This window comes from Peromyscus leucopus, chromosome 5, assembly GCF_004664715.2.
Source record: "Peromyscus leucopus breed LL Stock chromosome 5, UCI_PerLeu_2.1, whole genome shotgun sequence".
Taxonomy (NCBI): Eukaryota; Metazoa; Chordata; class Mammalia; order Rodentia; family Cricetidae; genus Peromyscus; species Peromyscus leucopus.
The window spans coordinates 32,807,607-32,951,785 of record NC_051067.1 but is presented as its reverse complement, the minus strand read 5'-3'; the positions used below and the strand labels follow the sequence as shown (position 1 = coordinate 32,951,785).

The 144,179-nt window shown below is 43.0% G+C and overlaps 1 protein-coding gene and 2 long non-coding RNA genes across 4 annotated transcripts; 1 reads left to right on the top strand and 2 right to left on the bottom strand.

Moving 5' to 3' along the window:
* Positions 1-8,675: 8,675 nt before the first annotated feature.
* On the bottom strand, positions 8,676-10,369 carry LOC119087946. The gene is made up of 3 exons (XR_005091499.1): positions 10,296-10,369; positions 9,548-9,597; positions 8,676-8,998 (listed from the first exon to the last, which is right to left on the bottom strand). It is a non-coding gene; the product is annotated as an uncharacterized LOC119087946 (long non-coding RNA).
* A 74,067-nt stretch (positions 10,370-84,436) lies between these two features.
* On the top strand, positions 84,437-142,458 carry Dusp22 (dual specificity phosphatase 22). Of its 2 annotated transcripts, XM_028881055.2 has the most exons (8): positions 84,440-84,532; positions 93,460-93,493; positions 97,942-98,024; positions 122,181-122,230; positions 136,137-136,211; positions 138,978-139,149; positions 139,947-140,019; positions 141,922-142,458. In XM_028881055.2, the coding sequence occupies exons 1-8, from the start codon at positions 84,512-84,514 to the stop codon at positions 141,966-141,968; spliced, it is 555 nt and encodes a 184-aa protein (XP_028736888.1). In that variant the 5' UTR covers positions 84,440-84,511; the 3' UTR covers positions 141,969-142,458. The 2 variants fall into 2 exon arrangements, with proteins under 2 accessions (XP_028736878.1, XP_028736888.1); XM_028881045.2 differs by having other exon boundaries at positions 84,437-84,532; positions 139,947-142,458.
* Positions 91,172-96,696, bottom strand: LOC119088028. Its single transcript, XR_005091584.1, has 2 exons — positions 96,091-96,696; positions 91,172-91,855 (listed from the first exon to the last, which is right to left on the bottom strand). It is a non-coding gene; the product is annotated as an uncharacterized LOC119088028 (long non-coding RNA).
* Positions 142,459-144,179: the final 1,721 nt, after the last annotated feature.

The window sequence follows — 144,179 nt, the reverse complement described above, 5'->3', positions numbered from 1 at the left end:
GACAGAGTAAACCATCCATAAATATTGCTCCTGCTATTTGGGTCAAATCATAATTACTTCTGAGCACAATTCCTAAATCAAATTGTTGTCTGAGATCTCTGGCAGAAGTATGACATAACTGTGTTGCAATTTTCACCTTGTGAATTTTAAATGCAGACCTCGGGGCATTCCCCTGAGGAAGAACTCCTACACAGAGTCAATTCCCTAGAACATGCAAGCAGTCTTCCAGGTCCCTGAGCATGTAAGAGCCTCCCGCCCCTTGTTGGTTTCAGCCGGTGACTTCCCTAACGCACATCTGCTGGGGTTTCCTTCCCCTCTCCCCTCTTTGTTTCTCTTTTTTCTCATCTGACTTTTAAGCTCCTCAGCATATTAATGAGGCTGAGAAAATCTCCCCAGCCCTTTTGATCTGCAACATGAATCAGCAGGCTGCTGATCACATTCTTTTGTTCTGGACACACGGGCTTTCTTGACATTTCCAGAGACCTGGTTCTATGTGTTTGCCTTATTCGATGTCCTGTGGCACCTGAAACAGATTTATCAATTCATTGTAGGGCTACATTGTCTTCCTTTTTTCTTCTTTCTTCCTGAAGCCATGGAGACATTACAAGGTATTTGTTATTTACTTTTTAAGGTACTTTTTTTCTATTTATTAATTAAGAGCCAGGACTCAGAAGAATGATAATTCTCTTTAGAACAGTTAATTGCTCGATGAAAGAGGATATACTCAAGGTTACAAAGCAATTATGGAATAAAACTGAGATTTGATTTCCAAAATTCTATATGTTGACTTTCATGTAAAAAACAAATTATCAGTGAACACAAGATTCCCAGCTGTGTAAGCTGCTATACTCTGGTACACGTGCTTATGGGACCTCCAGGACAGGTTCTGTCCTGAGCCCCTGTGATCATGAGTAAACTGGGCATCTTGGATAACAGTCATCATTCATCATGCTGTTTTATTCAATAGGAGTGATTATGGTTTTTATGGGACAAGAGCAAGTGTTGTCTAAAGCAGCTGCTGTGGGCTGTGAAGGGTTAATCAGTGGATGATGGGAATTACCGCTAGTCTGCTAAGGACCACGTCAGTGTGTGATGAGATACAGGGAGGGAGAGGTCATAGCATGTGCAAGTACATAGCATCTGAAAAGTTTTCAGTGAATTTAAATAAATGAGGGAGGAGATTTGGGGGATGTACAAACCTGATTTCAGAATTATTATAACTATAGTCACTAATACTAGGTGGTATTTGTCTGAAGACAGACAAATGGATTTTTAAAAAGCCCCAGAAGCAGATTCTCTCAAATAGAGTCAATTGACTTTTAACATGCGTTCATGAACAAGAGTCTTAACAACAAAATAGTGTAGGAGAGGTGTATATTCATTTTCTTTTTGCAGTGCTCAGAACCCCAACCTAGGCCAGGCCGGTGTTCTACCATTGAGCTATACCCTCAGCCTTCTGTCACATATCCACATACAAAGATGAATTTCTACAGCACCCAGTGCCTGACAGCAAGCATGACTCCTAATGTATCAGGTGTAATGGTGAGCATAAACTATGAAGCTTCTGGAAGAAAGCATAATGACTCTTAACACTTTGGAACATGTCTTTGTAGTATTCTGATGACATTTATCCTGTGTTTATGAGCAGCTGTGTATCCCTTCACATTGTCTAATTAACATTTTTTCTATGACATTAAAAGCTTCCTCCAGAATGTGGATCTACAGGCCATCGTATGGAATCTAATATTGGGAAGGGCTGTAAGGCAAGGGCATGCAACACAAATTTGGGCCTTCTCAATGGGACTCCAGAACCAATTTTGGTGGCCCAGCTCATGTATCCCCTCAGGGTGGCCACAGAATGAAGAATGTTGGCCCTACTATGTTGAAAAACCTCAGAAGTGAGCTGGAAAGTCACAAACCTTGAGACTCCTGAAAAGAAAACAGAAAGCTTTTTGAACAGAAATACTTCATGAGTCACCTACTGCCATGTGGGGGGCAAAGCCTTTCTGATATCAAGAGAATTGGTCTTTTCCTTTGGCCCCAACACGTGTGTTTTCCAGAACCACAGCGCCTCACGTCACCCCAGTCTATAGTTGTTGCTGTCTTGCTTAAGAAAACCCCAAACCACATAAGTTGTAATGAGCAAAGGTGTTTTGAGTTCCATCCTTCAAGTCTATTGTCACTTAGAAGAACCATGTCTTGGGTGTAGGTGGGCAGACACTGGTAAATTCATTATAGGAAACTATCATATGACTTCCTTCTAGAATAGAGGCTGGTGGGGTAGGGAAAACTTTAACTCAAGTTCAAGGGGCACTTGAATACACTTAACCTCTCATAACTTGAAACTTTTGAGACTGTATTGGACCAACTCTATTCTTACGTGTAGCCCTAAGGCATCTTTTGATTCAGTGACTAGATTCTTTTCTCGGTCTCACTTTCTCAATCTGCACAGAAGATTGACTCCAAGAGATCAGTTCTAGATCATATCTGCTTTGTTTGATTTTATGAAGCAATGCATGAATTGATAGGAATCTGTATATATGTGTGAATGGATTGGAGGGATAAGTTGAACAATGGGTGGATGGAGGAATGGGTAGATGGATGTATGGGTGGATAATTAGGATAATAGTCTTCCCCAGGGAAGAGCATACCATTTGGTGGTTATCCAATACCAAATGATTAGTGCTGAAAACATACATACACATAACATTAGGTTGACTGAGCAGTTGTAGCTATGTATTTAGAAGTATATGTGTATATACATACATACAAGTATACATATACATATGTAACAACAACTATTGAAGAAAGAAGCCATGAATTTGAAAGAGTGAGAAGAGATATATGGGAGGATTTAGAGGGAGAAAAGGGAAGGGGAAATGATGTAATTATATTATAATCTCAAAAAATAAAGCTTTCTGTTAGCTCCATTTGGGGTGCTTTGTTGAAATGATAAGCCTAGGCTTTGGCTCTCACACAACCCAAACACCAGTGTCGGGACTGTACTTGTTCTTAGTAATGGGAAGAGCCGGGTAAAGAGCGCTCCCCTGAATTCTCTCCCGTCCTTGTAAAACCCCCAAAGTTACTCGCTAATAATAACACTGAACAGGCCCTTCAGGAACCTCTGATTTGCCAGGATTCAGATATCAAGCAATTTGTACAACCTCTCTGAAGTACAAAAACATATACAAGAAAGTTCACGACAAAGGCAGAGCTGTAGAGGGTTGCCTCATGGTGCTGCCACATCGGCTGGGAAAGCAGACACTCTTCCTGTCTGCCCACCTCTCCCCAGGCTCCTGCACATGTCAGTTCTATATTTATAGTTCCCTCCAGGGTCTTGATAAATATGTTCGTGCTACTGTCTCCCTGCCTCCAACTCAACATGTTGAAATCCAAAACCCATTGTCCTCCTACCCAGAATGCCCTTCCTTTTTCTGCCTCTAGCCACAGCCAGTCCTGCCTCCAGTCTTCCTGGTTTGGGTCTTTAACTCACCCACCTCCCCGGCTCCTTCACCATGTGTGGTTTTTCACTAAGTCATAGCAATGATGACAGCCTTCTTTCCCTGTAATTCTCAGATGAGCTCTTTCCTCTCCTACTTCCTCCACAACCCTTGGCACATGCTGACTGCCAATGCTAACTAACAGGCCACAGCTGTAATGCCACCTCCAGAATGCTTTTGTGGTCCTGTGACTTTCTGGCTCACTTATGTCACACTTGATTCACACATGAGTACCTCCTTGCCCAATAAACCTCAGTGTTTGGAGGGTCTGATACAAGCGTCAGGATCCTTCCGCAGGAAGACAAGTTGTTTAACACAATTATGACAATTGTGTGAGGTTCCTGAACCCCAGGAAGCTATCCACAATCTATAGTAGGTCAGGACGTCTATTGTTCCCTGCATTTGACTGGACATGCCACTATCAAATTGATCTTTCTGAAATGTACATCAGGATTGTACTACTGAGCAGAAAAAAAAAAATCCAAATCCTTTGTTTTGATGCTCATGGCTCTCTACTGACTGGTTATATTTGTACTCAACTAAATGTACCTCTTACTGTCCATCATACAGTCAGGCTTTTAGTGTTGCTGCTGTTGAGCAGATGACCACCAGATGCCACCAGCTGTGCCTTGATTTTTGTCAGCATGCACTGCTCCCAGGAACATAAGATCATAGGTACTCTAGTTGGTCACTTATAAAAGAGCTGACCTGAAGCCAGGTGTGGAGGCCACATGACTCTCCCCTTGCAATAAAATTTCTTTCTCTTTTCAACATACATGTGAAAATATCTGTACACATTTTTGGTTTCATATTGGGGAGGGGCTTTTCACTAGCACCCAGTGGTAGAGACTGAGGTGCTGATAGATATCTTATAAATGCACAGATGGCTCTAAGGCAGTGACCTTCCAAGCCCCCAAATGTCACATGTGGCTGAGAAGCCCTGTCTTCATATGACTCTGAAGCTGAGGAACTCAGTCTTCTCATAGACCTGCAGCTGAAAAGTTCAGGGGCCTCTCTACCAAAATAACCTAGAAAATCTTTAGGCCCCACTTTCTCTCTGAACCTTTTTTAGGATCCATCGAGTCTGCCATGATCAACACCCTCCTCCTCCTCCTCCTCTCCTCCTCCTCTCCTCCTCCCCCTCTCTACTTCCTCCCCCTCTCCTTCTCCTCCCCATCTCCTTTTCCTTCCCCTCTCCTCCTCCCTCTCTCCTCCTCCTCCCCTTCTTCTCCTCCTCCCCCTCTCCTCTTCTTCTCCCCTTATTCCTTCTTCCCTCTTTCGTTTTTCTCTTCTTTTTCTCCCCTGACCTTTATTTAGTTAAGTAAGTTCCCAGTGTCCATGCAAAAACACAGTTCTCACCTCAAAGAGGATAAGAGAAAGTCAAACACAGATTTAGGTTACTTAAATTCCAGACACCAACATGGTAACAGTCTGGGGTTTTACAGTAATAGAAGAAAGAAAGTCAGAAATCAAGGTTGTTTTCAATTACATTAGTGGAAACATTACCTAGGTGGGTTACAGCTCAGTGTGTGGGAGGGTCTCGGCTGTAGGCCTCAGAGGCTGTCTGATAACACTTTGAGCCTTTTGCTTGGTGAAAACTGGGTTTTGGTAAATTGCGGCATCCCAAAATGTTTCATCTGTTAGTCTTATTTTATCTTGTTAGTTTTATCTGTTAGTGATTATTTAGAATAGGACAAGAAATAGGTGAGGAATGAACGTGTGGGGCTAGAGCTAGCCCAAGATAAATTGTCATTAGTCTCTGGACCTGCAACATTCCAACCTTTCCATAATCACCGAAGTTATAATCATTTAATCAGCCTGTGTAAGGTTCAAATGAAAGTGCAATTTCTTTCTAGAAACTCTCACTCAGATTAGAAAAAAGCCACACCGATATTAAACAATTCCGATTGACTGATTAGAAGTTCAGTTAGAAGTTCAAGGCAGTAGAGTGTTAGAAATTTGCAGGTCCAGAGCCAAATTATTTGGGGTTATGTCAGCTCTCCAAATAGTCATGTATTGCCCATTTCCTTGTGTGGCCTAACATTCTTGTGGTTGTTGGGTAAATCCTTTTAAAGTGTACAAACCAACCCCTGGCTTCCACCAACCCAAAGCTAAGAGTGTCATCAGATAGCATCTGTGGCCTCCAGCAGAGATTTCACAACTTTGATGCAACGCCTCACAGATGTTTTCAATGATGTCTTTAAAAAGTGTCCTGATTTAGGACTTTATCTGTTCTGTTACGATAACTCTTCATGGAACTGCTATAACCCTGGCATTTGGGGGTGCAGCTGGGTCCTGAGGCCATGGTCACTCATCTTGGCGCCCAGGTGAACTCCGGTTCCCCCACTGATGTGAGATCTGTCTTGCTGGGCTCCCCTCCCCCTCCACAGTGCTCTGGCACTTGCTCAGACATCTGGTCTTTGTCCAAATCTCTGTCCATTAGATGGTTTCTCTCTCTGTGTGCTGTGAGATGGGGCTTCACTGAGCAGTGCCACTCCCTGAGCATGGAATGAAAAGAAAATCTGCTTGAAAGCATTGCCTCCTCCTAAGCATGTCAGGGTGTGGGAGCAGAAGACTCTCATTTAAATGTAAAAGGGAAGTCCTAGAATTTCTACGGAATCTGAATTCCGGGTATGAGGAATTTGCCTGGTTCTGTGGCTCAAAACTCAGCTTAGGTTACTCTGTGTTTCAAAACTAAGGTAAAATTTCCCTTCCTCCTTATCTTGCATACTAGGGGAAATCTTTATTTCCCTGGGGACTGTTGGGGAAGTCATGTGTTGAGATGTGCTCTCTACCTCAGGTGTCTGCCTTCCTTCCTGCCTGTCTTCCACCTGGCTCTCTGGGATCCCAGCGGGGGCTCCTTGACTTCCTGGACTCTCTCTGCCCCAGGGCAATTAGGTGTGTAGGAGTCTTCACCGTTAAAAAAGACAACGTGTCCATAGCAGTTGCCCTGGTTTTTTCAGTCCTATTTTTAGAAGCCACTCGATAATCCCAATCTGGGAAATTCTCATCCCAAACTTTAGCCCCTTATGAGGTAACTCTCCACAGGGACAGGGTTCTGCCCAGCTGGCAGTGCTGCCAGCTGAAACAGGGAAAGTCTGATGTACAGACCTGGGCCTGAAGCCTTTGATGCAGGTACCCGAAGAAGGGGGAGAGTGGCCCCGAGTCTGCTTCCAAGTGGTTCCCTAAGGCTTGGCTCTCCACTGTCCAAAGCTCCATACACAGACAAGGCCAGGCATCCAGGTTCCGTGAGACCCGTGAGACTTCTCACGTGTCTAGGGATGCCATTCAGTGTCCGTCCCTCACTGAACGGAATGTCACGTGTGACACTCGCTTCTGCCAACGCCTGCTGTTGCTGCTACACTAGAGAGGGACTAGTCACTATTGTGTGACACAGGCTCACTCCTTAGTCGTTAGGACAAGAGTTTTCTGTAGATGAAATAAGCTCGATATTTGATGGCACCTGTCTAAAAAAAACCGCACAGTCCAGAGGCTGGCACACAGTGGAGGTTTTACCTAGTGAACTTGCCCCTCTATCAGATGAACACACAAGCGTTACCGAATGCTGAAATTGACGCCTTCTCCCAGGCCCAAGGAGAAGGCCTGCCACTGTGTTGAATTTTACCAAAGTAGATTTCTTCCGCCTGTGTGTGATCTCTATGTAAATTGAATCATAAAGAAAATGTTTAATGACTGGCTTGTTTCACTCCATATTATATTTTTGAGATTTTGGAGATTTATTTATGTGTATGAAAGCTTTGCCTGCCTGCAAGTCTGTGCATCATATCTGTGCCTGGAGCCCACAGAGGTCAAAGGAGGGCCAGGTCCCCTGGAACTGGAGTTACAGAGGGTTGTGAGCCACTGTGGCTTGACTGGGGATCAAACCTTGTGCCTTGGCAAGAGCAACAATACTCTTAACCACTGGGCCATCTCTCCAGCCCCTATAGTTTTGATTTTTGTTTGTATGTTACATACCTTTTATTCATAAACTCTCATTGTTATATAGTATTCTGTTATTTGAATAAAGCATAGCTACCTTCTTTATTTTACTGTTTTACATCTAGGTAGTTTCTAAACATTTACTGTTACTCATATACACATTTCTTCTAAGTAATAGACAACATAAGTTTCCCAAAAATGTGCTACAATTACATCCAAACAGTAGTGAATGTGTGTTCTGGTTGTTCAGTACATTTACTTCCTTTTGCCATTTTCTGTGTTTTCAACTTTAGCCATTCTGTTAAATATATAATGAATGTAACTTAAGGAAAAACGGTTTTTAAAGGGGAACGACACTCATGATCTTCCTATGAGACATTATTCTGTGAGTATTTCCGTGCATTTTCTGCCCTTCAGAGATGAGACTTTAAGAAATAAGGGGCAGGCTAGAGAAATGGCTCAGTGATTAAGATTGCTAAGTTCTCTTTCAGAGGACCTGGGTTCAATTCCCAGCACTCATGTGGTTGCTCACAACTGTCTGTAATTCTCATTCCAGGGGATCTGACGCCCTCTTCTGGCTTTTGAGGGCACTGCATGTACATGATTCCAACAAACAGGCAGACAAACACCTAGATACATAAAGTAAATAAACAGCAGTCATTTGGGTCAGTTTTACCCTGGAGCAAGACCCTTATCATTTAGGTCCAAAGTCTCAAAACCATCTCCCCTTGCCTCCAGAAAGTATCCTATCTGGTCCTGTTAAATTCTTGTGAATACCTTTGAGGCAACCAGAGCCTGCCTGAGTCCTCTTGCTCCAGAAAATGGGGGTGGGGTGAAGTTCAACGGTAAAACACCCTCCAAGCCTGTATGAGGTCCTGGGTTCGATTCCCAGCACACATACAACATCTAGGAATTGTCTAAATAGTACTTTCTGAGTGCCAGACACCTTTCTGGGCTGGACCACAGGAGAACAAGTCACTGGGCTTGGCACTCACAGGGAGGAGCTGACTGGGTCATTTCCACGAGGTTTTTTCAGCTGCCTTTGTTTGAAACAACAAGCCATCAAGGTCCATTTTATATCTTTGAAAATTCCAATGGGCTCTGTGTTTTACTTCTTGGGGTGCCCCGAAGCTCTCAGGTACAAAAACATTTAAAATGATTTATCATGAAGGAAAAGAAGATGCTTTGGGAAAACATCCCTCGGCCACCGACAGATGACAGAGCTGTATCAGAAAAGTCACTACAGAAGGTGAAGTTTATTCACAGCGTAAGGAAATAATACGGACTGATGCCTCCTTGGCAGGCGGAGCAGTGGGCAGAAAAATCCAGCCACATTGTGCATGAGCTGGGCAGGAGAAGCCGCTGAGTGGGAGAGGGTTTCCAGAAAAAGGAAGCTGGGGGTGCATTGTCAAGCCATGCCGCAGACAGGCCCTGTGGTCTTGAACGCCAATCCTGGGCAGATGAAGTTGTTTCATGCCTGGTTTCTAGCTACCCGGTGCTTTTCTTGATCACACTGTGTTCCTCATGACCTCTCCAGAGGGAGGTGCATGGCCTTCTTCCTGTTTTATAGGCACCAGAGAAGGTAACTGTGCGTGTGGTGGCCGTATCTATGATCCTATCGTGAAGGAGGTTGAACCTCAGCTCACGAGGCCCCCCAGTCTCAGGAGCGTTCTCCTTTACATACTAAACTGACTCTTTATTATTCCCCTTACATAATGAAGGGTCAGGAGTTTGGGAGACGGTTTACCCAAATATAAGGTCATGGATTTGATCCTCTGCATTGAGGGTGGGGAGCAGGCAAGGAAGTGCCTTTGCCTGTTGTAGGCTCCGCCTTGGGCGCCTAAAATTCCTTAAAAGTCTAGGCATACAAGAAGACTGACGAATGGTTGCATAATTAGTCATCAGAAAGTAAGCGAATGCAGTCAAGGGAAAACAACAGGCAACTGGACTCCATGCACCTGGGACTTTGCATCTGTCTTTGGCCAGTTAAATGTCACCAGCTGGACGGTAGGAATCTACTGATTGTCACTTGCTGAGTGTCCCCTATGTAGAGGGATTGCCCCTTCCACATCTCCAATGTTCCCCATGCTTCTGCAGGCTCTAGTTACCTGTCCCATTTCAAAGCAGGCAGGGTGTGTGAATTCCGCTGGGAGTGCCCCTGGGAAGAAGAAAACAGAAGAGCTGAGTTCTGAAGACAGCCTGGAGACTGCTCATAAAGCCAGTCCTCTTCTCTGGGGAGACCTCACTCTGCTGTGGCCTGCGGGAGGCACTGCACAGGTCTCCATCAGCAGGGCCTGTGTTGCTGCTCAGGACACTCTCTCCTTTCCACCAGCCATGAGTCCTGGCCTTGTCCTGGACAGAAGGACAGTGTGTTTCCAAGCCTGGTCGAGGAGTATAATAAACAGCTCAATGAGGATGTTTTCCTTTGAATTTTGAGAACAGAGCCTTGACTAACTATAGCTCTGTTCTCCTGTGTGTCCCAGTGTGAAACCTGAATCAACAGTTACTTCTCAGAATGCTTCTTTTGGGGGCTAGTGCTGGGGACAGGGGCCACAGTTTAGTAGAGAGGTAAAAAATGTTCCAGATGTTAGAAGGAAGGTGTGTGTTTGGGGGGGGGGTAGGCCTAGTGAAGGCAAGTGGGTGCCTGTGACTTGCTCATCGTTGGAGCCCTCGACCACTTGGGAGAGACTTCCGAGATCACGGAAAAAAAACCCCGAGGGAGCCTCCCTCTGTGGAGAGGAAATCACCAAACTGACCACTGTGTAAACAGCTACATGACACATCGATCTTCAAAATAATATTAAGATCAGTTTAAAAAAAAAAAAAGAAGAAGAAAGGGAAAAAGATAGTACATACCAGGAAACCAAGCCATAAATAATGAAAGTATCAGTTACTCCCTGAGAGCCCCTGTTTCAACTGACTTCTGCTGGTGGGGGGAGGGGCAGTTCTAGGTCTCATGGCTTCATCTGAGTAATAACTGCATATAGCAAGGCATTTCTTTATTAATGTATAGGACAGGCCAAGCTCTGACTGAAATCCCTTGGAGCTGGCTTAACAGTTTTGTCTTTTATCCTTTGCTCCTAGGGAAGCCTGATCTTGCTCCCTCAGGTATCTGTGGATCTCCCAGAAGCTGGGGCTCTCCCGAGTGACTGCCCTAAAGACTCCCCGTGGTTGCATTTCCAAGTATGGAAAACATACATCTTGTCTGAATCCCATAGCCCAAAACCTTTATCCAAAATTTGACGTGTTTTGCAACATAGTTTAGGGCATGAACTCTCTCTCCTCCACCCGAGTGATCAGTCAGAGGATACCTCACACACGTCCTTCCTCTTTCCCACTACCCATCTCTAGAGGTCTAGATGTCACCCTCCTGCGCAGACTCCACCCTTCCCTCCCCCTTCAGACCCACTCACTTCCTTCCTTCTTTTTGTCTTAAATATTTTAATTTTTAAAGATTTATTTTTTTGTGTGTTTTTCTTTTCTTTTTCTTTTTTTTTTCTTTTTTGGTTTTTCAAGAGAGACAGGGTTTCTCTGTGTAGCTTTGTGCCTTTCCTGGAACTCACTTGGTAGCCCAGGCTGTCCTCGAACTCACAGAGATCCGCCTGGCTCTGCCTCCTGAGTGCTGGGATTAAAGGCGTGCGCCACCACTGCCCGGCAAAGATTTATTTTTTAATGTATATGAATATTTTGCCTACATGCATGTCTGTGCACCGTGTGTGTGTGTGTGTGTGTGTGTGTGTGTGTGTGTGTGTGTGTGCCTGGTACCTGCAAAGGCCAGAAAAGAATGTCAGATCTCCTAGAACTGAAGTTACAGATGGTTGTAAGCTCCTATGTGGGTGCTGGGAGCTGAACCCAGGTCCTTTGCGAGAACAAAAGGTGCTCTTAATTGCTGAGCCATCTTTCCAGCTCCAGCTTATTTCCCTCTCGACTGGACATTCTTGCTTGGCCCCAGTTCCAGGCCCTACTCAACTCAGCTCTCCTTCTCGCCAGAATCCCAGAGGTTCCCCTGCCATCATGAATGGCTTTGGCCCTAAGCAACTTAGGGAAACTGGTAAATCCTTTGTGCTAGTCCATGTCCCCTTTCCCTCTTACTCACTAGCTTCTGCCCTTGCATGGAGGGAGAGCAGGGCTGTTGTCATTGGCGATGGGATCAGCCGCACCCGTTCTCCAGAATTCATAGTAGAAAAAGCAGAGCTCATTTTAAACTCAGCAAAGGCTTTTCCATGTTTCTTAAGTAAGTGAAAATGGAGACGAATACCGTTGTGACATAAGCCTAAGTAAGACTTGCTTCGCTGTGTTTACCATTCTGTCTCCACCGCCACAGCCCCTCCCTCCCTGCTTAACCTCCTCCAGCCCACCTCAACACTGCTCCCCATCCCTCTTCTGTTCTTCCTCCTAAACCCACTCTGCTCCCTCCCAGACTAGGCAGGCTGGCTTCCCATGCCAGGGTGTTAGTTTCTATGTACTCTTTGCTAAATTACGGTGTGTGTTATTTCCTGGCATTCGAATAGATTTCTTGGGACTGTACCTGTTGTTCTGGAGCTCTGCAGCACTGTACACTGACAGAAGGTGTCAGAATCATTTGATTCTACTTCATCCCAGGGCCCCAAGCATGGACACCAATAGTGAGAAAGGCCCAGCAGTGTGTCCACAGTAGTGTGAATGTATGTGACATCACTGAACTCAAAGAGGGTGGAGGAAAATTGTCAAAAATAATTAATCCTAGGTGGTCAAGATGGTAAATTTTATGTTATGCATATTTTACTATTTTTTAAAATGAGTCTCAAGATTAAGAACTTATCTAATGATGATACTTGATGTTCTCATAGGGTTTTTTTTTTTTTTTTTTTTTTGCCTTTAAAATGCCAAATGTTGGCCGGGTGGTGGTGGCGCACGCCTTTAATCCCAGCACTTGGGAGGCAGAGCCAGGCGGATCTCTGTGAGTTCAAGGCCAGCCTGGGCTACCAAGTGAGTTCCAGGAGAGGCACAAAGCTACACAGAGAAACCCTGTCTCGAAAAACCAAAAAAAAAAAAAAAAAAAAAAAAAAAAAATGCCAAATGTTCACCAGGCATGGTGGCCAGGGCAATGTATAAATCAATAACCAATTTCAAAGAAATATATTTTTTGTGTCTACATATTTTTCTGTGTGATATTTACTGCAAGACAAGTAAGTTTTACTTAATATAATTCATCTGGTTCCTATAATATTAGTTATTAATTTATTTGCTTTGCAAATATGAACTCAGGTGACATAAATATTTTATCACAAATACCAAGGGAACTTTGAAAAAGCTTCATGAATCAGACGTAAGAATCTGTATGTGTATGTATGCACATGTATGCACGCATATAGAGAGCACACAGCATAGTCATTCAGTATGTTTCTCAGATGAAATGTTCCTTTTCTATGTAGACAAGAGCATACACTTACAGGAAAAAAAAATGTCTTCTTTTGGCTTGAAGTGTGACTCAGTGGCAGAGCGTGTGCCTAGAAATATCCTAGGTTTCTTCCCCAAATCACCAAATGACTTCTGTGGTAAATTTGGCACTGACTAAAACAAGATACTCTCCTCATTCGTTTTAAAGTTACCCCTCCAAGCCAGTGGTTCTCAGCCCTTTAATACAGTTCCTCGTGGCGTGGTGATCCCCAACCATATATATTTCATTGCTGCTTCACAGCTGGAATTTTGGTACTGTCAGGAATTGTAATGTAAATATCTGATATGTAGGATATCTGATATGCCACCCCTGTAAAAGGGTCATTTGACCTCCAAAGGGGTCACAACCCAGAAGTTGAGACCCACTGCTGTATGCTAAGCACGGTGGCAGCTGGACACAGCAGCAGAACCTGAACTGCAGAGGTTCAAGAGGCCGAGGTGAGAAAACCACTTGTGCCCAGAGTCCAGCTAGGGAAGCATCATGAGGCTTGTCTTAAAACAAGCAAATGGTGAAGGGATCTGAGCACACATTTCTTTAACTGTGTGATGTTCTAGCTCAGATTATCCACCAATATCTGCTTGAATAAAGGTATCTTCAACGATGAAAAGCAGTTTCTGGTATAGAAAAAGACAGCACAGGCAAGCATCCTGTCTGTCTAGCACACAAGCCACTCAGTCTCTCTGAGGCAGAGCCATAAGTCTGGGATGACACTTTGGAGGCTTTCATACTTGTTTATGTGCTGTGGGGTGTCTTTTTGTATGCTGTGAATATGTGTTGCTCTGATTGGTTGATAAATAAAGCTGCACTGGCCTATGGCAAGGGAGCTTAGAGGCAGGCAGGAAATCCAGGCAGATATACGGGGAGAAGAAAGGAGAGAAGGGAGAGATTCCTAGCCACCACCAAAGGAGCAGCAAGATGCCAGCAGACCAGAATGCCACAGCCATGTGGCAAAACATAGATCAATAGAAATGGGTTAAAAATTTAAGATGAATGAGCTAGCTAGCAAGAAGCCTGCCATAGGCCATATAGTTTGTAAACAATATTAAGCCTCTGAGTGATTCTTATAAGTGTCTGCAGGACCACAGGGCTAGGTGGGACCACAGCTGGGCAGGAAAGGAGAAACTTAACACTACATTTTTGGACCTATAATAGTTATTTGTGCTAGATGTATCTTCTTTTCTTTTTCTTTTCTTTTTGAGGCAGGGTTTCTCTGTGTAGCCCTGGCTGTCCTGGAACCCGCTCTGTAGACCAGGATGGCCTCGAACTTACAGAGATCCACTTGCTTCTGCTTCCCGAGTACTGGGATTAGAGGCATGTGGCACCACCACCTGGCAATGTATCTTTTTCTAGTGAAGTAAGCTGTCCAACAGCAACTGGTAAAATGAGTCAAAAATCAACAACTTCCATGGTCCTCGGGCAAACACCCTGAGTGGCAGCGAACCCCAAGCTTTGACACCTCTGACAAGACACTCCCTTTTGTGCTACCAGTGTGAAGGTCACCCTCAGTACCATTGTGGGCACAGTGGTTACCTCTGTAGCTCTCAAGTACTGTTTAGATGCAGGAGCTAGGAAGCCTAGGAGCTTGGGGAAGAGTGATGGGGAGGGATTCTGCTCTGGGCCAGACCCTGGGGAGAAGAACACAGGGATACCCATGGCAGGACCAGGTAGTAGGACTTAAATCACAGTCAAAGCTCATGTCCTCTTTTCATATTTTCTTCTGTGCCTGCCATAATTAAGGCATGTTTAGCAACATGGGGCCAGTTTCAACGGTGCTGACGGAGCAAAGAGAAATCTTGGGCTCTCACCAGGGGCAACATGGGAGAGACAACAAGCCAAGGAAGAGGAAGCCAGTCTGGCAGCTAGGGCAGAGAAGAAATAGAATCACCAGGTGGACATGAGAAAGATGCTGCAGGTCTGGTGGGGAGAATCTTGAAAGGCTCAGAAGGGAAGACAACTCATTTTCAAGAATTTTAAGGGTTCGAGATAAACAGCAGTGGTATGCCTTTAGGCAGTAGCATTCGGTCTAAAGGTCAAGTTCTCTCTCTCTCTCTCTCTCTCTCTCTCTCTCTCTCTCTCTCTCTCTCTCTGTGTGTGTGTGTGTGTGTGTGTGTGTGTGTGTGATGAAAACAGCATTTGATGCCAAGGGGATTGTATGAGATTGTGTTTTATAGAGCTATACAGTGCTGATATGTGGGAAGGTCTCAGGAGATGTCAACTCTTACTATGGTCAACAGGGAAGGCGTGGATCAGGCAAAGAAGATAGGTCAAGCAGAGGTATCCATAGCAATCAAGGCTATTTGAAGTGTGGAAGATCAGACAGCAACCTCACGGCTGGACTTTGCCTTCTTAGTCGGCCTGTGACAGCGTGTTTAGCACACCCTGTGGTCTCTTGGGTGGTTGTTTCTCCACTAATAAGAGAACACAGTGAACTGCAAAGATTACTCAGTGATGAGAATAGAAAGTGATTGTGTCAGCCAGCTCCTCAGCTAGCAAAATACCTGAGATGATAAACATAATAAAGGAAGAGGCTTGTTTTTGCTCAGAGGTTTTGGCATGTGGCCACTTGGTCCTTTGGTGCTGGGCCTTTGGCAGCACAGTACATTATGGAGGAGGGAGTGGTGGAGGAGGCCTGTTCATCTTGTGGCATCCAGGAAGCAGAGAGGAAGGAGCTGGGTGTCCTTCTGAGGACATGCCTCCAATGACCTGGCTTCCTCTCAATAGGCTTATGACACCCTCTGGAGGTTTTACCACTTTCCAATAGAGCTGGGTGCCAAACCTTTCACACATGGACTTGGGGGGAAGCATCCAGAGCACAGAAGTGGTGATCATTGTCCAGTCGACTGTGGCCAGAAGTGTGGAAGGGGCCTTTGCTTACCAACCCTGTGTGGGTTTCAGGACATTGTTATGAACTTCCGTCACGGTCATAGGCAGGTATATGGCTCCTGTAGTGACACTGCCTGTGATCTCGTTACAGCCTTCCTATGTAATGGGCTCCCATCCCCCAAGGGCTAAACAACAATAAAAGTTAAAATCACTAGTTATTACACATGTCCTGGGTGTAAAGTACCTACTAAACATGTATTACCTTGTTATGAGATTGACATCATCAACATAGCCCAAGGAAGTATTTAGAAAAACGGAAATTGTGTTAGTTTAGGAAGATGGCAGAACTTGGTTCTCCTCTGGGATCTGTGCACCTTCCAAACACTGGTAGTCTGGTAGGTTTACAGTACTGGGCACAAATACCTGCCTATTGAGTGGGCCTTAAGTCTGATTAAGCAGCTCTTGGTTACCCCCAAGATAGAAGTGTCACAATTGCACCATGGGAGATATCTTGCTAGGCTTGTTATTAATGTGGTTCATAGGCATTACAGCTAGATAGGACTCCTGGTTGTTTTTCTTCCTTGGCAGTTTGCATAACACCTTCTGATACTCTGAGAGTGAGTCCTCAGGTAGGTTTCCAGGTCAGCTCCAGCTCAGTTTCTCCAAGCCTCTTTTCCAAAGTATGGGGTGTCTTCAGCAATAGGGTCTTGAAGTTCTGGGAGACAACCAAGGGCAATGGCATAGTCTATTATTACTTGGGGAGTCTATTCCCCTCACCAAGAAATTGAAAGGAGGTTTCTCATGCCTGGCACTGTTTTTGTTTAGTTATTGTTAGATAGTCTATGACTCTTGGGGAAAGCATTGTGACTCTATTATATGTATATGTGTGTATGTATATAAGTATACACATGCATATGATATATAAACATAATGTATGTGTGTTTTAAAGTTTGTAAATTAGTATGTTTTTCTTATGTTTTTTTCAAACAGTGTTGTTTATTGCTCTTTTCTTCTCCCTGTGCATTACTGTAGTTTGAATAAGAATGGCCCCCGTAGACTCATATATTTGAAGGCTTGGTCACCAGGGAGTGGGACTCTTTGATAGGATTAGTAGGATTAGGAGATATGGCCTTGTTGGAGAAGGTGTGGCCTTTTTGGAGGAAGTGTGCCACAAGGGGTGGGCTTTGAGGTTTAAAAAGTCCACGCCAAGCCAAACCTCGGCTCTCTTTCTACAACCTGCAAATCAGGATGTAGCTCTCAGCTACTGCTCCAGGGCCATGAGTGTCATCATCCCTGCCATGATGATGGAGTAAGCCTCTGAAACTGTAAGCAAGGCCCCCGTTAAATGTTTTTTTTTTTTTTGAGTTGCCAGGTCATCGGTGTCTTTTCATGTCAATAGAACAATCACTAAGGCAGTTACCCTTCCTCCCTTCCCTTGGCTCAAGCTCCCCTCAGTTTCCCCTTCATAACACCTGTGTCCAACTATCTTCCTCTCTAGAGCCCCTTCTCGTCTCCCCAAATGGTTCCTTTTTTACTTTCCTGGATTTTGTGGTTATTCCAGGTTATAGACTCACATAATTCAGACTTAGGATGTACAAATAAGAAATAACATGAGACATTTGTTTTTCTTGGTCTGGGTTACCTCATTGAATATATTTTCCAATTTCATCATTTACCTTCAAATTTTTTTTTACAGTTGAATAGCATTCTATTGTGTATATGTACCACATTATCATTATCCATTCTTTAGTGGAAGGACATGTGGGTTGTGAACAGAATGGTAATGAACATGGCCAAGCAAGGATCAGTGGAGTAGGATGTAGCATCTTTTGGGTATAAGCCAAGGAGTTGTACAGCTGGGTAGGTTTAATTTGCATTTTCTTACTTGGTAAGGGTGTTGAACATTTTTAAAGATATTTTCTGAACATTTTTATTTCTTCTTTTGAGAACTCTTTGTTCAGATCCATAGCTCATTTTTTATTGGGTCATTTGTTTTCTTGGTCCTTTGGCTTTGGATTCTTCGAATATTCTGGACAGTAATCTTCTATCAGATGTATGTCTGGCAGTGACTTTCCCACACTGTGGGCTTCCTTTCACTAAGGTAATTGCTTCCTTTGCTGTTCAGAAGGTTTTGAATTTTATAAAGTTCCATTTGTCAATTGTTGGTCTTAATTCTTGAACAAATGGAGACCTATTCAGCAAGTCCTTTCCTAAACCTGTAGCTGGGCACTGCCCATGTTTTCATCAAGTAATTTCAGGTTTCACATTGAGGTATTTGACACACTTACAGTTAGTTTTCATGTAGAATGAAATATATGGGTCTTAGTAAGCACTCTTATATGTTGATATTAGCTCTTAAGCCTTTAGTGGGCATGGTTCAGTCCATATAATCGTAGATATTAGATAAGGGGTGGGGGAGTGGAGGATCTCTCAAGAAAGGGAGAAATGGAATATATAGTTATGGAGAGACATGGGAAACTGGGACAGGAGGATTAAATAGGGATGGGGAGGAAAAGCGGGTAAAGGGCAGAATATGGGGAAGAACAACTAACAGTAAGGGCAATTTGAGAAGCCATATGGAGACCTACTGTTGTAGAATATTATTTTAAGGTGTAGTACTTTTGTTTATGTTGCATTTGTTTAACTGTGAAGCTGTGTCACTGTGCCTGTCTAAAACACCTGATGTTTTAATAAAGAGCTAAACAGCCAATAGCAAGGGAGGAGAAAGGATTGGTGGGGCTGGCAGGCAGAGAGAATAAATAGAAGGAGAAATCTGGGAGAAAAAGAAGATCAAGGGACAAGAGAGGAAGGAGGAGGACTTCAGGGGCCAGCCACCTAGCCACACAGTCACACAGCCAGCCATGGAGTAAGAGTGAAAGTAAGATATACAGAAACAAGAGAAAGAAAAAAAAAAACCTAGAGGTAAAATGTAAATGGCATAATTTAAGTTAGGAAAAGCTGGCTAGAAACAAGCCAAGCTAAGGCTGAGGATTTATAAGTAATAATAAGCCTCTGTGTGATTTATTTGGGAGCTGGGTGGTGGGGCCCCCAAAAAGCAAAAGAGTAAAAACCAACCAACAACAACCTACTACTGTAGAAGCTTCTTAAAATGTACACATATTTTAAAGTAATCCAGTTGGAGTCACCCACTAACAGGGGAGACAATGTCCCCACCAGACATCTTTCATTACCAAGTGAGACAAGTAATTGTGTTGTTGGCCAAAGGGGCCTGGTGGAAACCCCCAAACAACTGAGACATCATCAGAGACGCTTCCTCTTGCAGTAGATAGAAACTAACACAGAGACCCACAACTAGACAATGTGAGAGACTTTTTAGAACATTTAGTCCTGAATGGAAAGTCTTCATCAAGCCCCTCCCCTCAGGGCTCATGAAGCTATGAAGAAGAGGATGCAGAAACGTTCTAAAAGCCCGAGGGGATGGATGGCACCAAAGAAACAGTGTCTGGAAGACCAAACAGAATTCACAGTAGCACACGTATGAACTCACAGTGACTGTAACAGCATGCATAAGGCCTTCACAGGTCCCAGCATTGACAGAGGGGGTAAATATGAGCTCCCCCATCCCTAACCAAGGAGCTATCTCCAACTGAAAACTACTTGCAAAGCAAAAATTAGTTTTCTCCAGTGGGTTTTGCTGGGTATATAAATTATACTCAAGGGTAGGCTGTATGCTTAGCATTAGAGAACCAACACAAAACAAACTCAATGGTGTTTTTGTAGATTTTTTTTTGCCTTATAATGTTTTATTTGGACATTGTTATCTTACTGGCCTTTTGCTTATGTATTATGGTTAGAATTTTGTGGTTTTGTAGGTTTTCCTTGTTTCTTGTGCTTTTGTTGGTTTTTAAAAAGCTTTTAATTCTAATTTGTTTGTTTTATTTGCGTGTTTGTTTTCTAAAGAGAAAGAGAGCAGGTGGTAGTGGAGCATGCCTTTAATCCCAGCATTTGGGAGGCAGAGACAGGCAGATCTCTGAGTTTGAGGCCAGCCTGGTCTACAGCATGAGTTACAGTACAGCCAGGGCTACACAGAGAAACCCTGTCTTGAAAAACTGAGAGAGAGAGAGAGAGAGAGAGAGAGAGAGAGAGAGAGAGAGAGAGAGAGAGAGAGAAAGAAGAAGAAGAAGAAGAAGAAGAAGAAGAAGAAGAAGAAGAAGAAGAAGAAGAAGAAGAAGAAGAAGAAGAAGGAAGAAGAAGGAGAAGGAGAAGGAGAAGGAGAAGAAGGTGTGTAGTTGAGTGTGAGGGAAGTGGGGAGGATCTGGGAGGAAATGAGTGAGAGAAACCATGATCATACTATAGTGCATAAATTTTAAATTAAGAAAAGAAAGATACAGATACAATTTAATTCTTCTAAATGTGACATTGTTTTCTCAGAACCATTTATTGTAGATGTTGTCTTTTCTCCAGTGTGTATTTTTGGCATTTCTGTCAAATGAGATGGTTGTAAATACATGCACTCATGTTTGGGTCTTCTAGATTGTTTCCTTGATTTACATGTTTTGTTTTGTTTTGTTTTGTTTTTGTTTTTTGTTTTTTGTTTTTTGTTTTTTGTTTTTTCCGTTCTGGGACTGTGGTGGTTTGAATGTAATTGGCCTCCATAATCTTGAGGGAGTTGTACTATTAAGAGGTGTGGCTTTATTGGAGTGGGCATGGCCTTGTTAGAGAAAGTGTGTCACTGTGGGGATAGGCTTTGAGGTTGCCTATGCTTAGGATACCACCCAGTGTCTCAGACCATTTCCTGCTATTTGCAAATGGTAGGACTTTCAGCTACTTTGACGCTATGTCTGCCTGCATGCCACCATGATCCCAGTCATGATGATAATGAACTGAAACTGTAAGCTGCCATGTCAATTAAATGTTTCCTTTATAAGAGTGTCTCTTCACAGCAATCAAAACCCTAACTAAAACAGAGAGCATGTTGTTTTTATTATTATAACTGTGATGGAGCATGAAATCTGAAATAGTAATCCCTCTAACATTTTTTTTGCACAGAATTGTTTTGGCTATCTGGGATCTTTTCTGGTTTCATATGAATTTTAGGATTTTTATCATAATTTATGAAGAATGTCATGGGAATTTTGATTGGGATTGCATTGAATCTAAATCTGCATTTGAATTCTACAAAATTGCTTTTGGTAGAATGGTCATTTTAACAATATTAATTCTACCAATCCATGAACAGGGTGTTCCTTCCACCTTCTAGAGGCTCCCTCAGTCTCTTGTTTTCCAGGGATTTAAAGTTTTCACTGTAGAGGTCATTCACCTCCAAAGCCCAAATTCTTAACTATTGGACACTGCAATTTGTGCAATCCTAGCCATATAGTTTGGGTTTAGGAGCAATACTGTAGTTAATAGATTAATTAAGTGCCTATTGGGTATGATTTAAAAGGACCAAATGGATATGTGTTTCAAACAAGCAAACACCAGCTGAAACACCACTCAAATTTCCAGAAGTTCTTACATGTTTTTCAGAACAACACTTTAGGATTTGTGGAAATGTTTTCTTCTTGAAAAAGGAATAGTATGCATTAAACAAACACTGCATGCCAGGTAATTCTTCTCCCCGCTTGCTGAGCACCATCCTGGAGAGCCTGTGTTATAGGGTGCACCTGCATTCTTTCTGCTCTTCTCTCCCCTGAGCTTAACACTCAGTAGTCATGAATTTGGCCTTCTCTCCCCACAGCTACACTATGGTGGGGGCAACCTCAACACAGGTTCATTTCCTTTTATCCTAGAGAACTGGTCTTCAGCCTTCCCTATTTCACCCTGTGTTCATACCATTTTTCCCCATTGTTAAGTCTGGGAAACTCAATTATGCTGTATTTTCCTCCCAACTTCTCTCTCTATGGCCGACCAATGAAGTCCTATGGTTTCTACCTTGGGAATGTCCCTCAAAGCAGCTTTCCCCCTCTTGGTTTCCACTCTCTTGGTTTAACCTTGTCCTGGTGTTCACTGCATTACTGTCATTAACCACCATTCCTGTCCCCACCACCTGTCAGGTCTGCCAGTGTCTCCCCATCTCTGCCATGCCCTCCACACACTGCTACAGCTCCAACCTCACCCTGCCCATGTATGTGGCCTGACATGTACGTACTATAGCAGGGTACTTATCTAGTGCTGTGTAATATTTTGATTGTGTTCTGACAAATAAAGCTTGCTTGGAGTCAGAGGGCAAAGCCAGCCACTAGCTGACCAAAATTAACCATAGAGGTTTGGAGGACTGCAGGCAGAAAGGAGACAGGAAGTAGTAAGCAGGGCCGAGAGAGGATTTCGGCCCTTTTGGATGGAGGAACGATAGAGGTAGGAAGCGACTGGTGACTACTCCCGGCTTCTCTGATCTTTCAGGTTCTTTCCCCGATATCTGGCTCCCATTTTTTAATAAAGATTAATTAGATTAATGCTTCACTCCACCCATCAGCATTCCCAACCAGATGTGCCTTCCCACATGAGCCCTAAATCTTCCCAATCCTCTGGGGACCCCAACACTTAGCTCCTTCAAGGTGTTTTTCTTCCTTAATTTTTTATCTTCAGGACATTGTGTCTGAGGTACCCTTTCACCAGGACCCTTTCATCTGGACAGATCTGTACCAGAGTGAGGAGCAGGCTTAGTATAGGACCGGAAGCCTGCATCTAAACCCTCTACTTAGCATCTTTAAGATGAGGATAGAATTCAAGGATTGGTGGTGATCTGGTACAATGGAAATTAAGCTAGCTAGGAAGACAGACAGACATGTCTGAATTTCAGATATGCCTTTTGCCAGCTCTATGTACATGGTCAAATTATTTGATTTCATAATTTTATTTCCTTACCTGTTAGAAATTAACATCTCCTCTGAAAGGCTGTTGCAAGTATTAGAATTCACAAGCCTGAAACCATTCATTACTGGGTCTTTTAATAGTGTTTCCTGTTCTACAAAGCACCACCTCACTTGCTGTGATAATCTTAGCACTCTTTGTCCCTTGAAGAACTTGAAGGTATTCTCCATGTGTTTTAAGGTTATCTTCTCTTACATATAGTTGCAAGCTCCATGACCAGGGAGTATTCCGACCATATCTTTCTTACAGAATCTAGCATTCTTCCCACCACAGAGAAACTTCTCAGAGAATAGTGGGTTTAGTTAAAGAAAACAACAAGAGTCTCTGAAACACAGCATGCAACAAAGAAAGGATGTCCTTTAAGGCCTTGCCAGGAGAGTCCTCAGAAGCTATGGTGGCAACAGAACAGGTTCCTGATGGATACAGCTTAGTGGATAACCAAGAATTCTCAGAATCTGCCAACTTCATAATGGGCCTGCAGGGAGTAGATGATGAGGGTCTCTGTGTTGTGTACACTTTGGTGTCTTCAAAGGACCAAGCCTGCATGCTCAAGTTCAACTTCAGATTCTGCCTTTCACTATACCTCTGAGCCCAGATCACTCATCCATGAGGCCAAATAAGAACAATCTTACTAACTCCCCAGGGTTCTTGAGATTAACTCTGTGAAGTGCCAAAATAGCGTTATGGTTTCATATTTATGATGAAGAGAGGGAAGGAGTTAGTTTTCTAATTCCATAGAAAACCCCTCCATGTGGCACCATCTTTTGGTTATAGGAAACCCCCCTCAAGTCCCTGCTCTCCTGTGGGCTGTTGCTGCAGATACAAATTCCTGGAAGCAGCACTCTAAATCCTACGTTATAACCACCTGCATTCAAGTCCCTGGGGGCTGGAGGGAGACCACTGTGGGTCAGTGGCTACCATCAATGCAGCTTAACAGCCTAATAAAAGCTAGTAAATCTCACAGCAGTCATATCATCGTTCCAGTGAAGGGAAGAAGGAAGTCTCAAATCCAGGACTGTCAGACCCCAAAACTCATTCTTTCTCTCCTTGAGGGCTTGTTGACTCAAGGAAAACTTTTTTTAAGCCTGCAGTTTAATTCTAGCCTTTAGAGGAAAAATGAATTAATAGATTAAGGTAAGAACCATCTTATGCTCAGAATGACCAAAATTAAATCAAAGAAGAGTCCAAGTCTCCTGATGGACTTCCTCCTCTTTCTCCTGCCATTCCTCTCAGTGGATAGTATCCATCCCCTGCCCTTTTATCTCCTTCTGGAAAAGAGGCATGGAGAAAAGAAAGGATTAAAGTTGGCCTTGCATCCATCCCTTGGGCACCATGTTTTGGATAAAGAGGAGAAATGGTCAGTGAGGGATTTTACTTTCCAAGCGAGGCTTGAATGGCGTTGCAGAAAACAGACCTACTGGTGCTAAGGGAACTGCAATGATGCTCTAAAAGCTTCACGCACAGGGAGCATCCATGCTGCTTTAGAGCAGGGAATTTACTCTTACAAAGAAAGGCCCTGTTGGCACTAGCATACGTGGTAAAGTGAACGTTCAAGATCTGCCCCTTCGGAGAGTCTATAAAGATTCAAAAGCAAGATGAGGGAGATGGTTCAGTTGGTAAAGTAACAGTCCTGCAAGAATAAGGACATGAGTTCAGATTCCCAGCACTCAAATAAAAGCCAGGAATGTTGGCACACACATGCAAGCCCAGGGTTGCAGGACCAGAGACAGGTGGATTCCTGAAGTTCCTTGCTCAGCTAGCCTAGCCAACAAATAACATACAGGTTCAACATGAGACCCTGTCTCGGAAAATAAGGTGAAGAGCAATCAAGAAAGACACCCAGTGTAGATGCCTGGCATCCACATGCATATGTACTGATATTTGCATGTCTACACATGAGCATGTATACACACCACATACAGAAAGAGAAACAGAAGTGTCCAGAGTAGAAAGTGTGTTGTTATACATTAATTTTGCCTCTGAGGTCAACAGAACTATAGCAAGAGGCAGAGTTAACGTGTAACACTAACTTTCAGGATCTGAGGAGCTTAAGTTTCTTACTGCAGCATCTGGTACATTGTTATGGGTTTATTCTAGAAGAAAGGACCAGATGGAAGAAATGAGGACTTTTGCTGCTTATTAGGGTTTCACAAAATAGAATATTAGAATTGGATGCAGCACTTGATGGACCTGGGTTGGGCTCTCAGTGGCCACACAGCAACTAACAACCTCCTGTAAACCCCAGTTTCAGGGGATCTGACACCCTCTTTTGGTCTCTGCAGACACTGAATGCATATAATGCACAGACATGCACACTGGCAAAGCACCTACACACATAATAAAAATAAATAAATCTAAAACCTAAAAGAATTGACTTAGATCTTGAAGATTTAGTTAACTCAGCTCTCCTTACCATTCTGGAAAAATTGACTGAGGGTCAGAGATGTGGAGGATGTATGAAATAACCTTTCTGGTGTTCATATTTCAAAATGATCTCCCCACATGCAAGTATAAATACATGTTAATTTAAAAGTTCTCATCCACCTCTTGCCAACTTGAGAAATGAATTGATGTATGTACCTGAAACTTGAGCTTTTTGAAAGTGATTTGTGACTCCTTCTGCCTTCCTGTTCTTTCTTTTCTCCTCTCTGTTAGTCCCGCCTATACTTCCTGCCTAGCCACTGGCCAATCAGCATTTTATTTATTGACCAATCAGAGCAATACATTTGCCATACAGAACATCCCACAGCACCTGGTGGTAGTGTGTGCCTTTAATCCCAGCACTTGGGAGGCAGAGGCAGGTGGATCTATCTGAGTTTGAGGCCAACCTGGTCTACAGAACTAGTTCCAGGACAGCCAAGGCTACACAGAGAAACTCTGTTTTGAAAAACCTAAATAAATAATCAAATAGATAGATAGATAGATAGATAGATAGGCAGATAAATAGACAGATAAATGAATGAATAAAGAAAGAAAGAAAGAAAGAAAGAAAGAAAGAAAGAAAGAAAGAAAGAAAGAAAGAGAGAGAGAGTTTTGTGAACAGAGAAATAAAGTAATTTGATTTAGAGCAGTATCTTGGAGTGATATCCCACAACTGTGGTAGGAAACTCAGAAATTCATTTTTAACATTACTCATTTGAAAGCACACTGTGGTTTCAATGACTTTAAAATTTCCCCCAAGCCCCTTTGAGATCCAAAACCCCTTTGGAATGAAGGAAATTTAAACTGGTAACTCACTGGTGTGAATGAACTGTATTGCATTTTAAAACTTTAGAGAAATTTGATTTGAAATGAGTGGAAAATGTCAAGACTGGAAGCTGTGATTTAAGAAAACTACAAGCATTGTGTGTGTGTATGTGTGCGTGTGCGTGTGTGTTTTAGATAAAAGTTTCTTTCTAACAACAATATTAGAATGATATGAGGGACATCTACTTCCCTGCCAAATTAGACTGATCATTGGTGAACATCTGCATATTTGTGCTTCCTTTCTGTTTCTGTCTCTATCTTACAACCACTTGAAAGTAAGTTGTATAAATCTCGTCGTACATCCCACACTACAGATTGGTAATGCTGTTCTTAATCACAAGGATATTCTCCTGCATAACCACAGCCAAGGAATTTCATATACATGTAAGATATTTAATTCAGAGGAGAATATCCTGAAAGAGAACTGGACACTCTCAGCCTGCCTTCAGTTAGGCGGTGGGATGCTCAGCTTTCTGTGCCTTCAGCACAGTAGACTTGAATTGTCACAGTCTTGGTTCTGTTTCCATGCAAGCCTGTGCCTCTGAGGCCCCCCCCCCCCCCACCGTTGCTTCATTTTACTACAGGGGTTGAACTTCTCCCAGCTTAGGCTCCCGGGCTCTGAAGAAACAAAGTGAAGCTAGACTTCGTGCTGCCTTATCCTTCATGCCTCTTGAGCAATGTCATGAGATGCTAACAGAAGACTGGCTTTGGATAAATCTGGCAGTCATCAAGGAAATAAGATAATTATTGATGGTTTCAAAAAACATGCGGCTGTGTATAAAAGTGAGAGCTGTGCACAAGTGTTGTTCCTGTAGTGCTGTGCTTCTCCGCCCCACCTTCCACAGTGCCACGCGGAGTTTCAGGGGGTCTAGTTAAAGCACCCAGTTTCCAGTAAATGCCTCATGAGCACCGCTTAGCTCATTGTGTGAAACCAAAGCTGACCAGTCAGGACAGGCAGAGTGATACCAAAGGAAGAAAGAGAATAAATAACCTTCAATGACTGCATTTCAAAGTGGCCAAAGCATGCCCCAGGCTCACTCATTAAGAGAAGATACTAGCTGGTTGGTGGTGGCACACGCCTTTAATCCCAGCACTCGGGAGGCAGAGCCAGGCGGATCTCTGTGAGTTCGAGGCCAGCCTGGACTACAGAGTGAGTTCCAGGAAAGATTCAAAGCTACATGGAGAAACCCTGTCTCGAAAAACCAAAAAGAAGAAGAAGAAGAAGAAGAAGAAGAAGAAGAAGAAGAAGAAGAAGAAGAAGAAGAAGAAGAAGAAGAAGAAGAAGAAGAAACTGCTGGTTTTGGTTTTGTGTGTGTGTGTGTGTGTGTGTGTGTGTGTGTGTGTGTGTGTGTGTGTGTTTGGCTTGGTTTTGGTTTGGTTTTCTGAGATAGGATCTATTTTTGTACCCTGGCTGAACTGGAACTCACTGAGTAGACCAGGTCTACACACTGAGCTTTCGAACTGTTTCCCAAGTTCCAGGATTACAGGTGTGTGCCACTGGGCCTTTCCCAGAGAACTGGTGTTTATTTTTTTAAATGAAACAAAATTGTCAAAGACCCAGGGAACTAACTTGCATCTACTTTAGTGAACATTCCTAGAGCACTCCTGTCTTTGGCTTCCCCAAGAAGACAGCCATTTTTGTTGTTCATGAGTATATGGTTTCAGGGATGACTGACTTACACGGGATAAGCAATTATGGACTCAGTAGGTTATATTTACCTATCTGTGCAAGCATATAACAATAATAAGCAAAGAAAAAGAAGCCATCAATTTGAGAGGGAGTGAGGAGGGAGTCTGGAAAGGATTAGAAGGAGGGGACCCAGGAGGAGATGAAGGGGAAAGGGGGAAGAAGAAGCGATAAAATTATATTTTAATTGAAAATATGTTTTAAAGAGATTGGAGGTGAATCCTTTCCTGCCTTCAAGGACAGGGATGCTCGACGGTGACTGAGAACTATTAGAGAAAGGGCCACACGGTCGGTAGGCAGCTGTGACAGTGCTTGCTGAATCAACTGACTCAGTTTTAGTTGTGTAAATGTAAACAGTGCTGTAGAGAAGAGAATACTCATTCTGATGAAAATAGAACATATTTCCCCAAGAAACTTAAAACTGTCAAGTGTTTGTAGTTCCCCAAACTGAAAGCTATTCTGCCAAAAGAAGCGAAGAATGTTTTATTTCTGTGTGTGTGCAAGATGACTAACAAGACCAAGAACAAAATAGAACTGAATGCACGTCATTTTGGCATACAGGGACAAATGTGGAGATTTCACTTAGGTTTCTAAGCAATTGTTCATCTGTTTCTCCACATTTTCCACAAAGAAAACAAGCCCAAGTGAGACACCAGCGCATCTGCTGGGGAAGAGACCATCACTGTCAAGGGCATTTTTATGATGGCCAAAAGGGAAACACACTCCATTTTTAAGTTGGAAAACTGGAGACTTTTCTTACTTTACAAACTTTATTATAAAAGAAATAAAAGCATCACAGACCAAAATTAACCAGATCTAAAGTCTATACAACTCAACAAATATCTTCTATGCAGTTAGAACAGACATTTGAGACAGACACTGTGGCTTTTTAATGGAGTGACTCTGTTAAACATGCAAACCCCAGATAGTTTTATTTAATCTCCATAACGAAATGCACACTGATCACAGGAGGTACGTGTTTGTGAGATTTTCTCGGCACATATGAACAATCAATATCCTCTTTGTTCTGGATGGAAAATGTCATGACGATATATCCAACTGTATAATTGCCTACCTTAATATTTGTCTCAAACCTCACATTTGAATTTCCATGGCTTTGTGTGGTCCCAGGAATAAAAGTTCTAAGAAAGCCTTAAATGGGAAGTCCCCTTTCTTCCCATCCTGTCACAGCCAACCAGTCAATCTCCTTGATAGTCTTCGCTTTGAAAGGTAACCTTTTATTGTATGAATTTTCTTAAAAATGATGAGATACAGATTCCTTTTGATGAAAAGGTTCAGAAAAGCACTTTAGTAGAAAGCACACTGCAATTATTATACACTTGTTTTTTAAATAAACTTATGGTTGTCATAATGAGGGGACTGCCTTGCAAAGACAAGAATAACCATTCTTTGAAGATTCAGGGAAAAGACAGCAGTGCTTTCCTGCTCTTCCCTCTACTGCCCAGATCACAGAACAAACCCACAGAAGGGGTCATCTCATCTAGTTGATTATTGAAATCCTTCTCTGTGGAGGTCACTTTTTAATGAGCGTTTGCAAGGGGCACAAGTATCTACATAACTTTTACCTATTTGGAGAAATCTATCAATATGTTTGTTCCCCGGGTGTCTTTCCCACTAATTTTCCAATCATGCTCTTTCAGAATCCTCAACCATTCAGCCAAATGAATTACAGCCCATGGATAAATTACATAATCACACATATTGGCCATTTTGCCTTCCAAGAAAAATACAAGACAATGCACATTGCCTGAAGTTCTGCCCACTGCAAAGGTTTCCCTTCACAAATCTACTACAGAGTTGTCTCAAAAAGGAACCATAATGTTGCAGCTGTCTGTTTCTGGGTGGTGCCTGGGTAGTGTGTGGAACCATTTGTAAGCCAGACTGGTCTAACTTCCTAGTCTTTTAAACTAGTCTTTTAGTTTTTCAGACAACTGCTCACAGTTAGAGGCAGGGATCTGTCTGGATCTATGTGAGTTCAAGGCCACATTGGGTGTGGTGGCATACACCTAGTTAACCATGGAGGTCTGGAGGTCTGTACAGACAGACAGGAAGTGAAAGAGCTGGGCAGGAAGAGGAAGTGATGTAGCTGGACAGAGAGAGTAAATCAGATGGCAGAACAGCAAGGCATATAGGCATGGGTAGACAGGAAGTATCTTGCTTTTGGAAGCTGCGGAGTTGGTGAGGTGAGGTTAGCATGTGGCTGTTCCTATTCCTCTGATCTCTCTCAGGTTTTCACCCCTACATCTGGCTCTGTGTTTTCTATTAATAAGACTATTTAGAAATTTGTCAACAAGTCTCTTTCAGAATTCTTTAAACAGGTTGAGAATGAATGTATTTTCTAAACACAGTTATCAACAAAACTCTTCTTCCAAAAATCAAAGAACAGAGATCTCTCCAGACCAAATCCAAGGTATCCATGATAATAGGTAGCTGCAGCCCAAGTCAACACCCCTGATACCATCAACCAGATTCTTGAGACCCTCCCCCAGCAACCTGAAAACAAGCAGGCAAGGTCTATTAGAATGTGGGCCCTGCAGCACTTAGCCTTTTCATTGTCTTAGGGTGTTCATACCTTGTTCTTGGAATTGCTGCAGAAACAGTTTTACATTGGATACTTGCACTGGAATAACACAGAGAAAAAATATTATAGAGCAGGTGGATAGTTTACAGTTTAAAGTCTTCTTGTCATACAACCCATTCATCAAATCCAGTTTGAGGGTAAAGCTGTGACTTTACACAGTATTTCAGCAAGATATCTTCCTCAATAAGGATGTGAGCTGCTTTCTACTCTATGTATATGTCTCAGCCATGGTGATACCACCTTGAAAACACCCATTTCAGCATGAATTTTCCTCCAACTACAGAAATCTCCTGTTCCCTTTCAAAGTCTGAATCCCTGGAGGTGGATCTATCATTTTTAGAAGCTCAACATGCAAGTCTAATGGACATTCAGAGTTCAGATCCAGTGGGCTCATTTGGAGCGATGGATCAGTGGTTTAAAAAGGCTATGTTCACAGCCATAAATATAGGAACCACTGGGCTAAAGCATTCCCAGCCACATTCACTATCTTACCGCTTACTGGCATATACAACGCTACCTTAGTCATTGAGTCATGAGGCAAGGACTTTGAGAAGCTTAAAGAAGAGGCTTTCATTCCTAAATAAATTCAGTGTTTTCTCTATCTTGAGTGGATGTGACACCTGGGAGGTTTGCTATTTAGAAGATACTAGAGTCTCAAGAGTCAAGCATGAGACCATAACCCAGAGTATATTGTTTGGCCCTTGCTAAACTTCTGGGCTCCTTGTGAGAAGTGATCAGTATACTTCATTACTCAGACCAGTTTGACAGTTGATTGTGAGTAATTTGTAGTGAAAAACTTTCTTAGAAATTCCTGGAGGAAGAGTGTAGGAGCCAAGTTCCTAGTTCAGCATACACTTTCTCTTAAACAATTACAATCATCTATCCTCCACTTTCAAAGTAGGAGAGTAACAGCTTAGCCACAATCCACATTCTAGAGGTTTTTGAAGGCCTCCTGCTGCTGAGGCTGGATGCTGGGAAGAGGAGAAGGTGCTTTCCTCTGTACACAGCTAGCCGGTTGACCACCTGAGGTAGGATCTGACTATTTCAGGTTCCGAATTAGACTCTATGAGTAACCTGTGTTTGTACATCTCTAAGGAAGATGAAATTATCACTCCATGCTCAGTAGAGGAATGAGAGGATCAGAGAGGGTGCATTTGGAGGTGAAGCAAGAGTTGATGTGCTTTTAAGTACAGTGCAACAAGTAGGCATCTGCTGGATGTTCTCAAGATGCCCAACAGATGTGAGCACCCGGGAAGTGGATGTGAGGCCATGTGATGCAGAATGAAAGACAATCTCTGGAAAATCTACCCCACGTTTGTCATGCAAAAACAACTGGTGCTTGGTAAGTTACACAGATCTTCATCTCTCCACAAGGCAGAAAACTGCTCAAATGTGAACGTATCTCAACCTAAGAGAAAAACATGACAAGGATGTAGACACCAGACAGGAGCAATTGTTGACAGCTCCTCTGGAATTGGAGCAGATAAAGGCTTTGGGTCCTCTCTCCCTCAGGTACTCTGCTCAGAAGGGATACCAGGGCCAGCCCAACTTCAGATTGTCTCCTTCTTGGTTCAGGACTGGTTGGATGCACTCTCTAGTGGCTCCACAGGGCCTGGCATGCCGGAAGTATGGTCGGCTGATGGCTTTACTATCTGTGACTCAGGCTTAAAACTGTTGACTCTATGAAGAGGTACCATCTCAAAGTGGAGCTATTTCCAGAAATCACTCAGACTCTTCACCATCGTCATGCATGTGAACATCTTGACAGAGCCTTTCGCGAAAATAGGCTGAGGGAGGGAGAGCTGAGTCATATCGCAAGCCTGATTCAGCCCTTGCTGTCAGGGTCAGCAGACCACTGGCTGCCTTCCTCATGTACCCAGGAGGTGGCAGAGTGGCCATGGTTACTCAGGACTTGTTACTCACTGCCTTCCCACCCCAAGGTCTCAGAGGCTGAAAAAAACTAGTTCTCGGAGAAACATAACATGGAAATCCCCCTGGTGTTGATTTTTGTCTCCTACTTCTGCCAACCACCTGGTGAAACTTAATAGAGGCACTGGATGGCACTGATTGAGTGGCACTGATTTCCAGGGCTTGAAAGTGTGGCATCCTGAATATCAAATACAGACGTGGGTAATAAGGATACTGAACGCCCTAGCTGTGAAACGCCTTGAGAGCGTGTGGTAGTTCTCACAACTCTTTGCATGTAGTTTTTCAACTATGTGTTAGATTGTTGTAAATACTGTGTGGCTACTTGTTTTGTGCCAAATGCTATACCATGTTCATAACTGCTCTTAGTTCCAGCTTGCATATTGATGTTATTGAGCAGTATTACCATCTCCACTGTAGTGATTAGGAAACTAAGAGGAAGTAAGACTATGAAGACACAGGCTGAAGCCGAGCACACTTTAATCTGAGCATCTTCGAAATAGTATATTCCAGTCTTCCTTTAAATTTTGTAGCAGATGTTAATGATACATAATAATGGGGTTTCTTATGGAATTTTCATACATATTTATTTTTATCTTACTCACTCTACTTTATCTGCAGTTCTGCTTTACAAGTTTCAGTTACCTGATCTTAATCATGATCTATGAATATTAAATGGAAAATTCTAGAAGTAAATAATCAAGTTTTGCTATAGTATATTATTATTTTCTTCCTATTTCATGATTCTTATTATCACTCCCTGACTGTGTCTAATTTACAAATTAAGCTTTTGTCACAGTATACATAGAGAAGGTTCCATGCTATCTGTGACTTCAGGCATCCACTAAAGGTCTTGGGATGTACCCACATGGATAAGAGAGGACCCTGTATACCTTATCTGGACCACTCAATCTTTGACTTCTTCCTTCCATGACTGCATTACTGCCTCTTATTATTTTTTTCTTCTTATTTTTTTTTTAACTTAGGCAAAAAAAAAAAAAAAAAAAAAAATCTAATCCCCACACGCCTGCTTCAGGTCCTGCCAAAAATGTCTGCACATGCCCCTGTAATCTGAGGACAGCTCCTGCTCTCTTAGGTAGGAGCGACAGCACCTACTCAGGAGAGAGCATCCATTCTACTTCTCTGGGATTCAGAGCACCTGTTGGTGAAAAAGGACCCAGCCCTTTGCATGTTTCCTGTCCCTCTGCTGCCTCTCCCAGACCTACTCTCATGACGCTGAGTGCCCTCTCCATGCACTGCCCACCCCAGTGAACACAGCTTCCATAGGGGAGTAACTTGGGGGAGAGTGAGAGGGAAGAGAAAGCAGAGAGGCGAGAGAAAAAGTTCACCAGGTATCCCAGTCTCTGCGATTCATTCCAAGGCCCTATAAGTGGGACATAACTTCCTCTGCAGGGATTTTAGGGTGAAGACAACTCAGTGCTGTGGTACTCAGAGCTTGATTCTATTGACATTCATAGCTAGAGTCACAGAAAAAGCTCTTGCGAAGATGCTCCACCCAGACCCTTAGCTCACCGTGGCATGACTCACAAAAAGAAAAGCACCTTCAAGAAGAATCATTATCAAAATGAACCCTGCCTCCCGAGGTTGTTTGGCACCTTATTCATTCTTGCTCATTAGATGACAGTTGTTATAATTTACTCTAAAAACATGGATTTGGACTATGGGAGGAATGTTTGCTCCTTGGCTGTGATGGAATGCACTATGATGAGGCTTCATGGAGTAACAGTGAGCTACCTTCAAGGGCTACACACAGGATGGTATTGATCTTCTAGTCTTTCTCTTGGGTTTCTTCACTTCAATCCTTTGTGTCCATTGTGGCCAAATATGAAGTGTTTTGTTTCTTACGTTTGTTTGAAGCAACAGTCAATCTATAGACTTGGGCTGCAGAGAAGCCATTCCAGTCCCAGGGTTTGAGATTCCATAACCCAGGTCCCTTGAACTTTGGCTTTTGTGTGCTCAAGATGTGTCACCAGCTACCTATTGCATCATCATGTTGACCAGTGAGTCCTGCCACATCTTCATGTATAGAGCTTTTACAGTAATTCATTAGCAGTTATGATTGGTTGAACCATTGGCCATGTAGTTGAACTGGGTTTTGAGATGCCCCCACATGTACAGCAGTCAGGCTCAAAGGCCCCAAACTCTAACTACACAGGTGGTCTTTCCAGCATGACCAATCCCAAGGAATTGCCTGATTAGCGATCAGAGTCTGTCACAACGATCCAAGGCACTCACACTCTTTAGGAGCTAGGAGCTCCCTGCCAAGAGCTGGGAACAATGGCCAGTGAGATTCTTCATTACATAGAAATGTAAATACTGACATTGTTCTAAACACACATGTCCTCATGCCCTGTTACTGAGAGGATGAAATCATAGTTATCGAGAATGTATCACAAAGCTTCACATCACCCGGCCTCAGTTTCCCTTCCAGCTTCCCTCCAACAGCATTAAGCTTCTATCCCAGACCCTGCAGGACCTCCACCTGTAGCTAGAGTTTTTCTGGTCCTGCCTGGCCCACAGTCAGGACAAATCTCTCTAACCTGCCAGTTCTGCAGCAGCTCAGACACAACCAAGTAAACACACAGAGACTTATATTGCTTACAGACTGTATGGCCATGGCAGGCTTCTTGCTAACTGTTCTTATATCTTATATTAATCCATTTCTATAAATCTATACCTTGCCACGTGGCTCATGGCTTACCAGCATCTTCACATGCTGCTTGTCATGGCTGCAGCTGGCAGTGTTTCCCTCACTCAGCCTTCCACTTCCCAGAATTCTCCTCTCCTTGTCCTGCCTACTTCCTGCCTGGCCACTGGCCAATCAGTGTTTTATTTATACAGAACGATATCCACAGCATCCACCTCCTGGCTAAAATTGGACTTCTTCAAGGCAAGCACTCTGAGTCTCCCTGGAGAGGGCTGCTGTTCAATTCTTGTTGTAATCAGTGTTTGAAGTCATAGTTATATAATCATGCTTACTATAACTTACTCTAACTTTTTCTATTTGATACATTTTCCATCTGTTTTTAAGACTGTATATACATTAAGATGATTTTTTTTTTAATTTTGGCTACAAGTAACATAAAAACATGGCTTAAAATATAGGGACAATTCTATTTACTTAAGAAGTCTTGAGAGACAGACATCTGACTTCACAATGCCAGTGAGAACTGACTCTGTTGTGGTTTTATATGGAAGTTGGTGGCTCTGATCTGGCCTTTCTCCACTGGTACCCATCTCCCTTATCATGGAGGAGAGTATTTCTGAGTCACTCCCAGCAAACTTCCTTTTATATCTCATTTGTCAGCAGAAAATGATACATTCTCTCCTAGACTAGACCCTGGAAAAAGAATAACTTTTATGTTTTGTTTCAGCCAGTGATACCTGAACATAACCAGCTTCCCCTGGAAGAAAGATGGTGGAAAACACAGCCAAGGGTCTGAACAATGATGGAAGGATGGGGAAGGAAAGGCAGTAAGCAGGCAATAGCAGGAAGGAGCAAGGAAAACAAGAAAAACACAAAGCAAACAGCAACAGCAAACTACATCTTGTAAATATTTTTTAAACTCAATGTACTTTACAACAAACCTGGTATTTATTCAGCGTCATACTTATTTCAGCTTAAAAGTGGTCAAACTTTTTGAACAAGGGCCTTTGTTTACCCAGAAGAACTCAAATTACATGTTTTTGTTTTTTGGCTTTTTTTTTTTTTTGCTAGTCTATTAATCCTCTTCTGGTCTCTGTTGGAAAATGCTCTTCACCCTCTGGATTGAGGAGACATGATTTCTTTAGTTATTGATGTAAGTCAGAACAGAATTTAAATAATGTGCCCCTGGAAACTTAAACATTTTTCAAAAGAGTGGTTTCTTGTTCTCAGTGTGTGAAGACCTCGGTGAACCCCAGAGCTGGGCCATTTAGCACCCCCTGCTCGGGGAAACCTTCTTTTGGTGGTGGGTGTTTTGGAAGGGAATCAAGGGAAGGTACACAATTCTGCTACAGAAACCAGGGGACCAAGTTGCAGGATTGTACCCTCCCATGATATCTAAATGTGGACAGGGACTCTGGCAGCCTGTAGGAAGGGTGTGTGAATCCAAACCAGTTTCAATGGTTTTAACAATGAAACTCACCTGTGTGTGTGTGGTTGACGTTGTCCCTCAGGTTTAAAAGCTCTCTAAAGTCAAACTGAAACCCTTCACATGTGTGGTACATGAAGCTGACCCCTTAAGCGCTGTGTGCTTCAAGCCATGTGAACTGATATTTGTGGACTTCTCACAGCCTGTCAGGACCCACTTTCCAAGTCGGTAGCTCCAGCAGTCAGCAGTCAACAAATTGGTCCTGGTGTTTTGTGTTGAATCCAGATGAAGGACACCTTGAATCCCAATTTAAACTCCATTCACTTTAGATACCACAGTCTTAACCTCTTTTTACAATATTGAGAGATAAATTAAACCCTTCCTCATATCTCCACATTCTACTTAATAACTGCAAAATGTTTGCCCAAAGTCTCTCCCGGGTATAGTAGTATGAACTTATGATCCCGGGGCTGAGGAGGCAGAGCGGATGGATCCCTTGAGACTCACTGATGGACCATCCATACTTGGTGAGTTCCAATGAGAGACTATCTCAAAAAACATAAAGAAATGTAGTTGGCACCTGAGGAATCATATCAGAGCTTATCTCCTGGCCTCTGAATGTATTTGCACACACGTATACCTTTACACACACACACACACACACACACACACACACACACACACACAGGAAGAAAAAGAAAACCATCCACCCTCTGGGTGAATTTCTTCTTCTCAGCCCCAGTGCTGTATGGGTTTATCTTGTTGCCAATTGTACAATGACTATGCGGTAAACCTCACAGATCCGGAGTTTACCCATGTGTTGGTTGCCAATGTTTTGTCACTAGCCATAATGCTTTGGCATTTTGACTTGCATTTCTTTAAATTAGTTATCTAACTGACCTTCGACTCCAGCACAACCAGTTTTGAAACCCCCTGTCTTTTTTTTTTCAGGACCTGTGATCCGATATTTTACTATAGGGCACAGCTTTTAAGAGGTGACAATCTCTGCAGCTAAGGACTGCTGAGGACAATCCTGTGAAGTGTCTGGCGGCTGCAGAAGGACTTTGGTCTGCAGTACCCTTGCCAAGCCCAGAGCTGTCAGCACCCATCTTCCCCATGGTCAAATCAGAATTCAGAAAGATGATGACCTAAGGACAACGGAAAGCCGATAATTACACACACTCACATTGTTAACAACTATCAAATGTTATAACTTTTGACTTTGAGATGCCTGGACTGTAGTATCCCTATTAAGTTTGTAGTTTATTCAGTGGCAGGGATAAGTGCCCTTTTGGTTTAATTAAGGTAATGTTCCTTTCATTATAGTATTTTGAAGGACTCTTGTGAAGACACTATTGAGAATTTTTTGTGTGAAATAGCTGTGTTGACACTACAGAGGGAAACCTAGCTACTGCATAGTCAAAACCAAAACCTATAGCATTTATTTGTTTGAACATGGGATAATTTAAAAATCTTACATGGACCTTAAAGTCCCATTCACACTCCGAACACATAGACACACACACACGCACACGCACACACACACACACACACACACACACACACACACACACACACACATTCCTAAAGAATTGGAAATTACTCAGAATGCTTTCAACTGAAAGCAACAGGACACTGCTATGAGCAACTTAAGTAATTAGCCATTTCTATTCATTAGGCAAGGCTGCCACAAGAAAACATAAATGACAAAAATTAACTAAACAAAAATTCATTTCTCAACAGGGCTGAGGGCTGCAGTCCGCAATCCCAGAGCAAGCAGGGCTGGTGACCTCTGAGGCCTTTTTTCTTGGCTCATAGTGTCTATCTTCTAACTATGTTCTCACTGGGTCTTCCGTCACTTCCTTATTTCTTCTTACACCAGCCGGATTAGATTACGGTCCAGCCTAATATATGTATTTTAACTTAATTACTTTTTAAAAGACTCTAAACACAATTCTATCATAAGGTACCAGCATTAAAATTCCAACAGATGAATCTTATGGGGGTACAATTCAGCCACAATAGTCTTTTCTAACATCCAATAGAGAAGCATTCTGTTGTCACTCCAGGTATTGTTGGCAAGGGAAAGAAGAGATAAGAAAAGGTGATGCCATGTTTTCTGTTTCTTTTAGTAAAATAACAAGAATTATCACTGGAGATGCTTGATTCATTTCTTTTGTCTCTTCACACAGCCATCCAGGAGGCAAGAGAGAAGATGAACAGTCTCAGTGCTTATGGCTAGAACAGAGGTAAGAGCAGGAAACTGACAGCTGGGTAGGCCAATAGTGTCTGCCACACAGATTCTCCAGGCTACCCTGCCCATGCTTCCTCTTTGGTTTGGGTCTGCAATTTGTGGTTCCTTGGTGCCCTTTGAGGGTGGCTGAAGTCATGCTAAAGGTTACCATGGGGAGAACATTTACTCACTGTCAAATGGCAATAACTCCTTAATCCTATTGATTTTATGCTATTTTAAATTTATTTTCCCATAATTTTCCAATCTTTATCAACACGCATCAATTTTATATCTCAAAATAACAATGAATATGAAAAAAATCAAGTCATGATGCAGGAAAGCAACTTTTGTTGAATGAACAGACAAGATTCCAAGATTCCTGAGGTCTTTTTTTTTTTTATGAGAGCAACATGAGACTATGAGGAACTTATTACAATCCAGAGTCATGTCATGCTCCTACCAGGGGCCCCAGGGACATCATTTGTCAATACCTTTTTATTTTTTCAGAGCCATAGAGTTGATCAGGGATACTCAGTGAATTAGTGGTTATGCTCCAATAAATGTTCAAGTATATCCATTACTGGAATAGTATTCCTTCCTCTCCATCTTCCTTCATATATAGAAAGGTGTTGCTTTAAATGTCAAGAAGCTTTCAGTCTCCCAGATTATACATACACTAGCTTCCTTTGAGAAAAGACCTCTTTCTGTTAAGATGGGGCCCCCTTGCAGGCCTAATGCCTTGTGCCTGGCCTCCTCTACCCAGATCAGGGCCCCCACAGTAGTAAGAAAGGCTGCCATTCACTGCACACTATGATGGCTGCTGACCTCAACTGCCTGTGATCTAAAAAGGGCAGATCATGAGCTCCATTTTGTGTAGACTATATTATTAGGAGCTGAATCCTGTCCCCTAAAATGGCATGTTGACATTCTAACCTCTAGTATGCGACCTTATTTGGAAACAGGGTCATTGTCATTGTAATCAGTAAAGTTCTGATGAGGTCATGCTGGAATAGGACAATGACTGATGTCCTAGTGAGAAGAGGACACAGATGCTCAGAGAAAGGCCACATGATAACCAAGGTCAAAGCTTGAGTGACACATCTATTAGGGACGGAACACCAAGACTTGCCAGCCACCAGCAGAAAGTGGGAGAGAGTGGGGACTTTCAACATCTTCTTTTCAAGTTTCTGATCTCCAAAACTGTGAGGCCGGAGAAGGAATGTGGCTTTGGCTTTAAGGCCCCAAGTTTGTAGTGATTTATTAGGACAGCTGTAGGGAACAAATGCAGGTGCCCATAAGTATGAGCCATGCACAAAACCCTCAGCAAGGACCGGTATTGAGGTCATCTTAGTCCAAGAGAACCAGACGCATCACTTCCCTTCTCTGTACCAAGCTCAGATGATTGAAGAACTCTGATGCCTGTCCCAGCCACTGCTGCTCCAGCAAAGATCACACAGGGTGGGTGGGGAGAGGAGAGAGCTGAGGGTAGCCCTCTTCCTCTTTTGACCTTATTCAGGCAGTGGCCAGAGCAGCCCTTATTCCATAGAATCACCACAATGCCACTGCGTACACCAGGAGGTATCCAACCCGGGGAAATAGTGGTATCTTGAGCCTGGACTGTTCCCCACAAAGACACATGAAAGGCCCATAGTACCATTGGAAGGTGGCAAGATCTTTAGGAAGGTTCTAGTAGGAAGTCTTCAAGTCACTAGAAGTGTCCTCAAAGGAGGCTGTGGGAGTCCATACCCACCCAGTGCCTCCTCCTTTTCCTCCTCCTTCTCCCCTTCCTCCTCTTTCCCCCTTCGCTGCCACCATAAGCTTCTTCTTCTCTTACATACTCCCTGATACGTGCTGTGTTGCCAATAGTGCCAAGCAACCATGAACTGAACCCCTGGGCCAAATTAAACATTTCTGTTAGCTCAGGTATTCCATCCCAGTGATAAAAAGCTGACTAGCAGAAGTACAGACAGCATTAGACAAGGCTTAATACGAATAATAACAGCAGAACAACAATGCTAAAAATAAGGAGCCAAGTGGGGAACTTTGTCTTTCCCATCATTTTGTTTTAAAGTTTGTGCTTTGTGAGACACACATGGTAAACAAGCATGGCTTCAGCTTCTCATATAAGGAAGCTAAGAGGTAAATTCTTTTTGCCCCTCTCTTTCTTTCTTTCTTTTTTTCTCTTTCTTTCTTTCTTTTCTTTTTTTGTTTTTTGAAACAGGGTTTCTCTGTGTAGCCTTTGCTGTCTTGGAAATTGCTCTCTAGACCAAGCTGGCCTCAAACTCAGAAATCCATGTGCCTCTGAATCTTGAGTGCTGGGATCAAAAACATGTGCTACCACCACTTGGCTGGTAAATTACTTTCTTAAAGTTAAATGGTGCCATATAGAGCTGAACACTGACCCATGAGGAATGGCTCTGTAGTCTGTGTTACCCTATAGAAAGGCTTGGGCCAGGTGGTGTTCACGAAAGCCTTTAATCCCAGCACTTGGGAGGCAGAGGCAGGCAGATCTCTGAGTTCGAGGCCAGCCTGGACTACAGAGTGAGTTCCAGGAAAGGCGCAAAGCTACACAGAGAAACCCTGTCTTGAAAAACAAAACAAAAACAAAAACAAAAAAAAACAAAGAGAGAGAGAGAGAGAGAGAGAGAGAGAGAGAGAGAGAGAGAGAGAGAAAGAAAGAAAGAAAGGCTTGGAAGGGAAAATTGAGACTTGAACTCATTGTGCGCAGTGAATAGGTTGTTCTTATATAAGTTCTCTTAGGACCACACTATCAGCTGCTAGAAGTTGCATTCATTCTTTTGGACTTTGCCTCTGCTCTTTTTGATGGCACTGGAGTTGGACCCAGGGCCTCAAGTGTTTAGAAAAGGTGTGGCCACTAGGCTCTACCTCTACTGGTCCAGGAATCTTTATAATGATGGTAACAAGAAAAACAGTGCCTTTAGCAATAGCAAAAATATGGAATCAGGCTAGATGGCTGTCAACAGAAGAACAGATAAAGAAAATGGGCATTGCATGCAATACAGTTTCAATCAATGATAAAGAATAAAATCATACCATTAACAAGAAAATATATGGAATTGGAAATGATCATGCGAACAAAATAAGTCCAACTCAGAAGACAAACATTACATCTCTCATATGTGGAATCTTGACATGTATGTGATATATATATATATATATATATATATATATATATATATATATATAATCTATATCAACACACACCCACTTACTTCATGGAGAGCAAAGAACCAGCAAGATGAGGGTAAGAGGAAAAGAACCGTGTCCTGGGTCTTGTGAATATTAGCAAAACACTAATAAGCGTTTGTAAATGTTATAACAAAACCCATCATTTTATATACCAATTAAGAATGTTTGAAAAGAAAGCACCTGTTGTAAACTGTAAGGTTCCCTGGGAATCCAGTGCTGCAGGGAGACATGTGTATCTATGGAGGGGAGGAAAGGGGAGGAGGTAAAGATGGTCTCTCCCTCTGCAGACACAGGCAGAGTCCGAGCACCTGGAATTTGTTGCTTGCTCCAAAGCACTTCCGTCTCTTTTCCCTCGCCTTTCCTGTTTCCGTGGAGCTGAAACCTTTGCCATGGATGGTGCCTGCATAGAAGCAAGAAGGTGAGGAGCTTGGATCAGCCTGGGAGCCGGGGCACGCTACCCAAGTCTCCAGCCAACCCAGCTAAGTCTGAAAATAATAGCTCCCCCTACACACCTTTGATAAGTGAACAGAAATATCTTCCCATTCAGAAAGAAAAATTAAAAGAAAGGAAAGAGTTTAGAAACTTTCCTAGAATGAGTTGGTTTCCCTCCAACAGCTCCCTGTCTCCTCTCTCGGTGACCTCTCGCTCTCACCCTCTCACTCTCTCTAGCTCTTTGTTTCTCTTTATATCTCTTTCTCTTTCTGTCTGTCTCAGGCATGGGCTGTCTCTCTGTCTCCTTGTGGATGCCATCTGTCTCTGTCTCTGAGCCTCATTTCTCGGTTTATTTTTTTTCCCCTGACATCAAAGGGCAGAAAAGAAACTTACCTTATACAAACTGACCAAGAAAACAGGGCACCCACCCACACATTGACAAGTGTGAAGAGGTGTGGTTAGTCACTTTACAGAAAGAACTTCCTACTGGGGAGAACGGACAGTGAGAGGTCAAATTATTCATAAATCTAATATAACAAGAGATGAGTGGGGTCTACAAAGCCAGGTTATAAAACCAAATCCTTGAAGGATAACCACAGGGCCAACTTCATCAATCCAGTTTTTCGCCATCGTGGCGCATTCACACCAGGTCCTGGAAAACCGGGGTGATAGCGAATCTGATTCACAGTAGGAAGGAGAAGAGTGTTCTGGAAAGAACTGTTAGAGTCACGTGGAAGCTTTGTTTCTGCCCCAGAAGCCACGTGGACAGAAAGTGCAACTGTCTGGCTCTCCTGAGGCTGGAGCTGGCTTCGTTCGATCTGAATGTTTTTTCTCCTCATGGCATAGGCACGCGGTCCACCTCCATATCCACTCCCCATTCCAAGGCTGTACTCGTGCCCAAGAGGCAAGCTCATTTCAGACCTACTGGTTTTGATGGAGCACAAGAAGCCTGTTTGCTGCTGGTTCCGTGCAAGCCACACAAAGCCCAAGGCTTTGCTGTCCTGTCATCCCAGATCCCACCACTCTTAGGCTTTTCTTTCTTGGTAATTTTCTTGGACCCTTAGCCAATCTGTCCCCATTGCTATTATCGTTGGACTACAGATCACACAGGCTTCAGGCATAACTGTTCAAGGTAGCAAATCGCACGTTCCTGTGACACTTCGGTGCTTCTAGAAACTTCTAGAAGGTTACTGGCTTGACTTCTGCATTATGTTTTATGCTTCTGGTTCCAGTATTTCAGCATCTTGTGTAACCGTGTTCTCTGATACTGAAAATTCCCATCCTGCAGGGAAGCTCTTTCAGCAGCAGGTAAACAACTCAAAATAGTTTCTGGGAGTCCCTGAAAGTGACCAGATTCACCAGGCCCATCTGTGCCAGAGGAAGCAATAAAAGGCTGAGAGAGCACACAACCTGCAAAGAAGACACTGAGACCAGAACAGCGCCTGGGAGAAGCAGAGATCAGCTGAGCTGCCTGGAAGAGACTCTGACTTTAAGACCAGAGTCACTCCCTAACCCGTTGAGCTGACTGCAGTCTGCTTACTGGACTCCAGGTCCTCAGGTTTACCCATGCTGGGGTGGGCTTTGGTGATGCAGCTGTCTCTGAGTCATTTCTGGTCCTGTGAGTAAACCCCTCCCCCCATATTCCTGTAAATAACCCCCAGTGAAGCCCATTGGCTCGCCAGGTTGGACTTTTTTGGTGTCTGAACTTTGGTCTGAGTTTCCTATCGGGGGTGAGTAGACTTGTGTGTTGCGTCTTCCCAGGAAAAGTTCTGACACACAATACAACCCTGAACTGGGGTTTCAGCATAGAACAAAATACAGATACCATTTCTCTTGAACACAGCGTTGGATAAACACCTATCCTAGGTACCACTGTGAACATGCTGCAGTGTGTTCCTGTCCATCCCATCCTCATTTCTAACAGGAGGACTTGGGATGACACACTGTTCTTGAGATGGGTGATTTGATGGTAAACAAAAAAAAATCTCAATGCTTGAACATCTATCAATCCTGCTGGGAAGAATTTTAATCTTCATTTTTAACATTATATATGTACCTTAAGTGCTTAAATAGCATACAATTTAAATTTGATACCATATAAAAAGTTGTAAAGTATCTTACGGCTTTCCAAACACCAGAGAAACCATGCAGCTGCTAGAGTTTATTGTAAGCCATATTTTACTGCTTGAAAAATGTTAATGATATGTTGGTAATGCATGAGATAATATTTTATTGAATTGTTTTGTAAAGACATATTTTATATATAAATAGAAAAACTAAGAATCCAAACTGAAATCTTAGTAATACTTTCTCCAGATTATAGTCAATTTAAGCATATTGTTTTCATAAAATGTTTGCTCTATTTTCCATATCTTTATTATTTGTTTATTTGTTGAGTCACTGTGTTGCCCTGGCTAACCTGAGACTCGCTATGTAGGCCAGGCTGTCCTCAAATTCACAGAGATCTTCCTGTTTCTGCCTCCTGAGTGCTAGAATTAAAAGTGTTTGCCACCACAAATTTTGAATTTTTTTAAAATAAATTTGCTGGATGACCAGAGGTACTATTAATTTTTTAAAATGTTTTGCTATTTTCATCAAAATGTTTTTAAAGGGATCAGTATTGGCTCCGGAGCCCCAAGACCAAATTCTCAGTGCAAAGGAGATTTATTTACCCCAGAGGAACAAAGGGCAGGAAGAGGATGAAGGAGAGGGGGAAAGGAACAGGGGAGAGGGGGGCAGGGATATTTGTCCCAAAGGGGGACAAAGGACTGCCTCTGCATAGAGAGGAGACAGATGAGACCCATAGGCAAATGGCGGTTCACAAAAGCAAAAGGAGAAATCCCATGGTAGGATGAGATGTCCGATTTTAATTGGGATTATCACTTAGGTGAGCCAAAGAGGGCTTTGGATGCTGGACTTCAATGCCCTGATAGCTGGACCTTGGTGGTCAGCCTCAGAAGGAAGAAGTGGCCTAATGAGTTAACAGACCTCGGTAGCTAGCTTTAGGAATGTAATCTAACGGTTTCTAGCAAGGCAGAGGGAATGGGGGAGAAGGGAAACCCGGTCAGAACCGTGCCTGCCATGCTCGGGATGGGGAACCATGCCTGCCATGCTCGGGCCGGCTAGAGTCCCTTCAGTTTTCCTAGTTAGTTTCTTGTCGTCTTAACACAAATTGAGTCACCTGAAAAGAGGGAACTTTAATCAAGGAATTGCCTTCATCAGATAGGTCTATGGGGCATTTTCTTGATTAATTATTGATATGGAAGGGGCCATCCCACTGTGGGTGGTGCCATCCCTGGGCAGGTGGTCCTGGATTCTATAACAAAGCAGGTTGAGCAAGCTAAGGAAAGCAAGCCAGTAAGCAGCACTCCTCCACAGCTCAGTGCCTGCTTGCAGATTCCTAAGCTAAAATAAACCCTTTCCTACTCAAGGTGGTTTTAGTCAATGTTTTATCATAGCAACAACAATGTATCTAGAACAAATATGCTCACTAAAAAATTTTAACTAAATGAAAGGTACACAGGAATATTTTTATTTTAGGAGTAATTTATCCTTCAGTGAGAGATGAAAGCTGTGTGGGGAAGACCTGTGAGAATGAAGAGTGACATGAGAATTCCAAGTGCTTCAGTATTTCTAGGCCCTAGAACTCACATTTCATCAGATATAGCCAGAGCATCCTTACTGTGAAACTACCAAGAGAAGGGGCCACTGTATCTGTCTGGCTTGTCTGGTGCCTGAAGAACTCAGATGAGTTCTTGACCACTCTGGGGCATTGGCCCTTATCTTCTTAGAGGAATAGAGATAGTATGTCATAGTTTTCTCTATATTGTTGGCAGTGGTGGAGGAAACCGATAGTGGGCCAATAGAGAATTATTATTTTTGCAGAAGCAGGTAGTACCTACAATTTCTATGCAAATCCTCAGGATGAACTTATTTTAGCAATGTTAAGGACTCTTTCTTACCATCTCAGTCAACTTTTGACAGCCTTGCATGTCAACCAGGCAGACAGACAGACATAAAGCAACTTCTGGGTTGTGAGACAGCAGCTGTGGGTTATTTTTATGACTCCTATTCTGTTTTCTACTAAACTAAAATGTTTATTCCACACCTCTCATGGTTTCAATTTTAACTGAATACAATTTTCTCTGTGTTCTTGCCTTATAAATATGGCCCTTTCGGTAATCCCTTAACCCTTGAGTATGACCCTTTTATCAGCCCTTGCCAGAATCCTTCCCAAAGCCTTAGAGAATTTCCTTATACTTGTATCCAACATGTGAAAGAAAACTTTTAAAACTTTGTGAAATCATGTTATAATTCCTAATTCCCTCCATACATGTGTAGAGTTCTTGGAGTTCTTCATTGAGTTGATTATAATAGCTACTTTTCCTTTTCAAAGAGAATGAAATAAAATCTCTCTTTCTCCCTGCTGACTAATGAATGTAGCAGCAGACATTGTCAGGCAGGCTGCTAAGTTAGAAAACATGTAAGATTTCACCTGAGTGTGGACCTTGCCTTGCATGCCATACCAACCGGCTAGGCAAGAAGAGCCCACTGGTACAGTAGTGGCACAATTCTTATGAGGCTAACCGGCCACTGTGTGACTGGATTTGAACTCTACTGCATAGGAGAGAATGAATACCTAGAATTGTAAACCTGGTCAAAACCTATGGCTGAAGAGATCATCGACTGTAGGAGAGAACTTAATACTGTTACTTTGTTAAGTTGACATGGTATCACATTATCTTTTAAACATTCATGTTTATACTCATAGACAAGTGATACTCTCAGCCTTGATCAGATAATCTTTCCTCCATAATGAATGGAAGTGGATGAATGCAGACACTCATGGCTGCTCAAAATGCTGAGAATAAGTGACTGTTAAATGTGCAGCCCTAGAGAGGATATTTGTACCACCCCTTCTAAGGCTTGGAGAACATCTCAGAAGATGGGGCAGAAAGAATTTAATGTCCAGATGATTGGGAGAAAAGCTGTAAAATGCTACCTTCTGGACATGACACAGACATTACAATCGTAACCCTCATAGCAGCTCTGGTTGCTAGCACTGGGCCTGCAGAAGGCTAGGTCATTGTCTTTAACTGTGTGCCTGCTGGTGATCTCACCATTCTCCAGTGGATACTTCCACACCCATGGTCAAGTGGATGCCCCCAGTTAAGTCCAGTGGATCACAAAACAAAACAAAAAGACATGGATATGAGAAAGGGACTTGTGTGTGCGGGGGGTTGTGAGTGAGGGAAGTGATAGTGGTAAGAGGGAGATAAGAGAGAATGGGGTGAGAGCAATCAGAACATGTTAGATAGATTGGTGACATTGTCAAATGCTGTGGATATCTGCATGCTGTGAATGTGTTGCTCTGATTGGTTAATAAATAAAGTGTTGATTGGCCAGTAGCCAAGCAGGAAGTATAGGTGGGACAAAGAGAGAGGAGAATTCTGGGAACAGGAAGGCTGAGTCAGGAGACGCCAGCCTGCTGTCCAGGGAGCAGCATGTAAAGGCAACAGGTAAAGCCATATAACATATGGAGACATATAGATTAACAGAAATGGGCTGAGTGTAAGAGCTAGTAAGTGGTAAGCCTGAGCTAATGGCCTAGCAGTTTTAAATAATATTAGCCTGTGAGTATTTATTTGGGTCTGAGTGGCTGCGGGCCCAGGCAGAACTGGAGATAAGTCCAGCTACAGTCAAATAATAAATTTAACTTAAAAATATAATGTGTGTTCATTGTATATTTATACAAGAGTTTTATTTTACACATATTTTTTAGATGGGAGTCTCGCTATGTAACCAAAGCTGTCATCAAATTCATGATCCTTCTGCCTCAGCCTCCCAAGGGCTGGAATTGAAGGTATGTGTACCTTGTTATCATATGTGACTTGATTTTACCCCTTTTTAAAATGTATGTAAAAGAAAATCATTATTTAAGCCATTTTATCACTACTCATAACTCTTCCCTTTCCCACAGCCTTGCCACTTTCTGAGATGGTGATAAATCTAAAACAGCCCTTGAAATCACATGCCTGTGACTGGCTGAGATGATCTGACAATAGGAAAGTATACCAAATAGGACAAATGTTCTACCATGAGCAGCCTCACTGTGAGAAATATGGAAATTTAACTACTTGGGTACTTGTTTGGAATTATCAGATTTTCAGACTCACCTCATGCAGACTTTCAGATTGTGTAGGAATTTTGAATTGAGCCATATGAAAATATTTTCTAAGTTAAAATGGACAAATATCAACAAATCCAAATGATTCAATCTAATATATATATATATATATATATATATTCAATTTAGAATATATGTATGTCATGCCTATGTGCTAAATACATATACACACATACAAATTTATATACACATTTACACTGAGCAAAGCCTTAAATAATTAAAGAGTTCTCTGGGTTACTTAGCAATGAGCAGAAAGCCATACAGACTTTGTGCTTTATTTTTCTCTGTCTCTTTAAGCTCTCCTTTCTGAGAGTTTTGTGAAATGTCATTAGGGGAGGTGATGCAGTGTTCTTGGCATTTGTAAGCTCAGGAACTGGGAGAGCATAAGCCCAACTGTTGCTCTGAAATGCAGTCATTCCATTAGGAGAGACTACCTCGGTCAGTTTTTTCATTCTGAGAAGTCTTACGTGTTCCATTCACGATTCTGAATGAATACGAGATGGTTGAGAAGCAGCTTGAAATTCTGTCTTACTTCTGGCTGCTCTGCTTCAGGGCTTTGAATAAAAGTAATTTCAAGAGAGGAATTTCTTTTCCTTTCCTTTTTAAAAATCTGAACTATCTCTTCCCACCAAAATGAAAAAGTAGACAAAATATGGCTGTGATTCTTCTTCTGGGGGTTCCAGAGCTTCTGAGTTTGTCTCTCTCTTACATTTCACACCCCCCACCCCCCAACCACATAGCAACCCACGCTCTCCCACATCCACCACAGGTTAGGTGCCACCCAGGATGACACCGGCTTAGGAGGGTGATATTCATGCTGCCTTTCCCACTTGTGTTGAGTCATCTTCACGTTCTCGCCTTTGAATGTCACTCTGCCATGTGTGTGACATTCAAGCATATATTCCGGTCCTTGAAAGTCCTGTTAGCCTATTAGGACCGATCAAGGGACAGGAAGGAGCAAGCAACTGCTTCATGGGGACAAGGTTTGCAACATTTACTACTGAGTAGAGAGGAACTTGAGTTTCCTCCAGCTATTAGGAGTAAAAACTTGAGGAAGGAGGAAGAGGAGGAGGAGAAAAAGCTCCATAATAGAGTAGTCATTATGGAACATGGAATAATTCAAGAAATTCACATTTAAGGTCCAGCATGATAGAGAAGCAAAACAGAAAGAGGACAGACATTTTATACAATAATTTGGAGTTATTATTTGCATACCATAAATCACCTTTTGAAAGCATGAAACTCGGTGGTTATCATACGCAAATTGTTGTGTAGCTACCACCACGGCATAGTTTAGGCTACTTTACTTTAATCCCTCAGTACATTTCATATCAATTACCATTCAGCCCCTAATTTCTCCCCCTTCCAGTCACTGACGATTAGTCATTATTTTCTGTATCTCTGGATTTGCTTATTCTAAACATCTTTGGTACATGTTTTATATAGTATGTGGCCTTTTATGACTGATTTCCTTCACTCAGCACAAAGTCTTCAGAGTTCACCATGTTTAGCATATTATTAGACCTTCATTTTGTTTATGACTGAATAGTATTCTATTATGTGAATCTATCACATTTTATCCATTTATCAGTTGATGTACATTTGGGTAAGCCTCTGTTCTATTATGAAAGATGTTATTAACATTCATGTACATTTTATATAAACATACATTTTCATTTCTTTCAGACATATGCCTAAGAATTTCTTTTTAAATTTAAAATATTTTATTAATTCTTTGAGAAATCCATACACCGTATTTTGATCATATTCACACCAACTCCTCCTGTCAACTCCTCCCTGGTCCACCCCAAGTCCCTACCACCCCTAACTTTATATCCATTTTTAAAAGCATAACCTATTGACTCGAATTTTGTACTGTGGGACCTTCCACTAGAGAGTGGTCAGCCTTCCAGGAGCCACACCCATAAAGAATACTGACACTCCCTCAGCAATCATCAGCTTCCCACAGCTCTGCAATTAGGAGTAAACTACTTTCTACTCCACCATAGACTGTTGATGGGCTCCATCTTGTTCAGCTCTTGGGCAAGCAACCATGGGTACTTAGAGTTCTGGAGTGCAGCGGTCTTGTCATGTCTAGAAGATACTATTTTGTTCTGATCCTCCTAGACCCCTAGCTCTTAAACTATTTACTCCTCTTCTTCCATGAAGACCCTTGAGCCTTGGGGGAAGGGCGTGATATAGATGTCCCACTTATGGCTGAGCATTGCATTGACACTTGGTCTCTGTGACCAGTTGTGAGTTTCTGCGTTAATCATAATCCATTGAACAAAGAAACTTCTCTGATGATGTTTGAGAGCTTCACTAATCTGGGCTTGTATCTTGAAGGTACCCCTTATTCTTTCTTCTGGAAGTTTCTGAGTTTCCAGTCTAACCTTGGAATTGATTAAGGTCCATTTTTCCCAACACCATTTGTTAAAGATGCTGTCTAAGTTCTAAGTCAGGAGAATACTGCTTGATATTGTAAGCTTCTACCCGCCTGTTTGCCAAAGTGGCTTCACCATTTTACATTGCCACAAAAAAACCAAGTGTCCAATATTTCTACATGCTTTTTAAAGCTTTTCATTATTTGTCTTATTGTTTACAGCTATCCCAAGAGGTAGGAAGTATTATGTCTTTGGGGGTTTTCATTTCTCTTAATGGCTCATGATTTTTTTCATATATTTGTCAGCTAGTTACACATTAGCTTTGGGAAAATGTCTGAAAATATTATTTGCTTGTTTTTGGTTTTTGTTGTAAAAATGGTTTCTCTCTTTAATATTGAGTTGTATTTTATATTTATTCTGAATGCAAGTCATGCTGAAACCTTTGGTTTATAAACATTTTGAAATTTCATTCTGTAGCTTTTTTCATCTTATTAATTGATTTTTCAATTGCAAAATAATTTCATATGCTTTAGGAAATTCCTCTTGAATTAACACTTTTTTTTATTCCATTAGACTCAGTAACTTGTATCAGGCTTTTGTTTCTGTATTCACAATGGATGAGGTCTTTGCAGAACAAACTCTCAATTTTAGCCAAGCATGGTCACACACCTACAAAGTCATGTCAAGAGAACTGTGAGTCTGAGACCAGTCTGGGCCAATTCATTTTCAGTTCTGGCCAAACATGATCAATTTTGTTCTTTTATCACTTATGTTTATGAATCTTACCTAACATGTGTATATGTGTATCCATCCATCCATCTATCCATTGATAGTCCTTCTAGGGCTGGAAAAAGGCTCAGTGGTTTAGAGCACTTGCTACTCTTGTGGAGTACACAGCTTTGATTTTAAGCACCCACGTGGTGACGCACAACCATCCATAACTACAGTTCCAGGAGATCAAATGCCCTCTTCTGGCCTCCTCAGGCACCAGGCAGGTGTGTGGTGCACATGCATACATTCAGGTGAATTCAGGTGCACATACATACCTTCATGCACATAAAATAAATAAATAAAATACTCATTTTATTTCTCCTAAGATTGTATAGTTTCAGCTCATATGACAATGTTTATGACTGTAAGTTAATTCTTACACAAAAAGGAAGTCCAGTTTCATTTACTGATACTTGGCAGTCAGTTATTCCAGACTATTTATTAAAGATTTTTTTCCCCCTTGAGTTATCTTGGAAACCATGCCAAAATCAATTGACCTCAAATGAGAGTTTATTTATGAGCTCTCCATTCTTTTCTACATTTACATCCTTAGCAGCATGCTAGTACCACACTCCATTGCTCACTGTAACTTCGTGACAGGCTTTCAAACCAGGATGTGTGAGTCCTCCAACTTTATTTCTCAAGAGTGCTCTGGATTTTCTAGATCTTCAGAATTTTCTTTTTTTCTTTTTTTTGAGATCAGCTTTTCAACATCTATGAAATATGCACCGGAGCTCTGAAAAGGATTGTATTGACTATGCAGGTAAAATTGAGGTATGTTGTCATCTTAACAACAACTATTAAGTATTTCCTTCTGTGATAATGGGGTGGCTTTCCATTGATATAAATCTTTGCTAAGTCTTTAGTGATCTTTTGCACTTTATATTTCGGTCTAAACACCTTGTGTTGTTGTTGTTAAAAGTATACCTCAAGTATCTTATTCTTTTTAACAATACTATAGCTGGGATTCCATCTTAATTTTATTTTTAGGTTGTTCGTTGAGAGTATATAGAGCAGATTTGTTTCTATGTATTGATCATGTACTATGTAATTAATTTGTTAACTATTATGGTTTATTTTGTAGATTTCTCAGGATTCTACATATAAGACCAATAATCTACAAATAGAGATAGTTTTACTATTTTCCATTTTGATAGTTTTTCCTCCTTTTTTTTAAAATCTATCCTGGTTTGATCCTTCAGTACACTGTGAGATTGAATATTCTTGTCTTGTCTTGTTCCTGATCATACAGACACTCTGTGTTGGGCTGTTTGAGAAAAAACCCTTCCTTTCTTAGTTTTTTTTTGGGGGGGGGCAGTTATTGGGAAAATTATTAGATTTTGTAAAATGCCCAATTTCTAGAAGGACTTAGGGTTTTGTTGTTCTATAACCCCTAGTCTACTAACTGATTTTTTTCAATAGCAAAATAATTTCATATTCCATCAAAATTCCTCTTAAATTAACACTTTTTATCTTGTGACAAAAGAAACTGAATTTTTAAATTGAAATTCTTTTTGTGCTTATTTTTGAGATTGTATTTTAATTACAACATTTCTCTTTTCCCTTTCTTCCCTCCAAATGCTCCCATATGCCCCCACTACTCTCCTTCAAATTCATGGTCTCTTTTTTATTAATTGTTATGCATGCATATATGTATTTGTATATACATATATTGGAGATTATATGGACTCAACAGCTTATATTTAGGAATATATATGTGTGTGCATATATATATATACATACTTAGGAACATATATGTATATATACACATACATGTATACACACACACACACATATATAAAATTCCATACGATGTTACTTGTATGTGTGTTGCATGTATGTTTTCAAGGATGACCATTTGGCAGTGGACAAACAATTGGTGTGCTCCTCCCTGGGAAGGACACATCTCCCAGCTTTACTCAGTTGCCCACAGTTCTTTGAAATGAATATCTTTTTTGTTTGTTTTTGTTTTTGTTTGAGACAGGGTTTCTCTGTGTAGTTTTGGTGCCTGTCCTGGATGTCCTCTGTAGACCAGACTGGCCTTGAATTCACAGAGATCCGCCTGCCTCTGCCTCCCAAGTGCTGGGATTAAAGGCATGTGCCACCACCGCCCAGCTGAAACGAATACCTTTTTTATGTTACTAGACTCAGTAGTTCATTGGGGGCTTGTGTGTCTATATTCACAATGGATATGGGCTTGTATTTTTCTTTTCTGTGGTATGTGGCCTGGTGTTGATGTCTGTAACACTTGCTTCCTGGAACCAGTTGGGAAGTACTCCCTAATAATCCTTTTTTTTGAAAGAGTTTATGAGAGGTTCTTGCTAGGTCTATTTGAAATATTAAGAATTTGCTAGTGAAGTAACTTGAGTCTGATCTTTTTTTCTTTTTTGGCGGGGGGAAGGGTTTTCTTTCTGCAATTTATTCAGCCTTCAGATTTCTATTTCTTCCATCAGTTTTCGCAGCTTATATCCAGCACACGTGTTAAAATAAAAAAGCTTATTTGAATTTCTTTTTCTCCATGTCATTCACTCATTTATTAGTTATGCTCGTCTTCTGGACAGTGAAAAAAAAAGGGAAAGCAAAAATGTTCAATATTACAGATCTGTTTAGGTTAGTTTATTATGGCTTCCTTCCACAAAACCGACCTCTTGAATCCTCTCTAAAATTTCACTATGAAGAAACAGAAATGAAAGAAGGAGAGATATTATTCTGCTGAGATAATGAATCCACTTTGCATGGTCTCATGGGTAAAAGAAGAGAAGCATCAAATTTCACCAATTGGCCTGGCCCAGAACACTGGAAAGCACTCCTAAAATATAATGTAATTGTTAGTAAAGCTGTGATGATTCATAACTTCAACAGAATTGAGACTATGAAGTTCCACACTTCCTTCCTCATTAGAATTGTTCATAAGAGAAATGCTACTTCTTTGCTGAAAGTTAATTGCAAGTTTCTTTCCTCTCTTTTTGAATAAAATGTTTCATGTGTTGATGGAGAACCACTTTCACAGAGAACAAAGTCAAGATCGTACATCTTTTCATTCAGAGTAACTGAATAGATACAGAAGGTAATTCATCTTTTTATTCTTGCAAGAGAGGTCTCAGTTCTGTTATTTAAAGGGAATACATTAGTTACTTTTCTACTGCTGTGGTAAAACTCCATGACCAAGGCACCTTATAGAAGGAAGGGGTCACTTGTAGTTCCAGAGGGATGAGCATGGCAGCAACCAGCAGGTATGGCAGCTGAAGCTGAAGCTGATGGTTCACATCTTGAGCGGCAAGCGCGAAGCAGAGAGCGAACTCGAAATGGAGCGATTCTGCAAACTCTCAAATCCTGCCTCCAGTCTCCAGTGACACACCTCTTCCAACAATGTCTCACTTCCTAAGCCTCCCCATACATCATCACCACCTGGGGGCCAAGCAAATGCCTCCAGACTATGGGGGGCATGTCATTCAAACCACCACAGGGGATAAATCATTTCCCCTAACGTACCTTTAAAAAAATCACCACCAACAACAAACATTCTTTGCTAACTTGTATTCAAACTGAAGTGAGAAAATCTAACCCTCTCAAGGGAACTGCCCACTTTGCTCTCTCCACATGGCAATGCTTGTCATAGCAGTTCATCTCAATGATTACCTATACCCTGTTATACCAAAATGATTTCAGACTTACACAAAAGCTTCAAAACTAGTGCCTACAGTCCCCACATCCCCATCACCTAAAGTTCCCATATTCCCTTTACCTAGACCCCCCAAATGTTAATTTCTTCCCAGATTCGCCTTGTGTGCATTCCTATTTCGAAGCAAGCTGTGATCTCTAGGGTGGATTGTGGAATGTGGGTTCTTATTTAACCACACAGTAAGCATCAGCCAGCTCTTAAATGTACGACTCTAACAGGCAGATCTGTTGCTGTTCAGACCTCACCTCTCGCTTTCTAATCCTGTTTCAGAACATCTTAGACACATTATCTCCTTATACTAATAAAAACATTGAAGGGGCTGAAAAGCCTGTTTTTAATTATTTCATAACTGAAACTAAAGCAATTTGAGCATATCAGTCTAATACTGTAAGCCACACACAGGAAGCCCAAGTTTAGTCTAGTTTTAGAATGGTAAACCAGGTATTGTCGCTCTCTATAAATCAAGGCTGTGACTCATGAATTTGCATCAGTAGCTTAGCTCAGCTATGAAGCAAATTAAGGACAGTTCATTTCTACCTGTGGCAAAGTGACTGTCTCAACATGTAACATACTAACAAAACCCTCAAAGACTTAGAATGTCATGAAATAATTAATTGATAGCTTAAGAAAAATTATAAAGATATCATATGGATACCACAATTATCTTTTCATTGCCTATTTCTTTTTATCCATAGGCTTCAGTTACACAAAATTGAGTTATTCATTTTCTTTGGTCCATAACTGGTTTTCACTTTGGATCCATACATGACCTATTTTCATTAATTGTTCTCATTTACTTGTTTCTAATCACATAAAAAGACCCATAAACCCTCCCACCAACATAAAAGCCAGGGCTACAATAATTGAATGCTATTTTACTGGACTGCCTTTCTTAATCCCTGCTTCTCCCCACCCGACATTTAGAATGGTCACTCTCACCCTGGGTCCTTTGCTCGTGGTCTTGTTTCTTCTGTTTGAGTCTGGGTGTTTTGCTTATTGGTTTGTTGTTATTTTTGAGACACAGTCTCATTGTGTAGCCCATGCTGACCTCAAACCCACCATCCTTGCTCCTTGGCCTTCCTAGCACTGCAGTTACAAACACCATACATATTGGTTTGGTTTTTTCTCCTCATTTCAGTATTGGGAATCAAACCCAGGGCTTTGTGTACACTAGGCAAGTACTCCATCACCGAGCCTCATCCTCAGCCCACCTCTTTTTTTTTTTTTTAAACTTTCACGGTGCATCTTTTGATTAGAAAGTTAATTGCCTTATTGACTTCAAGTCTCCCCCAGGTCCTACCAGGTTGTGCCTTACAGCCTTGCATTTGAGGGAACGCTTTTGCTCATCAGTTTGGGGTTGACTGACTCTACATTTATCTGTATGACTAGAAAAGTCAGAGACTAATCTCATTTCAGTCATTAATAAAACCAATTGGCATTTCTACGGATCACCTTGGTAACGTCACACTGGGACCTCCATGACATGGTAGCTCTGGGTACTATTTCTGAATAGCATCTGGGTCTGGCAGAGGCCAGTTGGAGGCAGTGGCAGGGGCCCACAGAGACTCCATAGTTAGGCCTTATTCCATCTTGACTCAGGGTCAGGGAGTCTGAGTTTGCTTTGCCCTGCAAAGACTGAGTAATAGGATGTGTTGCCCGAATGTGTGGTTACCAGGTGTCTTATACTTCAAGGCCTAATTACAAGATGCTTTGCCATAAGGCATGGTTACCAAGTGTTTTGAAAATTAAGGAAGGTTCTATACTTGTTTGTATTTTGTACCTTGACCTTAAAAGGAGGAGGTCTTGTGCCTCCCCCCTTGCTGGTGGATTAAAAAGCCTATTAGGATTAAACTAGAGGTGACTGTGGTATTGACCCAGAGCCCTCCCAAAGCTATCCTGTGTCTTCATCTTTTTCTTCATCTACATCTCTATTTTTCGTATCTATTATTTCTTAATCCTTACTCCTCCTTTCAAGGACTTTTTGACAGGTCTGGCTGGTCCCTAACAAAGCAGCACCATGAGATGTCCTGAGTGGCAGCCAAATTGAGAATCTGTACAGAGTAAGGAAGCTGAGTAGGGACACCCTGGTTCTGCGGATGCTATGGGTGCTGCTTTTGAGGCAGCAGGTATCCCAGGCCAGGCTGAAGTACAGTGGTAGATTAGAGACACCGAGTGTACTTTCAGTTCTGCCATGAACTAGCTGTGTGACCTTGCAGACAGTTTTTACCTCTCTGGGCCTCAAGTTCCTCTTCTGGGGAATAAACACTTCAAAGTTCTTTTAAAGGTCCTTCTAGATGAGGAACCTAGGGAAAAAGTGGTGAAGAACCTGTCCAAGGTCCCGCCGTTCCTCCTTCACCAACTTAGTCACAGGGTCAACATCCATTCCACGGAGCTCCTCCCTGCACCTCACCCCACCATGAAATATTTCAGTGTTCTTTCCCATCCTACTTACTACTGATTTGCCCGTGTGTGGGCAAGGACATGCTTTGATTGTGAACACCAAAGGCGTCTACTGGAGCCAACTGTAGCCAAGGCAAGGACTTGTGAGACACAGGGGCAACAAGTAGCTCATAAAACTCCTTGGCAACATTTCCACAGGACTCAGCACAGTACCACACCTCAGCTGGAGTGTGGAGGAAAACCAGAAATGTATTCACCCATCTCACTGGCCAAGGGAAGAACAAGACCCTGGATTATATCCCCAGTTCTGAGAAGAGGATAAGGAGGAGAAAGAAGGCGGGAGAGGGAAGGAGGGAAGATGAGGAGGGAGGGAGGGAGGGAGAGAGAGTAAAGGAAGGGAGAGGGAGGAAGATGTTTCACCCCAGTTGTCTCCTTTCTTCTTGTCAGTGTTCTTCATTCTCTACTTCTGCTCAATTCCCTGCTTGATAGAACACAGCTTTGACAAAAACATTTTATATGGGAAGAGACAAACCTCCTCTCACTTTCTATTCTAAATTCCTAAGAAGGGTAAATGACCAATTTTGTCCCTGTCCCCTCAACCTCAGTCCTATTCCACTCTACTAAAGCAAGCTAAAGTGGAGGTTGAGATGGCCTCTAGTCCATCCACTCAAGACTGGGATGGGAGAGACTCCTGCCTAGGAAAGATCTGGCCTCCAACTCTGTCAGGGCCCATGACTAATACTGGTTTACTCCAATCTCTGAGCCCTGAATGAACAATCATTACATGCGTTCTGAGTCAATGCACAAATGACGATAACCAACTAAAAGTGAAATTTCTGGGAAAGAGAGGTTCACCAAGTGAACCCTACCTTTTGGCTTTAAAAAGAAACTAAAAGGATATTAACTGCAGAATGTAATGAAATGAAGTTCCTAGAAGGCAGTGAAACTTGGCACTAAACACTGACCCACCACTGTGTTAGCTGCGTGTGATGGACAGACAGAAGGCATGCTCCTGCTGCGGGCCTGCGTTTTCTCCAGAGCAGATGAGAGGGAACTGACGATGGGATGACATTGTTTTTGACTTTTCAGTGACTTTTAGGGGTTCTTACAGAGTCTCACATCCCTTTAAAAGTTCTGACATCAGTCAGGAACAGACAGACCCGGCAAAAAGGATGCTTTAGAGTTTGCTTCCTCCTGGTTACAACCTTAAAGTCTGAGGAAAGTATCTCATGGAAAACGGTGGCATTTAAGAGCTCAAATCAGCCTAATCCGGCAATCAGCCCTTCCTCATTTTACAAGAGGCTCAACAACTCTCTATCAACTGGAGGCAGGGGACCCCCCAACTTCCTGTTCTGGGGAATATCAATCTTCAGTCGTCACTAATGTTGCATGTGTACAGTGCCTAAGGGCTCATGTTCTTTCAGAGCTTAGAGTCGGACCCAAACCAAGTTTCTATTAGGACCATTCATGGTTTAGTCACCCAGGCGCTGGTTCTGGTCCAATCTGCAGTTGGGCCTGGTGTTCACTCATCAAATCATCTGTTGATCATATTTACACTGTTCTTGGGTGGTGATGTGTTGACCTGATTTGTGCTTGTAGCTCTGGTATGGCAAATGAGTGCTGTGTTGAAACTGGCGTTTGCAGTCTGATTCCTCAGTGGATGCCCGATAGAAAAGACAGATGGACATTTGTGTGGACAGCCGTGTAGGCAGTGTGAGGAGGCATAGTGGAAGGGGAGCCGTGACATGCTATGTTAAATTATTCACACTTAACAGATATTTACAGAAATATTTGTATCACATTCGTATAAATGTATTATATTTAGTGTCAAGTTATATTTAATATTATAAAACACAAACTCTGACAAATGTGCATTTTCCCTAGATTTCATCTTGTTCATGTCTTATGATGCCTTCTAAAGGGAAGAAGTCATTGATGTTGTCGTCTTTAAAATTTAAGGTAATCATCTTTTAAAGAAAAATCATCCATAAAATATATTTATATATTTATCGTCCATAAAATATATTTAATCCGGAAAATGTAAATCTAATGTGGAGCTCCATAGCATCCTTCCTGAGTGCATATTCTTACTGTGTAGAGAAGTTCATTGAGTTGTATAGACTTTGGAGTCTCTATAATTTTGGTGTGTGATGTTTTTAACTTATTTTCAAGCTTTTTAATAGTAAAGTTTACTTTAAAATTAAAATAAGTAAAACAAAATTCCTCGTGGATAAAAGCCTTTGGGAAAATTTTCAGCACCCAAATACCACCGGTGTTACTGTAGCATGCCTATTAGGAAAGTCAACACATTTTTTTCCCTCTAAAGCACTGAAGGTATTCTAGAAAAAAAAAATCATACTTCCTGAAACAGTTCCCTTTTAAAAATTAACTTGATCTTCCTCTGACTGCTTTTGGTTGACTAATTATAAGAAATCTCCCCATGATGAAATAGTTCCAATTTTGATTTTATCATAGTGAGGAAAAGGAAACTTCCATTTTTTTGCCCCTTAAGAGGCTGCCAGTGCTTTACACAGACAGTCTTTCCCTGGAAGAATACATTTCCCAAGATACAGAATTGTTTACACTTAGACAATTAGTTATTCAGCTGTTTAAATTATAAAGGTACTTCTAAAACTGATAAAGTGGACATGATTTAAAGATTAATCTTGTAACTTAAATGCTAGCAAAAAATATCGGAATAGAACTAAATGTTGTTGCTATAAAATTATTCCTTATTTTTTTTTTTAAATACATCTATGGGTTTGGAGGATGGGTTCTGGGATGGACCTCTAAGAGATCTTTGTGTGAGCATAAGGGGTGAACAAGCCCTTTAGAAGTGGTCCTAGAAATGCCCTTCTAGTTGGTCAGAGATGTATGTGTTAGTGTACACACGAGAAACCTGTAACCCTGAGCACTGTGCACTTCACTGCATGTAAGTTAGACTTGGACAGAAGCCTGTGTAAGCAAGTGGCCGAGCACGGCTCTCCTGCCTCTCTCAGTCCTTGTGCCTGCTCTTGTTCCTGGCTCTTGTCTGGTCAGATCTCCTCTGAGCTCTATTTACCAGTTCTAGAAACAGCTTTGGATGTGGTTTGTCACTGCCAAGACTCAAGTAGAAACTGGTCGCTCATGAGGCAGTACTGGATGGTGAGGCCTGTAAGAGGTGATTAAGTCCTTTGTTAAGAGTGATTAATGCCATTCTCGTATGACTGAATCAATCCTTGCAGGAACAAAATAGTGATCTCAAAAGTGGATTGTTACAAATAACCTCCCCTTGTATGTGTCCATTTGTGCTTCCATTATGAGTTACAGCACCATGGGGCCCTCACTAGAAACCAAGCAGGCATACATGCTGAACCTCCAGAAACCTCCAGAACTGTGAGCAAAATGAACCTCTTTTTCTTGTAAATTACCCAATCCCAGATAAGGATGCTGTGACATTGCCCAAGATGAAGTGGAAAGGCCATGCGTTTGTGGGAAAGCCTGTGCTTGCCTGTAAAAAGGTTACACCTTTATCACCACTCGGCAACTCATCAGACTTACCTCTTACATAGTTTCGGGCAGCAATTAGGCTCCTATAGACCCCAGCATCAGAAAGAATCAGTAAAAATCTCTTCCTTCTCTAAAACTAAACCTGTCATACCTGATTTCAGCCAGGGGAAAGCTCGTTACAGAAGGATATAAACTGGTTTTCTGTTTGCTTACTTTTAAATATCTTCCATTCTTAAGGAACATCAAACCCACTGTTGTGGCTTGGGTTTGAGAATGCAAATTCATCATCTCCCTTTCCTGTAGAGGCTTTATAAATTAGTTGAAAAACAAATGCAAAAATCAGATCCAGTGAATCAAACTCTTGACTTGGATACAGGGGCCAAAAGATCTTAAGGGAATTCACGCAAAGCCACTGTTCACAGGCAAGACAGCTGTAGCCTCCCACAGCAAGGACAGCACCTGGCTCCTTGGTCTTACGTTCACCATGGAGGGGGAGGACAGGTGCTTCCTGTTTAAAAAAATGACTAGAGAGAGGAGGGTGGGAGAGACAGAGAAGAGGGGAGTGCGCGCCAAAGCGGAAGGGGAGCAGTGGCCTTACAGGGCAGCCCCGTCCCTTAGTAAGCAGCAGAATTAGCCACATGTACTGAGGGGGTGGATACAGTGGAAAAGACAAAAGTTCCTTTTACAACTTCACAAAATGAAGAGTTTCTTTTCCTGGCTGAAGCAGGAGCAGGAGGGACAGGGTGGTTACAAGTCCTGTAGTACATTGTGACAAGGCCAAAGCTGTGACCTGACTTGACTACTGAGGTTTTGTCCTAGGGCACCAAAATCTGAAATCCAAGAAATATTAGATGCAGATTTGTGAAAGTCACTTAATCTCACCTCAGTAAGTACCATGCCACCAGGTCAGGGTGGGCACTAGTAGTGTTGAGTGACGCTGGAGACCGAGGGCCTCTATAGACAGGCAGCTTCCTCTTTTACTTCCTCCCCTTTTCCACTTGTAGACACTAGGATCTCTCTTAATTTATGATGTTTGCATGTTCCTTGTCCAAATGTCAAAATGTCTCCTTAGGCAGAGAGGAAGTGGAAGGTGGACTTGGTCAAAACATATCATATGTATGTGTGAAAATCTCAATCTTTAAAAAAGCAATAAATAAATACATACATACATACATAAAAGAAAAAGGAAAGAAACTAAAGGCCAAAGGATTTTATTTAAATAAGCTAGAATTCTCTCAATGAGGGTACTGGTGAGGAGGAAGTAGGGGCATTATCTCACTTGGTAGGATGCTTGACTAGCATGCACAAGGTCATGAGTTTAATACCCAGCAGTAGGTAAAACCAGGCATGATAGCACATACCTGTATACCCAGCATTCAGAGACAGAGGTGGGAAGATCAAAGGCTCAAGGTCATCCTCAGCTATGATCTACCAGTATGAGATCAGTCTGGACCACATGAGACCTTGTCTCAGAACAAAACAACACACCACAAATCTCTCAACATTTTCAGTGTGCTATATGTTATTCTAGGATTCTTGTAATGGAAGATTGAACAAAACTGAGCTCACATTCTGATGAGAACTGTGGTGACCCTGGGATTTATCTTTAGAGAGAATTTGGCCTACTCACATTTGCTGTTCAAGCTTTCATGTAAACCAGAATGTCAGCGAGCCAGCCACAGTCACTTGGAAGACAATTGTTCCAAGGGATAATTGCTGTAGGGAAGGCAAGAGATGTAGATAAGATGTTGGCACAGCAGTTTATACAAGTGACTTGTCCAGGCTTGAGAGTGGCCCCTTTTTTCTCCTCACTATATGAGTGATTCTGCCTCTGCCTCCTTGGAGTGGGGATTGCAGGCATGTGTTACCTAGCGCACTTGGCTTCAGACACTTTCATTTTAATGCAGGAAACACAGCACAACCACAAATTAACTACTTTTTTAGTGATTAAAAAAAAAGCATTGAACTCACATCTCTGCTTTGTTTTAATCAGGTATCCAAAAGGCAGTAGCAAAGGATTTTTAAATATTGTTTGTTTGCTTGCTTATTTTTTGAGACAGGGTACATTTTATAGGCTGGCTTAGAAATTACATTCTTCTTGTCTTGATTGTTTGGATTATAGGAGTGTATGGTACAACTAGATTTGAGGAAAAATATTGAGATTTATATATTTTATTATTTTATGGGTGTGAATGAGTGTTTTGCCTGCATTTATGTATATGCACCATGTACATACTTGGTGCCTGCAGAGGTCAGAAGAGAGCACCAGCTCTCCTGGGACTGGAGTTACAGACGGTCATAAACTGCCACGAGTACTGGGAATTGAAGCCATGTCATTAGGAAGAACAGCAAGTGCTCTTTACTGCTGAGCCAACTCTCCAGCCCCAGATTTAAATTTCTATTGCTGTAAAATACTCAGGATATAAAATCTGCCGTCATAAGCACTGGTAAGAGTAAAGGTTGGCAGCATTAGTTACCTTCACAGAGTTGTACTGCTACTGTCAGCATCATCCAATGTCAGGCTTTCCCAACTTCTTGAACTGAAATCCTGTACCCACTAGCACAAACTCCTCTTTCCCTCCATATTCCGGTCCCTGGAAACCACAATTCTACTTTCTGACTCTACTGATTTTTACACTGTAGGTAAACACTGACAAGTTTAAACTCATAAGGGGCTTTATTGGTTGAGAAAACTCTCAAGATTCATTCATATTGTAGCATGTATAAGAATTCATTTGGAAGACTGAATAATGTTCCATTGTATTGCTAGACCGTGTTTTGATGGACATGAGGTTTATTACAGGGCTTATAATAAACACTGGGATCTGAATGTCTGACCCAATGTTTTCAGTTCTTTGTGGTCCATGTCTAGAAACTTAATTGCCAAATTCTGGGATAATTGTACATTTAAACTTGTAGGAACATCACACTTTTCCACTATAGTTGTAGCATTTTAAATTCTCATCAGCAATGTATATAGATTCAGGATTACCCATGTCCTCACCAGCAATCATTTATTACAGATTTGATTAGCATGTCCCTAGTGATTAGTGGTGTAAATGTTAATGACTCATGACCTTATTGCCCATTTATATATCTTCTTTTGAGAAACATCCCTTTGCCTAAAAAAAAAAAAAAAAACTCACTGGGCTTTTTGTCTTTTTCTTTCTGACAAAAATATATAGTTGAGTTCTAAGTTTTTATTTCAAGACTTATTTTTATTTTCTTTGATATTTTAAAAGACTTATTTATCTATATTTTATGTGTGTGAGTGTTTTGCCTTCATGTATATGTGTATACTATGTGTCTTGTGCCCAAGGTGGCCAAAAGACAGTGTCAGGTGCCCTAGAACTGGAGTTACAGACAATTGTGAGCTGCCAACTAGTATTGGGAATTGCACCCAGGTCTTATGCAAGAACAACAAGCATTCTTAACCACTGAGTCATCTCTGCAGTTCACTATTCTCCTCCTCCTTCTTCAAAGTTTTAGGTTCACAGAAAAATTTAGAGGAAGGTAAAAGATTTTCCATATATTCCCAGGGTCCACCATTATCAAAATCCTTCCACAGGTGATGCACACAGTTTATGAACTCACATGGGACATCATAATTACTCAAAATCCACAATGTACTTTTGTTTGGTATTGTGACTTCTACAGGTATCTGTCATTTCATTTATTTTCAATTCCATAAAACACCTCAGTGTTTCTAAGAGTTCAGTAGTTGGAGCTCTTCATTCAGTTTGTCCATCCATCGCAGTCAAGTTGGATGCACAGGAGCCAGAATCCAAGTTCTTTTCCTTGCTGCACTTGTCCTAGCCTCTTTGTGAAAGAAAGTGTTTTCCTCCCATTGAATGAAACTGGCACCTGTGTCAAAAGCAATTGGCCGCAGATGATAGATTTAACTTGGGATCCTCACTTCTTCTCTGCAAGCCTGTATGTTTATCCCTATATCAGTACAACCTCGTTCTGCTGATGGCATCTTTGATGGAAGTTTTATGTAGGAAGTAGGAAGTCCTCTGTTATGGTTTGGATGTGAAATGTCCCTTAAAGGCTCATGTGTTGGAATACTTAATCCCCAGGTGGCAGTGCTGTTTTAGAGAGTCATAGGACCTTTAAGATAAGAGATATGACTGGTACTGGCAGAGATAGGTCATGCTGAAGAGCCTTTGAAGGTGGTACCCACTTTTGCTTCCCGCCCAAGCTCTCTGTGTCTTGGTCCTTGACATTAGTTTCTATGGCTCTGTGGGCTAAGCCCATTACAAGGAGGATTTGCAATTCCTCAAACGAAGAGATAAAATACATGTTTCTTCCTTCAAGTTAAGATAGGTTTTTCTTTTTCAAGATTACATTGGATACGGTGGGCTACTTGAAATTCTCTGTAAGTCTCGGTATCAGCTTTTCCATGTTCTCAGTGGAGGCTGTTGGAATACAGAAAGGAATGGGTACATAAACTTGTGTTGGTATTAACGTCTTCGCAATATTGCATTTTCTAACCCATGAGCACAAAATTTCTTTGTACTTTTTCAAAAAAATGTTTGTAGTTTTCATACAAGTATTTTATCTCTTTGGTTAAATTTATTGGCAGGCAATTGTGTTGTAATGATATGTTTGTAAACTGAATTGTTTTTTTTTAATGTGATGGTTTTGATTGTTCTTTGCTAGAATGTAGAAACATACCTCATTTTTGCATATTGATCTTTTTTTACCTTTTAAGAGCTTTATTGGGGGGAGAGGGGAGAGAGAGAGAGAGAGAGAGAGAGAGAGAGAGAGAGAGAGAGAGAGAGAGAGAAACAGAGACAGAGACAGAGAGACACAAAAGGGGGGGACATATTGATCTTATAAACTCCAACTATGCCTCTACAGAGGACATGGAAAAGCTGATACGGAAAATTATAGAGAATTTCAAGTGGCCCACAGTAGCTGCAATAATCTTGAAAAAGAAAACTTGTGTTCTAGTAGATTCTTCAAAGCTTTAACTGTATGTGTCAGCTGCCTAGCAATGGTTCACTTCTTCCTTCTGATTTCCTTTTTTTCTTTTGTCTGATTTCTCTGACTAGAGTCTATGATGTTGAATACAGAGGTGAAAGCAGACATCCTGTCTTGAAGGGAAACAGGCAAATCTAGAAGGGAAAGCTTTTCAGTCTTTCACTATTGAACTGGATTCATCTGCATTTTCCACATATGCCTCTTAATATACTCAAGAAGGTCTATACAAACTCTAGTTTGCTGAGTTATTTTTAATCTTGAAACCATGTTGAATTTTACTAATTCCCTTTTGCACCAAATGAGATGATCATGTGTTCTTTTTCCTTCGTCCTGTTAATTTTAGTCTTTTAGTGGGCATGGAAAGTGATGGTCATACATACATCTCATTAAGCTGTTCCTATTTCTCAAACTGCCTGTCTCCTCCACCACCTCCTTCATGTTCTACTAACTTAATAAATTTAATATAGTGGTTACTTTAAATATTTTTCAACCACTTTTGCTCTCTGATTCAATGTGTATTCCTTCTAATATGTCATATGGTTTCATTTGTTAGCATTAGATTGTTGTATCTGCAGTTTTGAAAGATAGCTGTCTGTAATTACCTTGTGTTTTCTAGTTTCACTATGTAATGCTGAATTCCTCTTTCTCCTCTTCCCTTCCTCCTTATTTTGTAAGAGTTTGTAAAGAATTGGTATTGATTATTCTTAAACATGTAATAGAATTCACTAGTGAAGCTGTGTGGTCTTGGACACTTTATTGAGAGGTTTCTCACTGTTGATTCAATCTCTGGTGACAAATTTGTAGCAATTTCCTATTTCTTTGTATGTCAGTTTGGATAATTTTTGTTTCTAGGAATGTGTCCATTTCATTTAATTAACTTATCTGATTTGTTGGTGCACACTGTTCCTGGTATTCATGTATAATATTTAATTTCTGCAAAACTGGTACTAATTTCTCTACTCTCGATTCTGACTTCATTAATTCGTGTCTGCTATTTTTCCCTTTTCGGCCTCAATACACACTAATTTTGCCGAAAAGTCAACCAACTATAGAGTTTATTGGCTCTGTTTTTCTGTTCTCAGTTTCACTTATCGCCGCTCTAATCTTGCTAGTTCCTTCCTCCCTCTAGCTCTGCAGACACAGGCTTAGTTTTCTCTTCTCGTGGTGTATATATATATCCTCAAGATGTAAAGGTGCTTCGTTCATTGATGTTTTAACAGGCACGTGGAGCTGTAGAGTTGCCTGTAAGCTGTGCCTTTGCTGTGTTCTTAAATTTGGTGTTCTGCTTCCGTCTTCAACCACTTCTGATTATTTTCCCATTTCTCTTCTGATTTCTTCTTTGACTCTGTTGTAATTTAAAAACAGGTGATTAATTTTCACACACTTGTCATTTCTCCATTATTCCACCCTGCTCTGTGTTTCTAGCTTCATTCCACTGTGGTTCGAGTAGACATGGTCTATCTTGGAGAATGTTAAGAGCACTTGCTGCTTTTACAGAGGACTCAGGATTTATTTCCCTGTGCTCACATGACAGATTACAACCATCTTGTAACTCCAGTTCCAGAAAATCAAATGCCCTTTTCTGATCTCCATTGACACCAGGAACACACATGGTAACATAGATGCAAGCAAAACACTCATACGTGTAAAATAAAATAAATATATTAATAAAATAAAATGTAGTAGCCGGGCGGTGGTGGCGCACGCCTTTAATCCCAGCACTCGGGAGGCAGAGGCAAGCGGATCTCTGTGAGTTCGAGGCCAGCCTGGGCTACCAAGTGAGCTCCAGGAAAGGCGCAAAGCTACACAGAGAAACCCTGTCTCGAAAAACCAAAAAAAAAAAAAAAAAAAAAAAAAAAAAAAAATAAAAATAAAAAAATAAAATGTAGCATGCTGAGGCTTGAAAAAAATGGCTCAATGTTTAAGAGTGCATACGGCTCTTGCAGAAGATCCGAGTTGTCAAGGTTATCAAAACAAACTCTGAAATTTTCTCAGAAGAGGCAGCTAAAAGTGTTGATGGTATTGTTTACATGATCCTGGAACAAAGACAAGACATTCATGAAAAACCTAATAAAATCTAAATAAAGTATGCCATTCAGTTAGTAGTGATGGACCAATGGTAGGTTTTAAGTTTTGGAAGCATATCATTGTATTAGCTATTTGTTTCATTGCTAAAATCAGATGTCTGATAAACAACTTAAAGGAGAGGATGGACTTACTTTGGGTCACAGTTTGAGAGTGCATTCCATCATGATGATAAAGGCACAGAGACAGGAGTAGTTCTCAGCTATGGTGTCAGGGTTTGAGGCTCACATCTGGGTGAATAAGTAAGCAGAAACCAGAAAAGAAATATGGTAGAGATGTAGACTCCAAAGCCACCCAGTAATTCAGTTCCTCTAAGTCAGTACTACAACCCAAAGGCTCCAAAACTCAAAGCAGCATCACTAACTGGGCACCACAGTCCACATGATGGGAAAGGCATGGCAGCACGAAAGTGAAGTGCCTGGTCACACTGGCCTGCAGTCAGGAGGCAGAAAGACTTGAATGCTCATGCTCAACTTGCTTTCTCCTTTGCATTCAGTCTGACACCACAGCCCACAGAATGGTACCACCCACGTTGAAGGTGGGTCTTCCCAACTAACCCAACTGCAAAACTTCCTCATAGACATGCCAAGATGTTTGTCTTCTAGATACTTTCAAGTTGACAATAAGTACTAACTACATAATTGATTAATATTTCATAGGAGGTTAATATTCTTTACCTCCTATGAGATTTTATTTCAGGTCTCCCTGTTCTACTTCACTGGTAGATATGTCTATGTCCTTGTTGGTTTTTGTTTGCTTGTTTGTCTTGTTTTATTGTCAACTTGACACAAGTTAGAGTTGTCTGGGATGAACCTCAATTAAGAAAATGCCTCCATCAGATTGCCTATAGGCAAGTCTGTGGGGAATTTTCTTGACTGATAACTGATACAGGAGGGCCCAGCCAACTGCAAAATACCCAAAACCAACAATAACAAGAAAAACCTAAAGGAGGGAAGATTTATTTTGGCCCATGTTTCCAGAGGTTTTAACCCATGGTCCAGTTGTTATAGGCCTGTCATGAGAAAGAACAACATGGTGCAGAGAGCATGGGCAGAACAAAGCTGCTCACCTTATATGTCCAGGAAGCAGAGAGAGACGGAAAGAAGAAGGAATTGGTGACAAGAGATACATTCAAAGGTAGGGCCCAGTGACCTACTTCCTAGAGCCAAGTCTATGCCCTAACAATGAACTCACCAACAGATTAACTCATTGATGGATAAAACTGTCACCTTCAGAATACAATCAGCTCTCAGCAGCACCACCAGCTGGTGCTTAAGTCTTTAGCATAGGCCTTTTGGAGGGATAAAATATATCATAACAATATTAAGTCATAGTCCATAAACATGGGGTATCTTTCCATACACACACACACACACACACACACAGACACACACACACACTTCAGCAGTGTTTTGTAATTTTATTTACAGGTCTTTAATCTCCTTGGTTAAGTTACCGATTATTTTTTATGCCTTTCAATATTATCAATAATGAATTTATTCACTTGATTTCCATTTTAGGTTGCTTATTTTAGTGTATAATCTGTTTACTTTCTTAAAAATGTGTGAGTGCACCATGTGCATATCTGCTGTCTAAGGAAGAAGGTATTGGATCCTCTGGAACTGGAGTTATAGGTGATTGTGAGCCACTAGGTGGGTGCTGGGAACCAAACCCAGGCTGTCTGTAAGAACAGCAAGTGCTCTTAACCATTGAGCAATCTCTCCAGACTCTGTATGTTGACTTTTATATATTGTTGTTTATATGGTAGTTCTAACTCTTAGATCCTATTTGGTCATGTTGTGTAATCCTTCAACAGTGCTATTAAATTTGTTTGGATAGAACTTTGCTAAGACTATTCATATCTGTCTTTATAATAGATATTATATAGTTTTCTTATAGTGTTGTCTGGATTTGGAATTCATAAAATAGTGGCATCTTAAAATGAATTAGTATCCTTTCCCAATGTTCCTGAGGGGTTAGAGGATGATTGGTGGCATTTCTTTAAATATTTGGTAGACTATGTCAATGAAGCCACCCTAGGCATTTCTTCAATGGGAAGTATTTGAATGCTGGTTCAATCTTATCACGTTATAGAGTTTCTTCATGATTCATTCTTGGAAGGCTTTGTGTCTGTGGGTGTTTGTCCATTCATCTAGGTTATCCAACCTGTTGATGTCTTGTTCATACTTCTCTTTTATAATCTTTTATCTTTCTGCAGAATTGGCAGTAGTGACCCTGCTGTCATTTCTGATTTTAGTAATCTGAGTCTACGTTCTTTTGTTCTTAATCAATCTAGTTAAAGTTTTATTGGCTTTTGTTGATCTTTTTGAAGAGCCAACTTTTGGCTTCCCTGATTTTTCTCTATTGTTTTTCTATTCTCTATTTTGTTTATCTCTACTGTAATCTTTATTATTTCCTTCCTTCTGCTGGCTTTGGGGTTAGTTTGTTCTTCTTTTTCTAGTTCCTTAAAGTATAAATTTAGGTTGTTGATTTGAGATCTTTCTTAATGTAAGCATTTATAGCTATAAATTTCTGTTCAGCAGTATTTTCACTACATCCTGTAAACTTCAATGTTATATTCTAACTGCCCCTGTCATTTCTTCTCTGATTCATTGTTTTTTCAGAGTGTGCAGTTTAATTTCCACATACTTGTTTAGTTTTCAGTTTTCCTTTTGTTTTTGATGGAGTGAGGAACAGCGCTCAGGGTCAAACCAGGGCCTCTCATAAGGTAGGCAAGAATGGTGCCATTGAGCTAGACCCTCAGCACTCGTTTTATTGATTTCTAACCTCTAGTGTGTCCAGAGGGGACATTTTGCTGGATACAGATATTTTTAAATATATAGAAAATATTTTGGTGACACAACATACAGTCTATCTTAGAAAATGTCACACATGCTTTTGAGGAAAATATGTACTCTACTGTTGTGAAGTATTTTATATGTCAGCTGTTGGATCTGCTGAATTCACAGTGATGTTTGAACCTTTTGTCTGAATGTCGTATCTTTATTATTGAAGTGTGTTATTACTGTAGAACTACCATTTCTTCCTCACAGAAGCTCCTGTTTGCATCACATATTTGGAGACCACGCCCCCACCCCGGGAATGTTTAAGATTGTTGCCAGGTACAAACTGTTATTAATATGAAATTCTCTTTTTGCCTCAAAAATTTTTAAAATCTGTTTTGTATGTTATCAGTATACTTCTTCCAGATCTCTTTGGTTATTACTTACATGGCACATGTGTTTCATTGTTTTATTATCAGTATTTTTCATTTATTTGAATCTAAAGTGTAGATAGCATATAATTGGATCCTACTGCCTGTCTTGGCATTCAAGAAATAAGTCCATTACATTAAAGAATTTTCTAAGCAAAGACTTATTTTTAGCCTTTTTTCAATTATTTTCTATGGGGCTTATGGGGTTTGTTTCTTGCCTTCTTTTTGGTTATTTGGTATTTTTGTTTTTATTTTGTACATAAATGCTATAGTTATATTTTGGGGCTACCATGGATCTTATTCAGCTTTCTAACAGTTGGATTTGGATTCACACCTGTTTAAGCCCTAAAGCATACAAAATTTCTGTTGCTATACAACTGTGGCTCCACCTTTAAGTTGCTGATGTTACAAAGTGTGCATACTCGAGAACAAGTCCACACTATGTTTTTCTGTGTGCTTGCCTCTTGGGCTGAACAGAAAATGGAAAGGGGAGTTTAAAAAGCAAAATTAACTTGTACTTGCTTTTACAATTTTCCATGTAAATGAATTCTAGCAGAAAGATTTCTTTCCTCTAATGGCCTCGAGTTCTGCCTAACATTCTTTCACCTTTCTTAAAGGACTTCAGTTAGTGTTTCCTAGCAGGAAACACACAGTAACAGATCTTCTGGCTTTTGTTTCTCACAAAGCCTTTGTCTCGCCTTCTGCTCTTTAAGAGTAGTTTTGTCAAATTCAGACTTCTCAGTCAACTTTTTTCTTCCTTTCCAGTAGTTGGAATATCAATTCCTCATGCTATACAGAATTTTGGAAGAATGTACACAGAAATTCTTAGTGAGTATCCCTTGCATGTGTTTGGTGATGTCTACAGTTTTGAACATTTTCTTCCTCTTGACTCTCAATAGTTTGTCATAGGTCTCTTTAATTCCTCCTAATGAGATTTATTGCTGTGGGATGGTCTTTCTGCATGCTATAAATATATGTTGCTACCATCGGTTAATAAAGAAGCTGCTCTGGCCTATGGTAAGGCAGGTTATAGCCAGGTGGGAAATCCAAGGGAGAGACAGGGAGAAAGGTGGAGTCAGGCCAGCCAAGAAACAAGATGCCAGTAGACTGGTAATGCCACAGCCATGTGGCAAAGTATAGATTAATAGAAATGGGTTAATTTAAGATGCAAGAGCTAGCTAGCAATAAGCCTGAGCCATAGACCAAACAGTTTGTAATTAATATTAAGCCCCTGACTGGTTATTTGGGTACTGGCAGGCAGGGAGAAAAGCTTCCAGTTACAATTTGGGGCTTGTATATTCATATCTTTTTTATATTTTGGGGCATCTTAGCCACTGATCCTTTAAGTAATTCTCTCCTATTTTCTTCCTGGGTTTCCATGATGTGCATGCTGGTCTGCAGAGAGATGTCCACCCAAATTCTGGCTCTCAGTCTTCTTCTCCAATGTTTCTCTTTTAATTCCTGACATGTTGCAAGCAAACAAAACAAAAACAAACAAAAAACCCCATTAAGTTCAATGGCAACTTCTTTTGTTAAGTAGATTATAGTAAAATCATTATATTTTGAATGCCCCCAAGCGACTATTTTATCCCTTAGGTGTGAGCAATGAGTACGTACCACCATGGCTAGGTCACAGCATGCTGTTTTCCTCATTTTAAAACACATGATTAACATTCTAAACTTTATACAGTACTGACATAAGTGTTGGGAAATAAGCAGGCCAGAGAAAAAGGTGAATGTGATGGTCAACAAGGAAGAGGTAATGATGGCGTCCCACATGGTGGCAGGGAAGCTGACATGCTGAGTGAAGAATCTGTGCAGATGCAGTGCTTTCCAATGTCCCCAGCTGAGCCCTGATGTGATGAGACATGCTTGAAGGCAAAGTTCCCAAGTGCCACTGTAGAGCATATCATCATGTCACACAGGAGGCTTCCTCTTTGCCTGATTGAATATTGTAAGCTCAAAACAATAGTAAATATCGAGAAAGTAAAGCATATGATGCCATACTTTGAAAAGATAATTTGATGTTACCCATGTATGATGAATGAATGACCTGAGAATGGGCTTATAATATCTTAACTTGGAACAATCCATCTTAATTTGGATGTGTGGTACTTGTGATTATCCTAACCTTGGCTATCTGACAGTCTTTGGGAGACACAGCTTCTTTGAGAGATGACTCCCAATCTTCCCCAAATTCCCTCCCAGTAACATCTGTGTGGGTATATTATTGGTCAAAAAATGTCCCCAATATATATTTACAGAATAATACATATTTTATGTATTATATGAGAGAAACCTATGAACTTTGCAAGATCAGTTTAAAAAGATTCCCATGCACAAACTTGAAGATCTATTTTTACATCATCATTGAAATTTTCTACTTATAGAGAAATAAATCCAAAGAGTCCTAAGTTAAAGATGATCCTAGAATTGTAAGGAGGTCATATCCCAATATATCCACCATAAATGGGGAATATCAGAAGTCGAGAATGCATTTGATGTACTATCTATCTCAGAAGGTCCTTTCTGTCCTTGAACAGTGTATTTCTGTGTACTCTAATAGGCTCAAGAGAAGATATGTAGCTCATTTAGCATTTATTTTTAAAATATTTTATTACATTTATTTATTAACTTGTGTTTGTGTGGTTGTGAACAGGGGTATGCATGTCAGTGGAATCAGGATCTTTCTCTGGTGCATGAGATGGCTTTTTGGAGTCTACTACCTATGGTGGGACACCTTGCACAGCCTTGATGCAGGGGGTGGGGATTGGACCTGCCTCAACTGAATGTACCAGGCTCTGCTGACTCCCCATGGGAGCCCTTACCTTGTTGGAGGAGAGAATGGGGGGTGGGCTGAGGGGAGTAGGATGGGGGGCAGGGGGAGGGAAGAGAGGGCCACTACCCATACAGTTTCCCCAAGCTAGGAAACCAGAGTCACCATTGGCTCCTTCTCACTCTCACTTCCTACTTCCAATTAGTCTCCATACCTAGTGAGTCTCCTGCCTTATCTTCTTCAGCCCCTGCCCTTCTGCCCAGCTCCTGCTGTCCATCTTGATTAAAGGTCCTCATGGCTTTTCTGTACTGGTTTTCTCACTGATTACTTTCCCTTCAGAACCAATGTCCTACCTTGGTCTCAAGGTGTTCATTCTATAATCCAAGTCTTTGCAAGGTTTCTGGAATTGAGTTTGGGAGCACTGAGGACATGTCCAGGCCTCCCTTCCATCCCTCTCTTGCCTCCATGCTTGATACTCCATACTTAGACCCCAGAGGCACGGAGTTTCTCTTGCGAGCAGGCTTTGGAAGAGATGTCACTCCTTTTGGAACTGTCCTTTTCTCAGGCTTCCTTACCTAGTTAGTGACTGGCCCTCACAGACTGCATTCTTGACTGGTGGCTCTTAGGCAAACAGGCCTGTGTGTGAATGCTGCCTTGGTCATTTGCTTGGCTTCCTAGGTCTTAATTTTTTTAAATTCATTAGTAGGAGAAAATGATAGCAATCTTATGATACTGTTAGGCACTAAGATGGTAACTATAAGGACCTGGTGGTTTAAAGTACAACACTATGAGACTTGAAGATACAGAGAGGAAAATGCCAGGTTGTTTAAAGTACAACACTATGAGACTTGAAGATACAGAGAGGAAAATGCCAGGTGGTATAAAGTCCTACCCCAATGACCTTGTTTTACCTTAATTACCTAGATAAAAGCTTTGACTCTGAATTCAATCTCAAATGTGAGCAAATTCTTAGGTCCTAGTTTAGAATTTCAACACGTGAATTCAAAGGCACACATCAGCTTAACGTAACATTCCTCAACTCCAGCTTCTACTGGGTGCCAACCCATCCATTCTAACCCATCTATTCTTTCTCTTCTCCCCATGGACTTAGACAATCAGCAACCACTGCTGGTTTGTCCTTTGTCTGCTTAGGTTCTATCAAGTCTGACCCACCAGTCATTAAGTAAATCCTCTCTAAAGTTCCCCAGCCTCTCTGGGTGAGTTCACTTTCCTGCCTGGATGCTGGAGCATGCCTTTCCCACTCTACTCCAACACTTCATGATACAACTGACTTCTCCATGTTCCTTGTGGGGTGAAAAGTTCTTTAGAAGTTAAAACTGTGATGTTTACCTTTGTATCTTTAGGTCAAGCTGTATCTGCTGTATGTAGATAATCAATATTTGTGGAACGATTTCCTCACTGATTAAGGCACACCTCTTCATACTAGCCTGGCACTCTCCTCCTCACTGACAAAAGTACAGAAGCTGAGTGTGGAGTCTGGAGACTCTCCAGTGCATCAGACATTGACCCTTTGGTTGCTATAAAACCAGAAGTGGGAGAATTTCTGAGGAGGGGCCGGTGATGGAGTGAGTCCCTGGCACAACAAACATTCTATTCCTTACTTTGTGTGGTCTGAAAAAAGTTACTTCATACTTCAACAGCCAGCTGGTTTAAACTAGACTATGATGATCTGTAGAGGCCTTCTAGTTCTACAATTTGATTTCTGTTAATGTCTGCAAAGGCAGATTTGGTGATTTACATGATTATTCCTAATCAGATCATAAAGCTGGGTTTTCCTCCATAAATGTAGGATAAAAGGTTTCTCTTTATTTTATTTATTTTTTTATTTTTTAAGGTTTCTCTTTAAAAGGCTGAGCACTACCAACTTGTACCTGCATAATAAACTGTTTTTACTGTCTAAAAATGTGACCTCTCTAAAGTCCAAAGGTTTTTCTTAGAGATGTACCTCTGAGAATCCTATGAAATGGAAGGCAAATGGATGAGGATGGGTACCCACAACCTCCCCACCCCACACCCCCTACCCCCGCACCCCCCCACTCCCCCACTCCTCACCCCCAACCCCCGCAAAAAAAAAAGCAAGAACACATTCTATACAGCCCTTATTCTTCTGGGCATATGACACCTGCCTCACTCCCTTCATTATAGTCCCCTTTGGAAAAGATCATTTATGGACTGAGATCTCCAGAACACAACATGAGGATGTGTCAGTCTTATATTTCTGACCATAAGTCACCAAAGCTGTTGAACTTGAAACACATATGGGAGTGTATGTTTGAAAATTTCCTACATAGAAAAAAATCAGGGCCATGGAGAGAGCTTTAAAGCTTGGCCAACTCAAGATACATCAGACTATATAAAAATTAATTATGTACATATCCTTTTTTCTAGTAGACTTATCAATGGATGTGTTCTAAGCATGGGAGAAGTTTTGTTTTTATTTTTGTATCTCCAAATTCTGACACAAAGCCCAGAACATTAAATATTGGTTGGTTGAATGAATATAAAAGATCCTCAGGTGCTTGAGATGGGCACTGTGCCTGGTGCACTTGACACCAAGTCAGTGAGTGTGCTGTGGGCAGCAGACAGCAAAGAGATGTCAGTAAGGATGATTAATTGAGGCATTTATGTGCTAACACACCAGACTGTGGCACTCTGAAAGCCTGCAGGAGACTGTTAATCTTCTTTTCAAGCTGTCTTTTTAAGCACTGTAGTCTCAATTTGACATCATCAGGCTCCTGGGCTCTCTCATGCTGATTCAGTGATGGTTTCTAAAGAAAACACTCACATGGAAGCAGACATGAATGTTAGATTACTTTGACAGAGATCAAAATACATGACTCCCCTTCAACAAATACTGATACCCACTTTCCTAAGCCAACCAGTATTTCCTTTCTGGAAAGCAGAGGGGTTCTCAACACGTGTTCCAGGCCAGTGTGGCCAGTGATGTGCAGTGATTGCAGACAGCCATTCTCTTCCTACATTTTACAGGTAAGATTTTCTTAAATGAAAAGGAAAGTGCTTAAATGATTGTTTTGTTTCTCATTTAAAGATAATCCCCATTTCACCAAAACACACCGTAGACATAAGAAAACCAGCTGCCCTGTATTGCTCAGGGCCAAAGTGGTTCCTGGGACATTGGATTTTCAGTTTGAAAATCAGGAAAATGTTTACCAAGCAAGAACAAATAAGTCACCTCACATGACACACACCCTCTATCAAGTCAAAGAGCCAAATTATTTCCTTTTGCAGCTGATAAACCAGACATCAAGAAATATTACTAAGTTTAAAATAATAGGGGTAACCTTGCAAACAAAAACCACATTTACATATATTATAAATATCCATATAAAGCACATGTATTATATATCTTGAAAGAAATACAAAGAGAGTGGTAAGGGATTACTTATGCGGAACTACTACATTTAACAACTAACTAGGTGACAGGTGTCCTGTTTAAAATGTTAGCTCTGCACACCACTTCATTAGACATTTGCTTCTGTTGCTCTATGGTGCTCAGATACACAACTGCAGACTTTGAAATCAACACCTTTACAGGCCCTCAAGTGCTAGAGTTGCTATCAATCAACAGAAAACTAAACTTCCTTTTGTAGCGAGAAGCAGCTGCCTGCCATGGTGTGAGGAAAATATCAGCAACACCAAGAGCCTGCAGCTGTTTGCTTAGTAGTTATGGACACTACGAAACAGCAAGGGTCCTTCTTACATTATGCTCATTTGTAAAAGCACTGTGATGGGGAGAGATGCAGCATACCACCTGAATTATGTACCAGGCCATCTTCCTGCCACCCATTCTATACCTGCATCCCACCCTGCCATCAGGCTGCCCTTCAATCCCTTGGAAAGCATGAAGGAGAACTGCTACTTCAAAGTCGCAGGTTTTGTGTCTGTAGAGACAGAGATCTTACATCATCTTGGAGACAGGATGTAATTTCATTTGAGAAAAATCACCACCAGAGACCCTTTCGTAACATATAAGATGAAAGAAATAGTCTCTTGTACGTTCCAGTGAAGTAGAAGGGGAGTTGAGGCTATTACTAAACCAAATATGAATGTTCTAGTCTGCTCAGTGACACAAGATGTGCAAGACAAATAGGAGGTCTTTGCCACAGTCCTCTCAGGTCCTTGTGGAAGTGTAAGATAAAACAACAATAATCTCGTGTGACTCAGGAATACCTCAGGCCTCCCTTGCTTAATTAATTCTCTAGGTACCAGCTTTCCTTGTGCTGGTTGGTGTCTGGATAAAGGTTATGGAGGCGTGACAAAGCTATGAAAAATCCAGAGCAACTAGAACTTTAGTGATGGGAGGTCATTTCCAGGAAACATGAATTACTGGTGCTAGGTGGTTGCTCTGGGTGAGATTGTGTCTTTTGGGTCCTATCCTTGAAGTTAACAGGCAGTTCTCTGTTAAAAAAAATTCTAAGTGTGGTTAATGGACTTTTGGCCCATCATCAACCTGAGGTCCATCATCAACCTGAGGTAAGTTCACTGTGTGATAAGTTTCTCAAACTTATAGGACTTCAATGATGGCTGACTAGTCAAAACAATGATAACTATTAACAAAGGTAAAACCCAAGACAGAATTTCAATAGCAACAGTGTTATTTCATGCTAAATGGACTTCCCCGTCACGGTGAGTGAAATTTCTCTTGGGACATTCCATTATCTCAGGAAAGCCCCTCCCTCCTCCCTCTAGCCCCATCCAGGCTGTGTATGTGCCTTCATTTCCAATTCAATTTTGGTTTCATATAGAGTAAATAATTTTTATAAATGAGCAAAACAAAGCTCAAGCCCTTCTTTTGGGAGGAGTTCCAAAAATTACATCAGTAGACAAGTGCAAGGTAGCTAAGGCAGCCAGAACCACTTCACAGAACCACCCTGAGCCAAGGCACCCTTTGCTGTCTGTACTTCTGGGCTAGCCTCTGGCCCCTCTGGGCATGTGAAGAAGCAGAAGTGAGCCTCAGAGAGGTGGCTGCCTGTGCAGATACAGTATGTTCCAATGGATGGAGTCCTCTGACCAGGAACACTTAGAGGGTATCCCACTCTCCCTCACATTGCAGTGTCTATGGTCAGTTTGAATAGGGTTTGATGAAGGTCTGAAGACTGTGCCTAGTGCACTAAAGAGAGGCAGAGTTGATAAGCCTCCTGGTTGTGTCTCCACTCCAAGTGAGCTGGAGTGGTAGCAGATGGGGGGGGTAGTAAAGCAAGGTTCAAGTTGGATCTTATGTCAGTTCTGTCCTGCCAAATACCAAGATAAAGTCAAATATTCTACAGGGGCTAAGAAGACGTCAGTGGTTCAGATATTGCTAGTTGTTTGGGCATAGTTACCAGCCATAAAATGGTTTTGTTTACACATTATACATTTTAAAGAAGCAAGTTCATTGTTGCAGAACCCTTCTGGGCAGGCATAGAGAAGGACTTGGATCAAACCATTCCCTGCAGGGAAAATAACCACAAACAATATCTAAGATGGAAGCGACTAGGCCGAAGTTTCTCATCCAAAGCTCAGACGACAGACTCTCAAGGAGTGGAACTCCAGAAAACCGTGGGATCTGACACATCAGCAGTGCACCAAAGACTGGAGCCCAGCGGTGTAGGAAGGCACCCTTGCAGAATTAGTAATCTCCTCCCCAGTTGGCCCCTCCTCTTCTCTCTCCCCTACCTTTCTACTGCCTTTCCCTACTCTCCTTCTCCTTGCTAACTCCCCCCCTTTCTCTACTAGAGTCACATTGTATCTGTCTTTTTAAAATGCAAGTCTATAGGAGTTTGGTCACTAGTAGATCATACAGCCACCACTCTATGGCTCTAGAACTGATATTGCTCTAGGGGGAAGACGGCAGAGTTGAGTGTCCTCCACTTGGGAGGCATCCTCCCAGCACTTGGGAGGCAGAGGCAGGAAAATTATGAATTTGAAGAGAGCCTCGGCTATAGAGAAACTTGGAGGTTAGCTTGGACTACACAAACTTTCTCCAATCTTGGGCTATCTCAGACAAAAAGAAAGTAAAAAGGAAGAGGAAAGGGAGGGTGGGAAGCAGAAAGAGGAAGACAGGGATCTTCAGGGTTGACAGAGTGTCTGGTGTATAAATGCATGAACGATTAGTGAAACTCATGCCTGGGACAATTGAACAGCATCCTTGCCATGCTTCTTTCCTTATCCAGTGGAAATTTCCCCAGACTGGAGGTTTGAACAAGAAAGGCCCCCATAGGCTCATGTGTTTGGATACTTGGTTCCCAATTGGTGGAACTGTTCAGGAAGGAGGTGTGGCCTTGTTAAAGGCAGTGTGTCATTGGGGGTAGGCTTTGGGTTTAAAAACGCCAGGCCATTCCAATTAGTCTGCTCTGCCTTGTGCTTGTAGATCAAGAAGTAAGCTTCCAGCTACTGCTCCCATGCCACACCTTCCTGCCTGCTGCCTTGCTCCCAGCCTACCATGAGGTCATAGACGCTACCCTGGAACCGTGAGCCCCAAATTAAACACTTTCTTTTATAAGTTGTGTTGGTCATAGTGTCTTATTACAGCAATAGAAAAGTATCCAAGACAGAAATTTAACATCACCCTGGATGTGTTCCTTTCCTTATCTAACATACATTTTCTCAGATTAGGAACCTATTTTGTGTGCTGGATGCCAAGTTCAACAACAGTTTTTCCTGGGAATGGCAGTATAACTCAGTGGTAGAATATGTTGGAGGCCCTGGCTTCATCATCAACACCAAAACCAATAGGTAAATAAACAACTGGCCTCTGCCTTCAGGAAACTACAGTTTTGGCAATGGTTGGTTGTGCTGACAATACCAGTCATATAGTCTATGACTTGTGTGTTAAAAAAAAAAAAAGCATCATTTTCCACCCACTGTTAGGAACTAGTGTTCTGTCTCTGCAGGACATTGATTAATTAATCTGCTCACTGTTTCATTCCTTCTTGGTTTTGCCAATATTCCTGTACTTTACAGGTCAACAGGTTTTATTAACTCTCATATAAAAGCCTGACAGAATCTCCTAGATCCCAAGCCCCTCTCACTGCTCCACCCAGTCACCTGGGAACCAGGCCTCTTGCCCCTCTCCTCTGAATCATGGTGCACATACCTGAAGTTCTGAGAGCTGAGTTCTGTAAGCCTCTTGTCAGAAAGAAGGAAACTACATTGGGAAGGCTGACTGAGGGCTGGAAACAGGTGGCCTTCTGAAGGACAATGTCATCCTCTACAGAGGCCAACCCTGTGGCTAGGCTATCATGTAGGCTCAGAGGCCTCAAGTGGCCATCTGTGCATCTTTCCTCTGGACAGAGCTGCAGAAACAGAGAAAACAATCTGTGCTTTTGCTTCTGGAGTTTTGGGCTCTGCCTTGTTTCTTCTTTCCACACTAATTAGTATCTGTCTGCCTTTCTTTTCCTTTTAGTACTTGGGCCAAGGCCTATTGCACAACTACTCACTTGAGTAGAGGTTTCTCTGAATTCTCTGAAATTATCATTAGCATACCCAATGATCTGACTTGCTCTCTTGAACTTCTGCTTGTGGACTTTTATACGTCATGACAAATATGGGCTGGTTACAAGACATTTATTGTGTCATGAATATTTCACACATCTGTGATGTTGGCAATGCTGAGGGCGGGGGAAATGGTAGGAAGAAAGGTTATGGATGCAATCCTTTTATGGAGTGGAAATCCACTTGACTCTGGCCTTTAAAGCTTTTATGAATGAGGGAAACCACAAATAAACAAACACATTCTACATTGGATATGAAATACACTAGGTTGGTTTAGATTTTCCCTCTTTTTCATAATCAGAAGCTACAGAGAGAAAAACTCATAGAACTGCAAGAATTCAAAAACAGATACTAATCATGCTATGATGGAGGAAGGGAGATTTAGGCTCTAGAATGAAGGTAGGAGATGAAGAGAGACAGAAACTCTTATAAGGGATCTCTCTCTCTCTCTCTCTCTCTCTCTCTCTCTCTCTCACACACACACACACACACACACACACACCAAGAATCACACTCTATTGACTTCTGATGTTAATCATCTTTTCCGCCTCTTCTCAAAAATGAACTTTAAGGATTTGAGATGAGTTCTGGGCATGTGAGTATTCTAAAAAGACCTAAGGCAAATGCAGGCAAGTGCTAACTCTGTCAAGAGACAGGTGAGCTCATGCTCAAAGCTATAATCATAGTGATATTAATAACAACAATAGAAGCATAGGCACACTAAGAAGTATTACAAGTGGATGGCAGAAGAAAAAATACACGTTTTGTGTTTGTCACTTATGCGTGTGTACCAACTTATGAACTAATTGTGCTTTGAGAATTAGTTTCTACTGGAAACAATGACCGGCAGAGAGTGAAGGAGAGTAAGCAATTGTCTGGTTGTCTTCATAAACTCATATTCTAGTGGACCCATTCTAAGGAGGAAAATGCTGAGAAAGTGCATCATCTTGCCCAAGGTATTCCTAAGGGTTGTGGATAGAAGGTGGTCATGTGATTCCCCTAGTGGAGTCCATTGCCCATGCTGACCCTGACGGCATAATGGTGGCATGGTGCAGAGGGAAAGAGGGCAGGCTGCCCCCGGGACCAGGAGGAAGAAGGCATGAGGGGGACAGGACAGGGACAGTCCCATAACAAGGAGCAGAAGCAGGCCACAGTCTCACCCTGTAGGCAGCCACAGTGCGAGTGCACATTAAGGGAGGTAATGCCTCTTATTGCCCGGGATGAGAGTGTACAAGAAGAAAAATGCCACAAGACTGAGCCAACGAGCTCTTCCCACGAGTTTTTAGCACTCTCTAGAAACTCTTAAAATATTTTTGCATATGTTTGCCTAGTGTGTGTGTGTGTGTGTGTGTGTGTGTGTGTGTGTGTGTGTGTGTGTACACTCACAGGTGTGGTCAGGGACAACTTACAGAACTTGGTTCTCTCTTTCCACCATGTGGTTTCCAACGACTGAACTCAGATCGTCTGGCTTGGTAGCAAGAACCTTTACCAGCTAGGTCAACTCAACAGCATTTCCTTTTCCTGGTTTTTGTTTGTTTGTTTTTAGAACCTCCCCACTGGTTTCTCAGCCAAGAGTCCATTAATTGATTTAACAAATGTTTATTTTGTGCTACTTGCTATCCCGGGCCATATGGCAAAGTAGTGAATAAGATAGAAAGGCCCTTTTCAGGAGGTTGCTATCTTATGAGATAGGTCAATATTAAGCAACTAGTAATTTCTGATCATAGTGCTACGAAAAAAATAAGATGCAGTCATTTTATATCTACCTGAAGTATCCCATATAAATTTGGTGGTTTAGTGGAAAGAAGAGTCTCTAAGAAGACCTTTGTTCCGAGACCTCAAAAGAAGCTATGCAAAGACTTGGTGATTGAGATGTCAGCAGCACAGGATCCTGGGCAAGATCAAATTAGGAAGCCGAAGAAAGAGCAGTGCAGCCTCTGAGGCTGATACCAAGTGGACAGAGGGGTAAATGATACAGGGCCAGCAGAATCGGACCTGTCACATCAGCTTGAAGCATGGCATGTCTTCATTCAACAAGTACTTTCTAAGTATCTATGGAGTGCAGGGTATCGTCAAGAACACAATATGAAAACGAGAAACCTCTAGCTCAGTGGTTCTCAATCTCCCTAATGCTGTAACCCTTTAATACAGTTCCTCATGTTGTGGTGAAACCCCCATCATAAAATCATTTTCTTTGCTACTTCATAACTGTAATCTTGCTAGTTATGAATCCGAATGTAAATAACTGTGTTTTCTGATGGTCCTAGGCAACCCCTGTGAAAGGGTCGTTCGTTGAGAACCACTGCTCTAGCTGAAGGATTTTTGCGCCTGTAGGAGGAAATTTAAAATTTAGGATGGATGATTGATGGACCTCAAATAATTTTAGTACATGCTGGAACGCAACCTACTCTAGACAAAATCGCAAAACAGGTAGGTGGGGTGGGAGGCTTTCTGGGAGCAGTCATCTCAACACATTTCCCTGAAGGAGACCCTGGACCATTTACAGCCTCCAGCGGCCTTCCTTTCCTAGACCGGCCAGGGTCATATCTCTGCAGAGGTGAGTCACCTAGCCCACCTTTCCCAGAGCGTGCTCCTTCTCGGTCTGGGTTGGGTGGGGCAGGGCCACAGGAATCCCCCCGCCTAAAACTGTTGGCTCAGAAAACCCAGACAGGGGAGCCCCGAGCCCAGGCTCTGTTTAGCACCTGATTCACCCAGGGAGTCAGGGCCCAAGACACTGCCGGTAATTGGCATCAGGGAGCCCCAGGGGGAAAACGCCTTTGGGGACTTGGGTACCCCCTACCGCGGCGCGCGCCTCCTCCCGCGGCGCGCCTGCGCGAACTGAACTGCGGGCTCAGGTGCGCGTGCGCGCTGGGCGTCCGGCCGCGGGGGCGAGGGCCGCTGTCCCCGACGCGCGCCGAGCCCGGGGCCGCCATGCCGTGTCTCCGGCGGAGCGCGCGGCGAGCGCCGCCCTGGCGCCGCCTCCCGCCGCCCCGCCCGCTCGCCCATGCACGCGCCGGCTCCTCCCGCGAGCACGGAGCGGAGAGCGCGGCACGGCCATGGGGAGTGGGATGAGCCAGGTAACGTCCGGGCCCGGCCGGCCGCCCCTTCCCTCTGCGGCTTCCGCCGCCGGGCTCGGTCCGCACAGTCTGCCCTTTGAGAGCCAGGACCTGGGCTGGATGTGGTCTGTCCCCCCTCCCTTGAGACCGGGCCCCTTGACGCCTGCCACCCACAGCATTGGTGAAGCCGGGCCAGATGGGCGGTTTCTGTAATTTCCTCTTCTCTTCCCCAGATTTGTGTGCGCGTGCACTGATAAAGCCGCTCTGGTGGGGAAGTTCACGGAAACCCTAGCACTGACCCGGCTTTTGGTGTCTGGAGCTGGTTGACCCTGGGTTATGGGGCTTCCGCAGGGCTACCTGTTGGCTGGCTGTTGTGCGCACTAGGCCTTTTGGAAAATCTTTCCTTGACCCTGTGGTGGTGCAAACCTGGGCCAGTTTCTTCACCCCCACCCTCTAGGCTGAGGATAGTGATAGACAGTCCTCTGGTTGGGGGGGGGGCGGGTTCCTATTTGTGTCAGCCTCAAGATTAAGGAACTTGCTGGTTTAAAGGGAAATCTTACTATGTGTGTAGATACCTGGGACTAAGACAAGTACTTCTGTACACGTATTTTTAAATATTCTTGCGTTTGGTGAGCTTCTGGTCTTGTGCCCCACCCCCAACCCCCACCTCATCTCCGTATACCTTCGCTGCCATGTTTATGGGCTATAATGGTGTGGCTTGCTTTCTCTGTTTTCTTCCCCCCTCTTCACCCTTTCACATTGGTTACTGCTTTGGGGTGAGGGCACCGCAGTGGTTTAGTTATTTCCATGAGAATGAATGTTGAGGCAGCCATTGAAGGTAGGGGACTAGTGCTCCTTAACTCTTTCCACAGTCTCCACGCTTCTGCATGCTGTGAACCAGTATCTCACTGAGGTATTTTGGTGACTAGGATTTAAGTCACTGAAAATTTCTTTTTTTTTTGCCAATGATCAGAAACTCCCTCTCTTGGATGCGTGCTTGCATTATTATGTTCCCATTAGCGCGGGCATCCATCAGCACTATGACTAGTGGAGACATTAGTCTGGGTTTGGAGGCTCGGTTTGCTTTCCCACTGACTATGGCTGTGCCTCCACTTTGCTTTGGTATTTCTAGTTTGTTCCAGTGGTCACTGCCCTTTCTGCACTTCGTTTCAGGTATTTTATATTATAATTGAAAGAGTAGATTTAGGTATGCAAATGATTGCCCAAGGAATATTAATTTCACACTTCATAGCAAAAGTGGTAGTATTCATATCCACATTGTGCTATTTACCTTTCAAAGTAATAGATTTCTTGGCTATTTTATTATCATAACTATCTTGTGCAGAAACAATTTCCAGTGAAGAAATGAAAAACTATAGGTACAGAGAGATTTATATGCTTCAGTGGTTCAACACATACTGTATACTGAATATGGGCCAGGTGTAGTCCTTTTGGGGATAGAGGGAGGCAGCCAGTGCAGATGACAGAGAAGTCCTTCACAGACCTTCTCAGTAGGCCACTGCTGGTCTGGTAGAAATATGACATGAACCACATCATTTAAAATTTTCTGGTAACATTTCTTTGAAATTTAGAACAAATGATCATCTTACAAATATTTATTAAACTGAGTTTATTTAAAGCATTTTAACATGTAACCAATAAGTAAAATTATTCATGCAGTATTTCTTTCTGCAGTCTTAAATTCTCATTAGGTACTTGATACATTTTAAATGCTCAGAACCACTGGCTGATGGCCACTGCACAACACAGATTACTGTGTCTCTGTACCTGTCTGTGCGTGTGTGGTGGTAGTGGGGTGCCTTACAAGGTGCAAGACTAAAGGCTCTAAAGATAATTTACAGAGTGTGGGGAAAGTAGTTATCATTCTAAAAGGTGGATCCCTACTAGAGTAAACATGCTCAGTCTGAAGTCAGAGGGAATTACCTGAATTACAAGTCAAGGCAGTGATGAAGTAAGTTGTTGGATGCAGGTGACCAAGAGCTTTAACCAGAGTTCTTCCGTGTATTGCTGTGTAACTTTAAATGGGGTTCCCTTTTTTTCCCTAGCTGGGGAAAGAAGAAAAGAACAGTTTGTTTACAGATTCAGCAGAAGGTGCTAATGTTGGAGATGTGATTCTAAGAATATAAATAAAATGGGTGATGCCTTAGAATTTAAAAGTGTCACTTAGAAGGTGTTTATCTGAGGTTCTTGGGGCGGAATTTCTCATCCTATACAAATTGGTCGCTTTGGCAAAGAATTACAGACTAAGCAATGTCTGCTCCACTCTGACTCTTTGAGGGACTAGCAGTGTTTAGGCCTCATGGTAGATCTTTATCCCAGTTTCCTATCTGTTATTCAGAGGACAAAAGGGAAATGGCCTATGTATTCTGTCCAGTTAAAGATGAGAAAAAATAGCAACAGAGAGCAAGCAGTGGTCCTTTCTTTTTTGAGCTTGTAACACGCTCTGAGGAAGCCGTTTTCCTCTTTGTGCAGATTGGGAAAGGAGATTTGAGGAGTCTAGATAAGACAACTACATCCTGATGCAAGAGGTGGTGGAACTGGGTTTGGATCCCAGTTCCCATTGATTAGAGGAGAGTAGATCTCTTCCCTTTGACCAGGGCTGCCAGTTTGTCTCAAGTAGATCCTAAGCATATGTAAAAATAACCAGAACAGACCACCACAGATTAAGATTCATTGTACAACAAAGTCATTCTTTTCCTTCATGTTTGACATCGACAAAGGAGGCGTTGGAGGCAGGCAGCTCCAACTGTCTTTGTGTAAGTCCTGAGTCGACGTTCTGAGCTGGCCAGCATTGCAGTCGTCAGTGAGTCTGTGGTGCCTGGGCCCTTTAGGAGTACTTTGCTGCCCTGGAGTAACTTGCTTGTTCTTCACCAGCTCCGTGAAGAAGTGCTGTTTATTCCATGCCTGTTTTTCACACGAGGCACACGAAACTTAAGGAAGCAGGGACAGGAGTTGGTAAAAGGCTCTTACTACACAGGCCTGAGGATCCGAGTTTGATTCTCAGCACCTGTACCAAAAGCCAGGCATGGTAGCATGTGCTTAGAACCCCAGCCCTGGAGAGGTGGAAGGATCTCTGGGGCTTGCTGGTCAGGCAATCTAGCTAAATTGAGATCCTGTCTCAAAAAATAGGTGTAGAGTAATTCATGATTAAATTAAAATTAGCCACTTCTGCCCTGCATACATGTTCACATACCCCCATACACATATGCATATATATGTTCATGCACACAAATACATGTACACACGAGGAGCTGGTCGAGTTACCCACCTGATGAGTGGCAGAGCCTCGACTCAGAGCCAGTTGGTCTGGCTCACAACCACAAAGCAGAGAGCCTCATGGTATGACTGAGGGGCCAGCCTAGTAAATGTTTCTGCTAATCAGCACACCATTGTATGTCCATGTCGTTTTAGTGTGCAGTCTCTGAAAGCCAGTTGACCCAAAGTTTTCTCAAGAGTTTGGACCAACACATTTTTTAGAGGGAGACCTCTGTCCTCACTGTCTCTTACTAGTCTTAAATACTGCAATACGTCATTAAAAACAAAGCCACAATAACACTCTCTTTATTAGGCATGATATCACAGAGCGCTGCCCCTACACGCTTCTGTGCGTCCTTTACCTTGATCAGCCTATGATAATGGCAGATGGACAGAAACTGCGCCGTTGTATGTCAGGAAAGGAGGACCTTCTGCCTCTGACGTCTGTCCTCCAGTGACTGCCAGTATTGTTTAGCTCATGAACATTCACCTGACTGGTCTGGTGGCCTCTTCCTCCTCCTGTGCCTTGCCTGCTGGGCAAGGATATTGTCCTGGCATTTCGTGGGAACCCTGCTATGGCGTCCATGGGTATTTTGCATGAGAAGCCCTCGGTTGCTAAGAGGGCAGGGATGTCAAAAAGCCTGATTTTTCTCTCCCTGGATTTATAGATACTTAAAACTAAAAGGCCTTCAGTGGTTGGCATAATCCAGTCTCTGTTTTCTCTAAAATGGGTAGAACAGTGCCTCTCCAGTTACCACTCACACTCTTGGGAGAAGCAACAGAGAATTCGGGGGGTGGGGGGGGGTCATTTTTACAAACTGTGAAGCTGTACATGAGCTCTGTGATTGATTAGTGTTCTTGGATTTGTCCACTGATGAGTACAGGGATGCGTCAGGCTTGGGTATGACTGACATCTGTTTTAGATGACTCTTTCTCTGTGAGAAGACCAAGGAGTGAAGGAAGGATTACCGTTCCAAGGAGATAACGTGCCCCCAGTGTAGAGAAGACTTCCTCAGCAACTGCCCAGTTTACACCGGACTTTTATGTGTTTGCCATGCAAGCCTCTGTGACTCACAGTGAGCTCAATGGCTTTCCAGGCCTCTACCCAGTGGGTGGCATTCGCATCCTCTCCTACACTGGGACAGGCCCAAATCTCCAGTCCCTGATGTTTCTCCTGGGGGCAAACTTGCTTCCAGTTGCCAACCTCTGGCCTAGTGTTCTTTGTCTTAGAATTCCCTGACTCTCATTTGATCGGGGACTGGGTAGTTATCAGGAGTGGACTTAACCCTGCGGGAAGTACTGTTTCGATGTAAGAAGGGGCTGGAAGTCACACATCTTTGTCCTGTTACAGTGTTTCCATCACCCCCAGGTACCTTGGCTATGTTTGTTATTCATGCATCCATCCATTCACAGTTTGAGTTGTACTGCTCCACACCTGCTGCTGGCAGGGCTAAGTGCTGGTGCCTGTAGCGGGGTAAAAAGTCCCGAAACAGGAAGACGCTCCCTTAGGCATTGGTTCTAGTCCTGGAGGACACCGGTTTAGAAAGTAAACATGTCTGGGGCTAGTGGTTGGATATAGCACCGTAACAGTAGTGTTCTCTTATACCCCCCGAATCTTGTCTTTGCTCATTTTTTTTTTTTCCAAATCTTTTTTATATTGTTTTTTCGAGACAGGGTTTCTCTGTATAGTTTTGGTGCCTGTCCTGGATCTCGCTCTGTAGACCAGGCTGGCCTTGAACTCACAGAGATCTGCCTGGCTCTGCCTCCCGAATGCTGAGATTAAAGGTGTGTACCACTGCCACCCAGCCTTTTTAAATCTTTTGTACTGAGGATTGAACTTAGGTCCTCACATTTGTTAGGCAAGTGCTCTACCACTGAGCTTCATCTCCAACCATTTTTTATTTATTTTGATTCAGGTCCTTGCTGTCCTGGTCCAGGCTGGCCTTGAACTTGTGATCCTCCTGCCCTAGCCTCCCAGGTAGCTGGGACCAGAGGCATGTACTGCGATGCCTACTCTTTTCTGCTTTAGCATTACATTTTTATTTCACACTTCACAGAACAGATGCTTAAGGCAGTGTTGTAAGAATACGCAGGCCACAGTTAGATTTGTCTTTTTTATTACTGCATAAATCCATGGCCAAAGGACATTGAGACGTCTGTGATGTTTCACTGTTCATGGAATCCACCAGTTTTTCAAATGTCCTTGGGTTTGGAACCAAGAAGTCCTTTGACCTTGGAAGAATCCAGATACCACGCCCACTCGAAATTCTGCTTTGTGCCAGCTGCTTGATGAGGAGTTTCTCTCTTACATCTTTTTGGATGGGGTTCTCAGATTTTGTGGCATCCTAAAATACTAAGAAATGTTTAAATATAAATTCCAAGCAGTTCCTGCCTCCGAAGCAGAATTCATTTGCATATAAGTATATTTTGAGGCAAAGTATTTGAGATTTTTGCACTTTTGTGAGGCGGAGGTTAGAGCTGAGTAACGTATGGGTGTGAAGATACTGATCAAGAGGAGCTTTGAACCCCTGGGATCATGTGATCCCAAAGTGCTTCTGCCATTTAGGGTTCTGCTTTTGTTCCATTGTATGTTGTCTGGTGACCGACAAGCATCTTTCTGACCAGGGGCTTCCAGAGAGTCAGTTCCTCTGTGGTTCGTATTGTTGTCTTGCCCATTCCCTATTAAAGTCCACGTGGTGGAAAGGGGTATGCCCTGCCTTGGTTTGAACGTGGTTTGTGGCTACAAAAGTGTATGTCGGACCCTGGTCCTCAGTATGTCAGTGCAGAGAGGTGGGGGGTCCTTCAGGAGGCGTCTGAGACAGTGGATTGGGCTTTCTTCCCAGGAGTGGCTTTAGCTGTTGTAATTCAGTCTCTCTTCCACATGCACCAGCTTGCCTTCCCACCACAAGCCCTGACGCTGGACAAGGTGCTGGGGCCATGCTCTGGGATTCCAGAACACCGAGGCAGAGTAAACCTCTTCCCTCTGAAAACTGCTCAGTCTTTGGTGCTCTGCTGTAGCAACAGAAATGGAACAGACTCCTGCCTGGTTCTTCAAGATCAGTCCGAAAGAAAGAAAAGCTCTGGGTACTGATAGCTGTGGTAAAGAAAACAGAAAAGACAAAAGGAGAGCATGTGCTAAGGAGTTTGTGACCAGAAGAGACCTCTCTGGGAGGACCCCCTGGGCAGATGATAGGGGAAGGCTACCCAGCAGCAAAAGACTGATGACTCCAAAGGACAAAGATGATCAGGACCAAGTCTGTACTTACTCTTCTAGAGAAGTAAAACATCCAGGTCACGTGATAGACTTTTTTCCGACCTGTCTTTGCTGCCGACCAGGTGATGTCTGTCCTTACACCCTGTTGGTGTTCGCACCGGCCTCCTGTGTTGTCCTGTGCTTTGCGGGCTCCTCTACAAGCCATCTTTCTGCTGGAAAGTCATTCCCGTTGATTGACTTCTTCCCCTCTTTCTCTGTGCCCAAGGGTTGCCGACCCTAACAGTATCAGCCACGTAGGTGAGTCAGACTTACCGAGTGCCATGTTTAAATTAAAAGGCTGACCGCTTGGGAAGTCTGCCCGAGTACTTTTCAGTCTGTTGGGGACCAGCCTTCCTTGCTTTTGTTTTGCAATTATATGTGGAAGAGAGCCAGAATCAAGCTACAGAAATGGGTGGGGACTCTAGTGCTGCTCACCAAAGTCTAGCTCACTGTCCTGTCTAGAAAACCAAGTTCAACAATGACTGACGCATTCTGTTCTTTCCTTACAGTTTAGAAATGCGTGTAAAATCCTCATCTTCCATTGTTCAGCAAACAGCATCTTTATCCACTCTTTCTGACACTCTGCTCTACCCCTCCTCTGGGCCCCTGCTCTCTTCCAGGCTGGCCTAGTGCTGCAGATGCGCCTGTCACTGTCCCCTGCATGGGGGACGCCCAGGGCACAGGGACAGCCCTTGATCCCTGGCTGAGCCCGCTTTAGGCTTTGCCAGCTGTGACTTTTATGCCCCCTTTCCTTGTTTGCTTCTTCCCACCCTGTTGATCTGGTTTATTCACTGAAGACGCATTTACTTGTCTACCTGTGGCAGAAACAATCAGATTTAGGAAACACATAGTCAGCCCTTGGTATCGGATTCAACATCCATAGAGTAAATCAACCTTGAATTTTTTTTTTTAGATTCACTATTTTTATTTTTTTTAAGGTTGATAGTTTTTTTTCAACATTTTAAGCGTTAAACTATAATTGTATCAATTCCCTCCTTTGTTTCTTCCCTCCCTCCAACTACTCCTACATGCTCCCTCCCTTATTCTGCCTCAAATTCATGGCCTCCTTTTCTTTAGTTGTTACTGTTGCATGTGTGTATGTGTGTGTGTATGTTTGTGTGTGCACACACACCTAAATATGTAAATATAACCTGCTCAGTCTTTCTAGTATTATCTATACATACGAACTAATGATCTTACAGCAATTGAACAAAATTTCCAAGATCCAAAATTAGTATTTGTTGTACCAGCCTCTTGATGGCCTGTTTAACTTCACAAAGCTTTTAGCAAGAAATGTAAATCTTGTGCCCTGGCAGAAAGTTTTTCCAGTCCCCCCTGGCCCTGTGGCCCCACAGCCACTTATAAAATAATCACTCAGAGGCTTATGTTAATTACAAACTGTATGACCAATGGCTTAAGTTTCTTGCTAGCTAGCTCTATCATCTTAAATTAGCCCATTTGTATTAATGTATGTTTTGCCATATGTTTCGTGGCATTACCAATCTGCTAGCATGTTGCTCCTTTGGCGGTGGGCTGGTGTCTCCCACCTCTGGCTTTCTTCTTCCTGTCTCTGTCTTGGATTTCCTGCCTAGCTATAACCTGACTTGCCATAGGTCAGAGCAGCTTCTTTATTAACCAGTTGTAGCAACACATATTCACAGCATACAGAAAGACTATCCCCACAGCAAGTACCTGTTCCCCTCTGCTTCATAAAAATAGGGACCTTGAGAGGCTGACCCTGAGGAGGCAGGGCACAGGAGGACTGTATGGCTGCACTGTCTATGTATGTGCAGAACCAGCAAGCCAAGAGCAACCGGAAATAGGCAGGGAGGTCACTGGACATAATTTTATTTTCCAGAGCATTTTTATAATGGATTTCACTGTCTTTGCAAAAGACTGAGAAGGATTTGCTTGGCACTTTGAAAATCATCGGGTGTTCGTGAAAAATACCGTCTCCATATAGCATCTTACCCCTTTGAAGTCTTTCATGGGTGCATGGGGAATTTTCTAGTCCAGCAGAGAGGCAGGGCTGCCATAGCATCACTGAATGGGGTCACAGAACACTGTGGTGCTTAGTGGCACTTGGCAGTGGACACTGTGTACAAAGATCTTGGCATTGAGGGTGTGTTTGCCAAGGCCGTGAGGGAAGTGTAGTGAGGAGAAGGGTGATGTTCTCTCTGAATGCCCAGAGCACCATGCCACCCTGGCCCTAAGCTCAGGGAGCTGGAGGGAGTTGAAAGGTTACAGTCTAACCCTTTGAGTAAATTTCCTCAGTAGCTGTGCTCAGGGAAGTGCTGGGAATTGGGTATGGTAGGTGAGGGGCCCTGGGCCTGGCTGGGGAACCCGTGAGAGCCTCACCTGTTTAGGCAGCACCTAAACTTGGCATCCCGTGACAGTCATGCTTGTGTCTCTCTTCCAGATCCTGCCTGGCCTGTACATTGGCAACTTCAAAGGTGAGTGATAGCTCTGGTGTTTTGTGTTTGTTTGTTTGTTTTTTTTATGGTGGTAAATACATATCTGTCACAAAATGTACCAATGTGACCATCTCCATATACAGGTCAAAAGCTCTTAAGTTTTTTTTCACATGGTTGTATAACTATCATCCACCATCCATTTCCAGAACTTTCCTCTCTTCCCGGATTGAAAATCTGAGCCCCTGGCCCTCCAGGGTTCAGTGGGTTGAGAATATTGGACTGGTTTGTGACATGTCTGACGCTACCCAGGTGATACCTTTTGGAAGGAGCCCAGGAAGATCTGATTTCAAACTTACGGGCTTTTATGGCTAGTGAGCTACTGTGCACACATGCACAGCTCACTGCCACAGTGACGACTATGGTTGTGAGGTTCCATTTACAAATTTACCCAGTGATTTGAGGTCAGTAAGTACCAAAGGTCCACTGTTATCATCTAACAAAACTGATGAAGGATGCCAGGCATGCTCGAGTAATCCCAGAGTAGTGCAGCCATGCTGACACTCTGATGCAGCAGACAGAAGGCAGCAGCACTGGCCCAGCCTTGCTTCCCTGCCTCCAGGGACCCAGCAGCCCATCGGGTCATGTGTGGTAGAGTGGGCCTCTTAGTGCACAGATTTACAGTTTTATCACCAAACCACAATTTAAAATGGCAAGCTGTTAATAAAATGTATGTCATGGGTAATGAAAAATAAATTACGGTCGTAGTTGCACAACTCTAAATGTACCATTGACATACATGTATCCTCCTAAAAGGGTGAGTCTTATAGTGTGTGAGTCATACTTTTACTTGACCATAGCCAAAAGGCTGAGACACCATTGTGTATTACAGCACAATAAAGCTAAATAACAGTTTAAAATAGACCATTAAGTAAATTGTCCTTCAGTATCTTCCCGGGGCTGGCTCCAGGACCCCACACAGAAACCAAAAACCAAAATCAAGTCCTCTATTTCAAGTGATGCAGGACCCTCATAGAACCCCAGTTGTCAAGATGGGGCATGGCCAGCCACAGGCCAGCCAGGGGCTTCAAGGCCCTGGCTGGCTGGGAGAAATCTACGCCCCACCCGATACAGTTCTGCTAAAGTGGAATCTAGCCAGCAGGGGCCCTCAAGGCCCTGCCTGGCGGGAAGCCATCCATGGCCCTGCCTGTGCCTTGTGGCACCGGGCAAGTGGGCCGCATTATGATGAGCAAATATGTGGTGGAGAAATGGGAGAGAAAGAGAAGTGGAATGGTCATGTGCTGTGGGGAGAGACAGAAAGGAAGAAATAAAGACGATGAGGGGCAGGCTGATGTTGGAGTCCTGCGTGCTACCTGGGGCCACAGGGAAGGCAGTGAAGAGTAGGCTGATGGGGAGGTCTGCTTGCCACCCAGAGCCATGGTGATGTCTGGGCCAGGCTGCTGCCAAGGGCCACGTCTGGGTCCCTGATCCTACAGCAGCCAGGGTCTGTGTTGTCTGTGGCTCCTGTTGCTATTGAGGACCATGCTGACTCCAGTGGTCTGGGCCACAGCCTGGGGCTGAGTTGGGGTTCAGGGGCCAGCTGTGCCAATCTGGGTGGCCTTTGCTGCCACCTGGGACCATGGTGACAATCAGACCCAGGCTGCTGCTGAGGACCATGTGTGGGTCTGTGGTCCTGCAGTGGCTGGGGTCTGTGCCTTTTAGCCTAACAACTGTTTGACCACTGTAATTACATCTTTTTGTAAAAAAAAAAAAAAAAAAAAAAAAAGAACCCTGTTGTCTTCTCTATACATAAACCATCTCTAGATGGTTACCTAACACAGCACAGGTGTTGTGTGAGAGTTGTACCGTATTGTTCAGGGAACACAGCACAGATGTGTGAGAGTTGTACCGTATTGTTCAGGGAACACAGGAGTGGGCAGTGGGCTACACACGATTGAAATACTGCATGTGCATACGTCAGATGTCGGAGATTCAGATTACTTTCTGCAGATGATATCTGCCAGTAAGTGTTTCTTAAAATTTAAATCCTGGTGAACCTGGACTCCGGAGGATCCCTGAGAAACAGCAGTGTCGTGAACCCGCTCCATCGCAGTCTGTGGGCCCCACAGGCTCCAGCTTTATCTGCTCGTCTAAGCTGCATGTACAGGAGGAAAGTGGAAGCTCCACCTTGATGTGTGGGTGGGTGACTGGGGGTTCCTGAACCATTCCTTTTGTTTTTGTTTTTTGTTTTTTGTTTTTTTTTTTTTTTTGGTTTTTTGGTTTTTTCCGAGACAGGGTTTCTCTGTGTAGCTTTGTGCCTTTCCTGGAACTCAATCTGTAGACCAGGCTGGACTCGAACTCACAGAGATCCATCTGCCTCTGCCTCCAGAGTGCTGGGATTAAAGGTGTCACCACCACCACCCGGCCATTCCTTTTGTTTTTAACCTTACTTATTATTAATATATTTGAGAAGGGTGTCTGTGTGTGTGTGTGTGTGTGTGTGTGTGTGTATGTGTGTGTGTATGTGTATGTGTGTGTATGTGTGTGTGTGTGTGTGTGTGTGTGTGTGTGTACACACGTGTACACTCATGCCATGGCACTGGTGTAGGGATCAACTTTGAGGTTCAGTGTTCTCTTACCTTTACACAGGTTCCAGGGATTAAACTCAGGCTGCCAGGCCTTCCAAGCAAGGGCCTTTATCCCCTGGGCCACTCAACCAGCCCTTCTTCACAGTCCCTCCTCCAGCTAGTGATGGTCAGCCTTTTGTTTCTGTAACAAACACCCAGAGTAATTAACTTTAAAAAAGGGAAGGTTCACTTTGCTTCATGCTGAGGGGGTTTGGTCCATAGTCAGTTGATCCATTGCTTTTGGAACTGTGGCAGCATGTCATGTTAGGAATGTGTGTGTGTGTGTGTGTGTGTGTGTGTGTGTGTGTGTGTGTGTGTGGTGGGGGGCAAGGTGCTTTTCACCTCATGGCAGCAGGAAGTAAAAAAGACAGGAGGAGACTAGTGTCCTCTTACCTTCTTCAAGGCCATGGCCTGTGTGACTCAAAAATCACCCCTTGAAGGACCCACCACCTTCCAGTAGCACTAAACTGAGATCAAGCCATTAACACATGAACCTTTGGAAGGCATTCTACACTAGATTCTGTAGGACGGCGTGATTCTAAGCTATGTTACCCAACTTATGATAGTGGTGCTGGGCTGTGGTTGAGATCACTGGTGAAGTAGAAAGCTGCTTTGCACACTGGAATTTGAAGCTCAGGGTGGTTGAATCAATGAGGAGAATCTTCAAATTAAAAACGAACATTTTAATATTACACTTAAAGACCTTTTTCCTGACATTGCTGAATATTTAGAAAATTGTTTCTTAGTTTTTGCTCTATCCCAGGGCTTGTTGGGAATGTAAATGACCTAGTTTGACTGTAGACCTGGAACTAGACTGGAACCTGGAAGTAGTCTTTCTGATGTGCCACCTAGAGAGATTGTACATGATCAACCCTTAGACGCACATGAACGTGTACTATAGAGAAGAAACACTCTCATTGCTCCACATCTTAATCAGTGTGGTTACTGCTTGCCCCACCATATGCATTGCTGGTTGTACATGTTTGTGGTGTACAAACTGAGTTTCTAGTGTATTTAAAATTGGTGCCTCCATTAACCACTTACCCAACAGGCCCTGGGCATTTTCCCATGGCACTAGACACTCTTGAGGACCACCATCATCGAATACCTACTTTTGGTTCTTTTTCTCTTGTATCCCTTTGAAGATCTTGGCCAAGGCCAAGGACTCAGAAGAGTGGGCCTTCTTCTTTCTTGCTGGACTGTTGTAGATTAGCCAAGATTTCTAACTCAGAGCACCCCCAAATTAGTCTCCCCCCTACAGTGGGAAGTACAAAGTGTCTCAGTTCCTTATGAAGGTGACTGAATAGCCAGTTGGTAATTCTGTGTGGAATTTCTGGAAAGCGTTCTGGATTTTTGTGTGTTTGTTTATTTTTGCTGTGATGAGGATATAGATATTGTAAACCATAGTCCTATCTCAGGTTTTACTGCTGTCAGGGTAAGAACTGTCCAGTGTGTTCTTCTGTCTCCTATAGCAAATGGGTCCTTGGATTTTACTTTTAACCTAAGTAAACATTTTTACTATGTTTTAAAAAATATACTTATTATATGTGTCTCATGTAAAAACATACTAGTGTGCTATATTATAATGTCTTGCATTTCCTTCTTTTAACAGCTTCCCAATTACAATATTTTTTAATCTGAGTATTGTACTTGAGCTCAAAAGTTGTATCAGTCAGAAGTAAATTAAGGCAAAATACTTAAAAGCAGTAGACCTAAATTTGTTCATCTAGAGTATTCTGGATATGGTCAGTTATGAAGTATTAAGAAAAAAACTGCAAGCCTTGTGCTGTTTTCTGCATAGACTTTAAGAGTGGTGAACTCACAGAGACTATTAAAATGTCTGTCTCTCATCTTTGATGGCAGATGCAAGAGATGCAGAACAATTGAGCAGGAACAAGGTGACACACATTCTTTCTGTGCACGACAGTGCCAGGCCCATGGTGGAGGTAAGAACTGTGTGTGTGTGCGTGCGTGCGTGCGTGCGTGTTTATACTCTATAGATGTGTACATGACATTAGTAAAAGCAGTGATATTATGGCACGGGTATGTTCCTGTGGTCACTGGCTGGATTATTTTTGTACTCAAGTTAAATTTACCCACTTGAGGACACCCTGTGGCCTGATGGAGAAGACGGCCTTGTTGTACTCCTACTGTATTGCTTGCTTGGCTTTTTTTCTAAATGCCAGAAGCTAAACTGATGTTCCATTTCCTTTTGAATATGAAGGATATTTAAAACATAATTTATGATGGTTCATACTTATACTCCCAGCACTCAGGAAAGAAGATGGCTTTGAGTTCAAGGCCAACCTGGACTACACAGTGAATTCCAGCCTGGCTTAGGCTATAAAGTGAGACCCTGTGTCAAAAAATAAAATAAAGTAAAATTCAGGCTGAGGGTGTCTTGGTGGTAGCGTAGCCTAGCACACATGAAGATCTAGGTTCCATCGCTGGAACTACAGGTAAACAGTTAAATAAGTAAGACGTATTGCTGCTTTCAAAATGATTTCTGTCTTAGTAGGATGATAACGAATTCAAGTTGTTCATTTTCTGATGCTTTCCACAAAAGTTCTACTACCATTTGTGTTAGATAAAGGACAAAGGAAGGCAAACCATCCCTGGGATTCTCCCAGGTCTGGTCTGAATGGACACCATCAGTAGAGAGCTGTTGTTTTAGGTTTAGGGTAAACAGGGCGTGTCTGCTTGCACACTAATTCCAAAAACATCTTCAATTTTACCCTGATGGACGGTTTGAGCTGTTGCTCAGGACAAAATCTATTTCTGTTTCTGCTGTGACACAGCCCAGGTTCACCTCTTTTTAGAAAACAATGCCTGTGTGGTTGTGATGCATGTTTTTTCTATTTTAGGGTGGGGTATTGGGAAGGGAGGGGTGCTTGTTCTGAAAGGAAGAATCCTGGTTTAAGCTGTTTTCATTGAAAGTCATATCATGCAAGACTAGGTAGTATTTATTTATTTATTTACTTTCCTCAGCCTTTGGAGCGTCCAGGTGTTAGCCAGTACAAATCCGTCTAAAGCAGATAGACAGAGGAGAATGGAGGCCTAGACTAGACGTAGTTCTGGAGCCTGACTGCCGCAGCTGATCACTGCTGCCCAGATCCCGCCCACTCCATCTTCCCAGGCAGAAGCTCACACTTCCTCCCACTGTTTCCATGGGTGTTTGCTGCCTTAGTTTCAATGAGGATGACAGAACACTTTTTTATTTTCAAGTCAGGCATTTACTTTGAAAATAGTCATTCCATTTTTTTAATCTGTTAATGATAGTTTGTGTTTAAAATGTAGACAAGTTAACGTGCAAAGTGGTCATGGCTGACTTCCTCTTGAATCACAAGATGAGGCTTGAGGTTTCCTTTATTTTAATAAATTGCATAGCCGTCCTTCCCACCCTCACCCACCTTGCTATTGTCTACTCTTTTAATGGAATGCATTGCCATATGAACACTGCTCTTAATCTTTTAACTTCTGTCCACATACAAGGTCTTGAAGTGGTAGATGTGAGACAACTCCAGCCATTCTGTCCACATCCCCTCCCTTCTATACACAGAAACTGTGGCTGGACTGGAAAGCAAAGCAGGTGGGATGGTAACCCAGGTATAAAGAAGACGCTGTTTGCATGAAACCTCAGAGCTCTAGGCAGCTGTGGACCTCCATTTGTAACACACTCCATGTCCGGTGCATCCTGTGTGTTTTGTCTGTAGGGACAGCTTTTGCCTTTACACAGAGAAGAGGGAAATGAAGGGAGAGACAGAAGTCAGTGTGCTCCTTGGTTAGTTTTCATTGTTTCCCCAAAGCATCATCATCTTACACCCACAGTTTGCCACCCTGTGCTTGCAGAATCCTCAGAATATTCTGCCACAGTCATCGGATACTATTATTACCTCAGCTTGATAATAAATGCTCCTATGGGTTTTCAAGTTTGATTTTTTCGTTGAGGTTTGGGGACTTTGTTTAGCCATCTTCTCTCTGAAATTCCAAGCTCAGCTCCAGAATCCATGGCCTCACCAATCTGGAGAAGAGGCTGGGAAGTTATTGGTGTGTGGTCTTCCATAGCTCTGTGTTCTGTTGGCCCTGATCCTTGAAAGGAAATGGAGCAGGAATGAAATAGGGGGTGGGATTGTGTACTGGGTTACATAAGTGGACTGAGCAGATCCTCTGCTTAGGGAGGAGCCCTACCTGAGGGTAGAGTGAGGGTGGGAGAAGAAAGAGGCAAGACTGCATTTTCTGAGAACTTCAAAACCAGGCATGTTTATGAAATGCCTTTCTCTGGGGTGGACAGGAAGTAAGGAGGTGGTCTCTTCCCCAGATCAAGAAATTTTAGTCCCACATGTAGGCAGAACTTCCAGAAGCATGGCTGCCAGGGAGCCATAGATGGGGCTCTATAGTGTGGGCACTTCTTGGGTCATCTCAATAAATACCTCAAGAGCCAGCACAAAAGAGGGCTGGGGGGTGGAAGAAAGGAGGAGGGGGATCTGTGGATAGTATGTGGAGTGAGTAGAAAATTTCTTAATAAAGAAAAATGAAAGAAAAAAATAAAGTAAATACCTCAAGAGTTTTAAAGCATTGAAGCTATTGTCGTCAAGGACTTTAGTCTTTAGACCAGCTTTTAATTGCAAGAAAAGCCAAGTGAGAGCATGTGGTCCCATCATTGAACATGTATCAAGTATTGATGAGGAGATCTGAGAATTCTCTGAGGATAAACTGCTGTGGGTATGGACTGTGATGCTTTGGGGAAACAAGTTTAGGAAATTTAGTATGCCATAGGCTCCCGAGAAAATCCTGGTTAGGTTGGGAGGATAAACATTCACAAGTTGCAATGTAGACACATACTTTCATTCTCTCTGAGCAAAGCTCTTGAGTGAATGGCCTGCCCCAGTCTTGTGTGACTATATTATCAGAGTGGCCGAAGGGTGCTTCAAGCATGTGCCACGCTAAGGCCAGAGGACTGCCCAGACCCTGCCAGCTGAGGCTGCTGATGTACAGCTCTCGCCTCTCCACACTGCTTTACTTCTGCGGCTCTGAGATCTGCTGCAGGTAGAAGGGAAGGCTCTGTAGTTCTAGTGCCTGTTGAACACAGCTCCTCTCTGAGTGGAGCTGTCTGTTTTCTGTTGTAATTTATGACTAGTACAGATCCTAGACTACAACCTGCTTAGTCGTGATGCATTATAGATTTTATTTTCCAACCAAATAAGGAGCTTGTGTTTTCATGATTTTAGTTATATGTAGTATGACTACATATAACTCGCCATTATTTGGTCAATTTTGGAGAAAGTTCCCAGAATAACACTTGAAGTATCTAACATTCCTGTCAGAGTGCCTGGAGGGAAAGACGGGAAGCCACTGATCTCAGGCCTTCAAAGTGGCTGAGCCACTGTCTGTGGTCATCAATGTTTCTGATGAGACAAGGTTTGTGTGGCCTCTGGTGCGTGGAATAAGATAGTCCAGGAAAAGAAACCTGGAACTCCAATTGTGCCCCTCAGAAGAGTTTCTGAGCAGGTCTTAACAGAATGAAGACACTTGGCTTGCTTGCTTATTGAAACTCAAGAACTATCCCAGTTCAGGAAAACTACAAATCTCAGTAACTGCCTGGAGGAGGAGAATGGAAGAGAGAAGGAAAAAAGCCACGCCATTGTGCTGGAGTGGAAGTCAGACACAAGGCAGACAAGCAGCCACAGCTTTAGAGAAGGAAGCCCAGTGTCAGGGAAAGCAGCTTTGAACACACAGAAGGAAGACAAGGAGAAGATGGCCTTCCTAAGTAATTCAGGAAGATGCACAGAGCTGTACAGCTGTGGCCCTGTAAGCTACTGTGCTGTGGACAGGAATTCTGAGAAGGACAGTCTCTCATTAAAGGACTGATTCTTCTGTCTGTTTCTAAGGTTAGCCTGCCTTCCTGAGAGTGATCCCTTGGCCAAGGAATTGGCCAAGACCAACTGGACTGTTAGGTCTCTACCCAGGCCAGAGATTCTGTTCCCTTTACTAGAAGTTTTCCCTTAATGGGCCTTCGTTGCTACTTAACCCCCACCCCTGCGCCCCGTCTCTGAAGAAGTAACCCTGAAATCACTTTGGAACCAGGTCAGGCTCAGAGCAGAATGGAGACCCTCAAAGACATCTAGAAGGGGCTGAGGAGATGGCTGGGTCAGCACAGTGCCAGCTTCGTAAGCATGAAGACTGGAATTTAGATCCCCCAGTGTCCACCTAAAATACCAGGTCCAGCAGTGCTGGCACTGGAAAGGCAGAGACAGGAGGATATCTGGAACTTGTTACCACCCAATTTAGCTGAGCCCATGAGCTCCAGGTTCACTAGAAACTTGGTCTCAAAGAAGAAGGTGAAGAGTTATTGAGACATCTGACATTGATCTCTGGGCTCTACTTGCACACACATATACATGCACAAACATGGACACACGTTTCACACACAAATTAAAAATAAAGCAGCACATAAACTTATGGACATTACTCACTAGGGTAACCCCAACTCCCTCTGGGATTCCAAAGAGCTATAATTCCCTTTCTGTTCCTACTGCCCACCCACCCCCACCCTTGCCGTGTCTCTCTCTCTCTCTCTCTCTCTCTCTGTGTGTGTGTGTGTGTGTGTGTGTGTGTGTGTGTGTGTGTGTGTGTTTTGCTGGAAATCAAATTCATGCTAGGCAGGCGCTGTAGCCCTGAGCCACACCCCTGGCCTAGCTACCGCCTTTTGTCTGACAAATCCCAGCAGAACTGGGTTGGGTCCCACAGATGATCTCTCCTGACTTCATCATTAGAAAAAGAAAAAGCCTGAAGTCGTCAGGGCCCGATGCCTGGTTTTGGTAGTTTGATGAGAAGCTAGTGTTTCTGTCCTAGGCTAGAGACTTTTTTCCCAACATGCTCCCTGTCTCAGTCCTTTGTTGCCATGGCTGGTGCTTCTTGTGTGGCAGTGTTTAGAGGTCTTTCCATAGTAGGAAAGTGTGTACCTATGGAGCTCTCACCAGCACGGTTTTATTGTTTAAGCATGTATTAATTGTACAAACTAATGGATTTCATTGTGATAGTTCCATGCCTGATTGTATATACTTTAACAGTATTCACTACCCTCTTGTGTTCTTTTATCCTTTTCATTTAGCAAAATTTCTGTTTTATTTTTATTTTTTTATTTTTTTGGCCAAAGTCTTATTCCTTCCAAGACACCTCTTCCCCGTGGAGGCTGGGAGTCAATGGCATATTTGCTCCTTGAGCATCTAGTATGTGCCAGGCCAGGGACAGGCACTGAAGATACTGAAAGTGTGATCACCCCCTCCCCCATCTGCCTTGGCAGAACCTTTAATGCACAGACAAGATTCTATTCTGATTATTTTGTAAGTATTCACAGTGACCACAGCCTAGTGGGAGAAGAGCTGTGGCTCTAGGTGGGTGACAAATCAGGTAGACAGTAGACCTGAGGACCCAAGAGTGAGTCTGTCTTCCACCCATGAATCTGCACTTACTGCACCGAGCATGTGTTCGAACAGCTCTGAGCAATGACTAGGTGTTGTTCAAATCTTAAATGGTCTTTTAATAAAAATCCCAGAGCCAGATAACAGGGTGAAAACTGAAAGATTAAAGAAGCAGAACAGCCAGCCACTAGTTCTTACCTCTACTAAATCCTCGGCCTAAAGAGAGTGAGTTCCTGTTTCCTCGTACCTTATATACTTTTCTCTGCCCTGCCATATTACTTCCTGGGATGAAAGGCATGTGTGCTTCTCAAGCAAAGGCATGAGATCTCAAGTGCTGGGATTAAGGGTGTGTGCCACCATTGCCTGGCTCTGTGTCTAATCTAGTGGCTGGCTCTGTCCTCTGATCCTCAAGCAAGTTTATTAGGGTACACAGTATATCACCACAGCTAGGAATTCATAGGATCTGTTTATGGTGGGTGTTATGGCCAGAAGAAAGCTGGTAGAGAAAACAAGAATATAAGCCCCTCTGCATGGCCCAGCTACTTCCCTGGGATCTTTTTGATCCTCCAAGACTTGCAAGCCTAGCAGGCAGGCTCCACAATCCTTACTTTTTATGATGTAACTTACCTGGGTGACTCCACCGGTCAGAAAATGGACCCTGGCCAGGGTTAGACTCTAAGGTCTTCTCACTATAAAGGTAAGGGTCTTTCTCTTGGACGCAATCATTTAGGACTGTGTTTTGGTGTCAGTCATTGAAGTACATGTTACTAATGTGTTTATAGGCAGAAACCATCAAAACATAGATTAATTTCAAATAAAAAATCTAGCTCTGTAGTTACAATATTTAGGGTATAAAAGTTCTTCATCTGACTCTGTGTTTGGGCACTGGCTGGGAATTGTCTACATTTATTGTTTCCTTATTGGGTTGCAGTGATAGTAAGTGTTTGCAGTCAATCAAATGCTTGCAAAAGGAATTGAGTTTTATCCCCTAAACTGATGTTAAAACCAGGCATGGTGGTACCTGTGTGTAATCCCAGCACTCGGGTGGCAGACAGATCCCTGGAGCACACTGGCCAGCTAGCCTGGTCTTGTTGGCAAGCTCCAGGCTAAAGAGAGACCTTGTCTCAAAAAATGGTGGACATCACCTGAGGAACAATACCTGAAGTTGTCCTCTGACCTCCACTTCTGATATGCTCAGATATGTGCACCAGCATATATACAAATACATGCAAACACACACACACACAAAAGAAGTGTTTCCTTATTTGAGAGAGTAGCATGAGTTTGGTGTCTTCAGAACCTAAAGATTGCTTCAGCATTAAGGAGAGGTGACAAATAGTAATTTTTTTCCAATCAGAAACTCAATATTGTTTGTAGACGCTGAGGAAGTAATATTGAGCAATGAAAGGTTTCTCCCTTCCCCTGAGAAAAGAAACAGAACCCTGTCTTTCTGATTTAAAAATTTCAGAGTTTGTTTCATTTTTCGTTCTATGTATTTGACAGAGCACCTGCAGGAAACAACCACTTTTCACTATTAATAGAAATGCTTTACAAGTGTTCTCATCCCGTCACACAACTTCTGCACAGCAAAGATTTTAATTTTGCTTTGATGAACTCAGTAGAGAAACAAAATCTACATGCATGTATGTTACATGTTTGACAGGCAGATTATATGAGCTGGAATTTGGTTTGAATGTTTTGGCTTAAAATTTGAGTTTTGTATTTTGAACCCTTTTCATATGTATGCATTAAATAATAACCATCAGGCATTCATTCATTCATTCATTCATTCATTCATTCATTCATTCATTGTGTGATAGGTTCTCTCTATGAATCCTAGGCTGGCTTACATTCCTTATTCTGCCTCAGTTTCCTAAGTGCAGGGATTCCAGGCGTGTGCCACCTTGTCCACCCAGGTTTATTCTTAATGGTTCTGTTTTTATTTACTTTCACACTAAAGGTACTTTTGAGCTATCCTTACCCAGCATCTAATTTGGTGGTTTTGCTTTACTTGACTGCTTGTGTTTATTCTGACATGTTGTTATCTACATGACTCAATGCTGTCTGCATTCACACACCTCTATGAATACTCACCAGGTGAGGCGCTGCCACTGTTGGGACAGGCCTGTTATTTGACTGTGAGGCTAGACTCCATGGCTAGACTCCTGAAGGAACCTGGGTCCTCTGGCCCTATGTCCCTCAGAATTTCTCTTAAGAAGATGTTTTGTTGGCTTCTGAAATATGAAGCAAGCCAGAACCAGTGTTAAATGGTGTTTAGAGTTTAAGGGAAAATGATGCTTCTTCTGTTGCTCCTCTTCTTGCCCGTGTGGTTCAGAATGATAATGCATGAATGGAGCAAGTGCTGATGCAGTCAGCCTCTTTGCCCAGCCTTTAGCAACCACTGCTGTATGCTCACGTCCCTGTGCAAGAGAAAGAGACCATATGGTACTTCTCCGTCTTCGTCTATTCTCCTGTCCCGCTAAATCCCTATCTTAGGCTTCCTTCCATTTCTGTAGTGTCTACACTGTGTGCCCTTGGATGGGACATGAAACTTGTCTGTCTGTGACAATATGTGTTTGACAATCAGAGATCATGCATCTTCGTAGCAGTCCGTCCACAGAAGCTTTGCCATGTTTAAGGTGGGCACATGGGGTTGAAAGAGATGGTCTCAAACTTTGTGGAGCCTCCAGTGAGGTCATAGTAACTGAGGTTACACTCAGGGCAGCAGTTGGAGTTCTGGGTGAGAAGCTACCCAAGCATCCACTCAGGTGTTACCTCCTCCTCTGCCTCTCTTGCCTGGTGACTACTGTACTCCTGTGTGTTTAGGACACAGAGACTGACCAGGCAGAGTGTATGTGAATGTGCAGGCCTATCCCAAGTTGTGGAAACTGTCAGTCACAGTTCTCCTAGCCCAAGGAGAAGACACTCCAGAACCATTCCTTTTAAACACACAGAGGTGTGCAGATGTGTGGGTGCACTGAAGTCATGACACTGTTGGTAATAGCATCGCAGTGGAGCCAGTCTCAGCCCATGCATATGTAAAAAATACTTGAAGCCAATTCCAAAAGAGGGGATGTCTGTGTATTTAAAGACAGCCCATTAAGAAACAGAAACAAATAGTAGCAAAGATCTACAATATGATCTCATTTGTATAAAATTCAAAATTAGCATTATATTTATATTACATGTTTAGGGTCTGAAAGGATCATACGAGACTCCCAAGAATGGAATATTGTTTTCTTTATGTTCTCTCACTCCTTAATTTATTTGTTCCAATAAGAGCAGTTGTTCTCAACTTTCTTAATGCTGTGACCCACTAACTAATACAGTTTCTCATGCTGTGGTGACCTCCAACTGTAAGATTATTTCATTGCTACTTCAAACCTTTAGTTTGCTACTGTTATGAATTGTAATGTAAATATCTGACATGCAGGTGGTCTTAGGCAACCTGTGGTGGGAAGGAAGGTTAGTAAGCCATGCTCTTAGTGCCTGTGATAACAACGGGTGGACTGCATATGCATATTCAGGCTTAGCTTGAAAAGATTCTGCACTTTTTACCACTGTGTGCCATGGACTCATGTGTGATATGTGGCATCCAACATCCTTTGTGGTCTGTGGTCAGCAGACACAAAGAAAGTACATCATCCACTTCAAGTTGTCTTAGTCTTCAAAGGCAGAAGCTAGCCCAGGACATGTCTGTAATGATAGAGGCTTTATTTTGAACATTAAAACAGTGTGTTTCTACTGGATTGACTGGACATAAGAAAACATTTATGTTCTTTCAGGATTCACAGATTCACCTAGTGCTGCAGCTTAAAGCACTGGGCTAGGGTTCCTCATTAGATGGCTACTGTCTCCACCAACCTGGGTGATTTTGTTTCTTATTAGCATTGCACAAGCACCAAAATACCCAGCTGGTGGTGAGGCCCAATGCCTTTGGGAACAAGCCCCTGTTTGCCCTGGCATTATTTTCTGATTGATGGTTATTTCTAGCAACCTTAGCTGCTTCTCACTTCTCTAGGAGAATTTCGAGATGTCATCTAAAAATCAGTGGTACCTATTCTGCTCAGAGATTGCAGTGCCTTTCGTGTGTTAAAGCAAATTTGTTTGAAGTCAACTCCAGACTTAAATAGATATGACTCAAATAGAAATAATTACTGTAAGGATCGAAAACTGTCTAGTAATTGCTCTTTCTTGAATCCAGCTGTCTGGGTTTCTTGTACGGGGGCAGCCAAGTAGAGAAGAGATTGACTCCTTTCTGCTACTTATCTTCTGCTAGCAGCTTATTTGCAAATGGAGCACTGGAGCCCCCAATACCAGACTGATTCTCGTGGGAAATGGTGTTATTTAAACATCCAAAATGAGGAGATTCGTGTTTGTCTCCTGGTAGTGCAGCCAGGATTTCTGCAAGCACCTTGTCCCTCTTCTTCAGACTTCTCTGGAGGTACTCCTGCTCGCTAAGCTGCCATGTATAGGGAATGCAGATACAAAGAGAAATAAGAAGGGGTCCCACATTGATGCAGGCACATAAATCTTCACAGTGTTACTGAGTTGCAAGTGTGTAGCAGATGTAAGGGGCCCCGAGACACCCAGGAGGATTTGGCAGTGGGCAAGATTGTACCAACCAAAAGGTAACAGTTTTATTTGGTTTTAAAGGATAATCAGTTTGCTAGGTAGTGATGGTGAGGATGATTGGTTGAGTTCAGGTGTGATTCCTAGTAAAGAACAGTGCATGTAGTGACATGGACATGCAGAGGCAGGGTGTGTCCAGGCCCACATGACAGGTTCAACAGAGCAGATTTCAAGGGTGGACAGGCTGGAAAAGCAACCTCAGAGTAGATCAGTTGTTCATCAAGCTTAAGAGTTGTGTGGGAATTAAAGACTTGCCCAAGATTTGTGCACCAAGTCAGTGACTCGGGCAGACTGCTTTTCCAGTAGTGTCAATGCAGAAATAGAATGGAAGGAAGGAGATAAATGTCCTGGAGACCCTTGGAAGCTCTTGCTTTATTCCTACTTAGAAATAAGGATTTGTTTGAACTGGAATGCTAGGGAGTCATAATTGTTTTATAGAAATAACAGATCAAATTGGATCTGTGAGTCTTCCACAAAATGATACAGCAATGTTGAAAATGAAAGAATAGGGTAAGATTCTGAAGCAAAATGACCCAAAAGAAGGAGGGACTAACAGTAGTATTATTAGACATATACATGATATGTATAAAAGCAAAGAGGTCAGCTACATAAAGAAGAGAAGGAATAATCTACCAGAAAGTTTTAACAGCCATTAACCTACAGCCGCCTCATAAGCAATTTCAAAAACTACAAAGTCGTTTCTCAGGTAGAGTGGGAAGGAGTTATCTAGTGTTTAGTTATGAGGTGGGGCAAGGGAGGTGTCAGGGTAGCTTACACAATAACTTCATGGAGCAGACATTTGGGCCACTGATGGATATGCACACCCTAGAGCTCTGGGTAACATGTTCCTGCTTTATTCCAAAGTTGTTAGAAATGTAGGTCCATCCATTCCTCCAGAGAGATTAGAGGTTGGACACAAATATTTGAGCATCTTCTCTGTAAAACTATGTAGCCACTTCATTGGTTCTGAATAACACCATATAAGAAAATACCAAGACACATGACCAGGAAATCATGTTTGTTATATTATGGTTTTTGATGCATAGCAGAGGATGTCATCAGTCCCCAAATTCACACTGTGAGGTAGCTGTGTTTCTCTCTCTCTCTCTCTCTCTCTCTCTCTCTCTCTCTCTCTCTCTCTCTCTCTCTCTCTCTCTCTCTCTCTCTCGTTCCTATTAACCCCTTGTACATTCTGGTTGACCTCCATTCTTCTGGTTAGTCTTTGGGGTTCTCTGCAGGTACACCACAGGATACTCTGACCTGGACCAGATGTAGGATTTGCATTTTGTTTTACCTCAGGCTAAGAGTCTCTAGTTCCTTTGTAATGGACCCTCACCTTAGGAGACCCTTATCCATGTGGCTGTTATAGCAACCAAAAGAGAGGAGTTGTGTTACCTTTAAAGCAGATGGGGCAGGATTTAATGGGCATGTGATGTTATCAAGGTGTTCAAAGGGGAAAACTGGCTCAGTTTGGTGGAAGTAACCAAATAGCATCTGCAAAGGGAAGTGTGGCTCTGGCTCTGGATTGGGACAGTACAGTGTATGGCTGGCAGACACCAGGCACCCTGAGCACTGTGATGAGCAGGCCAGGATCTATCCCAAGGGCTCCATGTGTTGCAGGCTCTTTAGGAGGAGGCCTCAGAGTCTACAGTCAGAAGTTTGAGTGGCAAGTGGAAACTCTTCAGTGGTGAAATGCTAAATCGAGGTTCCAGGTTACTATGAACACCAGATTATTCATCACATAGGAAAGATGATTGTTTAAGTGGATCCAGGTTTACTTAAGAGTAGTTTAAGCAAATCTGCTGTTTTCAGGTTCTCTTAATTCATTGCTAGGTAGTGACACAGGTGGATCAGTGTCTACCCACACCTGCAAGGGAAGTGATGCAATGTTATTTAAAATTGTGAGTGTGAAGCAATTGTGCCTGCTGGTTCCTCAGTGCAGACCAGGCAAACAAGCTGTGTCCGGATGCTTTGAAAATGTGCTCCCCTCCCTGTAGCCTGACTCCCTGGGATGCTCTGGGGACTTGTGTGTGTTGGGGAGGAAGGCATTCGGCCCTGGATATGCATTGAGACATTGCTGGTCTCCTGTCTGTTGTTACCACAGCCACAGCAGATATCAGTTTCCAGCCTTGATCATAAACCAGGCAAACTGTTGGCCACCTCTTGGCCTCTCCATAGGAAAGAAAGCAGTGCAGGGTCAAAGTTATAGAAAGTCAAACTGTAGATGGTTCACAGTGCTGGGCTCACAGTGTGCCCAGCATCTTAAAACCTCTCTCTCTTTTCTCTTCCTCTTTCTCTCGTTCCCTTCATCCTTGCCTTCCAATTTTCTTCTTCTGTCTTACTAAGGATTTAACCTAGGACTTCTGCAAACTAGACAAGCACTCCCTCACTAAATTACTTATCCAAACCCTTTTCAGGCAGAGTCTCATTAAGTAGCCCAGGCTAGACTTGAATTCATTCTAGTCCAGTCAGGCCTTGAACTTGTGATCCTGCCTCAGCCTTGCAAGTAGCTGGGGTTACAGGACTGTACCACCAAGTCCGGCTTGGAACTTTGTTTTCTTCCCCCAGACTTTCTTGCAGTTAAAGTGAGATGAGCCACGAGGCACTTGGTTCTTCTAGAAACCAAGTTTCTTCTAGAAAGCCAGTGCCAGATTGAGGAAGACATAGGTGAGAACCAGGTGTCTTCCTTGTCACTCGGTAGTTCTGGGGTGAGGTAACTTGGATGAACAGAACCAAGCCCAGGCATTGAGACTCCCAGTCTTAGGAACTTGATAGCATGATGTGGCAAATATTACCTAATTTCCATAAATCAGAGCTCCTTTTCCAAGGAACCAGCTCTGTGGTCCCAGGGAAAGGCAGTTACTTACTTACTAAGGATAGTGAACTTCAGCTGCATTGTGTTATGAATTTTACCCTCAAGAAGAATGTCTCATGGCTAATCCAGTATGAGCAGGTCTCTTGAACATCTCTTTTTGTTTTGTTATTCTTTATCCTGAGATTCCCTGCCTCTTCTGATGAAACTGATCCTCCTGCTTCTGCATGAACAATGACGTTACAACCAGTGTCGCTAACTGGTCATTCTAAGATCCTGGTGACCCTCTGCCTCCTCAGTGGCCACAGTGATATCTGCCCTGGGGCTTTCCCAATGTGAGCTCTGCCCAAGGTGTCCTGGGGCTTCTGTCTGTGTCCAGCGCTAGAGCATACAGCTGTCAAGATAAAAATAGCCTATCAAACTGCTCACAGTGGAAGAGGGGAGGGGTGTAGTAAAGCACTGCCCCAGCAAAAGGAGGCCCTAGGATCCTGGTGCCTAAGCTAAGAGACGAGGTGCCCTTCCAGGCGCACCTACCAGTTGTAAACCTCAGGCGGTACCATGACAACCATGGCAGCATTCACATTTGACCACATTGCAGAAGGATGCTGCTCTTCATGTGGCGTAGAAATGATAGAATGCCACCCCCACCTTACTTCTCCCTAACTGCCCAGCTCCTGAATCCTTTCTAATCTGAAAGCTTCTTGCCCTGCTCATGTGGTTGCTAAATTTGGCTTCTACTTTTGGGAGGCTGAACCCCACCTTCAAGGAATTGGCTAGCCCTTAAGAGCAACACCCAATTCGAGTCAATGTTTACCTCCTGAAACATGTCCAAGGTGTGGCCCAGAGAAGGAACAGAGAGCCAGACTAGTGTGTCATGGATGCTGTTTAAAAAGGGCTTTGAATCCACTCCTGAAACCAGAGGTAGTGACACATCCGGTAACTCAGACCATCGTTGACTGCACATCCTTCACAGGCGAGGCACTCTAAGAACTCATTGGCTGTTCCACACTGTGCCCTCTGGAACACTTGTGCCTAAGGGGCAGCCATGTCCCACCAAGAGAGTGAGGCTGGCTGGGCAGGGACCCCTCGTGGGATCACAGCTGCTGGTTCACTTCCTAGTCTGGGTGGTGCTGTTTGCTGGTAGCCGAGCAGATAAGTAGGACCGCCGTCAAGTGAGAGCCACTAATCACACACCTACCTGGTGTCAGCCATTTTTTTGAGCATCTACTGTGTACTGGCCTTTGGGGTCTTTCACATTTTGGTCCCATTTCCTCATGTTATAACCCCCCCTCCTCCCACTCAGGAGCAGAATAAGGAAGAGAACGGAGTGTGGCTATTGTTTAAGAAGGGTGCAGTTCTAAAATAGCAGTATGCCGAGTCAGATACCATGAAATTGGAAAAGAAAGTGAGCCAGGAAAATGAGCTTCATGTCATCTGAATGGGTGTGGGAAAAGGGTCTGCCTAGACCAGGGCTCAGTGCGTGTTTGTCTGTCAAGAACAGGAGAGTAAGCACTTGGGGTTTGGAGGTTTTGCTAAAGCGTCTCAACTCTGCTGTGAGCATGGAAGCATAGGTTGTATATAAGGAACAGGTCTGACTCCCTAGGCAACCACGGGCCTCAGTTTCCCCTCCTTGCCTTTACTGTCAGGGCTCAGAGGAGTGGGCATGGCATGATTTCAGAGGCGAGCTGGCATGAAGCTTGAGCTGTGTTATCCCAGTTTAATGGCTTCTGAGAATGTATGGATGAATGGCTTTGCCTTATACTTACGTTGTGATTTTCCATTCTTTTTGAAATTAAAATATAATTACATCATTTTCTCCTTCCCTTTTCTCTCTCCAACCCTTCTATAATCCTCCTTTTAAAATTCATGGCCTCTATTTCTTTAATTGTTGTGTTTTGTATATACATACATATATATGTTTGTATCCACATGTGTATATTCATATTCCTTTATATAGAAGTGCAACCTGTTCAGTCTGTATAATGTAGATTATTTCAGGGCTGACTACTTGGTATTGGATAACCAATTTGAGGGCTCTGTCCTGGAGAAACCTATTTCTCCTGCTCTCATCATTCCTTAGTTGCCTGTAACTCTTTGTCTAGAGTTGATGCCCCATGAGATTTCCCCCTTCCACGTTATCATGTCTGTTGGTGGCATCCTGTTCGTATCTTCTCTAGGAAGCCATGGCAACAAATGGCGGCCATTACAGAGAACCACAGCCCATCAAAATGTAGAGAACAAGTAACCATGTAGTACTCAGCCCCAACTGATACATCGGCAACACATTTGCACCTGAAGCTTGGGGATGTAGCAGAGAAGAGGTTTCATAGAAATTTCAGAAAACCTAGATCCATGAAGTCTCATTATAATGGCTGCCTAAATATTTCATTCCTTTTTGTTTTGTTTGGTTTTTGAGACAGGATTTCTCCGTGTAGTTTTGGTGCCTGTCCTGGATCTCGCTCTGTAGACCAGGCTGGCCTCACAGAGATCCTCCTGCCTCTGACTCTGAGTGCTGGGATTAAAGGTGTGTGCCACCACTGCCTGGCAAGATTTCATTCTTAATGAGCATGTTCACCATATGTCCTGTTGAGACCATTAATTAGCATCAGGCAGTGAAAGTTGAGGTTCAGGCCTTCTAAGATGAAGACATCCATGTGGCTGCAGGGAGCCATTGATTCTAAAGCCAGCTCCAAGTTTCATAGCCAGCTTAGGGACTGTGCCTTTAGGACACACAGGGTTAAAACTCTAAAGGTGCATCTACCTTTTGAAGCATCCTTTGCCTCACTTAAAGGCTTTTGCTGCTGATTTTCAAGGAGCAAGAGCTAAGAGACTGAGAAAACAGTGCCCACCGTGAGAGTTTGGGATAAAGCCACCCAAGCCTGGCATGCTGGCCTAAGGCGGCTGCATTCTGGGGTCGCGGAGACACTCGGAACACAGAGCTGGAATCTTTGTAAGTCTTCAACACTGTGTTGAAGTTCTGCTGAGGAAAGGCCATTGGGAGGAGCCTATGGAGAAGGAATCTCAGAGACTGTAAACCACAGAGGTCACGGGAAGAGTGCAGGGACTCGTGCAATCCAGTGGCCCTGAGCAGGCCAAGCCGGGGGTGGAGGGAGCGGGTTGTGATAGGCTGGGCTATGGACTGACCACAGTTCTTGAAGTTGGATCTTCTTTACTTTTCAGATTCAGAGGTGCTATTGAGTATTTTTTAGGCAAACATGGTCAGATAAAAATGTATCTTTTACAAAAATAATGTTTTCCTTAATGATGTTCTCCTACTATTTTCTAAGCAGTCATTCACAATCACTTTTTGACGTGATTCGATGGCACTACTCTTCACAAAGGTACACTGCAGGATACCTGGGTTTGGAGCCACATGTTAAACTGGCCCCAGATTTTCTGAGTCACCGCTGGTACATCAACTAACCCTCAAACTGAAGCAGACCTGGAAGAGGTGGGGAGGTGGGGCAGCCTGGATCTCCCTCATTGCCTTCCTATAATCCGTCCCGTGTGGGCCAGAGGAAACCCCTTGTAACTGAGGCCACTTTGGTCTTTCTTTGAAATACCTTGAACAAAAATAAACATCAGAGTCCTCTTCTGTCACTCTGACAAGTCAAATGTATGTTGTTATTTGACTAACCTGAAAGCAGCAGCAGGTGTAGAGGCTGCTGATTTGCATCTTGGCTCACAAACCGAGCCCAAGGCTAAATCTTACCTCTCTACTCTGACCTTCCCACTCCCCCAAACCCTACCAAGGACCACAGTGTTCTTGGAAGTTGTTATTTGTAGTATATTGCCTAAATTTAGCATGCAGGAAGAATCAGTGGCAAATGGGTACTTTCAGAAAATGTCTTTTCAGTTCAGAATCTAGACTTAAGGCATGCATTATGGAGTGTTATTACAAGGCCCTGTTTATCTTCAGTGGTGATTTTCTTTAGTGATTCCATTGACATTTTTGCCATGATACTAAAAATTTAAAAAGGAAGTGACCAAGAATCTAGACCTTACCTATTCTTTGTTTTCTATACTGATTTCTAATTCCTTGTTAAGTGACACTTAGAGTGTTTTTAGATTCTTCTTCCTGGGATAGAACCTTGACTTATACTTTTCCTTTTAATACAAAGGAATTTTTCAGCTGTTATGGGCTATGTGTAAATTCTTAGATTGAAGAAAGACATCGATCCAAACTCACGGACCGGGCACTGAATTTGGCTTGCATACATACTTGGCACGATAGAGGTGCTGGTTTCCAGTGCCTCTCTGGAATAGATACCCTTGCAAAGAGGAGGCCTTATGACAGAGACTAAAGTGGTCTCACCTGGAATGTGAGTTTCAAGTCAGCAGTTGTCAGCTCTTGAGTCTGTGGTCTCCAAGAATCCAGTTTTCAAAGGTTTTCTTACCTTTCGGTTTAGATGAAATGCAGAAGTACTCAGATCCAGAGCGGAGGTGAGAATGGTCATCTCTGCAGGGGTGAATAGAGAAGGAAAAAGAGTTGGTATTTATGGGAACCAAGTCTGATTTGGGAAGAATATGGATGATGGTGACGATCTACAACTATGAAGATGTTCACTTGGGAAAGATCAGTGTGGTACCTGGTACAGTGGCTACGTCTGTTGTCATGGGTATTTAGAAGATGAGACAGGGGCTTCCCTTAAATGCACAAGTTCAAGGCCAGCCTGGGTAGCATAGAGAATCTCCACTTCAAACAAACAAACAAACAAACCTGGTGGCACAGGCCTATAACTAAAGCTACTCTGGGAGGCTGCGGCAGAAGGATAAAGTTCAAGGCCGATCTTGGCAACTTAGTAGGACCCTGTTTCAAAATAGGAAATAAAAAGAGGGCTAGGAATAATGATTGGGTAGTGGATCATTTGCCTAGCATGTGCAAGGCCTTGCCTCAATCTCCAGTTCTGCCAAAATAATAATAATAATAAAATAAATTTAAGGGAGTAAATTTGCATTGTGTATGTTTTATTTTGTGGTGCTGATACTGGTGGTCAGTATGAGTCTTGGGTGTTTCCAGGCTCTTGGCTTCTAATCCAAAGGATTGAAAGTGAGTGCTTACACAGATTTGTAGAAGTATCAAGGAAATTATTCAGAACAAAACAGCAGAAAAGATCAGAATATAGTGAAAGAGAGCAGGGCCACATGGGTACAGATACTCAAGGGCCCCGATTATTGTTCAAGGCTTCCTTTTATGGACTCACGAGAAGAACAGCTTTGGTTCCTAGTGGGTGTAGTTTGCAAGGTTCTCTATTGAATGATAGATTATCTATTTTTCTACTGTGCATGTCCCCATATGCATCTGATTTTAATTATATGCATGCCCAATTTTGCATAGGCACAAGATGGTAAGTAGAGGATTCTCACTGAAAGTATACTTGAGTATACACAATTTTGCTTTACTGTATATATTCTTCATACTAGACACAATGGGGATACACTTGAATAGAAAGTGTCGAAATTTGATTTTATTGGGGTAATTTATACTGTTGTTCAAAAGAAGAAGTGTACATGTAGTCCAGTGCAGGTGGGGATCCAGTGTTGCTAGATGCTTTATTTAGAGAGGACTATGTGTACATAATACATACAGGTAATGGATCTAGGCTGCCCAGTGCATTCCTAGAGAGTGCAGGTGTGTATAACCCAAACCAAGTAGGGTCCCAGATTACTAAACTATTTCCTTTCCTGCCTCAGTTCTGTGGGTTGTTCTCACCTGTGGAACACACTGTTGCTATGTGATTTTGGAATTTTGATTGTTTCTGTTTTGAGACAGGGTCTCATGTAGCTCAGGCTAGTCTCATACCAGTTAGGTAGCTGAAAATGGCCTTGAACTCTGGTCCTTCTGTCCACTAAATACTGAGATCAGAAGCACACACCAGGGCGCCTAGCTGGCTTTGTGGGTTTCATAGCAGTGCATAGTCATGGTCTGGCTTCCCAATCAAGTGAGGTCAGTCCAAATTTTCATTTTGCTTTTATTTTTATTTTTTCTTCCTGGGAGTAGAGAATTGGTAGTTGAGAACTGTGGTGAAATTAGTTCTTAGTAGGATTACAGGCTTATTCTATCCTTATTTCATTAGGACTTGCTTGTTTGGGAAAGACCTGCTTACCAGGCCTCCTGGAAATCTGAATGGGCTTGTTTATCAAAGAAAATATGCCATATTTGTAGGAGGGAGACCCTTGGATCACCCGTCCTGTCTCTGGTACAAAATTCTAATAGTGACATCTTTTATTGGCAGCTAAAATAACTTTTTCCATTGTGTGGATTTCTAGCCCCTTCCAGAACTTACTCTCTTTCATTTGTTTTTAATACTTCTACAAGGATTCAGTTGTGTTCTTTGTTTTTTAGACAGGTACAGAGTATTTGTACATACTTTGCCACATGTATATAATGTGCAGTAATCAAGTCAGCCACGTGTGGCCCCTCCACCCTCTCTGCTGCCATCTTTGCTTCCCTGCCATGTTCTGGAGTAGTTGTCTCCAACATGCCCTTTGCTGTTGCCAGGCTTCTCCACATCCCTGCCTCCCCTGCCTGATATCCACTAGGCCACTCGTGTGAGAAGAACAGCTTTATTAGCTCCTGTGTATAGGGAGATCCTCTGTGGGTCTGTAATGCCCTCAGGGCCCAGCCATGTTGCTGTGCAGGTGAGGTGGGTTCTGTTTGTAAGTGCTTCACATTAGCTTCCTTGAGAGAAAGAGAATGGCTGTGCACAGCTGGATCTTTTGAAAAGCAGGTCACCTGGATTCTCAGCAGACTCTTACTATGTCTGGGAGTGTGTGTGTGGGGGGTAGTTTTAGAAATTGTACTTGAAACAAGCAAGAGTTTGGCCTCTTTCCTGGTTTTGTGATCAGAAGCTTGGCCCTAATTCTCAGGTATGTGCCTGTCTGTCATTTTAAGTGTAATTTTTAGTTTCAGTCCAAAGAAAGGCACAAACCTACCTTTTAGTGGTTATTCTACTTGTTGAAACAGAAAACTGAAAAATGGTGGAGCTTTTGAGACTCTGACAGTCCTGGCTATTCAGATCAAGCCTCTGATATGCTTCTTGAACTTTCTTCTGCCCCAGTGTGGTGTCTGTTGATGTCATTTCTCTCTGAACTTTCTTCTCGGCCCTGTGTTGTCTGTTGACGTAATTTCAAAACCCAAATACAAGAATTTCAGCAGGAAGCTTCTCAGGGCAGATCCCTCAGAACTCCTTTACTCCTGTCCTGAGTTTTTTGGCTTTTGTACCATGTGGTTCCTGGCGTGATAAATATGCAGCCTGTGCCGTCTCCTACTTGGGCATAGAGTGCTGGCACCTCCCTTGTCTCTTGATTATGGTGCCCGCCTCATCAGTATTGCTGCCGTTCCTGGTTATGCTGGGCCGCTCAGAAGACCGCACAGGACAAAGAAATGAGCTCTTCCTTTGTTCCTATGGGAACTGCGACTCTTAATGCACAGGCAGCTCACTAACAATGTTTGTGTTTCAGTGCAACATGAAACTCACTGCTCTGGGTTTGAAAAGTTGTGACTTGATATTAAGTAGCTCCACGAATGTTAACTGGCTTCCCACCAGCCGCTATTGAAACACCATAGAAAGTGCTCAGTTTTTATTTTTCTTTATTTTGTATTTTATTTCAAGGAACAGAAAACCAATTTTATTTTTATATGTTTCAAAATATTAGAGGGAACATGAGGCAGAAAATATGTAACAAGCGCTATACTCCTAGAAATGCTGTTGCTATTTTTATTACTTGTAGATTCTTTCTAGATTGTTGGAGATTTTTCTAAGTTTTTTTAACTTAATTTTTGCTGTCCTTTCCATAATGTAAGTAAATACATCCTACCCTTCATCTGTGTCTCTGCAAGGCTCTCCAGAGCACGATCCTCTATATAGATCATAGAGAGGGAATATCTGTTCCGCTTATTAGTACAGGGTGATTTTAAGTCAGCCCAGCTTTCTGGTGGCACAGGGGTCTCAGTGCTGCTTTCTGAATTAGTAACTAACTGTTAAAAGCTGTGCACATGTGCAGGCATCTGACGCCTTTTTGGGTAGCTGTAGTTCTGCCTTGTGTGGCCTCAAAGATATCTGTGCTTTGTTAATGACTAAGTCACGATAAATAGACGCTCTTGGGGCGAGCAGCTAAACCTTTTTGACGGTTTTGACTCCTTCCATGACTCGATTTGCATATTTCTTATTGTAGGTCATAGTGAAGTGGTTTGTGTTCTGATTGAGTGTCACTGGAGCCTAGGTGGACAACGTGCCCTTTGCATGGCCTAAAACCCAGCTCTCCTCCTTCCCTGATGGCACTCACCAGCACATACACACCCTGCATTCATCTCCTGCCGTGATCTCTGTGGAATGCCCACCACAGCCCAGGCGTCATTCCAGGAATTTAACTGTTCTTGTGGTTATACACAGTCTTTGATGCTGTAGCGTCTTGTCTTTGTCTCTGTCTTGCTTTAACAGCACAGAGTACTCAAATGTAATTGAGAGCCACACGTTCGTCTTTACGAGTTACATGAGGAGGAAGCTAAAGCTGCCACCTGCCCATCTCAGCTGTGAGGGCCAGGAGCCTAGAATTGACGTGTTACTTCCTTATCCTTGTGGCTCACACAGAGAATGAATGCCTTCCACCGGCTTCCTATGGCTGTAGGTTTTCCTGAATACTGGGCAGGTTCTACTTTGTGGGCCCAAGCACATTTCCTTCTGTGCATCAGGTAGCACAGAGGTAAATGTGGCCCTATCTGGCATAGCATACAGGAAGCACAATGATTCCCACCTCCCTGATAACAAGTGTTCAAGGCATATGCTTTAGTAGGCAAAATGCTCCTGGCCTAACCTCTGTCCATTCTCTTCATTGTCTCTATTTTTGTTTATCATCTCAGTACATAGATTCTACTAGAATGTTGTGGCTATTCATCACCATGAGGGAGAGGTAGGCGTTTCTGTGCTGTCCTGGAGGGGCCACTTAGCCCTTTGCCTGACTGGAGTTGCCAGGCTGAGGTATCGGTAGTGCACTTGAGAATCCTGTCCTCTGGAAGTATGGCCTGCCACAGGGATGGAGAGAGTATGTGGGAAGAAGAAATTCACAAGCTTTGGGCCTGACTACCTAACTGCCAGATCTCACTCAAGAGCACTGCCATCTAGCCGTAGGAAGCATTGTGTGTGTGTATTCAACAACAGGCTTGGTCATCTCAGTGGAAAAGAGGAGGAAAGGACTCTTTTTGGCAGAAGTGCTTTCTTTTTTTTCTTTTTCTTTTCTTTTCTTTTTCTCTTTTTTTTTTTTTTTTTTTTTTTTTTTTTTTTTGGTTTTTCGAGACAGGGTTTCTCTGTGTAGCTTTGCGCCTTTCCTGGGACTCACTTGGTAGCCCAGGCTGGCCTCGAACTCACAGAGATCCGCCTGGCTCTGCCTCCCGAGTGCTGGGATTAAAGGCGTGCGCCACCACCGCCCGGCCTAGAAGTGCTTTCTTTTCTAGTGTCTTACCCATCAAATTACGCCATGATATGCCACCAGGTTTGGAAGAGCTTTAAGTGTTTAAAATAACCGGTCAGCATTCCCAGCATAGCACAGCTTTAGGAGCCCAGGAAACCCGAAGAGAGGCTAGAGGGCTGGAGGGCTGGCAAGTGTCCATACAAGGGAGAGCCCACCGCCTCCTTCCCTGTCCTGGCAGCAGATCTTCCTCTCTCAGCAAAGTCCGTTTGCTCTCAGTGAGATGCTCCTATTTGAATAAACAGAGGTAAACCTCATCTTCCCCAAGACTCAGAAGCCTGTACAGAAAGATGAAATAACTGCTATATATAATGATTTTCTTTTAATTCATGATTAAATAATTTAATTCTTTTTTCAAAAGTTGCACACAAGTGATGAAGGAAAATTGATTTTTATTTTTGAGTTTTTTCTCATGCTGCCCCCCACCCAATAATAGCAGATGGGAAGGGAGGGGGTTGTACCATTCAGGTATTTATTTGCTGACAACATATCACACTCTGAGCCAGTTTCAGCAGAAAGGGGCAGATTAGCAGGCAGTTGGAGGCTCATAGTTTGCTCACAAGAGCTGGAGAATGGGTTCTATGCTAGAGTCCCAGGACTCATCTTAGAGACCAGCTCATCTTTCCCATTATACAACTGTTGAATGTGCTCTGCCTCCACCTGTACCAGCAAAGCAGGAGCTGCCAGGCTCTGTCCCTCGTGCTAGTTCAGAACTTGCCTTCTGTAAGCTTACCAGAACTAGAGGGCCAGATGCTGAGTCTGCACCAAGCGTGGGGGGGGGGGGGTGTCAGCAAGATGCCTGTCCTGTAGCTGTCTAGTTACAGCTCCATTGACCCTCCTGGGTGACCAGGTCAACACCAAAAATTACAGAAAGACGTGAAGTAAATCTAAAAAACAGGTTGTTTTATAACTCCCACTCCCAAGGAACTTGACTGCATCTGTATCATTATTGTACATCAAGCTGACCTCTCACACTAATTAGTTCTTCTCTCTGGCTGTCCAAGACAAAGTGACAAGATTCTGTGACATGTGGCAGATATAAGAGAAAGTTCACGAATGGTTCATCTATCCTTTACCATATTCCATTCCAAGGTTGCTGTTGACATTGGAGATTTTAGAATGACAATGTCCATCTTTCCTGTAGAGAAGTTAACCAGTTCTGTTTCTCTTTCTAAAAATCATCACCTTGGGTAGTTGTTTTCCCTCAAACTAGGGGGAAATAAATATGTTAGCTTACCACACAAGCTTGTAGTGTTGTTTTGCAAAGCAAGCAACATTGTTTCCAGGTTTCAAAGGCCTAGTAGTGGAGCTGTAATTCTTACAATACTAAAATGGATGTAGAGAGCTATGGCATCACATCATAGTTTTCATCCCTTTTAAAGGTGTTGACTAACAGTGCCTCCTTTGGGATGTTCAGGATCCTAAAGTAACATAGACAGACAGTATGAGAACAATTGTTACAATGAGTTGGGAACTTTAACTCTGAAGTGCTTGACTCCTGTTTTTAGTCCCTCAAGTTTTGTCTAAATTTGTTATATTTGTTGCTTACAAACCAAAGTGTGAATATTGACATGCCTATGGAAAAGAATCAGGAACCTGAATTAAAGAGTGTTTCCTTGGTTCCTTGGCAACAAAAGATGAATAAAAACTTCTCCTTTTTTATTTTCTTGTTTTTTGACCTAAGTAAATGGTTCCTTTTAATACTTTACTGTGCACCATTTTTTTTTAAGTTTTATTTATATATATGTATATTTTTTATCCTTCTGCAGGGAGTTCAATACCTGTGTATTCCAGCAGCGGATTCACCATCTCAAAACCTGTAAGTTTTTTTCTGTATTATTGGGAGAAATGAAAAATAAGTACAGTGTGCATTTCATCAGTATTGAGCCGACTGAAAGCCAACAGAGGGTTCTGAAGACAAATAAGTCAACACTTGTGCGGGTCCGTGGAGTTGCTAGTGTCCCTGCATAGCTGCTGTCCTGAGGAGGCGGGGTGAGTCGGCAGAAATCAAAACTGGCTGGGCCAGGGCAAACCGAGGTGGAGGCACCTTGTTATTTTCCAGTCTGACTGTGAACACAAAGGCTGGGTGTCCACAGGAAGGCTCTTTTTCAAAAGACTTGAAGTCCAGGGAGATGGCCCAGTCAGTAAAGTGCCTGCTGTGCAAACCCAGGGACCAGAGTTCAGGACCCCAGCACCCATGGAAAATCAGCACAGCACATCTATAACCCCAATGCTAGGGACCTAGAGGTAATAAATTGATCCTCAGAGCTCATTGCTCAGCTAGTCTAGCCAAATCATTGAGCCCCAGGGTCAGGGAGAGACTTTGTCCCAAAAAATTAGGTGGGGGATGCTAGAGAAAACACTGGTCATCAACCTCTGGCCTCCACATACTTGTAGCTGTGTGCATGCACAGGCACACACATATATACACAAAGAACACCTAGAGTATGGAGAAGGTGGGTTAGTCAGTAAGATGTTTGCCTTGCAAGCTTGAGGACCTCAGTGCTGATCCCCAGAGCCTATGGAAAATGGGAGGTGTTGGCAAATCTCTGGAAACTCACAGGAGAGATTGTCTAGCATGCATGATGAGATCCTAGGCCAATAAGAGACTCTGTCTTAAACAAGAACTTGAGGACCAACCAATCACCCAAGGAAAGAAACCAGCAGCATTAATTCTAATATTTTATTAACCTAATATCTAAAATATTGCTATTATATTTAAAAATATACATGTTAAATCTAAAAATTCTAAAGCTACTTCATACCCATGCCCGCATCCTGTCACAGCAGTCTGGTGTATATTTTCTGCCCTGAGAGCTCCTCTCTGTTTGGACAGCTGCAGTGCAGGCGATCTGTGCTCACATGTAGTTTATGTGCTTTCCCTGTCAGATAGTAGAGACCTCAAGTCTAACTGACAATGACCTCCTCTTTCTCATTTACCCAAGGCCAGACTGTTATGTTTTCATAACTGACTCCATCTCTGACATCATCTTAGTCCTGCTTATTGTTTTCCCTCCAAAATATGCCTATGCTTTATTGTATTTGTGTGTGTGTGTGCGTGCATGCGTTTGCACGTGTGTGTGTGTGTGTGTGTGTGTGTGTGTGTGTGTGTCTTATGTGCATGGGTGGGGGCATGTGTGTGCCATGCTGTATACTTGGGAGGTCAAAGGATAACTTCCAGGAGTCAGTTTTCTTCTTTTATTCTGGGTCCAGGGATCTAATTTAGGTTTCAGGCTTGTGCAGAAGCATCTTTATCCACCAAACTGTCTCACAGGGTCTTCTCTGCCATTTTAACCACTTAAGAGGGATTCATAATTGTAGCTCACCTCAGTGGCAGCGTCCACACTGAGCAGTGGTGCAGCCTTGATAGGATGGGGTAGAGCACTGGAGATCCGGTTAGAAGCATCACAAGCACCCTTGGTCCCAAATTAGGCCCAGCATGGAGAGGTGATAGCTTCCTCTGGCCTGCATTTGACTTTTGCAGGCCGAGATGCTAGGAACTCCATTACTTTACACATCCCACTGCACCTGGCCTCTGATTTTCTGGCTGTCCTGACCTAGATATTGGGGGCCAGCATGATAGCCCTCCTGGAACTAGTTGTTACTGTTTTGTCAAAAGTGCCCCAGATTCAAATGGTAGTTTTGAGTCTGAAAGATCACAGGGTTCCTCTTCCATTGTACACAGGTGCTGGTGCATACAGATCTGTGTCAGTGAGGCAGACTACATACACACTTGTGTTTCCTGTCCCAACTGACTGGCTTCTCTAGAAGATGCTGGAATGTCAGCTATCCTTACGCCTTCACAGCCAGAGGACAGAGAAATCATGGATCAGGCTGTAACTTTATAAGACCTCCCTATTGCAGGAGGGGCAGGGACAGGGTAGGTCTACAGTTCAATGGGTAGCTGGACAGGGGACAGAGGGAATAGTTAGAAGAAAGCATGGAGAAAGTGGGAAGTTGGTACAGACATGTTCTGCCCAGGCCAGGGGTTGTGTCTACCCTGACCCTTGATGTTTCAAAGAGAGGTGAGGCTTTCATATTGAGAGAGGGAGAGGCAAGCTTTACTAGGAAAACAAAGTAGTAGCCTACCCTGGAAGGAGAAGCAGCAACTTTAGAGAACTTCCTTGGTTACCAGTCGTGTCAAGAAACAGAAGTGGTTGGAAGGGCATGGTCCCTGCGGAAGGAAGTGAGGCGCTGCCTTTCTCCGAAGACCACAGCAATCTTCTGCCCTTGTTTTGGTGACTATTTTTGGAAAGACTGCTTTGCTCTCCTCTCTAACCATGATTCAATCATGCTGTTGAATGTGTCAATACCTGATTGGCAGGAATCAAGCTGGAACCTATCCTAGGTATGTGCTGTCAAGGCACATGGCCCCTGGTCTTTGAGCAGCTGTAAGATTTTAGCTTTTCTAGGAGCTAAGTCTTTGACTTCCACAACAGTGATCTAATACCAGTACTGACAGTCCTGTATTATAGACAACTGTCAGGAAGTCCTACATACTGTGGGCAAGTCATTTGAACTAGTCTGCACTTAAATTCTCTCATCTGAAAACATCCATCTCTAGGATTTGGGGAGGCAAAAATCATATGTGCTTGAGCATATCTCTGAACTCTAAGCACTTTGAAAAGTATGGATCTATTCCTACTACGGTAAGTGTCTTCAGCGTTACAGGAATGACAGTTGAAATAGGTTAAATTTTGTTTATCTGCTGCCAGTGAAGGTGGTTGAGTGTTTTCATCTCTTCTATTCCTATAAAAGAACATCTGAGACTGGATAATAATACAGAAAACAAGTAAGTTTTATCTCACAGTTCAGGAAGCTTGAAGTCCAAGATTGAGTGGCCACGTCTGTTGAGAGACTTGTGTTGCTTCCTAATACTGGTGGAAAGACGAAAGGAGTGAGCGAGTATGTAGGGATATGGAAGCCTCTTTGAGTGGCAAGTGCTTGAGACATTCATGAAGGCTCTCCGTAGGCCCATGACCCAGATACTTGATACCTTGCCTGTCTCCCAGTACTGCCAGATTTAGGAGTGAGGGTTCCAGTAAACACATGACGGGCAGAGGCATTCAGACTGTAACAGTGAGTGTGATTCCATGATAGAAGCAGTTGGAATGCTTACCTCAGAATGATCTAACTCATTTAGGGTTTCCTGTCTTTACTACTTACTAAATAAATATGAGGAGTTCACAATGAACCTTCCCATTCAATATCATCAACTAATGTGGATGGATCAGTATCTTTTTTATTTAAATTTATTTATTTTTAACATATATCTTTTTTAGAAAAGTTTTATTTATTTTAATGTTATATGTATGGGTATTTTGCCTGTTTGTATGTCTTTATACCAGGTACATGCAGTGCTCCCAGTCTAGAAAGATAGTTTTGAATCCCATGGAACTAGAGTTGTTAGCTGTCTTGTAGGCACTGGAAATTGAACCCTGTTCTTTTAGAAAATAAGTCAGTGCTCTAACCACTGAGCAATCTCTCCAACTACTAGATGAATATTCTTAATGTTTTGGGTGAAAAGAAGCAAGAGAAAACTTGAGTAGTTTGTAAAACTTGCTATTGGTAACTCAGACACTTATCAACAGGCAGTCTTCCATCTGACCACATTAGCTCTGATGCTTGTCCCCTCTCTTTAGTGACAGACCAAGTCCTGGAAGTCTGTACTACTCACTCTTTGAAACTTAGATGCCGGTTTTTAAAATGATTTTCAACTTTGGATGAAATGCTTTATTTCCTAAATCTTGGACTGGGGACATACTCACTGGTAGAATGCTTACTCCCAGCTGGTAAGATAAAGATTAAATATTTCTTTCTCTGCAAAGCCCTGAACAGCAGGAATTCCGGCTGATTCTGCTTAGTAAGAAGTGTGTGACCTTTGACACTTCAGTCACCTGATAGTCAATTGCTGTGAACTGCAGAAAAGTTGGTTTTCTGTCTTGGCCTTAATCCTAGAAAATCTCCCCCATCTGACCTTCCATGAACTTAAAATGTAGAAACCTGGTTTGAGATAACATTAGCACAAAATTTTAGCTTAGTTCCCCCAGCCACCTAGCCTGCCCAAGTCAGGAAATATAAAAGTTCAAGTTCTTCGTGTCCCAATAACCTCACAACCCTAGTGTGGTATGTTTTGCATGATGTTGTCATAATTAGAGATATGCTAGAGTGGGTGTTAAGTACACGCTGTGCATGTGTGTCAAGTGGGCCATGCTGGGGCTTAGTACATAAAGGTTTGGAAACCAGTTTGCATTTGTTTTCTCTATGGGTTCTCTAAAGCAAGTCATTTTAGCCTTCTCATTTAATAATCTGTCCATCTCCTTGGAGACTTAGAGTATTGAAATGATTATGAAATTGGGTATTTTGTTAATTCTTTAGTGTTTGTAAAATAAGGTTGTATTCTCTCTGTATTCAAGTAAGGAATGCTAATGCATTTTGAAAGTAGATGCTTAGATATGTATTCACTTGCATTTGCTTATTCTGTTTTTTATTACCCATTAAGTTGGTGTTTGTAGTCAGACAGCACTGAATTGGTCTTTCTGCCTTCCTTTCCTGTGAAGTCTGAAGGAATTCTGACATAGGCTTTGACCCCACAGCATTACATCTGTACAGCAGCCTCTAGTGTTCATGGCTTCAGAGCCAAGCAGGTGTCTGTGTTCCTTGAGGGCTTGTGGAGAGGTGAGCATGAGCACTACACAGAGCTCTGTAGGGTGTCCAGGAACACCCTGTTCTTAGTCCGCTTCCTTGTCATTTTGTCTATCTATAGCTGATACTGTCTGTATTCCTATTTTTCTTTCATTTGCCTTTTTTCAACTTCTATTGATAATGAGCAGTTTTTCAAGATCAGAAGTAAGTGAGCCTTTGCACCACTGTAGCTGTGCTTCTGGATGGTTCTTGAGGTCTTTGCATCCCTGAGTGATGCTCTCCTGCTCTTAGGATAGATGGAGAACTCTGGAAAAGGTATAACCACTGTTTGCTGCAACAGCCATCATTCTCAAGCAAGAGTCTTCTGGTCTGAGACTGTCCTTGTTACTCTTGAGTCATACTGTTTTCTTGTTTTTTGGTGTGTGTGTGTGTGTGTGTGTGTGTGTGTGTGTGTGTGTGTGTGTGAAATGATGCCATGTTAAAGGGTAAAGAGATGTTTTTGTTTTCTTGGGTTTTTTGTTTTGTTTTTTTAGGTTTTGTTTGTTTGTTTGTTTGTTTTCGAGACAGGGTTTCTCTGTATAGATTTGCACCTTTCCTGGATCTTGCTCTGTAGACCAGGCTGGCCTCGAACTCACAAAGATCTGCCTGCCTCTGCCTCCCACCGCCCGGTTCTTGTTTGTTTTTTAAACTATCTTTTTAAGTTAATTTATCTAGCGAAGTGAAAAGTATGGTATACACATCCTCCAGTTCTTATTTAATGGAGACAGTTCCTGAGGCGTAAAGTTTGGGAATCACTGTTACAAGTGTGAGTTGTCTGTGTTTAATGCTGGGGGGTTGCCTTCAGAGTTCTAGCTGAGAGATAGGCAGGTGAGCCTGGGGTATCTGGACCAACTTGGCCCCAGGAAGAATATCTCAGCATAGAGTGCTCAACCCCTTTGCTTTAAAAAGGAGGGGGGACCATAAGCTGCTTGCCTTTGCTGGGATTTTCTCTACACACACTTGGATTTAGTTGGAGAGGAGAAACGTCATATATGTCTGTGGCCTTTGCTATCAGCACAACCTCATTTGATAACACTGGCTTTGAAGTAAGACCCACCACCATTCTGGGTGGCCAGGTCACTGGACTCCGACTCCAGTAAGAAGTACTCTGTCACATCACACTGGTGATCATGGCATCTAAGATCATGGGTCTTAGAGCAGCAAGAAGTCTTCACATCAGAGTATCATGTGGTATGGCTTACAAGCTCCATCCACCATCTTTTATTGAATTCTCAGAAGTTCAGCGGGGCCAACTGGTCACTCTTGGCCTCCGAAATGGACAGGAGTGGTTGAGGTACTGGTCAGTGAGAAGTAAGAGGACAATTGGTACCCACTGGGCTCCCTGCTTAATCCACATGAAGACCATCTCTCCCCCAGAGCTCCCCACTGCTCCTGCGGTGTTCTCTTAGGGCTACTGGCCCTGTTGGGTGAGTCTCCTACACCTGTGGGCATGCTTCCTTCTGCATGTAACAAACCTCTGTATGGAAGTACAGGTTCACTGCCAACCAGATGAAGAGTACAAAGAGGGAACTGTGGTCATGGAAACAGCAGCATGTGGTGGGATGGTGCTGCAGATCTGGGCTTCTGCTTCAGACTGCAGTTGAAGTAAAAGAACCCAGACTGTGGGTATTTCCCACTGTGGAGGAGGGTTTTTAATGACCAGAGCTTGGATTTATGTCATTTTTTTCCCTGGAAATAACCCACACACACACCTCTGTCTGCCTCGCCCAGTTTTAAACCAGAGCAGCATTGGGCCAGCCCACCTCCTGGTCTTTCTTGTAAAAGGCATTTCTAGGAATGTCTGCCTGGCTTGGCCTTGGGCCTGATTTTGTGTCTGAGTCAAGTCTCATGGTGGAGTTCTACATCATCTCTCTGGGCATCATTGTGCACTTAGACTGAGACAGTTGGTGTCCCCATTACAGATGCCTGCCCTGGGGCTCTATAGTCCTTGCCCCCAGCATAGTTGTGGCCATTAACAGCATCCTGTGTGCCATCTTTGATTTAGCACCTATCACGTGCAGACATGCAAACCAAAGGAGGGAGAGGCTATTTGGGGGAATACGTGGTGCCACCTCCGCAGGCCTTGCAAGGCTCCTTTACAGGTTTGGGCTTGGTTACAGGTTTGGGTATTGCTCAGCCCAAGTGTGGCAAGGTTGCCTCTTGAATCAAAGTTCTACCTCACAGTACATAGGGAGCCTAGGAGTTTGTGACCTGCAGGTGTGAGAAACAAATTGAAGAAGTTGCTCCCAGGGAGGTCTCAGTAGAGGAATTGGCCTGCCCTCTTAGCAAGATCATAAGGAGGCTGTAGACTAGCCGCTTCCTGAGGAATCCCAGTCCTGTGTGCACTCAGAGGAGCTCCGCTGCCTTTGTACCACTGCGCTCAGTGTAGAACGTTCTGGGGCAGCCTGTGGCTTCTTCTTCATCTGGGTGCCACTCACTCATTGCTTTCTGGTTTTTCTTTTGTGGCTCTAGTACTCTTTTCCTTTTCCTGCTTATAGACCAATGATTCCCAACCAGAAAGGAGCCCACCAAAAGGTAGGACCTGTAGCTGGGAGATGGACTCCTGCACACTCCTGATAACTACAGTGTGAACAGCCTGATGGACAAAGGAACGTGTGTTGTTTTTACTCTTTTGCAGGGGCCCACCACCCAGCTCCCAAATAAATCACACAGAGGCTTATTCTTAATTATGATTGCCCGGCCTTAGCTTGACTTGTTTCTTGCCAGCTTTTCTTAACTTAAATTAGCCCATCTACCTTTTACCTCTGGGCTAATCCCATTCTCTTACTTCTGTAAATCTTACCCTTACTCTGTTGGTGGTTGTGTAGCTGGTGGCTGGCCCCTGATGTCCTCCTCCTTCTCTGGCTACTCCTCCCTTCTTTCCCAGATTTCTCCTTCTGTTTATCTTCTCTGCCTACCAGCCCCACCCATTTCTCTTTCCTGCCTCACTATTGGCCTTTCAGCTCTTTATTAAACCAACAGATGTTTTAGACAGGCACAATAACACAGCTTCATAGAGCTAAACAAAAGTAACACACCTTAAAATACTATTCTACCACAGATGTGCTATATGGCCATCCCCTGATGTTCAGCTGGTCTGAAGGGACTTTAGAGTCTGGATAGCCTGTCAAGTCTGAGGTCTGGAATCCAGCTCCTGTTTACTGAAAGGAGGATGGACACCTCTGTATAAGCCATGAGGCAGATTGCAGCCTAGTAGCTTGGGTTTATGCCTTGGTTGGGATTTTACTGCTGTGATAAAACACCATGACCAGCCGGGCGGTGGTGGCGCACGCCTTTAATCCCAGCACTCGGGAGGCAGAGGCAGGTGGATCTCTGTGAGCCTGGGCTACCAAGTGAGTCCCAGGAAAGGCGCAAAGCTACACAGAGAAACCCTGTCTCAAAAAAATAAAAAAAAAAAACAACAAAACACCATGACCAAAAGCAACTTGGGGAGGAAAGGGTTGATGTCATCGTACAGCTTGTACATCATCCTGGGAAGTCAGGTCAGAACTGATACAGAGGTCATAGAGGAACATAGCTTACTGTCTCTTTCCTCATGGCTTGCTCAACCTACTTTTGTATACCACACAGGACTACCTGCCCAGAGGTGGCACTGCCCACAGTGGGCTGGGTCTTCCCACATCAATCATTAGTCAAGAAAATGCACTACAAGTTTGTCCACAGGCCAATCTGGTGAGGACAGTTTCTCAATTGAGGTTCCCTTTTCCAAAAATGATTCTAGCCTGTGTCAAGTTGGCATAAAACTAGCCATCACAGGACACTTCTGACCTAAGTGAGGTGGCTTGGGCTTTTTTAATTCCTGAATTAGACTCAGATATGAGAGTTCAATTGGCTGTAAGTAGACCATCTCTGATGGTGTCTCAAGGGGAGGTGATGTGGAGAAACCTGAGTGTGGTACTCCTAGGGCTGCCAGCAAAGCTCTGATACCCTGTGAGAACCTGGCTTCCCATTCTGCACTTGACCCTGGAGTTCTATGCTTCTACTACAGATCTTAGCATGACTTTTGTAGCTCTCTGGTTGGAGGCTAGACATAGCACATTTCTTTGCTCAGAAAGAGAGACTTTTGCAGAAATCCTCTCCCTTAGCTTTCTTGTTCTTTCTCTGTGGCCACAGCTGGTAGAAGCAGAGTATTCTCAGAACCTGAGCACTTGGCTGTTCAAAACTGAATCAGTGTACCTAGCCTGTTTTGCTGTGGTGTCAGAGCTGTGTCAGGGATGTCCTGGTCAGCTCCAGGTACCTGGTTTGGCCTGTAGCTTGGGAGGCTCTACCTTCTGCTTCAGCCCTCCAACACATGCACCATGCCTACAGACACTTCCCCACCAGCTGTCAGATTGCTCCTGTACCTACACTTCCCACCTGATCATGCACTGGACTTCTGAGTACTAGTGTTGCTGGCTGTATGGTTTTAGCAGGGACATATTTGTGCCTGCTTTTGGCCATTTGAGAACAATGCTACAGTTCTCTGAGCCCTGTGTTTATATCTAGGAGTTTTTTCCCTGGGGAAATTATCAGAAACTCGTCCACTATGCTGTGCTATGCTATGCTATGCTGTGCTATGCTATGCTGTGCTGTGCTGTGCCGTGCCATGCCGTGCCGTGCCGTGCCATGCCATGCCGTGCCATGCTATGCTATGCTAGAGACTTCTATAGCAATCTGGTGTCCTTAGATTGGTATACTTGGAATCTCTACTGCTGTGACTCATGTAATTGTTGGCAGGCATAGGTATGTGCATTGTATGTACATTCATCTCATTAAAAATGTTTCTTGTCTTTTAAAATTCCTGCTTCTGAAAATGGTCTGGTAGATATTCTAGGCCTGTAGCCAAAATGGATGCCCCAGAGGTGCTGAGAAACATTAGGTGACTGTCCAGGCTGCCAGCTGTCTCTGTTAGTTGTTGCAATTTTTCAGAAGTTGCTTGCTTGTGCTTCTTGTTTACTTAGGTAATATTATTTTCCTTCTCAGGTCCTTGATGGGGTTGAAGACTAGACAGTTACAGTTATAATCCTCTTGTGTCTAAGAACATTTTAGGTACTAGAGTTAGAATCTTCAGGGTAGGACACTATGGGAGTAATCTCTGTAGTTTGCCATTTACCTATGGTCTGGATATTTCTGGACATTTAGTCTATGTTTCTTGTTTGATGTTGTTCTTGTTGGTTGTATTTCTGTTTTTGTTTATGTTACTGCCTTTCTCCTCTCCTGGACAATACTTGATAATCAGATAATATAGTTTTGTATTAGGTTAGAACTTGCTTATTCAGACAAAAAGGGGAGATTTAGTGGGTACCTGTTCCATTTATGATCTTAAGGTACCAGCCCCTAGGGTGTGGCCTCAGGGCTAACTTAAGACCTGAGGGGCACATACACCTCACTCTCTTCTCTCCCTCGTGGGCTTGGACAGTGCAGTGTGGATTGACTCGGGCAGCAGGAGCAGTGTGGGACTGGCCATCAGCCTTTCAGGACTCTGCAGTGATTTTGCTTGATCCTGTTTAGTGAGTTGTTCTTCCCAATTTATATCCTAATAAACTCCCTAATACTCCTTTAAAAAAAAAAAAAAAGGTTTCCTACTTGTCTTAGGGTTTCTGTTGCTGTGAAGAGACACCGTGACCACAACAACTCTTATAAAGGAAACATTTAATTAGGCTGGCTTACAGTTTCAGAGGTGTAGTCCATTATCATCATGGCGTGAAGCATGGTGGCATGTAAGCAGACTTGGTGCTGGAGAAGGAGCTGAGAGTTCTACATCTTGATCTGCAGACAACAGGAAGTGAACTCTCACAGTGGACATGGCTTGAGCATGTATGAGTCCTTAAAGCCTGCCTCCACAGTGACACACTTCCTCCAACAAGGGCACACCTCCTAATAGTGCCACTCCCTATGGGCCAGGCATTCAAACACATGAGTCTATGGGGGCCATACCCATTCAAACCACCACATTTCACTCCCTGGCCCCTATAGGCTTGTAGCCATAACATAATGCAAAATGCATTTAGTCCAACTTCAAACTCCTCATAGTCTGTAACAGTCTCAAATGTGTTTAAAGTCCAAAGTCTCTTCTGAGACTCATGTAATCTCTTAACTGTAGTCCTTTGTAAAATCAAAATCAAAAACAGATCACGTATTTTTAACATATGGTGGCGTAGGATTTACATTACTGTTCCAAAATGGAGGAAAGGGAGGATAGTACAAAAATACTGCACCAAAGACCGAAAGCCAGCTGGGCAAACTCCAAACTCTGCATCTCCATGTCTGACGTCAAAGCACTCTTCTGATCTCCAACTCCTTTCAACTTTGTTCACTACAACACACTTCTTTCTCTTGGGCTAGATCAACTCCCTGCTAGCAGCTCTCCTTGGCAAGTATCCCATGATTCTGGCATCTCCCACATTTTGAGGTCTCCAAGACATTCCAGGCTTCACTTTCACAGCTTCACACAATGGCCTCTCTGGGCCTCCATGTAGGGAAACCCCTGCCACATGCCTGGCCTCAGCAGCTTTCTTTAGTTTTGGAAGGAGATTCCATAAACCCTTTCTTCTGTTCTTGACTTTAAAGCTTGCCAAGTTCTGCTGCTTCCTAGGGCTGAAACATGGTCTTCTTGTTCAATTACATCTTCATCAGCTTTCTTTTTTCAGTGGTTTCCTTCACTGCCTAAACTTGGCTGTTCTGCGACTTGCTCTGTAGATCAGGCTGGACTGAAACTCATAGATCTGCATGCCTCTGTCTCCTGAGTTCTGGAGTTAAAGGCACGTACCACTATGTCTATACCTAAGCTGTTCTTTAATTCCTTTTCACACATTGGAAGCTTAGCTGCGTGTGATCTTGCCCTGAGGTCTCCACTCTCTTTATTCCATTTAACATCAGGTTTTTCTTAAATCTGTTTATTTCCATGAACACAGGATTTAACTCCATTCCACTTTCTGGTGCTCCTTTTCTCCTCAGATTGTACATTTTGTATTTTTCCTTGCTCAGCTTGTTCCTTTTCATTACAGATCTTCATAAGAGTGAATGCTAATAACTGTACAATGGAGTCATTACTAGGCTGTTTTGAGATTTTTCTCTGTCTATGGAATTAATTCAAAACTCTTCATTTAGCCTCAAGCATACTTTTCGGACAATGGCAAAAGACAGCCATATTCTTCACTAAAATATCACAAGATGGGTCTCTAGGCCATTTACTAAAATTCTGATCCTCTGAAACCTCTTGAGCCAGGTCCGCACAGTTCAAGTCACCCTCAGCACCACTGTCTTCCATGCTTCTTCTAGTATGGCCCATTAGGCCCTACTTAAATCATTCAGCTGTTTTTCTAATTCAAACTGCCAAAGTCCACATACTTCCAAACAAAAACACTGTCTGGCCTATCACAACAATACCCCAGTCCCTGGTTCTAACTTCTGTCTTGTTTGGGTTTCTATTGCTGTGAAGAGACACCGTGACCATAACAGCTCTTATAAAGAAAACATTTAATTGGGCTGGCTTACAGTTTCAGAGGTTTAGTACATTATCATCATGGTGAGAAGCATGGCAGCATGCAGGCAGACTTGGTGCTGGAGACGGAGCTGAGAGTTCTACATCTTAATCTGCAGGCAACAGGAAGTAAACTCTCGCACTGGGTGTGGCTTGAGTATATATGAGCCCTCAAAACTCACTTCCACAATGACATACTTCCTCCAACCAGGCCATACCTATTCTAACAAGGGCACACCTCCTAAATAGTACCGTTCCTTATGGGCCAAAGCATTCAACACATGAGTCTATGGGACCGTTCCTATTCAAACAACCACACTACCTCTTGCCAGCATAACCCCACTGAGTTCTTCTGTAGCAGTAGCCAAATTTCATTTGCCCTGTCATTCTGCAGGGAAAATTATTCCTTAACAGTTCTCTCACAGGCTGTCATAATCCCTGGAAAATGGCCAGTACTCAGTGTTTATAGTGAAATGAATTGGGCACATAGGCAGCTTTGGGTATTTCAGTGCTTTAGAAACCACTTGAAGGTAAAATACACCTGCTGAAAGGTTCTGGGCCTACACCTCACAACCTGTACTTGGCCTGTGCTCCAGTGCAGATCTCTGCCCATGTGGCTCAAGGCAGGCACATTGCCGGGAACTTGATGGTGGATCTCCTGAATAGTTGTATGCTAAATAAATGCCCAGAAAAGAAGTGACCCAAAAGGTAGGGTCAGAAGAACGAACTACAACATTCACCATCATTTCGAACTGCAGAGTTTGCAAAGCTTTCTGATATTTTACCTTATCTCCTCTGGGAGCCATCATTCTTGCTTTCTAAGTCATGCTTCGAAGGCCACACAGAGTGGCAGAACAGTTGAAACTAAACTCTCCTTTCCCCACAGCTCCAGTGACAAGAATGGCCAGCGAGGTCTCTAGGGAGATTATTACAGCCAGTGCCTCCAAGCTCTCCACGGTGTCAGAAATAAGCCAGCTTCTAGGACTTGGGAAGACCACATAACAGAGATGCCTTCCTCATCTGAGCTCTGAGGCTGTACAGTGTTCACAGCCAGTGTGAGGGGCAGAATGAACATAAGAGCTTAAGCAAGAACTCTGTGTATCAGTCAGTAGCAACCCCATATGATTCAGGGGTGGCTTGAATATCAATTCTGGAAAATTCTGATGATTGGAGTCCTTCTAAGCCTCAGTATGCCTGTGATCCACTACGGCTGAAGCTGTGCAGGTCCCAGGATGGTCTGGCTCTAGATGGGGCAGACTCTACTGTGGGTCACATCCCCTTTGGGGTTGAAAGACCCTCTCACAGGGGTCACCTAAGACCATCAGAAAACATAAATATTTACATTATAATTTGTAACAGTAGCAAAATTACAGTTATGAAGTAGCATGAAAATAATTTTGTGTTTGGATTCACCACAACATGAGGAACTCTATTAAAGGGTCTACGTTAGAAAAGTTGACAATCATTGCTCTAAGACATCTTAGTAAATCCCAGAAGATGTTTCTTTTCATCAGGTGTTAAATAGTAAATGTTACTTCTCACTTTTTTTTCTGCATAGGACAAGACATTTTAAAGAAAGTATTAAATTCATTCATGAGTGCCGACTCCAGGGTGAGGGCTGTCTTGTGCACTGGTAAGTTTGACTCTTTCTTTATAATGTTGTCATAAGTTGCTTTTCTAATGCTGTAATAAAATACCATGACCAATGCAACTTACAAAATAAAGCATTTATCTGGGGGCTTATGGTTCCAGAAAGTTAAGAGTTCATGACCATCCTGGTAAGGAGCATGGCAGCAGGCAGGCAGATATGCTGCTGGAGCAGTAGCTGGAAATTCCTAACTGGATCCACAAGCATGAGGCAGAGAGCTAACTCGAATGGTCTGGGCTTTTGAAACTTCAGAGCCCAGACAGAGTCATTGTCATCCCCAGTGACACCTCCTCCAACAAGGCCATACTTCCTAATCCTTCTCAAACTCTTCCACCAACTGGGGACCAAGAATTTCAGTATATGAGCCTATGAGGGCCTTTCTCTGTGCGGTTAATTAGTGCATGTACTAACAGCACTGTAGATTCTGACTCTCCAGTGCATACGTACTGCTGCGCTGCTCTGTAGTAGTCCTCATTTCCTTGTGCTGAAAGAAAACTGACCGGTTTTGCTTTTGTTTTTGCTTTAGGATTTCTAGAGGTTGTTGTCAAGATTAGTAGACACAAAACACTGTCACTACTAGCTTGACATTTTATTAAAACAGCATCTATGTGTCAGCTGGTCCTGCTAGACTCACACAAGACCCCCAAGGTGGCCGTTCCAAAGCCCTGCTTCCTCCTGCCGACTCTGGTAGCAACTGTGACTCTGTAGAGATACATTTCTATAACACCAAAATAATTCCTTTCCCCCTTGAGGTTGGGGCTTTTGTTGTGTGTGTTTGCCTCTAGTTTTTTAAACTGATCCAAGCAGACTTAGAATTAGATTTTATTTACAGGGACCCACCTTCAGTCTGCTGTACTTTGTATCATAAATGGAAAGTCAGTGCTCTATATCCATTGGTTCCAAATCCATGATTTCAACCATGACTCGGAAATATCCAGGAAAAGTGTGTCTATATGAAACATGCACTCGTTTTTCTTGTCCTTATTTCCTAAACAATATGGGACAACAGCAGCAGCTGGCACTTGCATTGTTGTGTGCTGGGTGTCACCTAGAGATGCCTGAAAATGTTTGGGAGGAAATACACAGATGGCACCGAGTACCCTGCCCTTTATGAGACCTTGAACACCATGGATTCTGGTGTCCACAGTGAGCCCTGAGACCAGTGACTCATGATCAGAAAGGTCACCTGCACATGCATGCAGACACACACACACTGACAAGAAAGACAAGCCAGCATGCTTAAGTGTAGTGTCTGTACAGTGATCTGGTTTTCACCTGGTGTGTTCTGGATCAGTATTACCATTGGCAGTAATAATAATAGCTTGCAACATTTGGAGCCGTGGTTCTGCATAGTTAAAGGGGAGATTGATCATATCCCTGGTCTTGAATGATGAGTGCTATTAATTAACTGAAAGTGTAAGTCTTTTGACTGAATAGAAGCAGGTCCCTTCTCTCTCCCGACAACCCCCACAGCACAAACAGTGTGAAGTGGTAACTCTTGGTGCTTAAGCTGGTGGTGGCCTTGCCAGAATACAGTAGACAGAGAAACCACATCCACAAGCTGTGGGCCAGTAGTCCACGAAAGCAGAAAAGGACATGAGATATTTCAGTAGCTTTAAGAATGGTGTTTTGCAGATTTACACAGATTTATGTTTATATATTAAATAATGTGCAGTATTTTTTTTATTGCTTACTGTTTTAGAAAGTAGGTAGCATAACCAATAGGAGTGATAATTGTTTCAACCTCCCCTTACATTTGGGTTAAAGTGCCTTGGATGTGCAATTGGAGGCAGTTGATAGAGATTCTGAAACCCCAGTCCTAGGGACTCTCCAGGCTTCTGTTGAATTCATATCAAGAATTGTAGCCTAAGAGGATATATTTGTTTAAAATTCCCTTGCAGTTCCTAATAAAAAGCCCTGATGATGAGCTAGTGCTTAAGAGGAGGGTTTATTATTGTTGTTAGACTATTCTAGGCCTGATATTCTAAGAATTCCTGTTTAATATATTTGTGTATATCTGAAATTTTTCAAAAAACAAGAACATTCTCTAAGCTTCCCTATGTTTAGTCATTGATAGAGCACTCTGAGGAAGCCCAGTCTTGTGTCTTAACTTACATATGCATCCAAAATTAACCCCTTGACAGGGCCAACCAACCAACCACTGGTGCTTGCATGTACCCTGGCAATTGCTTTGGAGCAAGGAGTGTTCAGTCTGCCCGCCATATGCTCTGCTTGGTTAGATCAAAACAAATCTAGAAGCTAAGGTTTGGAAAAGGCTTCTGTAGTCCATTTTGAAGATGGGTACCCAGACCTTGAGGATGCTAGCCAAGTGATCTACTATTGAGCTGCATTCCCAGCCTTTTCATGAGCTTTGAAAGTCAGACTTGCCCATTATAAATGGTAGCTAATAAAACCATGAAGCCTTCAGGTTTTGAGTGGAATTGTTGCATAGGGTTGGAAGCCCTAAGCCACTCACTGTGCTGCAGTTACATTATTGCCAAAGAAATGGAAAATATCCAGGCCATATGCTATAGAAAAACTATAGACTGTTGGGCTAAAATGCCTCTAAAATGGTTCCACTCCAGTAGAGCTGGAGTCGTGCAAAGTTCTTGGTATAGTAAGTCCTTGCCTGCTTCCATGAAAACCTCAAGGAAGACAGACTTTCCAGAATGAGGTCCTTTGGATAAGTGGAGTGGTGGATCTGTAGTTCTCAGACTGTCCTTGCAACATGTCGCTGTCTTGGTTCTGCAGCCTGGCTGGGGTCTCCAGGAGTGTGACACTGGTGATTGCATACATCATGACTGTCACTGACTTTGGTTGGGAAGATGCCTTGCACACCGTTCGAGCAGGGAGGTCCTGTGCCAACCCCAACCTGGGCTTCCAAAGGCAGCTGCAGGAATTTGAGAAATACGAAGTGCACCAGGTGAGTGGTCTTTAGGGAATTTTTCAGATATAGACAGCCACCCCGGGCCATGCCTTGCACTTTGAGTATTGAGGCGCTTGGAACTGAAAGGCCCACAGAAGTTATCAGGTCCAAGGTTTCCCCCTCCATCCCTGAGAGTCTTCCTGCGTGTTTGTGCTCCTGTGCGGCAGCTTTGCCGCTGTGCGGCGCCTGGTTCTCCACACCAGTGGGTTGCTCTCCCTCTGGGTGTAGTGACCATTTCCTGGTTTGGCCTACTTTCTTCTTGTTTTTCTTTCTCACTTTGACTTCATCTCAGCCTTTAAGCTATTAGAGTTACAATCAACCAGGTAACAGTGGAAGGGGGTAGTTTCCATACTAACTATGGGAACTCGAGTATTAGGTTCTTGGCTGGAGTAAACGGGATCACCTTTCTATGAGATGGTTCTGAATTGCAAACCTGAACTCTTCCTGTTTTCTCCCTGGACTCTTCGTCAGTCCTGGCTGTCACAGGCAGATGGCACAAGAACACATTTTTCTTGCATCCATTTTAGATTCCTTAGCAGCAGACACTAACTGCTCCAAGTCTGCTAAGTAGATGGATAGTTCAGCAGATTTTTCAAGTGTTGAACCCAGATCGTTGAAGGGACAGCTGTTTCTCTTGCCTGCCATTGGCTGTCAACCGCAAAGCTGCGATTGCCTGAAGCCCTTGATTTCCATGCTTTCATGTGAAAACTTCACCATTGCTTAAGAAGTGAAAGTCACTGGGAATTCATGTGTGGGTGTGTGTGACATTGGAGATTTGTTTCCAACTTTTCCAGTATCGGCAGTGGCTGAAAGAAGAATATGGAGAAAACCCTTTGCGGGATGCAGAAGAAGCCAAAAGTATTCTGGGTAAATATAAAGAGCAAGGGCGCATGGAGCCCCGGCCTAGCACCAGGCGGTGGAGCAGCTTTTCAGCCCTGTCTCCTCTGACCTACAATAACTACACGACAGAGACCTAACAGAGCGCTGGTGTTTTCCTTCCTGCTGCGGGTCTTCTGGGTTGCCCACAGGCTGGTGTGCCTGGTGTGCTGGCTACCGCCTCTGAGGACTACAAAAGGAGATCACAGCGAGGTGGACCACTCAGGGCTCCTTCCCCAGCAACCCTCCCCTGCCCTGCTCAAGGCCTTTTCGCTCTGCCCATCTTCACCCAATCTTGGCCTCACCTGAGCTTGCTGTGCCTGGGATGCCGCTGGGCTGCAGTGTATTAATTGTATGCGTGTAAGAGTGTGTATGTGCACGCATGTGTGTAAGAGTGTGCCTATGTGCCTACAAATGTATGCATTGTGAAAGAGTATATGTGTAATGTTGTCTCGGCATGTGAGAACTGAATGTTTGTGGTGCTGAAAGTTATAAATCCCCTCTGACAGAATTGGGACGGCCACATTTTTGTTCAACTCCACATGGAAGTCATTTGAACTTAACCTTGAAAAGCTACTCACCAAGTATCAGCCTATACCTGTGATCAGTGAGAACTCAGGGTATGAGCAGCTGGAAGCAGTGGTGTTTCAGAACCTGAGATGAGGCAGAGGAGGAAGGGACAGGACTCTCCAGAGGAAGGGTGACATAATCCCTACCAAAAATTATGTATGTAGGGACAGGGGAGGGGACTTGTGAGAATTGCCTCGGGCCTGCTAGGTATATCAGACCCTAGCCTCTCTGCTGCCTCAAGACATACTCCACTTGCCAGCCAGTCATATCCCTGAGTTCCACTTGGTGCCTGCTCTGGGTGGGACCAGCATCATGTGAGTTCCATGGGGACAAGGAGGACCTGAGCCACAGTAGCCCTGCACTAGAGGTCTAGCCTGCTTCCTGTTTGCTTTTACACACTCCAGTCTCTGAAGGGCCTCATGTTGCAGGGACTGAATCTCAGGTTTGTATGTACCTGCAGGAATTGGAAAGAAAGAACAGTTATTAAACACCACAGCAGTTTGTGTTGAAAAATGCCTGAGCATTTCCTGAGCTCACTGGTGTAGGCTGTGGACTTGATCTTTGACCTCAGCTACCTCATTAGATTTATTTCTCTCTTTCTTATTTAAGGCTAGTGTTTCTTTGGTATTCCTGTCAATTCTGCTTCTTAGTTGAAAATGTTAATCATGTTGCTTTTGATTTTGAAACCAAAGAGAAAGACATTTATGTCATTGAGCTATTTAAAATCTTCAACTTGGGCTCCCATGAGGTTTTCCAGTAGGTCAAACCCCAGATTCTGGCCATGAGAACTCCTCAGCTTGAAGTTTGTGGCAGCAGGCACCTCCAGTCCTTCATGCCAACTCACATTTCTTAAGCCATATGAATGAAAAATACACTCAACCTCTCCCTAAAAAGATGCTGCAAGCAGGTTTTTCTGAATTCCATCACAAAAAGAGCCCCCGGATAAGAAGGGCTATCTTCCTGTGTGTGTAGAGCATGTCAAATTTGAGCCCTTTGGGGCCCAGGGAAAGTGAGGTTGCCAATTCTCCGCATATGGAGGCCCTGTGTGTATAGTGAGAAAGGTGTCCATGAACTCACATCTTCAGCTATAATAGCCTGCCTTTAAAAAGGAGCATAACTGTGCTGGCTAGAAAAGCAGGCAGGAGGCTGCTAGCGGGCTGCAGAGCAGAGTGAGGTCCTGGCACTGGAGAGAGAACGAGGAAAACAAAGCGGTAGGGCAGTGAGGGAAGCTTGGCTGTGTGTGCACACGTGGGACAGCTCCTTAGGTTCCCCAGGTGCTCAACTGTCTTAACTCTTGTTGCCAGTAACGTTCTTTCTCCACAGCCGCCCCGGGAATTCTGAAGTACTGGGCCTTTCTCAGAAGACTGTAATGTACCTGAAGTTTCTGAAATAATGCAAAGTTCAGTCTGGTGCTGCCAAAAAGAAAAGTGACATAGTGTTTATTTTTAAGTGTCCAGTAGTAATTTGTAAACTTGTTTGTTTTCCTTTTAAATTGAATGCATGTATAATCATGTTGGAGTACATTAAGAACTATGGAGATTCTGTAGCAAGAGAAAATATCTTTGCCTTAACTCCACTGCTGTGGTTGTTCCTTCGACCCAACGGATGCTTGTAGAACAATCTCAAGAGCTCTATCACACTACTTGTTCTGTTTTGTAATAGTAACTACTTGTCCTGAACACTACCCAGGGAGGGAAGCTGGCACCTAGGAAGTGTGTAGTGCGAACTCTACCCTCCTGTTAAGTTCTCCAGCCCAAGAGACATCTCTCAGTGTGTGTTACCCATGGTTGTTGTTCTCCATGGTAGAATTACCAAAAGCTACTCACTTCCATTAATAAAGAGCAAGTCAACCAAGTCTAACATCATGTGCAGTGTATTCTTATGTGACATGTGAAGGTCACGTCTGTTTCTCTGTGGAGGATCACAGTGTACCTGGTCTTAGCCCAAAAGACATATTTCCCTCCAGAAGGCAGATAGCACATGTTAAGAAGGGCACATAGAGCTGGGCAATAATGGCACGCGCCTTTAATCCCACCACTTGGGAGGCAGAGCCAGGCAGATCTCTGTGAGTTCAAGGCCAGCCTGGTCTACAGAGCGAGATCCAGGACAGGCACCAAAACTACACAGAGAAATTCTGTCTCAAAAAAAAAGGGGGGGGGGGCACATAACACAATGATGACTAAAAGATAAATATGTCTTAGGATTGTTGGGACTGGAGGTGTAGCTCAGAGTAAAGCCTTTACCTTCTATTATCTCCAGCACCAAAAAGAAAACCTCATCATTTGTGAGTGTAAAGAAATTCAGACACAGAAGTGAAACTCCCTGCAGAATGAAGATTGAGTTTTGGTCCTCTGGGCTTAGTTGCATGTACCACAGGGATACACTGTCCAGGCAGTCCACAAACTCATTCCAAATCCATTTTCACTTAGTATGAAGGAACTCAGAACTCACAGAGAAATTTAAAGCTAGCCACTAAATTCTCCTTGTCTAAATCTGGTGAGGGTTAGCTTGGAGGAAAGGCAGGTGATATGGAGAGCCTTGGACCTGTCTCCCAAACCAGCTGTGAGACTAGGGGACACTGAGGCAGCAGAAGCCAGGCCCCATCACCATCTCAGAAGAACTGTTGTGCCTAAATAGGGTAAGAAAGTACCGCAGGAAAACAGATTCTTTGGCCACAAACCCAGTCCACCTGAGCCAATACCACTTGTAGCCTAATGTCCCTTCCTGCCTATTTCTAACCATGTAACCACATCTGATGCTCACACCCACCACTCCTACACTTTCTAAACTTAGAAAAGGAAACATTTCACTCGCTGAAGGCTCAAACCTGAAGCCTGCACCCACCCTCATGGTAAGTTCCTGGGTAGCAGTTATCTTTTGTCTGTAAGCTCCCTGTTTAGGATGGCATTGATGTGGTTAGACTATAGGCCCAAACACCTTCTCTTCATGACCAAATCAAGTACTTGTAGGTAGTATAAGACAGTGAAGATGAGACCTGGGATCTGCACACAGACTTGGGACTTTGGCTTGTAAGATTAGGTGGCTCATGGTCCAGTGCAGTTCTCCGGCTAGTTTTCTGCAAACACAGATCTATTGCAGCCTGTAACTTAGCATCACTATCCATAAGGGGAAACATGTAGCTTAAGTTTTCTCCGGTCCTGCCCAGCCCCACAGACCCCACAGCTGCTTATAAAATAATCACTCAGGAGCTTATATTAATTAAAACTGCTTGGCCATTAGCTCAGGCCTACCACTGACCAGCTCTTGCATTTAAACTCAGCCCATTTCTGTTCATTTCTGTTAACACATGTTGCCACATGTTCCAGCTTTACCTGTGTGCCATTACGTGCTGCTCCCTGGACGGTGGGCTGGCATCTCCTGACTCAGCCTTCCTCTTCCCAGAATTCTCCTTGTCTGTTTATCCCACCTATACCACCTGCCTTGCTACTGGCCAATCAGCGTTTTATTAAACCAGTGTACAAAAGCGTTATCCCACAGCAGAAAAAGAATTCACCTTATTCCTTGATTGATCTGATGCATCTGTCTTCATCACAAATGGGCCCCAGGACAGTAGGCTGGGG

Coding starts and splice junctions, on each gene's coding strand:
- Dusp22 (XM_028881045.2), top strand. CDS start 84,512: ATGGGGAGTGGGATGAGCCAG. Junction 84,533..93,459: donor TGGGGAGTGGGATGAGCCAG/GTAACGTCCGGG, acceptor TCTCTCTTCCAG/ATCCTGCCTGGCCTGTACAT. Junction 98,025..122,180: donor GTGCCAGGCCCATGGTGGAG/GTAAGAACTGTG, acceptor ATCCTTCTGCAG/GGAGTTCAATACCTGTGTAT.